This window comes from Panthera tigris, chromosome D3 (genome assembly GCF_018350195.1).
Source record: "Panthera tigris isolate Pti1 chromosome D3, P.tigris_Pti1_mat1.1, whole genome shotgun sequence".
Lineage (NCBI taxonomy): Eukaryota > Metazoa > Chordata > Mammalia > Carnivora > Felidae > Panthera > Panthera tigris.
This window is the reverse complement of record NC_056671.1, coordinates 66,085,736-66,229,914: the sequence shown is the minus strand read 5'-3', so window position 1 is coordinate 66,229,914 and position 144,179 is coordinate 66,085,736. Positions and strand designations below refer to the sequence as shown.

Genomic DNA, 144,179 nt, shown 5'->3' with positions numbered 1-144,179 from the left:
GGACCGCGGGCGCGCGGGTGGCGGGGGGAGGGAGGGGTGACGGCTGCGAGGCCGCGGGCGGCCAATCGCGGAGGCCCGCGGCCGGGCGCGGGGAGGGGTGGGGGGGAGGTCAGCCCCGCGGGGCGCGTGGAGCCTGGCGCGGGTCCCTGGCCGCCCGCAGGCCCGAGCGCGCGCGTGAAGCGCCCTGCACACAGACACGGGCGGCGTGCACACGGAACGTGCACACACCGAGGGGGACGTGCATCCAGACATGTGGAAGTGCGTTCGTGCGTGCGGAGAGAAAGGCACGAGCGCACCAAGTGCACACGACCCGGAGGTCCTTGCACACCGCGCACAGGTCACTCGGGGACGTGCGCATGGGGGCTGGCGCACGTGCAGAGCCTGACTGCGGGCACAAGTGAAGGTGGAAAGCGAGCAAGCAGCAGCACACAGGACCCAGGCACCGACACACAGACATGCACACACCGAAAGCCTTGTTAAGGCAGGACACGTGCCAAGAGCACATTCCCAAAGACACACAGAGGGGACACACAATGCAGACATGTACACTCCCAGGCTCCCTGCCCGTGGCAACGCTTTGTTGCTTTGGCAGAGCACAAAGCTCACAATAATTATTTGCTGAATTGAAATCCACTCATAACACTGAAGTATGTGCACGCCGAAAACCCAGAGCCACCTGGCCACCATTCACCCTGCTCTGACACAGGCACAAGCAGCCATGTGCACAGACACGCCCACTTCCTCAGCCGGCGGGGAGGGGGGAGGGGATGGCACACATGACATCGAGGCTAGGAGGCTCCTCAGATTTACACGTGGAGGCACAGCTGGGGTGTCACGTGTGGCCTGTGGCCGGCCTGCCAGGTACAAGCAAGACAGAAGTGAAGAGCCTTCACCCCACAGCCCTGATGTCAGGTGCACTGCTAAGACTGTCCATGCACGCTCAGCCCGCGGGCTGTGAAAGTTCCCCGCACAACCCTCAGACCAAGCTCTTAGCCCACACCAAGGCCAGAGTGTGCCCAGAGCCCATCCACAGGCACCAAGGTGGAAGACGTTTCCTACATTGGGACTTGTCTTCAAATCCCAATGGCTCCTTTATTTAACGAGTCTGGTAAAAAAAAAAAAAAAAAAAAAAAAAAAAAAAAAAAAAAAAAAAAAAATTTACATGGTAAAATCATAGTATACGGAGCTAAAAGTTATCTAATACAACCCAACCTTCCCCCATTTTAGAGACAACGCAAAAGATCATTCATTGAACACATGATAAGCTTGTGTCCGGGCATAGGGAGGCCATGCAGGATCCCTTGATATTCCAACCCTTGCGGGCAGAGGGGCCTCAGGCAAGTAAAGGCAGTCACCCAAAAGCCTGCTAGGGGCTGAGATGGAACTTAGCATAGGGTGCTGGGTAAGGGGACACCTAGGGGGCGCACCTAGCCCAGTGCGAGAAGCCGGGTGGGGGCAATTGGCTTGACTCCAGGAAAGTGACTTCTGAGACAAAGCATGAAGAGTGGCAGGGGTGAGGCGAGGCAAAGAAGGAGACAGTAAAGGGAAAACCATGGCCTGGCTTTGCCAAGACAACTACCATGTTCCCAGTGGCAGCAGTAGGGCGGGATCCCAGGACATACTGTTCTCTCCCTCCCAAGCACATATATCCCTCCGACTTCTTCCCCACCAAGCACCTGTGGCTGCCCCACAGGGGCGAACTGGGGAAGGACATCTCCCGCCAGGCCCAAGCCCCCCTCTGGAAGGTCATTTCAACAAGCTTCTGCCACCAGCTCTTTCCTGTTTTCATAATCTGTCAAATAAACACAATGCCACCACTAATAAAAATTCTTGAAAAAATGAGAAGACCTGGGACACCTGGGTGGCTCAGTTGGTTAAGCAACTGACTTTGGCTCAGGTCATGATCTCACCGTTGGTGGGTTCAAGCCCCGCGTCAGGCTCTGTGCTGACAGCTCAGAGCCTGGAGCCTGTTTGGGATTCTGTGTCTCCCTCACTCTCTGCCCCTCCCCACTCATGCTCTGTCTCTGTCTCTGTCTCTCTCAAAAATAAATAAAACATTTTTTAAAACATTTTTTTTTAAATGAGAAGACCTTAACAAACACTTAACTACTAGAATTTTTCTCCTGTTCCATTTCAGGCTTTGCCAATATGCATATAGACCAGATTTGTCATCATAATCTACATATTTTTTATTCTGTGTTTTAATCTTAACATTTTATCAGAGACATTTCCCCATCCTTCGACATAATTATCTTCATAATTTTCATTTTAAATGTTTTCATAGTATCCAACAAGTGAAGGTACTGTGAAATTACTCAATCATACTCTACTCTTGGGCATGTAATTCACTCCCACTTTTCCCTTATTGGAGATCACACGATAAACTTCATGCCTATAGCTTGTTGCTTTTGTTAAACTGTAAGCTTAGAGCAAACTTCTAGGGTTGGCATTTTTGAGTTGACAAATATGGAAAAACTTTATGGCTCTTGCCATACATGGCTTATGAAAAGATTAAACTCACAGTCAGTACTCCCAGCAGTATATAGCGTCCCAATTTCTCTGCAACCTTCCTTGCTTGAGTAGCTCTTCTTTTTTTTTTTTTTTAATCCTACTTTATACCAGAGCAGCTCACAAAGGCTGATGACTACCTAACCTGCCCTCGACAGCGGGGGGGGGTTGGGCTACAAACTCTGAAACCGGATTGCCTGGCTTCACATGCTGGCTCTTGGACAAGTTCCTTAACTTCTCTAGGCCTTGGTTTCAGTATCTGTAAAATGGGTGTGATTATAGTTCCTCATGGGGTTAATGTGAAGATCAAGAGACCTCTGCACTCGTGCAGTACATACAATGGTGGTGGCAATTCAGCTCTTCGTTCTTGCCCCTTTACTTCTCCGTCTCCCCTTGCCCACTACCCTTTGTCCTCCTGTCACTATTTATTTTTGCCTAAAGCATTTAGCGTAAATTATACTGTAACACGGAACATTCGTCAGACAAAAGCAAACATCCAGGAATAGACCAAGAATGATACCATGACATGGAATATCCATCAGACAAAGCGGAAATCATGAGTCCAATTACAAGCTGCACCCTTCTTACTCAAACATCAGAGAAACATGACAGACAGATGCCCACATTCACCAATATGCCCACATGCACACAGACGTGAGCCTCCTGCTAAGAAGGAAGTATTTCGCATTACGAGAAGGGGTTTCATTTTGAATGAAACCTTGGGTGTTTACCATTCCGCAGCCTCAGTGCAACCATCTGTCCAATGGGAATAATAATAACCCCTGTCAGACTACCTTAAAGGTTTACTGTGAGGATCAAATGAGCAGAGAGCCGTGGAGCCACGGCTAAATTCTAGAAGCATAGAACACGGAAAATTCTAGAAGCATAAAATAGTGGTATCTCCAAGAATGAAATTTGATTATTATTTTGCCCATCTCCTTGTCTCATGGATAAGGAAACTGAGGCTCAGAAATGGGGTTATGAACGAGGGCACCACCATTCCTGGATGAGTCAGAACGAGGATCCTTGTTTCCTGGCACATAGCCTAGTATTGCTGCCACTTCCCACTGGTTCTCCATCACACCAGGATGGCTGTCTTCCACTCTTCCTCGCATTAGTTAATGTCCACAGGATACAATAAAGCAGATTCCTGAGAAGAGGAATATTTGTGGAAACATTTCATTCATCGGGGTTTATCTTTATGTGTGCTTCCTGCCCCCTGCCAAGGTCAAAACCTAGAGCATGTTTGCAGGCTTAGCATGTAACATTCAGGAAGAAATACTTAAAAACTGAAAGGTGAAGAAATATTTTAAAAATGAAATCTATAATTCCTGATCCAAACTAGAGAAACATCACCCGATAAGGTAGAAATAGCACTGTCACCTTGAACCTTGGCTCATGCTTTGATTCCTCACTCTCTTTTGTCTCCACCGTGGCTACCTGCAGAAGGGGTTCTACAGAGCTTCTTGATTCTGGGGCCCAGACGCATCTGTTTTGAGAATTACTCCTTTGGAGCCCAACATTAGATCTGGGTTATGACCTCCACTGCCCTTTAGTCAACAAACGGAAACAAACCTAGCACATCAGCCACGTAGACATCCACAGCTTTCCAAAACAGACGACAGAATTCCTGTTCATCTCCAGGTTGGGTTGGCATCAGGTAGACACAGCTTTCAAAATCTGTGCGAAACAGCTGGACTTCAGTAGACGCCCCCTCCACGACTGGCGTCACAACAGCCTCTGTGCTGAACGTGGCGGGGTTCTAGATGCAGCCTGCCACAGGAAGAGGCACGGCCCGGGGCGCTGACGGTCACCGGGGAGTCAGGGCATAACCGCAAGAAAATAAAAAGGGATCCAAGAGAAGCTGCCCCAAACCAGGGATGATGGTGAGTCGGGCGGAAGTCAAGATGGGCTTGAGCACTCAAGAAGTCCTTCAGGACAGAGCAGGGTAGGAGAGGACCCTCAAGGGTGGGGTCATTTGCAACAAGCTAAGAAAAAGGAGGGAGGTAAAACATGAACCAAGGCCCAGAAGCAAACAGAGGAGAAGAGAGAGAAGGAGCTGGAGGGGTGGAAGAGAGAGAAGGAAGGGGAAAAAAGGGAGGAGGAGAGTGGAGAGAGGGAAGAAGAAGGGGGAGGAGAGAGAGGAGAAGGAAAGGCAGCAGCAGCAGCAGCTTGGGAAAAGTGAGGCTACAGGAGACAGCTCTGTGCTCTGCACTGACCTGGGACACGGGGTGGATGGAGCAGGCAGGAGGGGACTGCTGACCCATGTATGCCACGCACACGCACTGACCAGGGCTCCAGGTGCCAGGAGTTGGCCGAAATCCTCAAACAAAGATGGACCAAAAGGAAACAAAGAAGGACCCGGGGTCCATGATCCCGTCTCCATTGTAATAGGGAAATTATCTGAGCCCCTGCCTGTCCAGGCTGGCAGTGAGGTGGGGTCCTGTGGCTACATCCTGGGGAAAGGCATGGAAGCAGGAATTTTATGGGATGGCCTTCTTAGAAAATAGAGCTGTTTTGGAGGATGTCAGGAAATCGTTTAAAACAAACAAACAAACAAACAAACAACTGGTAAATAGAATCAAGCATGTATCCTGCCTTTCCTCTATGAACTCTATTTCAGGTTAATGAAATATTTGATGAGGGGAAGTTTCTCTTTATAGAAGTATTGGCTAATAAATGAAGAAGAAATGAGATGATGAGAATATCATTGTAATGAAATAATAGTTCTAGGCAATGGCCATTAATAGCTGTTAGTGTCTCCAAAAGAGAGACAGTGCGAGGTGACATGTGTCCTAATAGAACAGCCAGCCACCTCTGAAGTGGTCTTTCCAGAAAAATGGAACCTGAACCTAATGAAACTTCTTGATCTTAATTCCCAATTGATTGGAAGCACAGGAAATAGAAACATATTAAAAGATACCATGAGATACAACGAGCAGAGTCTAAATTGTGGAAATGCTACAGGACAAACCAGCCGTGTTTCTCACAAATGAATGGATTATAAGGGGGAGAAAAAGAGACAGAGGGGCAACCTATAGAGACAGAAGGGATATATCAATCAAATGCAACATTTAGACTTTTGTGAAACATGATTAGAACAAAAAAAATAATTGGGGAAATGCAGACAATGGATATTAAGATATTAATTTTTTCAGATGAGATCATGTTATTGTGGTTATGTTTACACAAAGTGTCCTTGTATTTCCAAATGCTTTGCAGATGATATTAACTGATGTCTGGGGGCTCAGTTGGTAGAACATGCCAGTCTTGATCTTGGGGTTATAAGTTTAAGCTCCACGTTGGGTGTAGAGATTACTTTTAATTAATTAATTTATTTATTTATTAATTTATTTATTTATGGAAGGAAAGAAGGAAGGAAGAAATAAAGAAAAGAAGGAAGGAAGGAAGGAAGGAAGGAAGGAAGGAATGGAGGAAGGAAGAAAGGTAGAGAGGAAGAAAGGAAGAGTGGAAGGTTCTTACCTCTTGGTGGGGGAGGAGTATAGGTGAAACCAGAATGGCACTGAGTTGATAATTTTTGAAACTGAATGATAGATATGTGGGGATTCATTCTATTATTCTCTCTACTTTTCTTTATGTGATGGTTAATTTTGTGTGTCAACCTGACTGATCTAAGGGATGCCCAGAGAGCTGGGGAGACATGATTTCTGGGTGTGCCTGTGAGGGTGACTCTGGAAGAGATAAGCATTTGAATTGGTGAACTGAGTAAAGGACTTTCTGTTACCAGTGTGGGTGGGCCTCACCCAAGGCACTGAGGGCCTCCATAGAACAAGAGGGTGGAGAAAGGGTGGGATTTGCTGTCTTTAACTGGAACGTCCAACTTCTCTTGCCCTCAGACATAAATGCTCCTCATTCCCGGGCCTTCAGACTTCCACTCGGACCTGTACCATTGGCTCCCCTGGTTGTCGGGCCTTGGGTTTGGACTGGAACTTTCACCACCGGATTTCCTTGCTCTGCAGCTTGCAGACAGCAGATCGTGGGACATCTCAGTCTCAATAACCATGGAAGCCAAACTCTTATAATAAATCTCCTTCTTTGTATCTATATATATCCTATTGGTTCCGTGTCTCTGGAGAACCCTGACTAATACGGTTTATATTTAAAATTTTTCAAAAGTAAAAATAAAAACTAAAACACACAGAAAATAGCCAGCACACATTCTCGTACTCTGCAAGCACCTGAAAAGATGTTTCCTCAGGTTGGGCAAGTTAGGAAACAGTGCCTGTTTCTCATATTGGTCACAGGCCTAGGCTGGGAGCTAAGGCTGATTGTTAGTTCCTGCTCACTGCCTTGGACTGTCCCTGCTCTGCTGTGTGACACGCTCAGCAAAGCGGACGGCTGGCTCACTGTTCAGTTCACCACGACGGCTTACCTGCTTCACAGCCTTCATATGAGAGAGAAATAAACTCCAATCTTATTTTCACCACTGTTTCTTTGGGTGTCTGTGTTCATATCCAAACCCAATCGCAACTGAAGGTAGAAGAGACTCATACTCTAAAAGACACACAGAAAATACTGCAGGGGTTCAGATACGGAAGAGCATATGTAGTCAGGTAGATCAGTTAGCAATTGCTGCAAAGATATTACATAATAAATAGCTGTAAAATCACAGTGACACACAACAATAAGCATTTATTCTCACAGATCTCAGGGCTGGCCAGCTCCAGCTCTGCCCTGAGGCATCTGGAGTGGCTTGGCTTCTCACAACCAGCTGTGGGTTGTGGGATGGTCCTGCTCCACCTGCCTCTCATCCTCCGTCAGCTAGCCCGGACATGTTCTTCTCTGGCAGGAGCCAGTGGAACCAGGCAAAGCCTCATAAGGAAGGCCAGTGGTGACTAAATTCAGAGCCCCAAAGAAGCCAAGGCAGATGGTGAATTAGGGAGACAGCCAGTGTTTTCATTTGATAGGAATAGAGTGTGTGTGTGTGTGTGTGTGTGTGTGTGCCTGGTGAAGAAAATAAGAATATATTTGGTAATCTATGGGCAACCCTGGAGGTTTCTGAGCAGAGGGGTGAACTGATCACGAAAAGAAATCTATTTATGCACAAAATGAATGGGGATGGGGGTAGGTTCTAGGGACCGGGAAATCATGGAGATAAAGGGGTGAGGTTGAAAGTCAGACGTAGGAACTGCCCATCAATCCTGAGCGCAGGAGTATAAAGGAAGAACAGAAGACACCCCTGACATTTTTAACCAGGGAAAGAATGTTTTATGAGCACTCCTCCCCTTATGAGGATGTAAGACTCCAACGGTGGTTCCCAAGTCCCATCGCTCCCAAATCCAAAGTGATTACATATACTTGTCTCTGAAAAGTTATGCTTTACTTTCATTCCCTTTGTAATTATCTGATTCTCTTACTATCTTTTCCACATTGTCTCTGATTTTATTCTTATTAGACATGAGGCAGTTTTTTACTTTCACAAATCAACTCAAATGTAAGGATCACCATAGAAAACATGCCTCAGATCGAGGAAGACTACAGGGGTGGGCAGAGTGCTGGCAGGCAGTCCCTGTTATACATTCCCCCCTTTTTCCTTGATGATATGTGTGACTTTTAATCAGACAGCTGGCCACCCAGAATAATGACTACGTTTCCCAGGTTCCTTTGCAGCCGGGTGTGACTGTGTAACTAAGTTCTGACTGCTGGGCTGAAAGCAGAAGTTCATGTATTCCTCCCAGAAAGTGTTCTTAAAGGCAAAAAGATGAGTCTTTCTTCTCCTCTTTATCAATTGTGCTAACTGGAAGATGGATGTAAGGGCTGGAGCTAGAGCAGCCGTCTAGGACCATAAAATGGAAAGTGAATCTCATGCAGCTGGTGGAGAAGCAAGTTTGAAAGAGTATGGACACTGGATGATTTCATAAAGCCAATCTGTAAGCCCCAGATGCCCTCTCGTGACTTCTTCCTTTTTTTTTTTTTTTTTTCTCTCTCCTAGGAATCCCTGACTTCTTTAAAATAGAAAAGAATTACATGTCTATTTCATTGAAGCCATTGTTACTTGGTAACCTTCTCTCACTGTCTCCCACTTGTAGGCAGGTGGAAAATCACCACAGGAACACTGACCCCTGTGTATGTGTCTGTGTGACTACTGGATAGAGGCGACATGCGAGGCTTTGTTCAAACTTATGGACACGTATAAGTTCTAAGTTCCTAAACAGAGGCACTACTTTCATGCACATCAAGAGGCAATGAGGAAGAGAAAAGCAGGGAGAATGTGGCCAAATGTAATCAGCAAATGTTAAGGGCCGCTGGAACAAATTGGGTGTGACAAGATGAATGGCTTAGCCTGTCTTGGCGGGCAATGGGGGCATTATGACTTTATCTTATTCCTTAGTTCCCTCATTCTTTTTTCTTGGTTGGTGGGGCTGAGTGAGGGGTGGAAATCCATGTTGGGGGCAGAAGGCAGTCCCTAGATCCACAATCCTTGGGGGCTGGTTCTCGTACCTCAGTGTGCAAAAGACTCTAATGGAGAACTTGCTTCAGAGGTCCCAGCCCCTGAGAGTCTGACCAGGAGGGCCCAGAGCAGGACCTGGGAGTCTGCATTTTAGTGAGCCCTGCCTCCTCCCTGGTAAATCTCATGCAGATGGTGAAGGGCTATCTGGAAGCAACCCAGCTGTGAGGTCTAGATTGTCAGCCCCAAGGACAGCTTCTGCTGTGTCTGCTTTGCACAGCACGTTGCGGCTCGGGTGGCTGTTCAATGCCTACCTATTGGCAATGGGGAGCCACAGTGCCGTCTCGAGCAAGAGAGTAACTTTAAAAACACTTCCACTTCTGGCCCTGCTGGTCTGGGCCTGCTGAGGGAGAACAAAACAATTTCTAATCCAACAGGAGCAGAGGATTTTCTTTTTTAAAAAAATCAGACTCTCAGGCCAACATTTGGATCCTCAACCCACTTTCTGACTGGGCGGCCAGTGTCTAACCGGCCCCCCGGCGAGCTCTGTGTTAGTATTGGGCGGTCCGTCCCTTTGGAGATGGGGCCTGGGAAGGTGCTGAGGGAAGAGACAGGGTGTGGAGATGAGACGGTTTGGGGCCCGAGGCCGTCCTCATGCCTTCCCCACGGTGCCCCTCACCCTTCCCTGAAGTGGGCATGGGGAGGAAACTGAGGCTCCGAGAAGTTAGGTCCCTTTGTCCAAGTCCAGGGCACCAAATTTACACTTGGGGTTGCCCCCTAGGCCTGGTCACTCCAACTACAGGACACTGCATGTTGCTGGCATGGGCATCCTGTCACTCTAGGTCCTAACGCCCAGAACCCAGGGTGGCGTTGGAGGCGTTGGCCTCACTTTACAGTGGAACTTGAGGGGCCTAGGCTTCTTGGCCCATCTCCTCCACATTTGTCCCCAAATCAGCCACAACACCGTCAAACACCACTACCCCTCACTCAGTGGCTTAAAAACGAGGCCTTAGGAAAAAGCAGTGAGTGCTCAAGTAAATTTATCCAAGTGCCCCTCTCTGACCTGTCGGCCCTTGACGCTGAATCTTCCCACAGCTCAGGAAGTACATGCTCAGCCCTTCTTAGTGTGTTCACCACATCTGCCAGACTGACCTGCAGAGGCTCTGTCTCTCTCTTTTCCCTCTCCTGGGTCTCCTGTCCCTGCTTCACTGGCTATGTGTGCCCCGGGTCATGCTCCAAAGATAGGAGTTTCAGGTTTGGGCCTGGCAGGGGGGTGGATTTGAGAGGCCTCCAGAGGCTGGTCCTCAAGACAGGGAGGGGCTTAGGGCAGAGGCCCAGCCTCTACCCCCTAAAGGGCCCAGAGGGAGGTAAGAAGAAGTCCGAGGCCATCTAGACCTGGGGATGTCCCCTGGAAGGCAGCTGGGGTCCAGGCTTGACACCCCACAATGCGTTCAGGTTACATCATTAGGGCTGAATTGATGTTGATGACAAATAATAACTGCTCCAAAGCAAAGCCAGATGGGGAGTGTTCAAATTGAATGAAGAAGGAAATGAGCTGCCATCCACAGGGAGAAGGGCTTCGTGGGGGGCCTTGGATCAGGGACTCTCAGACACGGAAGGGAAAGTTTACAAAATCCAGTCCATCCCCCAACTCAGGGAGGGAATTTTCGCTGTACCATCACCTGTGAGTGGTCACTCAGCAGGAATACTTCCCGCGACAAGGGGCTCCTTCCTCATGTGTCTGTCCTTCTGGGTCCCATCCACCCATCTGTATATCGAGCGGCTCACCTGGATGTTCTTCAGAGCCCCTGCCTGTGCTGACACTCCTCCCTGACCCTTGGACTCTTAAACCCTTTTGGGCTTCTGACTTGGCCTTACGTGAGGTTACAGTGGTAACGGCTGATGGGAGTCTGAAGCGTACAGCCAGGGGTCCGTGGCTCGTTCATCCTAGATGCTTCTATCCAAGGCTGAGAGAGTGAGTCCCAGGTCCCTGCACAGCCCAGGGGGTCGGGGGACCGTGAGACACCTGGAAACCCGCTGAGGTGAGAGTACAGGGCACCACAGCATTTCTCGGCCGACCAGGACGAGCCAGCCCAGGACATATGGGGCAGCAGAGGCGGGGGCTTTGCGGGTGTGACTGCTTAGACAGCAGAACGCTGGATGTTTGATTTTTATTTCAAGGCTTCTCACTCTGCCACATAACCCCTCTCCCTGTGATCTACTCCCTATACCAGCTAGTGCATCTTATAGCATTACCTGCCTGTCCCTGAAGCATTTGAATTTGCCATTCCTGGTTCACCCCTCTGCCAGGACGCCCTCCCAGATGAACACCTCTGACCCCTGCTCACCCTGGCCATGCCCTCTCCTCGGCCCCAGCACGGGCCTGAACCAGCCCTGCATTATTTTGCCTGTGTTCTCGGATCCCCTCATCTGCCCTGCTTCCTCCAGGCACCGACGATGTCTGAGTCATTTTTGTTTCTCCACGTTGCCTAATGGGAGGTGCAAACAGTCTCAACGTGGGCAAAATCTGAGCCTCACTTTTTGGTTTGGTTTTGTTTTATTATGGTAAAATACACGTAACATAAAATTCACCACTTTGACCGTTTTTAGTGTAAATTTATATCAAGTGCATTTGCATTAGCACTGAGTGCCTTCAGATATAATGCTGTACAATCATCACCACTATTTCCAGAACTTTTCCATCACCCCAAACAGAAACTCTGTACCCATTAAGCACCCCATTCTCCCTCCCCCTGGCCCCTGGGCGCCTCTAACCTGCTTTCTGTCTCTATGCATTTGCCTCTCCTAGATACCTCATATAAGTGGAATCATGCAACATTTGTCCTGTTGTGACTGGCTTATTTCACCATTGTCAAGGCTTCTCCGTGTCGTAGCCTGTGTCAGAACTTCATTCCTTTTTAGGGCGGACTATTTTCCCAGTGTATAGATAGACCATATTTTGTTTTTCCAGTCATCTGTGAATGGACTCTTGGGACGTTTCCACCTTTTGGCTATTGTGGCTATTGCTACGATGAATGCTGGTGTACCAGCATCTTCTGAGTCCCTGTTTTCAGTGCTTTGGGGTGTAAGCCTAGGAGTGGAATTGCTAGGTCATATGGTCATTCTACGCTTACCTTTGTGAGCTTTTTTCCTGAGCCTTGCTTTGAAATCCACACCACGCTGTTTTCCTGAGCCTTGCTTTGAAATCCACGAACTGTGCCCTCCACTGGGATGCTTCTGTCTCCAGCTCTCTGCCCATGTCCTAAACCAAGATCAACCGGGAGGCACCTGTGCATGACAAACGCAACCCTTGTCTCTTGGCCTCGGCCTCTCCCCATCTGTCTGCTGGCCCCTAGGCTATAAGTGCCCCGAGGGCAGGGGTAGGGTCTTTCCCTACTGTCACACCCGCCGGAAATCACGTGCTCTGGGCTCAGGGTGAGCCAGTCAAGACATGAACCCATGTTTGCTTGACTGACAGGGTGACCAGTTGTTCACCCACCACTGACCAGCCGTCTGTTGACTGACTGAACAACATAGCACTCTCCGTACTCTATCTGCCAAATTACAACCTTTTATTCTTGGCTGGAAAACAGACACTCATTTCCTGTCCCACCTATGAAGTGATTAAGTGTGGGCTCAGGGATCCGAAGCTGACTAGTTATGTTACCATGGACAAATTTTTGAAGCTCTCTGAGCCTCAGTTCCCTCATCCGTATAATGGGGGTACTACCACTACCTACCATGGGTGTCGGCACACAGATGAACATACAATGCTGCGCACAGGGTGGGCCACAGCAAAGCCCTGTACGTGCCCTGATATACACTGAGGCATCCTGTTTTTTCTTTCTGGCTGATGCTCCTACATAGTCCTGGTTGTGTTTTGGATTTCAAATCCAGTACCTAAATCAGGGCCTGGCACAGAGTAGGCACTCAATAAATATTGAATGAATAAATTGCTGGCTTACCTTTAACCCCAGTAAGTCATAGATTTTGTTACAGTGGAATGCTTGTGTCTTCCCCAAATTCTCACCTCCATGTGATGGTATTTAGGATGTGGAGTCTTCGGGAGGCAACTGGATGAGACGGGGTCATGAGGGTAGAGCCCCCGAATGGGACTAGTGCCCTTGGAAGAGTCATAGAAAGTTTGCTTCCCCTCTGCTCTCTGTCCTGGGAGGACATGGTGAGAATGTGGCATTCTGCAACCCGGAAGAAGGTCCCCACCAGAACTTGACCATGTCGGCACCCTGATCTCAGACTTCAGGCTCCAGGACTGAGAGAAATAAATTTCTGTTGTTCTTAAGCCACTCAGTCTGTGGTACTTTGTTATAGAAAAGTACTAAACTAAGACCACTTTTTTCCCAGGCACCAGAAGAATCTGAGACCAGAGATGGTCCGTGAGTGTTATTAGTCAGGCTGCTTTTAACTATAATGAAAAGAAAACCTTATTTACAGAAGCGTAAACCACAAGTTCATTTATTATTGACCTGGCAAGTCCTACAGTGGGAGTAAGTGTGCTTTCAGAATGGGTTCAGGGATGCCCAGGTGATTCAGTCGGTTGGGCGTCCGACTTCGGCTCAGGTCATGATCTCACGGTTTGTGAGTTTGAGCCCCGCGTCGGGCTCTGTGCTGACAGCTCAGAGCCTGGAGCCTGCTTCGGATTCTGTGTCTCCCCTTCTCTCTGCTCCTCCCCTGCTCATGCTCTCTCTTTCAATAATGAATAAATGTTTTTAAAAAATTAAAAAAAAAAAAAGAACGGGTTCAGAGGCTTAACAATGAAATCAAGTCCCCATTCTCTTTCTTTCTACCTTTTGACTCCACTAATCACAGCATATGGACTTTCATTTTCTGGTTTATTGCCTCATGGTCACAAGATGGCTGCCTAGCTCAGGCACCATGTCCTCACATGAGAGCATCCAAAACAGGAAGAAAAACAGGGCGAAAAAGTCTCCTCTCTCTTTTAGCAGAAAGAAACATCTTGGGGGTGCATGAGTAGCTCAGTTGGTTAAGCGTCAGACTATTGATTTCAGCTCCGGTCATGATCTCATGGTTCGTGGATTTGAGCCCTGCATCAGGTACTGACAGTGCAGAGCCTGCTTGGAATTCTCTCTCTTCCTCTCTCTCTTTCCCTCCCCTGCTCTCTCTCTCTCTCTCTCTCTCAAAAAATAAACTGAAAGAAAGAAAGAAAGAAAGAAAGAAAGAAAGAAAGAAAGAAAGAAAAAGGAAAGGAAGGAAAGAAGAAGGAAGGAAGGAAAATCTCTCCCAGAAGGTGCACCACACACTATATCACCCCCAGCCCAGGCGCACATCTCACTGGCCAGAACCAGATGGCACACTCATCCCTGAACCAGTCATGACACAGAGGAATAGGATAGCTATGACTGGCTTTGACCACTCCTCACTCATCCTGGGGTTGGCCTAACCCCGGTCGTACCAATCAAAATTCTTTTTTTTAAATTTTTTTTTCAACGTTTTTTATTTATTTTTGGGACAGAGAGAGACAGAGCATGAACGGGGGAGGGGCAGAGAGAGAGGGAGACACAGAAACAGAAACAGGCTCCAGGCTCCGAGTCATCAGCCCAGAGCCTGACGCGGGGCTCGAACTCACGGACCACGAGATCGTGACCTGGCTGAAGTCAGACGCTTAACCGACTGCGCCACCCGGGCGCCCCAATCAAAATTCTTTTAGGCAGGAGGAGGGGCCATGGCTGTTGGGTGAGCATCAGCAGTGCCCCACAATGACACTGTCCTTCCAGGAGAAACATGGGCTGCAGCTCCCCACCCAGAGGCAAGGGTTGCCAACACATGGGAGGACACATCATCACCAGGGAAGAGTTAGCCTGACAAAGAGTCAGCCCTGGTTCTGAAAAGAAGGGTCCTAGGCTCCCAAAATGATCAGGCTTCAGAAGGCAAGCATTTGAATGAAGCCCAGAAGGAAAAATGTCAGCATCTTTCCAGCGTGTGGTCCATCCTCCCTGCCATCCACAGCATCCGGCCACGTGGACACAAAGACAACTGTGCTGCCCACCCAGGCCGATGGGTTGGGTCATCCTTGGCCGTGCCTGGCTGGACTCCATCCCTTCTCAGCAAAGTAGTACCCACTAGCCCATGCCTCCCTCCCTCTGAGCTCTCTGTGAAGGGTCTGCAGGTGTGGGGGCTCTGAGAGACCAGAGAGGTTGGGGCTCTGGGGCTCTGTCCCACAGGCACCTGTCTCTGCCTCCTAGCTGCAGCAATTTGAGAAGCAGCTGGTGGGGGCCTGGCCGAACTGCCAGGAGGCAGAGAGATGAAGTCAGCAGGACAGAGCCTCTGCAAAGAATGGATAGACCGGTTATAGCATAGCGACAGAGCAGGTAAAATGGCAGATTGAACATGCACATCGAGGTTTGTTCCCTTCCAAAATTCACTAAAACTAGTAAAAAGATTTTATTAAAAACATAAACCTACAAGGACAGAAATGACAAGAGAGGAGAGTGCAGTGACAAGTCTGGAAGTGTTGGACGTGGACAAGTGGTAACTGGACATGACCAGGCACAAGGGAGTGAAATCCTAAACTAGTTGGTGGGGGGCGGGGGGCGGGGGCTCAGAATGGATCCAATTCCACCGCAGAGTTCTCAGTGCACTCAAGAGCTAACGCTGGGGTGCCCTTGGAACTAAGAGTAAGGGGGCTGGTAGAGATTGGGAGACCTGTGAAGAAGCGGGTCCCCCAGGCCCCCCCCCCAGCTCTGCAGTGCTGGGTACCTGCCTTCTCCCTCAGGGCAGGGGCTGGAGCTTTCTTCTCTGCAGAAGGTAAAGCAGAGAGTCTGCGGGCAGGGATTCATTCTCATCCCACCTGCCCTCGGGGTCTCCTTTCCAACCTAACCCCCTCAGGACCGGCACCAGTCTCGCTCCTGAGGCAGTAGATCAGAAGACAGCTCTCTGGGCATTTGACCATCCAAAAGGAAAGCCCTAAATGAAGACATTGACCCAGAGGTTTCCCATCAGAAGGTCCACCAAGATCACCCTACAGTGGGGACTCAGAGTCAAAGTGCCCCCAGTTTCCAATCAGCGTTTTGGTTCCTCCCCACTCACCACTATACTTAATTACAAGCAGACAACCAAAGGTTCCCAGACTGCCTAGAAAAACCTCTAATAAGGAATCCAGAGGCCAAATGACCTGAGGCAGCCGAAAAGAGAAAAAGAACGATTTTTAAAAGATCATTAATCTCCCCAGAGAAATAAGATGTTGCATCCCAAGAACAGAATGTTGGGGTTTTTTTAATGGCCATTTAGAGAACAACAACAACAAAATACTTCTTGGAAATCAAAAACTTGTGAACAGACATGGGAAACCCAATGGAAGCACCTGAATCTCCCATGAGTCCCCAGAAAGGCATGCTGGGTCGGGAATGCAGCTGGGATGTAGTGTAGGTCTGGTTCCAGGGGAGGGATCTCATCATCACTGGGAGTCTCCCTGCTACAGGCAACTGGAGGGAAGCAGCTTTGCCAAGGGAGTAGTAATAGGCTATTGGGCACCAGGCAGACTGGATTCAGTGTTCCCGAGGTTTGCAGCTGCTGGGGAACACCAGCTGCTTTACATCTGGTGACCTTGGAGTCTGTGGAGATTTATAGGTCTACCTCCAGACCCCTACTGCAGAAGTAGGGGAGAGAAAGCTATTGGTCCTAAAAGAAGCTAAGCTCCGGTGTAGCTCCTCCTACCCAGACCTTGGCTTAGGTCTAGGCACCCCAGAGTTAGGTTTCCAGGGTCTTCTTAATAGTTCTGCACCACAAAGACTGAATAGCCCACTGATCTTCCAGCATAGTGGCTAAAAACAATCCCAATTCCAATGCACATCACTGGGAATTTTCAGAACACTGAGGACAGGAGAAAATCTTGTCCACTTCCAGGGAGAAAATTATGGGTCACACAGGAGGGGGTCAGTGCTTCTAATGGATTTGAGCCTCTCAGCAGCCAGGCCATACTGGCAAAGAAGATAATGAAGCAAGACCCTCAGGTAGGAGAGGAGTATTTTTCAGCCATGCAAAGTCTCCAAAAACCACTAGTCCAAACCCCTTCTCAGGAAGCTACTAGAAGGTGTTCACCACTAAAACCAAAAAAGACAGATGCAGGAAACAAGAGATCCAACCAAAAGAAAAGTCAAAGGCATTTCCTGGAAAGCAACGGAGGGAGACACTGGAGGGCAGCCAGACCAGACTGGAGCAGTCATTATCATGCCCTCTCCTGCTATACACATCGTTCACCAGATAAGGTGCATTACCAGAGCAAGAGAGTGAAAACCAAGCAAGAGAAACCCATGAGATCCAGGCACACAGACCCCCAATTCCAGAGAGAGGCAAAGGGAATTTTAAGGATGAAAGCAAAAGAAAATCCCAAGACAACAACTGATGGGCAACCCTAGAGAAGAGCAAGTCCAAACTGAAGGAAAATGAAGGTCTCCAGGAAGGACAGCTCTGGAGAAAAAACTGAAAATGATAGATTACCTCCTATGATTGACCTAATGGATCAGTGTACTGTGTCTGATTTGTAAACACTGTACAAAGGCTCACGTGTATACACTACTGAAAGAAAGTTAAGCAAATCGAAACAACAAAGCAATTATTAACTTTGGGAAAAACAAAAACCAAAAAACCAGAAAGAAAACAATAGCACAAATTACAAAGCTCAGTTGTGAATAATTTTTACATAGGCGTGAGTGATACTGTAGACTCTGAATGTTGACCTAAGGAAAAATTGTAAATTAATCATATTGGAAGGATGGGGGAGGGGAGGAGAGAGGATATTAGTGTCAGAGCATTAAACCTCATCTATCATAATGAGCAATCAATCGATAATGCCTATAATTAAGTAATTGAAAGATAGCAGCATAGGCATATTCTTTAGACAGATAGAAATGGGTGAATTCCAGAAGAAATAGGTAACAGAGTTTGGTGGTTGCCTTTAAGGAAGAGAACAGGGAAAGTGGGGAAGGGTGGAACAGGGAACCACCACACTGTCATAAGCCTTTTTAGCGCTATTTGACTTTCCAAATGTGTGTATACATCATATTGGCTTTCCATATTAATTAAACAAGTAAAAGTACAGCAATATTAGAAGGCTCTGACTTGGAAATTGTTCCAATGTCTGATTTGTAAACACTGTACAAAGACTCACGCGTTTGCTCTTACTTAATAGCTTTGGGTCTGAGCTTCTTCCCAAGACGGTGAATATTTCCAAGATATACAATAAGCATTTGTGGAGTGAACAAATGCACCAGCAGATGAGCTAACAAGCCAGACAGCCACCAGAAGTAAAGCAGAACACACAAGAACTCATAAGATGCCGGTGTCGTGTGGATGGATGCCATCTGCGAGGGGCCATGGCAAAGATGACTGCACACAACCAGGCAGCCTCTGGGTGAGGGATCCCCATTCTCCACAGGAGGCCTGGTGGTCCCAATCCCAGACACACATGGGACAACTAACCCCACGGCCTGGGCGCCTGTGTCCACAGGAGCTTGGGCTTTGTTAGTAGGACTCCTTTGGTAGAAAGGAATCAAGACTCACCTAAACCACCTTCAGAAAGGAAGACATAATGGTCAGAAAAAGGGATGACTGAATTGGAACAGGACAGGGCAAACTGGGAAGGTCACCAGAGTCAGCCCTGGGGACCTGCTCCTCTCTGGTGCCACTCCTCCCTCCACGTTCTTCCCTCCCCATTTCTCTTGCTTCTCTGGGAAGCCGACACCATTGAATGTTCTGGCTAGGTTTGGGGGCATGTCCACCCTTGTGAACGCTCTTCCCCACTGCTGAGCCCAGAAACCTGACCTCTGCAGCGTCCTGGCAATAAAGCTCCAGGCAAGTGACCTAGACTCCATATTGAGGTCTCACCCACACCAGACTTGGACGAGACATGAGCACTGGAAGAAGAAAGTGCCACATGGCACAGGCATCTAGCTTCGGGACAGTGGCACCGTCTTCTCCTAGGCAGGGGCCATCCTTCTTGGGAGGTGAGCTTCAAGCCTGGTTCCCAGTTCTCCAGATGATTCTGTGTGGCTCTTGGCTTACATTCCCCCAGAGTAGACAATGGTTGAAATATTCAAGTGTAACTATTGGGGTTGAGGGCGGGGGGTGGGGGGAGTCCCAGGAAACACTGGTAGAAGAGAGGAAGAGAGGGAAGGAAGCTAACTCAGTATGTGTTACCGGGTGTGGTGGGCTATTTCGTGGGCCCCATTCCTCCCCTCCAGTATCCAGTACCCATGCTCCCTGGGAATGTGACTTTACCATGCTTCCCATTCAGGTGGGGAGTGTATTTCTGCACCCCGTGGATCTGCCCAGGCTTGGGCCTTGTTTGGCCCAAGAGAATAGAGATAGAAGTGGCATTGAGTGAGTTCTGGAGCCTAACAAAGCCCTGCAGCTTCTGCCTGTGTCCTTTCAGAACACTGCCCTGAGACCGCCTCACAAGGAAGCTGGTCTAGCCTGCTGGAGGATGAGGGGTCACTTGGAGGGAAACTGAGGCACACAGCCCACTGCCAGACATGTGAGAGAGGCTATCTTGGACTTTCTTTCCTGCTGAATGCAGCTGAACGAGATGACACCCGCATTAGAGTCGCCATCCAACCCACGTGAGAAACAATTCATCATTACTGTTTTACGTCACACAAGTTTTGGATGGTTTGCTCCACGGCAATAGATAACTGTTGTATCAAGCCAGTTGCCAGTCAGGGCACCTGGAGCTCAATCCTGCTGGGGAGCTCTGGGAGACAGTGGGGAACAGGCCTCAGAGTTAGTTCCGTTGAAGGAAGGGGGTGTTTTTTGACCTACACCCCATCTGTCATTGGTTCAGGCTGCTTCCAGGGACATGAACTGGCCAGCACTTCTGGTTTGCCTGGCACACAGGCCAGGCGTGCTCCCTGCGGTCAGAGATCTTGTACGGTGTCACAGTAAGTAGACTTGGCGTGTGGCAGTGAATGCAAGGGGGCCTGGGCAGGGCACTGGCAGGGCCTGCTATAGTGGGTATCCCAACGTGCTTTTCAGAAACTTCTTTTCTGATTTAATCAGCTAGAGCCAGTGTCTGATGTTGCATCCTGGAGCCCTCCTGACTGATGAATGTGCGTCTCCATTCCAGTCCTTCATGGCTACCAGCTGACCTCATCCCTCTCTAATTCATAGTCCAAATTCTGGAGGCAGCCAAGTGGATTGGCTCTGCGCACCTCCACGGCCCCTGATGGACAGAGTTCTTCCAGCCAGATGGTCACCAAGTGACCTGCACATGGGCCGCCTGCAGTCAGGGGCCCGCCTGGACCAGTCAGGGTTCAGTTACTTCCCTGAGCAGGGCCATTGAGTATGTGCAGGCACCATGACTGATCTGCTCCAACAAGGTGGGGACAGCCATTTGTGTCTGAATTCCTGCCCCTGCCCTATCTCACTGCAGGGACATGGCCCATTGTTCTGCAATTCAGAACTTCTGGGGCATGGAGCTCTCTGTCTACTGTGGGGGGAAAATTAAGGACTCCCTGGTGCCCAAAATACTTGCCACCCCCCACCCCGGCCCCTTGATGCCACTTAGAAGTAAGATGCACGTCTGCATTCCCAAATGGAACCTGAAATGCATTTTCTCACCATACCAAGACCGTCAAAGGTGACCGAGGGCAGTTAACGTTGTACTGTTAATGATAAACTTCAGGAACACTATGAGTTAAAGAGAAATTTGTGGACTGGAGTGAAAAACCAACCACCATTTATAACTTGGTTTCTATGGGAAAAATGCATTCTGAGTTTCCAAACAACTGGCTCACATGGAGATTTCTGGAACATAGCCTGGTCCCAACGTTGGGAACTGTAGGTGGCTTCTCAGTATTCTCCATTAACATGGTCACTGTGGGTAGTTTGTAGCGGGCTCTTGTGCCAGGCTCAGAGAGCCCGGAGGAAAGCCGTGGGATCCTCTGGACAACCTTGTGGAGTACCCAAACCTGTCCTTCTGAAGCTGGACAGGACCTCTGAGCTGACAGGGACAGCAGAGGGCATCTGATCCCACATGCTCCCCAGGGTCACATTCCTGACAGTCTCTGCTTATATGCTCACTGCTACACAGCGATCTTGTAGGGCCAACTGTCACTGGTCAACAGCTCTTTCTTCTATTGAGCTGAAATCTGCCCTCCCACCTCGATTCCACCACTGCAATTTCTGCTCAGCCTTCAAACCTTTCTCAGGTTTTAACGTCTCTGTGAAGCCTTCCCTAACCCTAATGTCATCCCTTCCCTAATGTCATCGTCCTGCACATTAGAGCACTACTAGCTGCGACAACGAACAAACCTGAAACACTGTGGAATATATCACCCCTTATCAAATAGTGAGTGTCTTAGCTCGGGCTGTTCTAACAAAATACCATAGACAAACACCTATTTCTCACAGTTCTGGGGCTACAAGGTCCTGCAATCTAGGTGCCGGCAGCTTCAGTGTCTGGTGAAGACCCGCTTTCCGGTTCCTGGATAGCCATCGTCCCGCTGTGTGCTCACATGGCAGAGAGAGATGGTCTCTCTCGGGTCTTTACTCGGAAGGCCACTAATCCCGTTCGTGAGAGCCCCACCCACCTTCGTGACCTACTTACCTCCCAAAGGACCCACCTCCAGCTACCATCACTTTGGAGATCAGGGCTTCAACATATGAATATAGGGGTGGGGGACACAAACATTCAGTTCACAGCAGTGGTGCTCCTGGCTGGCAAGCAGGCAGTATTTCCCATTTGGCGATTTAGGGTCCCGGGCTCCCGTCATCCTGCCAGCCTGCCGTCGGCAGGTAGGAAAGAGAGTGGTGAGAAGTCATACCTGCTTCTTAACAGCCGACACTTCTTGTCTTGGAATTGATCCATCACTTCGACTCAGTGCCTTTGGCAAGGATTAGGCACATGGCCCCACCCAGATGAAGACAGAGGAGAGGCCGAGAAATGTCATCCATAGTTGGACAGGCATTTGTAGTGACAGCTCTAGACAGAGGAAGCAGAAGCACAAAGATAGACATGGAGTTCAATCTCTCTCTCTCTCTCTCTCTCTCTCTCTCTCTCTCTCACACACACACACACACACACACACACACACTCCAAGCCTGTCCTCAGCTGGTACATGATTCCCAGCTAATCTGCATGTGTTAAGCAATACACTGAGCTCAGTCTTATTGAAGCAAAAGACAGGACCAATCCCCCTGCCCTAAACTCATCCATGTGTCCCCTGAGGTCACAGGACACCAAGGGGGTTAGAAGGCAATGCTCAGAGAAATCCTTCCTCCAGCTGGAGACATAATGGGAATGGAAGCCCGTCTGACTGGGGCTGGGCCTCCCTGCACATGTACTAACTCAAGAGAGGCTACAGTCCCCTGTGGGCAGATGCCTGAGGCCTAAGGCACTTTTCCGGGAAGATAGGCAACTGAAAGCAATCGCTCACATTTCTTGGGCACTTAGTACGTACCAGCATTGTTCTGAGAACTTGACACTGTAACTCAACTTTCTTTCATGCTGTTACTGAGTTCTATTATTATGCTGTATATTACAGACAGGCATGTTGAGGCACTGAGGCTGTCACTTACCCAAGGTCACAGAACTAGAATGTGGTGGAACTAAGCCACAGTCCCAAACTCTGGCTGCAGAGCCAGGTTCTAGGAACCACTGACCCTACTGCCCAGCTCCAACAGTGTAGGGGGCCCTGTCCCCCGCCCCCAGGGCTTTTGCACTTCTTTATAAAGCCAGCCCACCTCCCTTCTGTTAAGGGCAAGGTGGAGAGGGGAGGGAGCATGAAGACTCCAGGCTAGAGGCTAGGATGAGTTCCTCCTACGGTCCTCCCCACCCCCACCCCCTACCCCCTGGGTGGGTGGGGGGGGCAAGAGTCCCAGTCTGCCACCTGTCACCCCCAGCACCACAGAGCAGCTGCGCCCAGGAGGCGGGCTCCTCACCTCGCAGCTGGGAGGCTCCAGGGGAGGGGGGCGGCCAGGGAGGAGAGGCAGCCAGTACCCTTCGTGGACTTTTCTGCTGGGCTTGCAGCAAATCTGTTGCCCAAGCTCTTTACAGGGAGAAGTTCCCTTTCCCAGCCTGGGGCCCCTACCCTCCTTCCCGCTCCCCACCCCCACCCCCACCCCAGGATCCTCCTTCCCAGTCCTGCAGCAGCCCCAGGTGGCTGGGAGGCCAGGGCTGGGGTAAGAGACTGCAGAAGCCTAGTTCCCACCGTCCCAACGGTGGGAGGACGCCCAAGGAAGCCACCTCCCAGAGACAACTCCTCACACACGTGGTGAAAGCTGGGAACCCTTGCATTTCAGTCTCCTCTGTCAATAAGTGGAAAATAGCTTAGAGGGCGTATCCCCATTTGGAGTCTTAGTTTCCTCATCCATTAAATGGGTTTAGTACCCTCAGTCATTGACTTCCTGGGGCTTTGCAGGGTGTCAGAACCTTACTAAACCAGTGCCCCCATGGCAGGCACCCTTAAAATGGTTTGTTTCACTAGCAAAAAAAAAAAAAATTCCCATGGGTGATATTCTGCAGCCATGAAAATGAATGTCAAAGAAAAGATGCTTCATATCATATCTGTTGTGTCCATTTCCATCAGATAGGGGTCCCCAAATACGGAGCAACAAGAGGTGGAAGTTGGCAGCCTGGGGCGGGGTGTGTGGGGGTGGGTGGTGAAAGGATTCACCCAAGGCTGAACAAAGAAGATAGAAGTTTATTGAATACACCGCAAGAGGCAAAGGATCTGTCTGCCGGAGGCCCGGATGGGAGCTGTTATTAAAAGGGGAAGGTGAGGAGGTATGCGGACAATGGAATTTTCCCTTTTTTGGTAGTTGTGCCTGGTAGCAAGCAGCCCACTGGTCAGGTAGGGCCTATGGGTATTTTGAGGCGGGTGCCTGATGGACCCGTCTGGATTCAGCCAGGTGTTCGCTGTGGGCCCTTTTGCCTTGATGAAGTTTCCATTGCTCGAGCCTGTTGTCTAAAAGTGGCCTCTACAACATCTATACCTAAAAATAAGAAGCCACCATAATGCTAATAATGTGGAATAATTATGGGGAAGTTTTAATTTTGGGGTGTGTGTGTGTGTGCTTTCAGCTTTTTAAAACACACTTTCTATGAGTATTTGCTACCAGATCAAATTTTTTTTTCAGGTACCTAAAGCCCTAATTTTACTTGTTCATTCCCCTATCACTGAAGGCTCTTTCCAGCCCACATAATACAGTCAGTGAGAGACTTTTCATGCTAGAAGCATCTGGGGCAGTGATTTTTAACTCTTCGAAAGCCACACATCTCCTAGAGAGTCTGATGGAAGTTGTGGGCCAGTCTCAAACACGCACACACACACACACACACACACACACACACACATAGATACAACTCTTATGTGATCTGGCAGGATGTTCTTGGACTCCATGAAGTCTGTCCCTGAACTTCAGGTTAGAAGCTTCTGATTTGAGTAAATTCCCAGGCTTAAGGGGTCCCCGAGTAAATTCCCAGGCCGAGGGGTCCCCAGGCCAGGGGAGAGGCTTACTGAAGGTTACCATAGGCTAGTGGCACAGTCTGGGTTTTAAGGCCTCCCCAGTCTGGCTCCCGGCAGCCTTCCCAGCTATGGCTCCACTAGGCCCCCACACAGACAAACTGGCCTCCACTCATGCTTGGCCTTCTCCAGGCTCTCCTCCAGCCACCGCTCTCCAGCCCTCTGCTGAATGCCCAAGTCTTCTTCATCAGTTTGCAGATTGCCTGTAGCTGCGTGTAAATGACCCCCAGGTCCCCACAGGAAGAGTGGCTCAAACACCCTAGGGTATATTCTATCTGGGCAAAGTCTAAAGGTGAGCAATCCACGGCTGGTATGCTAACTCCATAGAGGCATCAGGTACACAGGCTCCTTCCACCTTTTTCGCTCTGCTCTGCCATCCTCAGAGTGCAGAGTCCACGCCCAAGGTTGCCCCATGGACCAAGACATATACCAGGAAGCAGAAGGAAGGAAGGTGGAAGGAGCAATAAAGGCACACCTCCCACAAGAGTCGTTTTCCTCTGAGGAGTCTTCTAGAAAGTCCTGCATACCACCTCTGCTGCATCTCACTGATAGGGGGAGGCTCCTTGGCCACATTCCACTGCAAAGGAGGCTGGGAAATGGAGTCTTTGCAACAAGGCCCTCTGCTCAGGGTTTGGTTACTAGGGAAGAAGGGTGGAGTGGATACTGGCCAGGCAAGCTTCAGCTTCTTCTGTGTCATGTCTACAGCCCACTGCCAACTGCCAGGGTCTCAGCTTCCTGTGCAACCTTCTGGTCTGTGTCTAAGCCTGTTAGTTTCCAAGTCCCATCTCCAGATATTATTTTTTTTTTAATTTTTTTTTAATGTTTATTTATTTTTGAGACAGAGAGAGACACAGCATGAGCAGGGAAGGGGCACAGAGAGAGGGAGACACAGAATGTAAAGCAGGCTCCAGGCTCTGAGCTGTCAGCACAGAGCCCGACGCGGGGCTCGAACTCACGAACTGTGAGATCGTGACCTGAGCGGAAGTCAGACGCTTAACCGACTGAGCCACCCAGGCGCCCCTCCAGATATTATTTAAATATGTCATTGCTATCAAATTTGGGGGGAGGGGGTTGATACATTATAAATATAACTTACTTTTGTAACAATGATACAATTCTTTTTTTTAACCAAAATCTATATTCCAGTTTGATCAGTTGGCTCGATAATATTCTTTACACCACTACAAAAAGCAAGCTTAAGAAGAGATCAAGACTTATTTCTGGTTCTTTTTCTCTGTAGATTGAAGGACAAACGACTGTGTTTAAAACATTACACAAATTAGGGGCGCCTGGGTGACTCGGTGGGTGAAGCGTCCAACTCTTTTTTTTTTTTTTTTTTTAATTTTTTTTTTAACGTTTTATTTTTGAGACAGAGAGAGACAGAGCATGAACGGGGGAGGGCAGAGAGAGAGGGAGACACAGAATCGGAAGCAGGCTCCAGGCTCTGAGCCATCAGCCCAGAGCCCGACGCGGGGCTCGAACTCATGGACCGCGAGATTGTGACCTGAGCTGAAGTCGGCCGCTTAACCGACTGAGCCACCCAGGCTCCCCTGAAGCGTCCAACTCTTGATTTCAACTGAGGTCATGATCTCACGGTTCGTGAGTTCAAGCCCTGCTTCAGCTCAGCATTGACAGGTGGCACCTGCTTGGGATTCTCTCTGTGTGTCTCTGCCACTCTCTCTCTCTCTCTCTCTCAAAATAAATAAATAGGGGTGCCTGGGTGGCTCAGTCAGTTGAGCATCCGACTTCAGCTCAGGTCATGATCTCACGGTTTGTGAGTTTGAGCCCCGCATCGGGCTCTGTGCTGACAGCTCAGAGCCTGGAGCCTGCTTCGGATTCTGTGTCTCCCTCTCTCTCTGTCCCTCCCCTCCTTATGCTCATGCTCTCTTTCTGTCTCTCAATACTAAATAAACTTAAAAAAAATTTTTTTTAATAAATAAATAAACTTAAAAAATATTACATGGATTCCTTGTTTTTTCTTTCAGTATGGCTATTTTGCTCCTATGAAGTATGGTTGAATTCATTTATTTCCATCTGAACACAACTTTAGGGGTCACTCCCATCCTTGCTGACCTAATATTCAGTTTTAAATATATAGTATATTGACATAATTCCAAAAGTCAAAACTACATAAAAATGTATGCTCAGAGAAGTGTTGCTCTCATAAACCTTCCCCAGCCTCCTTCCCCCTGAACCCCTCATGCATAACCAATTTCTTTAGTTTCCAGTCTAATCCCTTCTCCTATGCTTCTTTTGGAAATAAGCAGATATACATGTGTTTTCTTATTTTCTCTTCTTTCTCCTATAAAAGATAATATGTACAGTACATGTTCCTTTTTGCATTTTTTTGCAGTTTTCATTTAACAGCGTATCCTGAAAGTCACGTCGTATCATTTCAAAGAGATCGTCCTCACTGACTTCATAGATGCACAGTATTCCCCGGGGTGGGGATGTTCCCCAGTTTATTCAACCAGCCCCTTGTGCTGTGACACGTAGGCAATTTCCCATGTTTTGCAATCACAAGTTATGTTGCCACGAACCATGTGTGCTTACGTATTTCCACCCTGTTGAGCTATGTCTTCAGGGTAAGCCCCTGCAGCAGGTTACCAAGTCGAAGGGTAAATGTGTCCATTGCTTTGTTAGGTCTTGACGAGGTCTTCTCCAAGGATTGTGCCAGTTTGCACTCCCACCAGCAGTGTGCAAGATGGCCTATTTCTCCACAGCCATGCCAACAGAGAGGATTGCCAAGCAATTGAATTTTTGCCAGTCTGCTGAGTGAGAAATGGTATTTCAGGGTAGTTTTGTTTGTTTTTAAGTAGGCTCCACACCCAGCACGGAACCCAACTGTGGGGCTTGAACTCACAAGCCTGAGATCAAAACCTGAGCTGAGATCAAGAGTCAGACACTTAACTGACCGAGCCACCCAGGCGCCCCTAGCTGTAATTTTAGTTAGCATTTTTCTTAATATTTTGATATTTGAGGGCTATTTTATATTGTGTTTTACGTATGAATTTTCTGCTCATATCTTTTGTCCATTCTGTAAAGTTTTAAAGGTTTTTTTTCCTTCAATTTTTAAGTATTCTTTCTTAATAGTAGGGACATCTCATATTATTATTATCGGGTGACATCTACTTCCTCTGCGCGAGGCACCACGCTGGGGACTAGGGATCGTATACCTAGGGCAGTGATAGTTTAGAAAAAGAGAAGAATTCCACACGATGTCCTGAGAGTTGTAACAGAAACAAGAAAAAGATGGAAGGAACTTCGGTGCCTGATGGAATCTGGGAAGACTTCACAGAGAAGGTGACTTTTAGAAAGCTATCAAAACTATAAAAACATAGAAAGGCAAACAGATACAGGTGAGGAAAGGGTAGGGGAGAAGAGGGCATGGCCTGGACTCCAGGGCCCTTTCCAGCACCTTCTGACCCCTAGACTTGGAGGTGGAGCTCTGACCCCTCCACTCATCCCTCTTCCTGGACCATCCCAGGGTCCTTCCACGGAGTCATAGTTCTGCCTGGTCAAGCTCACCAGCTGTCATAGCTCCCCTTACTTGCCTTAGATGGTTAGACTAGTGGGGGGCAGTGGGTTCTGTTCTCTCTGTGGACTCAATGGCTCAGCTGTTTTAGGCACAAGTGGCCTTGTGGTCTTGTTTGTGGGCCTGAAAACGTGTGTGTGTGTGTGAGAGAGAGAGAGAGAAAGAGAGAGAGAAAGAATGCACAGTGCATGGGGCACATGCCCAGGAACACCCAGGAGAAATGCAATCCGTTACCGAGAGGAGAGGTCGTGTTTCCCGCATATGCCTACAACCTGTGGGTTTGGTTAAAATTAGCACTCGCTGTCCCTGTGCCACCTGAGACTGCCATCCTCAGCTATCTCCCCACCTGCCCAGCCAGGAAAGGGAGGGACAGAGCAATCAAAGACCTGGCCTCAGGGGCTCAGGGAGGCCTCCAGGCAGACATGGGGTGCGAACTAGACTGTGAAGTTGCGGGGGGCGGGGCGGGAATTCAAAGAAGGTGGAGGCCAGTGGGGAGTGTGAGCAACCCAAGGAGAAGACAAGGATCCCGCACCCAGTCCGGCTCACGCATCCTGGAGTGTCTGGAGCAGCCATGGAGATGTTAGTGAAGACAGACCCAACAGGGGTAAAGAGGCGTGTGTGTGCAAGCCTGGTAACACGGGGAGGGTTACCAGGGAAGGTGCTGTGATATAGAGAGGTTTGATCACAATAGAAATCCATGTCTCAGGTTTTGGGCCAAGGCACAATCCCAAGCCTGGTCGGGGGACAGCCCTCTTTCACGCAGAGGTTCAGGTACCCAGGCCCATTCCCTTCAGTGTTTCTGCCACCCCAGCCCTAAGGCAGTGTTGTCTGCAGCTGCCTGGTATAAGCAGACCTTGGAGGAGGCGTGCCCACTCCTCCAAAGCCCCAGCCAGCAGTGACACCTATCACCTCCCTTCATACCCTGGGAGGGGTGGCCACTTCTCCAGGTACTTGGGACCCTGAGCCCTTGTCCTTTAATAGGCCCTGCTGGAGTGAGAGACCCCAGGCCCCTCCCCAGCTGACCATGGCCTCTGCAAACCTGAGCCTGCTCTCCTGTGTCCCCGTCCTGGGATCTGCTGGCCTGGTTCTCCATGTTCTCTGGTGACCTAAACTGCAGCCTTGGGCTCTCTTTGCTGGATAAGTTTGGACCCCGACACCTCCTGTGCACACGTGTGCGTGCACACGCATACACACGGGCCGGCCTCGCCAGCTCAACAGGAAGCCCCAGCCTGCCCTCAACACTTGTCCCTAGAGGAGCCTCCAAAGGGGATCTGACACCCACAGAGCGTGAAGAATGATGCCCAGCTCCAGGTTCAGACTGAGCCCTTGGCCTCATACCCTTTCAAAGGTACTAAGAAAGGCTAATTAAGGGAGTGTGCCTGGGAAGATGGTCTCCATTGTCTCCTCGCAGATCAAGGGGTCCAAATCAGCCATCCTTGCTTCCAGAGTCCAGCCAGACCAGCCTCTGGCTTCTAGCACTCACCTCCTCCGGGGAGCCTCCTGGATTAACACTCTTACTACAACCTAACCATGCAAAGCCTCAGTGAAGGTTCATATATTTGACCACATTTGATCTGATCTGTGATCAGAGTCATTTAGGCTACGAGAACCCTCTCCCTCATTATAGTTCTCTGGAGCAGATGTACACAATTCTCCATTCTCGTTTCTTCTTTTTTCCACCTGGTTCAGGTTCCACTATTCTGTACCTGCACACGTTCAAAGTCTAAATCTCACTAGTAGGACTTGTAAATGGCACTGATACCTGTGGTCCCGACAGGCTCCTCGATGAACCATTCCCTCCATTTACCCAGAGAGATACTTCTTTTTCTGTTTTAAACTACATTTTAAAGACAACATTGTACCTGTCCTTTGTCCTTTGTTCTGCAAGCTTTAAAATGGCTTTTGGACAAAAGGGGGGAAAAGTACGTCCTTAAGAAATTATAAATCAATGCATTTCCCATTTTTGAAAATTGAACAGGCTTAATGTTTTTACATGGAAAAATATGCATATTAAGTAAATCCAAACTTTATTCCCAGAAAAAAACATTTAGAGGTGATTTGTAAAGTGTTCCTTCCCCCCTCTCCTTCCCTCTCTCCCTCCTTCTGCCTCCTTCCTTCCCTGCCTCCCTCTCCCTATCTCCCTTTTCTCCTTCCCTCTCCTTCCCTCCCCCTCCCTCCCTCTCTTCATCCTTCCCTTCCTCCCTTTCCTTCTATCTCCCTGCCTCCCTTCCTCCCCTCTCTGTTCTCCCATCTCCTGTGGGCCCCACTCCCTCATCTTTCTTCTTTTTTCCACCTGATTCAGGTGGAACCTGAAGGGCCCCTTCCTAACAGGTTTCGTAGTTTTGACACATGTACGTTCTTGTTTGGGCCACATGTAATTTTAATTAATGTAACTGGGTTGTGTTACGGATCTCATTCTGACTTCTTTTCTCTTGGCTCTGTTTTAAGCTCCTCCATTTGGTCATATGTACATCAAAACTGTTTCTTCTGACTGCTTGCAAGGAGCCATCAGACAGACCCGAGGGGAGAGCAAGAGAATACCGCAAGCAGGACTGTTTGGGTCCAATGGCTTAAATTACTGGAAGGGGCTCAGCCAGGGCCTTCAAACTTTGGATTTGTTTGATCTAATCTTGGGCAGGGCCATCTCCTTAGCGGCACTTACCAAATGGCTGCTGTGGTGGCCCTGTGTCCCATCCAATTAGGCTAGGATTAATTTCAGAGGTGCTGGCCTGTCGGGAGTGGGGGCAGCATGGGGGGACGCCTAGGGGGCATTCCACGGGAAGAGAGAGAGGGAGTGAGGGTAGGGACATCATCAGCTCCCTCATCAGCTCAGTGGGGCTCTGGGAGCTGCCTCAAAAGCACTCCCTGTCTATCCTGATCCCTGGGCTGGGGAGGCAGGAGAGCTGGGGTCAGACTTTCATCTTTGTTCCCATCCCCCCAGCTCCCAGGACCAGAGAACAGAAACTTCCAGAGAAGGAGCCCAGGGTTTGGCATAGACAGGCTGTGGCACTCAGCCCTTGCCCAAGCATCCTGGAGGGCCCCGCAGGCCAGAAGCCTGCCTGGTGGCATGGGCTTCGAGGAAGGCCCTTCCCCAGTCCCCACTGCCCATTTGCCAAGAGCCTAATAGGAGTTGGGGGACAGAGTACTGAGTTCTAGTGCTGACTCTGCCTTGACTGGCTTCAGGAGGAAAAGGCAGTAGACCAAGCCTCCAGCTGAGGAAGCCCTCCCTTGTTGAATGGCTGGGCTTCTTGAACAGGCTTCCCTGGCCCTGACGGCCACAGGGGTCCTTGAGGAGGAGGCGAAGACCTCAGCCTCTCTCCAGTCTGAGCCTGAGCACTTTGTAAGAACGTTTGAAGAAAGTCACTATAGGGCATTGCCCTGAAACGAAATGCGTTCGGTCCTCAAAACCTTCAAGAAGTGAGTTTACTAGTAGTGTGAGGGCCTGAGCACCCTGGGGATCGGGGTGGCCAGAGAGGAGAGAAGGGAGGCCAGGGAGCCCGCGGAGAATGGCCTCCTTCACAGCAGTGCTATCCCAGCCCCCAGCCCTTCCCCGTCCTTCGTCCTTCGCTAGTCCAGCTGCCCACCTGTTCCTGCTGAAAAAGCAAGCTGGTCTGCAGGCTCCCTCCTTCCCAGGACAACCCTCCCCCCAACCCCCCAGCTGCCTGAAGAAGGAGCTGGGAATGGGGGATACCAGAGACTATTTCCCCAAACCGGTCTCCCCAGCCCCAGACAAAAGAGGGTGGTCCGGGCTGCCGGGCTGCTGAGCCGAAAGGAGATAAAGGAGATACTGCTGGCCTGGGCTGGATTTCAGGATGAGTCCCTGGGGTTTGGCGGCTGGCCTCCAGCCTCCTCTGTGTGGAGGAGGGAAGGAAGCCTGTCACCAGCTCGGGCCTTGGATAAGGGAACACTGTCTACCTCTCCCTTCCCGCTTGGTTGATGTCAGTGTAGGAAGTAACCACGGTGGCTGACATTTCTGAGCTGTATGCGTCAATTCTGTGCAGGGGCATCACCCGCATGGTCACATCTCAGGTAAGGTACCCCAGTTATTTCCATATCACAGAGAAGCAGGCAGATTCCAGGGTCAAGCGACTTGTCAGGGTCAAAAGACTAGGGTGGGTCAGGGACTCAGCCCAGGAAGTCTGGCTCCGCGTTCCCCTAGGAGTAGATGGCTCTGTACAGCGGTGAGCAGACCTGGGCCTCCGTGGACTCCTGGTTACTCTCACGAGCCCCTCTGGCCTAGTTCCCACCCTGAAATTGGGTGGGTATCAGATTTGCCTGGAAGTTTCCCAAACGTGCCTGTCCTGTCTGTCCTCCAGCTGGTATCAGAATAGGCTGGGAGAGGTGCACAGAACATGACTGGGGAAAGAACTCCCCCAGCGATTCTGATGCCGCCCCTGCCAGCCCCCAGGCCTGCCTTCCAGGAGGAAGGAGGCCCCAGGAGAGGTAGCCAAGGTCCCATTTCATGTTCTGAGGCTGTTCCAACCCGGTCCCGCCCGTGGGTTGGACGCTCTGCCCATCTCCCAGCCTGGCGGATGGGTGCGGACATGACCACATAATCATAGTGTCAAACGTCCTCAAGAAGCGTGGGGGCAGCATGGAGAAAGGATTCGGACTGCAGAGACTTATCTTCTGGCTCCTCCATTGCCCAGCCCAGAGCCACCAGACCTCACCAAGCCTGCCCTAGAGGCTGTGGTTATGTCACCTATTTTCGTGTAAATTTCAACATTCCCATCATAAAAAGACTTTTTTTTTCCCCCTCACGGATTGCAGTAAGGATCAAATGTAATAACGGATGCTTTGCCTCTCTGCAGGCAGGAGGGATGATGGCAGGATTAACCAGCTCACCTCTAATACTCCTTGGAAGAAAGGCTGGTGGAAGGTCAGGGGACCAACCCTGACCGGGAGGAAAGACACAGAGGCCCAAAGAGAGTGAGCGAGTCATAGAGGCACAGGACAGGGACAGAGGGGCCTGAAGCTTATACTGCGTTTGGGGTGGGGGTGGGGGGGGCAGAAGCAGGGTGAGGTGGGCAGGGACTATGTAAGAAGAAGAATACAAGCAGAGGGGGGTATAGCTCAGGGGTAGAGCATTTGACTGAAGAAGAAGAATACAAAATGATAAACACAAAATTAGTCCAAATCTGAAAATCTATCTACAATGATACAAGAAAGCACAGCAAATTACAAATGTTAAAAAGCTAAGAAATACCAAAAATATCACAAAGTCCAGAAAAATAACATAACATCTTAATGAATGTGGAGCCCAACCCACCTTTACTATATTTTTCTTCTATATATTTTTTGGCTGCATACTCTTTGATTACCTCCACTTGGGACAGTTCTGTGATGTTCTTCCATAGAGAAAATGGAAGACTATTCTAGTATTTCCTCTAATATAGTTGATCCAAATTTGTTTCTCTATTATGGTTAGTTTAGAAAATGTTCCCGGTCATAAATTACTATTGCTATTGTCATGTAAATGTTTAGGATTGTTGGGAAATCCGGGAAAATTTCTATCAGTTTCTTTTTGTACGTGAGCTATGAAAATTCAAGGCATCACAAGTTTTCTTGTTCAAATCGGCGAGAAATGTAAACACAAAAATTCTAATAAATTCAGTTTCATGGGACTCCCACTTTAATACAAAAGTACAGTGTGTATTATGTTAAAAAAATTAGGGGTGCCTATGTGGCTCAGTTGGTTAAGCATCTGACTCTTTTTGGCTCAGGTCATGATGTCGTGGTTCATGAGATTCATGAGTCTCACATCAGTGAATTCAAGCTCTGCTTCAGGTGAGCTTGAGCCCTGCATCAGGTAAACCCTGTTCTTCTCTCTGTCTTTCTCTCTCCCCCTCTTTCTCTTTCCTTCCCTCTGCCCCTCTGGGATTCTCTCTCTTTCTCTGCCCTTTGCCCACTTGTGCCCTCTCTCTCTCTAAAAAGGGGGTTTTACAATGGGGTTCTGTAGTAGAGGAGATAGATCGAGCAGGATGAGGGTCAGTGAGCGGAAAATCATTCAGAGGAAACATCAAGGGTGAGAAGGGATTCTGGCTAAGCTGACCTCACAGGACTTGCTGAGGGCAGGCCAGGGTGATCACACATCACCTGGGTGCTAGCAGATGATGAGGGCGACCAGATCTGGAGGCTGGGGCATTCTGGCTCAATAGACTAAGCAGGATTCTTGGACCATGCAAAGAAAAACATAGAAGCTCAAAAGTCAGGGCCCCGTTGAGGCTGAGTAGAGTTCGAGCAAGGAGAGAACTTTTGTCAATTATAGGATTGCAATTCCATTTTGAATAGGAATTAATAAAACCAAAAAGTTTCTAATTTTATGTATTTGATGACCAGAAGAACCCATCGTTTCAAACCTTATTTCTCCTGAATTACCCACACGTGCATAGGCCAGCTTCAGAGGACAGGCTTACATTGCAATACCACCTCGGGTCCTGTACCCACGTGTCTTGATGCTCATAGCGAGCCATTTCTACAGGAACTAGAGTGTAAGTGGCTGCAAATCACATAAATAAATCCCACTTAATCCTAACTAAATGCACCTTCAACTCGACTTCCCCTTAGCTAGATCCCCAAATGCCCAGAGCCACTCCAACACCATCCATCATGAGAAGGAGTGACAGAGGGGGCTCAGAAAGGAAAGAGATAGTAGACTTAACTAATTGCATTGAAAATTATCTTACTTCTGCAAATTTTATAAAAACATATGGCCTTGTGCCTACATTGCTAGGGCCTCCCCCAGGGCTCCATAACTCTCAAATTCACATTGACGGCAAGAGGCCAAGGAGACTGGCCGTGGGATCTAGTGTCCCAACTCCAAATTCCCAGGAAGAACTCTGAGTGGTCCAGTTTGGTCACAATCCATCCCTGGACCAATCAACTCCAGCCTGATGGGCAGATATGTATGTCTTGTTGCAATTTAGATGGGGGTAGAGCAGTTCTGAGAGAAGGGCAAGACCGGTTCAGCACCAGCCCTACAGATTTGTACGGCTGCCCTGTAGGGATGGACAGAAGTAAATGCACTCATAAAGCAGGCTGAGAAGGACCTTGCCATTCCTGGACTGTACCTTGTACCTTAATATTTTTCCATATGCTAGGAATTCCTTCCACTCCATTCCCACCCGGACCATCCTAGAACTCAAATGCCATTTCCTCTTTAGTGGTGCCTTTGACTAATTAGCTTTTAATTATGCCTAAAGGTACTAATTATACCTTTATCTAGATTCACCTTATATTGGTCTCATATAAGCACTTTCACTGGTTACAGTTGTGTCTCTCTCCCCAGTCAGACTGTCACGCTGTGAATTCCTCTAGGATGAAAACTATGTCTCGGGGCACCCGAGTGGCTCACTTATAGTGCGGAGCCTGCTTGGGATTCTCTCTCTTCCTCTTTCTGCCCCTCCTGTGCTCTCGTGAGCTCTCTCTCTCTCAAAAGAAATAAATATACTTAAAAAAAAAAAACAACAACTATGTCTCATCTTGGCAGCTTCAGCTCAGAGCAGTAGGGCTGGCACATGGTCAACATTCAGGGTATACTTACTGCAATGAAGAGTTTGCAAAGTCAATAAATAAATAACTATCCATCGTCTGGGGTTCGATTCAAGCCCTCCTCCCACCATAGTAACATTCTCTCCCGTTAACTACCAAATGTCTGTTGAGTGCCTCCTGTGTTCTCTGTCCTGTTTAGGGTGCTGAAAAAGACCCATAGTGCAACTGTGGGTTGCAAAGACAATCTGGAAATACCACTGGAATTTCCATTCTCACCACTCCTATTTCTGAGACTCAGAGCCTCTCGCCTGGATGTGCTGGGACCCACTAACTGGCCATTTTACCTTCATCTTGTGGCATGTCCTGTACCCAGCTCCCCCAAAGACCCGCTTGCCTCAGGTACACAGCACAGTGTGCCATATGGCAAGAGCTTAAGAAATGTCACACAACTAAATGAATGAATGAATGAATGAGCGAGCAAATGAATGCCAATCCCTTGAGAATCCTGTGAGTCTCCCTGTTGTAACACTGATTCTGCAGGAATGCTGCATCTTTGATTACAGTATTGTGTCCTCTTGATCCCACAAATATGCTGTTATCTGTCAGATTATCAGTCCTGAGTTTGGGTCAGCAAATAAGGTCACTATCATTGCTATTGCAATGAGTAAACCAACCTAAACAGTTCCTCCTGATGTTCAATTCCTCCACAATGAACCCCACCCTACATAGCTGTCTAGACGATGCTCCAACCCCCCCCCCCACCCCCAACTCCCTGGTCTATTGTTTCAGTAAAAAAAAGTATCCTCACTTGTAAGACACATTTACTTTACTATGACATTAATTGGATTTTAAAATAAGTCAATTGTAGAAAACTTGGAAAAATCAAAAGAGCCTAAAAGATGAAAAGCATCTCCCACAGGAGCTTTAATATTTTCTTGCCATTACTTTTCAATGAATTTATGCTTAACTGTATACTTCTAACAAAATTGAGAGCACGCTGTTTTGCAACATGCTCGTTTCCCTTGGCAGTGACTGAATGCGCTTCTTTTTGCCTCCACGTCTGCACAGCCAGATACATGAATGTTTGAGTGGAAAGGAACCATAGCAGGGCAGGGGGCGTCTTCAGTCACATTCGGAGAGGAGAGGAAACAGGCTAAGAACCAGCTTGCCCTCCAACGCTCCAGGTGAATAGGAGCCCCTCCCCTCCAGGGCTGGGAGTCCGTCGGTGGGCGGAGCTACTTCCTTCTCGGGGAGCTAAGATCTACCCGCAGGGCCTCTGAGCGCTGGCTCTACTGCCTGAGCAACGTGGGCCAGCCTCCAGTCTTCCTGACAGCCTGTCCACCTGGCAAAGGCTGATACAGCACAAACCCTTTTCTAGGTGCGACAGTCCTGAACTGACCATCTTAAACATCACCCAAATTCCATTCTCATCCTTCTCCTTGCTCACGCTATTAAACTGTGCCATTCGGGGAGAAGTACAGGTGTCTGTTAGTTACTTCTTTATGGTCTTTTATGTTTTCCAAGCTTTCTACCATGAGTTTATTTTACTTCCATTGTAAGAAAAAAAAAATTTACTGTATGACTTCCCTGCTATCCTATAATGTTTTGCTCTTAATTTTTTTTAATGTTTATTCATTTTTGAGAGAGAGAGACAGAGAGTGAGCAGGGGAGGGGCAGAGAGAGAGGGAGACACAGAATCCGAAGCAGGCTCCAGGCCCTGAGCTGTCCACACAGAGCCTGATGGGGGCTCAAACCCACGAACCGCGAGATCATGACCTGAGCCCAGTCGGACGCTTTACCGACTGAGCTACTCGGGCGCCCCGATTATGTTTTGCTCTTAATTAGCTGAATCCTGAAGTGCCAACTATGTACTCTATCGGCCCATCCTCCCCACCATGTGTGCCTCTGACACTTCAGTGACTGGACGAGAGCCCTGGGGCCTGCCAGCCGGGCCAGCTCTCCAGGGTGATGTCCAGCCACTCATCCAGTTCTTGGGGGAAAATGTTCATATCGCTATAGACCTCACTAACCAGCCACCACCCTGCTCACATTCCTCTCTCATGTCCACATGGAAAGCATGGGAAACCTCATTCAGTGCCTTGCCAAGATATGCTGTGCTTTTCCTAACAGGCTGACAATAAATATGTTGAGTGAATGGAAAAAAAAAGAATCCTTTGGTAATTAAAGTCACTGAGAGTTTGGTTTGACGTAATTTAATGAATTAGTCCTGGAAAAGCATGGTTTTTCGTATAGTGCTCCCAACCCATCTGTTTAATAATTCTAGAATGCTGCTGAATGACATTAAACTTACATCCCAACAACCACGTTCCTTTCTTCTAGACAATCAGAACATTTTGCTCCCTCCCGCTGGTTAGTCCTTCCTCTCTCTTGGCTGACCCATCCTCCGAGTCCCATCTCAGGCCACTCGGGATCATTCAGTGGATTCACCTTTTCCTGAATTATAACCATTCACGACCAAGCAAAACAGCAGCAATAGTAACAGTTTGCACCTCTCAGAGCTTGCTCGGTGCCAGACACTTTGCTAAAGGACTCTACATACTGTATCACTTATATCACTTAATCACTGTATCATATATTTGAATCTATATAACTGAAGTGGTTTTTTTTAATTTTTTTTTAACGTTTATTTATTTTTGAGACGGAGAGAGACAGAGCATGAACGGGGGAGGGGCAGAGAGAGAGGGAGACACAGAATTTGAAACAGGCTCCAGGCTCTGAGCGGTCAGCATAGACCCCGACGCGGGGCTCGAACTCACAGACCGTGAGATCATGACCTGAGCCGAAGTCGGACGCTTAACTGACTGAGCCACCCAGGCGCCCCTGTAACTGAAGTTTTAATCACTTGAGTAACAGGTACTATTGTGACCCCACTTAGCAGATGAGGAAACTGAGATCTAGAGAGGTTCAGTTGCCTGCATTGCTCACTACCCTCAGCTGGTGAACAAACCTGGGGTTCGTCTGGGTCTGAGCTCTCAGTCCTTACGGCCCCACCCCCACCCCCAGGCATTAGCATCTGTGTGACACAATTCAGTCCTCCTATTGCTTCTGGGGCTTTCATCTTGATATTTCTGGTGCCTCTTGGGCAGCACCCCATGACCCCAGGCACACAGCCTCCTTAGAGGCTAAGTGGTCTTACCTGAGCTGCCCCTGGTCGTGCCCTTCACTCGGTGCTGGCCGCTCTTTCACCCTCACCACCAGGTGCTGGGAGAAGCCGCCTCAGCAGGCCTGGGCAAGGGTGCAGAGAGGGCCCCACTGTCACCACCCCTCACTGCAGGATGAAGGAGGGACCCCATCACAGAAAGGAGAGGGATGCACCTAACCCCCTTGAGACCCCAGGGAGGTCGACACTGTGAGAAGTTTCTGCCCTCTGTTCTCGCCCACTGAACCCCCTCAGGGGCCAAGGCCCCAGCTGACAATTCTGATCGTCTAATTCTCAGATTGAATTCAGTGTTTCCCTCCCAACCCAATGAGGGAGGCTTACCCCCCATATCTTCTCGGCCAAACACTGGGCCAGGCATCCTGGGAGGGGCGGAGGCATGGAGACCCTCTTCAGCCTCCTTGGGAGCTCGTATTTCAGCTGCTACAATACGGCTCAGCACTGATGATAGAGTGAGAAAACCGCCGTCCTTCCCAGGACAGTAGCTGTGGTCAGGACGCTTCAAGCAGGCGAGGCTTGGAGTGTGTGTGTGTGTGTGTGTGGAGAAGGGGGTGGATGGAAGGCAGAATTCTGAGAGATGGGAGAAAGGCGGAGGCGTGGACAAGGCCTAGAGGTGGGAACACGCGTGACACATTTGAGTGCAAGGAGTGCGCCTCCCTGGATGGGCCTTCAAGGCCCTCAACCAAGCAATGGCTCCAAAATGCAAACCGCTCAGCTATTCCCAGGAAGAGTGCGCTTGTGGGGAAGGGGGCGGTGGGAAGAGGAGCAGGGAAAGGCCCCCCTCAGGACCCCTCACCCACCAGGTCTACAGAATGACAAGAAAACCTGGGGCTGGATGGAGCTGAGTGTGAAGAGGGGGGCGCCCCAACTCAGCACACAGACCACCCACTTTGGCCCAGAATGGGACACGTCCTCACCTCCAGGTCCGTTTCACCATCTCAGGAGCCCCCCTATTGCCCCTCTCTGCCAGGCAGGCCACCATCACTCTGACCTGCCTCAGGGCGACGCGCCCCCTCCCTGCCCACACTCCTCTAGCCATGCTGTTCTCTAGTACATTCCCCACACACATCTCCACATGGCTCCCCAGAGCCTTCAGACCCAGAGTGTGGAGGTAAAGCCCCCGTGGCTTTGTCCCCCCCAACTCTCTAGTGTCCTCTCCTGAGATACTCTGGCTCGTGTCTGGGCCTCTAGCTCAACTTATAATTATAGCCCCATCCCAACAGTAATAAGGAACATTTCTTGTGTTTGTTTTTTTATAAGGAACATTTCTTCACTTGATCTTAGCCAAAAGGCCAAGAAGTGATCGGAACATTTCTTATATGTGTGCTTAATCCTCACAAAACCCCACGTGGATAAGGTACAGCGAGGTTAAAGGACTTGTCTGCAGCCCCACCAGAGAGTCTGGGTGCAGCATGATTCACACCCAGATGGCCTGCGTCCAGAGCCCAGCTTCTACAGCACTAGATTAAAGTCCTTTAGAACCTTCTGTGGGCACCAGCAACCCCCTCACCCTCCACATTCCCCTCTAACCCACGTTGGCTCACAGCCCCCATTGCATTTAAGGTTTCTGCCTCTCTGACACCACCTCTAGGAAGTTTTCTCAGATGCCCCCTCCTCCACCCTCCACCCAGGTGTGGGTTGGGGCAGTGGTTCCCCTACTTTGCTGCACCCTGGAATCATCTGGGAATCTTTTTAAAAACTTGTGATGCCTGGCTCCCACTCCCAGCCATTGTGGTGACACTGGTAGTGGATGTCCCCAGACAACCTCAAGTGCAGCAGTCTGGTAGCTGCTGGCAGTCATTCTCAAACTGGGTGTGCACCAGCATCACTGGGAGGGCTTATTAAAACAGATAGCCAGGGGATCCAGTGGGGTGGGGAGTACCTGGGTGGCTCAGCTGGTTAAGCGTCCAACTTCGGCTCAGGTCACGATCTCACGGTTCGTGGGTTCAAGCCCCTCATCAGGCTCTGTGCTAGGAGCCTGGAGCCCGCTTCGGGTTCTGTGTCTCCCCCCCCTTTCTTCCCCTCCCCCGCTCACGTTCTGTCTCTCAAAAATGAATGAACATTTAAAAAATTGTTTTTAATTAAAAAAAATAGCCGGGCCCACCTTCAGTTTCTGATTTTATACACCTGGGCTAAGGCCCAAGACTTTGCATTTCTTTGTTTGTTTATTTTTAAGAGAGATACAGCACAAGTGGGGGTGGGGGCAGAGGATCCAAGTGGGCTTTGCACCGTGGGGCTTGAACTAGAACGCTGTGAGATCATGACCTGAGGCGAAGTCAGACGTTCAACCAACTGAGCCACCCGGGTGCCCTGGGGACTTTGCGTTTCTAACAAGTTTCCAGAAGTTTCCAGGTTCTGTTGCTGCTGAAGCTGCCGCCGCCGGTCTGGGGACCATAATTGGAGGGCTGCTGAGCTAAGGAGTCCTCTGGGTACCCATGTGCTCCCAGAGGGCACGGCACTAATCACCACCTACGCCCTTGTCACATCTGTTGTAACCGGCTGTGTGTTTCTCAACCACCTCTGCCAGGCCCGGAGCCTTCTGCTCAGTTATCTTCAGTAACCCGTGTCAACACATGTTGGGTGAGTGAATCCACCAGACGCTAAAAACATCCTTGTTTCCGCATGGATAAGGAGCTGTGATTATAACAGGAGCTGTCCTTTACTGAGCACCGAGGGGTGGAGTATGTGGTCCTGGCCACAGATGGAAAGGGCAGAGCTGGGATTCCACGCGGCAGCCTGGCTCCCAAACCCACACCTTTAACCACTGTACTGAGAGATCCTATCCTAGGGGTCCCCAAATCTCCCCCATCCCATCCCCACTCCCCAGGCTTAGCCTCCCCGTGGGTCTCAGAGTACAGATCTCCATCTATTGGTGGGTGTGAGCAGCATTTTTAAAATGACCAAATCTCCAGCAGAACTGAACAAACTAGAAATAGATCAGAATGCACCCGTGTAGGAAGGGGAAGTATTGCTTAGCAAATTATACATGTGTGCAACCCTATACTGATGTAAAAACGCATGGCCAACGTGGGTCACGGTCAAGAGTCTGCCAAACCCTAGAAATCTCCAGGCAGCAGCCAGCCCTTCACCACCAAGTGGGAGACGGAGAAGAGCTAGGCTGCCCCCTGCTGGGAGCTTCCAAAATTGCACCAGGAGCCCTAAAATCGGCCCTTTGATGAGAGAGGGTCTGGCCCTGATTGGTGTGTGGGTTGCGGGGAGGCAGCAGCAATTTCCTCATGACAGATAAAAATACAGAAAAGTTTGTTAATGAAATATGAATTCATTTTAACTTCCAAAATAAATACAGACCGCATGGTGAGGGACGGTACGGGCTGCAGACTGACCGACCAGCACCGAAGGAACTATGGAGGGCCACCAAACGTTTCACTGATTCTGAGCACCCAGACAAGAATCAAGACTCACATCTTTTTCTTGTTGCAGAAGTGGAGGGAATGTGGCATCCAGAACAGTAGCTACTCTGAGGCACGTATTCACAGATCCTCTTTCATTAAATCTTTTGCTCCCTCATTCTCCTTGAGAACATGGAGGCCGAAGATCACAAGGTTGACAAGCAGAGGAACAAGTCCCAGTCGCTGGGCCTTCTGACCTCTCAGCTGGCCCTCAGGAGACAAAATGAGGAGGGGGTGGGTTGGGACATTGTCCCAGTTGGGCCTTCTATACACCTCTAGCTTAACTCTGCCTTTTCACTCCTCCCCACACTCTCCCTGGAGGAGCTGATACCTTGCAAGGTGAGTCTATGACCTCAGAGAGGGGGGCCTTCTGGTTTCTAGTGAGTAGCTGCACCGGGTTTGTGCGCCCAAACCCTAGCTGCCGAATCTGTAGTCTTATGGGAAAAGCACATTTTCACGCAGTTCAACCAGAACCACCTTCTGTTAGAGGATGAATCTAACAGAAAGCCTTCTTGTCTGCGGTACACCATGACGGTCTGGGTCAGGGGCGGGGAGCTTGGGAGGGCTGAGTAAACAGGGGGAGAAGGATGCGGGGATGCGGACGATTTGCAGGGAACACATGAGGGGCAGGGAAGGGAAGAGGAAGAGGGCTCACAACATGGCTCGAGGGTGGGCACTGCATGACCCCAGGCCCGGCCACAAGCCAAACGTTTGGCGTGAGGTGGTTCCGCAGAACTGAGAGAAGGGCTTCATGTCCAAGTTTGAAGCCGTGGCAGAGAGAGCCCATACAGACACAGAAACCAGGAGGCAGAGGTGACCCCAACGCTTAAATGCCCCAAGTCCACAAACCTCTCGGGAGAGAACTCTGGATCTCTGCAGGCATTCTGCAGAGGAGTGGCCGCCAGTATCTCAGGGGAGACCTGAGTGTCCACAATAGCCTCAGGAACACACCAGGCAATAAAAAGGACAGACTTCCCAAGGAGACTCTTTCGGGAGAGCAGAGCGATACCAGTCGCAATACGATCAACAACCATACATAATCTATCATCAGGGAGTCCTTAAAAAGGTTCCCACCCTGCACCTCTCCCCTCACACCCTGCAGACAGCTTTTCCTAGACTTTGGAAGAACCAAAAGGCCCGGGGTTAACCCCTGGACAGTCTACACTCTCTCCCCCACAGCTGCCTGTGTAACTGTTCCCATGCCCTCCTGCGTCCAGCTTCAGAGGAAGGTTTTCCTTACCTGACCCGAGTTAGTGTCCTGTGTTCTGGGGTTTGGCAGCACGGATGTCCAGGGGCTCTACCATCAGTCGCCCCCGTCCCTGTGTCCCCATGGTTCCTGATCATCAAATACAGATGACATTTGTCTTTCCAGGATCTTTTCAAACTCTTCCTCCACTCTACTGCTCCTTCCAGCCAGTCTCAGCAGCCCTTCCTTTCGTTCACCTCCGAGCTCCTGAGGAAGGTCTGTCCTTGTCCTCACTGCCTTTCCCTCATGCCTTCCTCCACACCAACAGACTTGTGCACCTCAGCTGAGGAAACTGCCTGGACGAAGGTCCTATCTACACTAGATAGACAATTATTGGTCCCTCCCTCCCCTGACCGCCTACAGCATTGGCCGGCTGGCCCTTCTAGCCCCCGGGCAACTCTGGCTGTCACCACTCCCTCCCAGTTTTCTTCCTGCTGCTTCGGCTGCCCCTTTGCAATCTCCTTAGAACACTATTGACAACTGGGGCTGGGTCATTCTTTGTTATGAGGACTTGACTTGTACATTGTTGGATGTTTAGCAGCATCCCTGACCTCTACTCACTAAATGCCTGGAGCAGCATCTGACTTCTCTCTACCCTTCCCCACCCATCATTGTGACAACCAAAACGTCCTCGGGCTTTGTCAAATGGCCTCTATGGGCAAAATGGCCCCTGGCTGAAAACCACTGCCTTAAAAGGGTGCTTCTCTTCCACTGGTCACTTTAAACCTGGGTTTTCTATATAAATCTACATCTCCAATAGTCATGTGGTCACTGCCTGGAAACAAAATGTCTCTTAAGCCTGTTAAGTGCAGAGTGAACTCTGGACTCTCTTCTGGTCTTAGTTTGGATTCTCCCAGAAGCAGAGCCTGAGACAAGGACTCAGGTGCAGGTGGTTTAACTGGGAGGTGGTCTCAGGAAATAGGAATGAGGAACGGAGGACTGTGAGAGAGCAAAGGAGGAAAATCAATATGAGGTCCAACATCAAAGTCACTGCTGTGAGCAGTGGGGGCTCCCTTACACTGGGAATCTCCTGAGAGGCACAGGGAATGCCTCCCAGAATTGTCCAACCAAAAGATGTAAGGCTGGGCATTTATCCCTCGGGTAGGGCACGTGCGGTGGGGGCATCTATCCAGTGGCTCCCCATCCTTCATTGTTGAGGATTGTCCCAGGGCCATTAAACTCCCCTAACTTTGGGCTGCATTTGAGCCATGCAAGCCAAACAGACCCCTGTGGCTTTGAAGAAGGCCCTAGAAAAGACATCAGGATGATGCACTCCCTGTGCTGCAATTGGGGGTGCCGTCAAAATGAGTCAAAGCTCACAAAGAACATCTCCCATGGCTGCAGCTGAAATCAGAGGGTGACAAGGAGGATGCGACGCAGGGCACCCAAATAGTCTACCCTGGTCTGCCCCTTGCACCTCTCCAACCCACTTCTGCCCCACAGTAAGTCCATTCTGTCACACAGTCTTCAAGGTAGTGGCCAGCCATGAGCTAGTGAAAGGACACAGGACAGAGGGATGAGCCACCACCCTTCACCGGGACAGCAAGTCGAGGCTGAAATTACTGCTCGTTACCTTCCTTCTCCACCACCTATTCTAGATTTTCTTGCCAGCTAGTCTAGGTTGTGTGCCTGATGGGTTGAGTCAGGCCCACATCCGAGGGCTCTGGGCCCTCAGTTGACTTGGCCTTGTCAGGCGACGGTTGCTGCAAGGGCCCATTTTCTGACATTGCCAGGCTTGAGTTCCAGACCTCCTCTCACCTGATGCGAGGGGAGCACTGAGAGTGGTGGTCAGAGGGACTGAGCCCACACCCCCCCTTGATTCCTGTGTATTCCAGCAACTGGGGACACAGCACCACAGGTCAGCTACATTCCGGTGACCGCGCCCAGCCTGGGCATCATCCTCGAGCTGGGGCCTTAGCTGAGCTTTTGCAAAGCAAGCCATCATTCTATGAAGCCGGATGCTTCCCGCGATTTGGTACATGCCAGACCAGTGGGTCCCATCATCACGCACCCAATGTTGCAGCACTTCCTTTGCCGTAAAACGGGCCTCTTGATCTGAGGTGATGTTACGAGGCAGCCCACGTAAATACATCAGGCACTCTGTAAACCCTCAGATTAACACTAGATTAGGGAAAAAGCCCCAGAGGGAGGATTCGCTCCTCCTTCCAGCGTGGGGGGGCCCGATGTAATCAACTTCTGGCCAGCAGCTGGCTGGTCAAGGGCTCAGGGCCTGTATCAGTCAGCAGTGGCAGTGGCCAGACCGTCCTGAGAGGGAGCTCGCACTGGTGGGCCCCTGCTTAGCCTCCATCCGTCACCACGGCTACCCTGCGCAGGCGCTCACCATGCAAGCCCCGGGATGGCTGAGGACGAGGCTGACCTCCACAGGGCATCATGCTGTCCACCTGGTTGTCGAGTGCATCCTCTGTGGTGGGTGCTGACAAGCATGAGCGTGAACATAAAAGACCCACACACTTTGCGTCCACTCCCATAAAACAATCCGCACGCCCCTAGCTCAGGCCTCCCTTGTCTCCCTTCTTCTTAGCATTTTCTTTTCAGGCACCTGACCAACCAAATCCCTGGCCGGTGCACAAGATACATATTCTTTTTAAAAAAAAAAAATTTTTTTTAACGTTTATTTATTTTTGAGAGAGAGAGAGACAGAGCATGAACAGGGGAGGGGCAGAGAGAGAGGGAGACACAGAATCTGAAACAGGCTCCAGGCTCTGAGCTGTCAGCACAAAGCCCGACGTGGGGCTCGAACTCACGGACCGTGAGATCATGACCTGAGCCGAAGTCGGACGCTTAACCGACCAAGCCACCCAGGCGCCCCTCAAGATACATATTCTTATAAAATACACACACTTCCACTGAACCATGTTGACTTACAGGTGTAGCACCTGAAGTTCTGCTCATGGGGAGGGACTAACCACTAGGCACTGTCTTTCAGGGCTACCTCACCTGGGGCTTTAGTGACACCAGCAGTCCGGCTACTTCCTCCCTTGGCTGATCACAAGAAAATGCTTGGCGAGAACTGAGGGAGAGTCATCGACGCAACAGCGGGGGTGCCTTGGAGGTCTGGGGAAGAGGCACGTGCGTGAGTCTATTTGCGCAGCTTGCTTGTGCCCCCGGGCCCTGCTAACGCCCGATCCTAGATGTTGCCACTTCCCATCTTAGAGCCGACTGCTACGGGGCCTGCCTGGATTTGTGACACGAACAGTACAAAACCCAGCTCACGATGAGAAGTTCTGAGGTCTTGGCCAAATGATGTCCCGTGGTCAGGACCCAAGAGCATTCTGGAAGCTGCTTTTCAAATGGGGACTAGAAAGCATAGTCCTGTTCCCAAACCCACAGGGTCCCCTACTGGGGCTTGCCAGACTCCATGCTGCATCCTTACCCACCATGAGTATCTCTAGCACCACTGCACTTGCTGGCCACGTGGTCCACGCAGAGTCGAATCATTCAGTGGACGGACTGGAGCAGTTATTTCCCAATATGCTAGGTATTGTGTCCCAAAGCCAAAGAGGTCCATCAAGTGCTATGTCTCCTTCCTAACGGCAGAGAGTACAAAGGGCAGTAACGTGTCCTCATTTTAGAGGAGTGACACGGTACGCCCCAAAGCCTCTGCTACATTCTCCAAACTTGACCCCTTTTCTGCATTTCCCACTCAGTGTACAATAACCTGAGTCCCTCTCTTCCTTTCTTCCTCACTCACGTGCTCTGCACCCTTTAACCCTCTGTTGCCAAGTCCTAAAGAATCAACCGCTTACATTTATTTCTTTGTTCAGATCTCGCTTCCCCTGCTCTCCTTCCCACCAACTTGATGCAGCCTTCTTCATTTACCTGTTCAACTCCCACAGGAGCTTCCTAATTGAACTCCCCATTTCCGATCTCAATTCTCTTCTACCTCATTCACCCATTTTACCGCAAGGGAGAGCTGCTCTCACTCTGCCCCTCCACACAATACCTTAGTGCTCCCATCATTTCAGACATCCATCTTTATCGCACTGATGCCTTCAAGTGCGGGCTTGTTGAGGGTAACGTGCATGTTCTACTGGTCGAGACCAATACCCAGAAGTGTCTGTGGGATGTTAGTGAGGTGTTCAAGGCTGTTCGCCGCAAGGCCACGGACCTCTGGCTTACTCCCCAGCACTCACCCCATTTCTCCCAACCAGCAGCTCATTATTAAACCACACTTGCTCTTTCTCCCTTTCACGCCTCACCTGAGCTTTGTGCCTGGGACAACACCCACCACAGCCTCCACTCTACTTCCTCTGACCCCACAGTCCCTACCCGTCCTGTGAACTTAGCTCAGCTGTCACCTACAGGAGCTCTTCCCTTACTTGTTCATTCCACCCCAACACTGGCCTAGGGAGCATTCCTTCTGTTCCCACTGCACAGAGCTCTGTCTTAGCACTTGTCAGACTTCGTGACAATGATTTGTTACACCACAGCAAGTTACTTCAGAATGAGGACTGGCCTCCAGTCACCTTCATGTCTCTGGGGACTGGCGCAGTGCTTAGCATAGAGCAAGTATGTACTTAGTGTTTGCTGAACCAGGGAAATTTGCATGGTACGGGGATAGCAAACTGGCAGCCTACAGGCTAAATCACACCTGCAGACAAGTTCTCTTTGGCCCACACACTTCCTGGCTGAGTGAGGTCAATTAGGATTGATCCAGGTTACGGGGCTGATGACATGGAATTGGCCTCTACTCCCTTTGGCTGACCATCTGGCCAACCAGACATGTATGCAGGAAATACACCAGACCAAGAATGCAAACGACCACAGTCCCCTAGGGTGCAGTGTCCCTTACAGCTTGAAAAGTCTCTGCAGCCTGTACAGAATGAGGATCAGAGCACCTGACTTACCCTGACTCACTGCTTTTTATCCCAGGCCAAAAGGACGGGAGGGGGAGGCAGGAAGAGTGGGAAGGGTGGGTGTGGGACAGACCCACCATACTTTTATTTCTTCCTGTACCAACACATCTACTCAGGTTGTCTATTCACCAGGTCTGACCATGGCCACTCAAGAACATACACAATTCAGAAATGTCACATTTACATTTTAAAAACCCAGATTCCCTTTTTCTCTTGAAAAAAATCCATAGATCCGGCAACATCAAGCCTGCACTCTCATGACGAGAGATGTGGCTTTCCCCTAAAAGCACAGGCTCCTTGCTCTCGGCCACAGGTCCCACTTGTCTGGCCCAATGCACCGCTTCCATTACCAGCCCTGCTTTGTCGCCATTCTGGAGTGCTTCTGAAGTGCTCTGAATCATCCCATACTGTTATCTTATTTGATTGCTGCCCCTCCCTGCCCCATGGTGTGCACACAAGTCCCCTCCTTTCACGGATGCAGAGGTTGGGATCCAGGGACGTGGCTGATGTTGGCAGGTCACACAGCTCTTTAGCAATGAAGGCGGGACTCAAAGCCAGATCTTGGGACTTTATTTTTTCACCGCCCCACGCCAGTTACCACACGCTGGAACTGTTGCTATAGTACTTCACTTGTTTCAAGAATATGCTGAAGATTTAGCCTTGCTGCTATGAAAATGTTAGTGGCCAACAGGCTTGCTTTATTTGATCTACACACTTCCTGGCTGAGTTAGCCAAACAGCTGGGGCAGTGCTGACAAGATGGCGGGCCCGGCTTGGCCTTCATTCACTTACTCCTCATGACAAGCCCCTACAACAGGTACTATTGTCCCCATTTTATGGGTGGCACCGAGAGGTCGAGTGAATGCAAGACTGATATTCTGATGATACTCTGGTTTGGTTCTATCCATTGTTTAAATGCCATACTTCAATTATATTTGGCCGACTGCCCCTGCCCTGAGCCACCTGAGTGCCTCCCCCACTGCCCTGGCCACTTTGTGGGGATCTGCAGATTAGCAATGATCCCACATGTGGCACAGCAGTCAGTGGCCATCGTACTTCCAGAACTGACAGGCTGGTGCCTAGGCCAAAAGGATTCGGACTACTTCGTGACAGTGGGTTCACGTTTAGTGTCACAAACTAATGTGCTCTGCCAAGAGCCCAAAGAGCCCATTGGTAGAATTTAGCCATCCACTATGGGGTGCGGAAGACTACTAAAGGGATGAAAGAGGACAGGTACTACCCAGCACAGCCTAAAAGCCAAGGTCCCAACACATGTTCTGCCTCAACGCCTCTAGGGAACACCAGACTCTCAGCCGAACAGTCACAGAGACTTGGAGCAGGTCACAACCAGGAGGGGTGGGGGCTGCTGCAGCAGGATCTCTGGGGGCAGGGACATGTTATGGGCAGTTGAGAAACTGCCCCTACCCCCACCGCCGGCCCTGCGGCTCACTGCCCAAAGGACACAGCTGCGGCCACTCGGGCAGAGTATCGGCTGTCAGAAAGGGTGTCTTAAGGTGGCCGTCAATTTTATGGTCCACACAGGCTACCGTCCTGACCTTGCCCCAGGAGCAAGCACTTCATTTCAGTGGGGGAACAACTGGTTTCTTTCACGATAACCTTCACCCCCTGGTGGCAGATTTGACCTACACAGAAATCTCACCAATTCCCAACTCTCTCCAGAGGGCAGGTCTCTCTTCCTAAAGTTGTTCTCAGGGACAGGAAAGTCTGCACTCAGTGAGAAAGCTGGGCATGCTTGCCTTTGATTCCTGTCACGTTGGTCTCCTAAGTCCCAGTTTCCTAACTGGGTTGCAACTTACCTAAATTTGCCCATTCTGGATATTTCCTGTAAATTAAAGAATATGTGAGCTTTTGTAACTGGCTTTTGTAACTTCTTTCATTTGACAGGTCTTCAAGGTTCATCCACATAGGACATTGCATCAGTGCTTCATTCCTATTTATGGCTGAATAATACTCAACTGTACAGCGAGATGACACTTTGCTTATCCATTCATCTGCTGGTGGCCATTTGGATTGTTGCCCTTTCGGCTACTATGAACAATGGTGCTGTTAATACTTGGGTACCAGTTTTCGTGTGGTCCTAGGTGTTCATTTCTTTCAGGTGTATACTTAGCATAGGAGTGGCTGAGTCATGTGACAACTTTTAACAGTCAACACATTTTCCAAAGTGGATGCACCACTTTACATTCCTACCAGCAATGTAGGAGAGTTCTTTCTGATTTCTCTGCATCCTCACCATGTTATTATTATTTTTTTAATGTTTATTTTGGGAGGGGGGGGGAGGGCAGAGAGAGAATACCAAGTAGGCTCTGTGCTGCCAGCATGAAGCCCGACACAGGGCTTGATCTCCTGAACTGTGAAATCATGACCTGAGCCAAAGCCAGATGCTCAACCAAGCCATCCAGATGTCCCTCTCACTGTGGTTTTGAGGTGCATTTCCCTGATGATTAATGATATTTAACATGTTTTCATGTGTTAATGAACAAACTATATGTCTCTCTTAGAGACATATCTATTCAGATCCTTTGTCCATTTATTAATTTGTTTCTCTTTATATTATTGACTTGTAAGAGCTCTTTATTTATTCTAGATACAAGTCCCTTACCAGATAAAGGTTTGCAAATATTTTCTCCCATTCTGTGAATTGTTGTTTTGCTTTCTTGATGGTGTCCTTTGAAGCATAAAATTTACCAGTTTTACTTTTTGTTGTTGCTTGTGCTTTTGGTGACATATACAAAAAGTGTTGAGAGGAAAAAAAAAAAGTGTTGAGGACATCTAAAAGGAATTCAGCTTCAGATCTTACCCATGCCCACTAGTATCATCTGGGAAGTCATAAAAAGCTTTTGTTCTTTCTACTTGAGACAAAGAAAATTTAATTTTATTATGAAATATTTAAGATATACATAAAAGTGTAAAGAACATATACCTGTGTCCCCCCCTTACCCAACTTAAGAAATTTTGCCCATAAAGTTGAAGTCCCTGTGTCCCCTCCTTCCCTTCCGGCAGTAACCATTACTCTGAATTTGGTATTTATTATTCTCATGAATTTCTTTATACTCTCACTGCACGTGTATGTACCTTTTACCAAAATATGGTATTTTTTAAGCTTCATATAAGCAGCATCATGTAACACATATTCTGAAATTTGCTTTTTCTCCACTCCACACTGATTTAACTATGTTGATAAAACTGCTACATGAATAGAGATCTAGTTCATTAATTTCCACAGTGGCTAAACATTGTATAAATACACTGTTTGTCCATCCCATAGATGAACATCCATGTTGAAATAGCCAAAAACTGGGAAAAACGACACTAAACATTTTTGAACACATGAAATAGCTTCTCTAGAACCATGGCTTTCCTTATCTTTTTGACTGCAACCCACAGTAAAAGAAATACATCTTATATCTTGACCCTATGCAGACATATACTTGTGTGTAGGTGTGATCAGCATGTAACAAAAGCTTCATATAACAATACTATCTGTTAACTGCTGTGTTGTTATATTCCCTTAAATAAACAAAAGATGGCTTACAGACACTAAATTGATTTCATGACTTCCCTGTATAGGTTTTCAACATGGTTTAAAACCTGTTCAAGAGAATCAGCCCAAGGAGTGAATTTTGTGGGTCCTGACATGTCTTAGCTCAGGATGCTATAGCAAAATACTATAGAGTGGGTGGCTTAAATAACAAACATTTTTTCTCACAGTTCTGGAGGCTGGACATCCAAGACCAGGGTACTAAACATGGTCAGATTCAGCTAAGAGCCTTCTTCCTGCATACAGACAACTAGCTGCCTTCTTACTGTGTCCTCTAGCATGCAAAGCTCAGGTCTCCTGTCTTCTTATAAGAGCACTAATCCTATCATGGGCACTTCCCTGTTATCTAAACTTAATTACTGCCCAAGGGCTCCACCTCCAAACATCAGACTGGGGAGCAGGGTTTCAACATATGAATTGGGGGGTAGGGGGAACACAAACATTCAGTCCATACATGAGGTATACACATATTCAGCTTTACTAGACAACTCCACTGTTTTCCAAAGTAGCCATAGCAAATTATGCTTGCGCAAAAAGACAGGTTGTCACTGTTCTGCCTCCTGGATTTAAATGTACTCCTGATTTGCCTACATGAAATAGCATCTTGTAAAGTTTGTGTTTCCATAATTAGTGGTGCGCCCAAGCATCTTTCCTGTTTACTGGCCATCTGTATTTTCCTGTTCCACCAACTATGAGACAGGGAATCTATCCATGGAAAGAGAATCAATCAAACATTACCTTCTCAGGAAAACTTCCAATTCTTCTCAGGCCAGAGCAAAGTAGAATCAACAGCAAAAAGAATAAAGGAAAACTAGGTGGAGAAAAGACGTTTTGTTTTTCTTAGAGCTAAAAGCCCTAATTTGGCCCACAGGAAAAATCTGCTCTTGCAAAAAGTCTAGCCATGCAAACCTGGGTAAGTTGTTATTCTTCTGTTCTCGGTCTTCCAATCTGCAAAATTAGGATAACAATCTGTACCACTTCTTACTCCCATGTGGAAATTCTGAACTAAACATTCTTTTAAAACTTTGAAAATTAAGAGTTTGTAGACAGTCAAGGTTCTATGGTGTTAGCCAGTGCCTTCCAAAAGCCTCGGGAAGATGATGGAACCATAGTCCTTCAAACAGCTTCCTAGAATGAGCTGCTGCCCTGAATTCTTGCATGAGAAGCCCAACAGCTCCGCAGAACATCAAATTATTACCTAAAATAATACAGTCCTACCTTTCAGTCTCAGAAAAGAGATCTAAAAAATTCTTCATTTTATAGGTCCGGAAATTAACTCCTCTTGGTCAGATGGCCTTTCTGGAGTCTCCTAGTCTCTGGTTCAGGCTTTTCATACACTAGCCACCACACCCTCTGGTCGAATGGCCCTTGTGCTGCAGATGCCAAGATCCATCCTACCGTCGGACTTGCCTGCTTGCGTCAGACTCCATCACAGGAGTGAGGGTTCAACAGTGAACAATACTCCACACCTTCCTGCTCTCAGGAGGGAGCCATCATGGAAAGGAAACAGAAATCTCAGGTGTCAATTATCAAAAGCACAAAAGAAAAAGCTGGTTATCATATAGCTTCTTTCACCAAAGAATAAGAAGCTGGACCGATACAATTTACAAGCAAGGGGCCATGATCTATGAGATCACATGGATTGTTGCTGCCATATCCCCCTTCTGAGGTTTGACTCCATGGCCGGCACTCGTTCTGACCCTTCACTCACCCACCCCACACCAAATGGGATCTCAAGGCTAGGCGGAAACGAAGAAACAGTGAATGCTCTTCACAACAGCAGTGCTGAACTGAACAGCAAATGGGTGCTCTTTCCGCATCACTATAATGCGTACAATCATCACTTGCATCTTTGTCTGAGCTCACTGTTCCTTCCAGTATTTTCGATTGCCGCCTTCTGCTCCAAGTGGATTCTCCCAGCCAAAGCTCCACGGTAGCCCAGGAACTTCTCAGATTCTGTGACTCGGTGCTCTCAAACATGGAGTCAAGGAAGTAAAGAAAATCATACCTACCAATGACCCAGGAAGATCGCTCCTTCATAGATCAGTAATATAGTTAAGACAAGTCCTAGAAGAAATTCACTTTACTTTGGCTACAAAATTGGAGCTGAAGAGAGATATGCATATATTTGGTCAAAGACTTATCTAGAATTTTTCTCCAGAGTGAAGTTATAAATAGCTGCCATCTACCATGAAAAACATACCAATAAGGCAAGGCAAGGCAAGGCCAAAAGCTAGCCAAGAACAAAAGGAGGAAGGCAGAATGAGAGTAAGTACTTAGCCACAAATTATTTTACCTACTCGTTCTACAAATGCAGCATCGAAGGGCAAAAAGGTTAAAAGCAAGGGCCTAGATAAACAATTTTCTTCTAGAGTCCAAGAAAAGAAGAGTTTCTCACAGGCACTACTACATCTAAGTCTCAGATACAAGGTAGTACAACAGAACCATTCCAAAAACCTGAAAACATTTCCCCAACTGTTCACAGTGTATTTTCTAATTGTTACCAGGCCCCTTTCCAGTGCAAGTAGAACTAAAAAAATTCTTGAGGAACAATAAGAGATCGAGAAGTGGTATTTTAGGAAATATAGGCCTCATTCTCCCCACCTCCCCATTCCCCTTTACATGAAGATAAGTTACAAAAGTCATGAGATGCTAATATGGAAGTTCCTCTCATTTGTAGAACCAAATAATAAAACCAGAAAGTAGAATCAAATTAAAAGAAAAGTTCTTTAGGCTGTTTTTGAAACACCATACATTTGATTCAATGTTTGACCACGTGCAAAGTACATACAGTCACGGCGCCCTGTCCTGGTGCACTGGTCTCTGAGAAGTTAACTGTCAGCTGACCTTCAGTTCCCAGGAGCAAAGGTGCCTAGCACTAGGAGGCTTTCTGCTCTCTTTAGAATCCCACTGGTCCTAGCTGGGAAGGGACGCAGGGGCTACAGGACAGCCAGAGCAAAGCTACTTTTATCAAGACCTAACACCAACGGTCACTTGCAAGATATTTTGGGAGTCGGGCACAGCTACTGCTGGGAAAAAGTTGGCACATCGATAAGATCTGTTAACAAAATATAATCCGCTTTCACATCCAAAAGCTAACTTAGGAGCTGCTCCAGGCACCATCTAATTAACTGAAGCAGATAGAAAAAAAATCCTCAGAAATTATGATTGTTTAAATACACTCTATTTTATTTTGTCTTAAAATAGTTTAACCTTTATGCTACAGACTTATTTCAAAAAACAGAAAATCTTATCTTGCACCAAAAAATATATATATAACACTCTGTTTTATTATTATTTTTTCTCCAAAGACCATTAAATACTAAATGGAAACAAAAACTAAATAATGAATGTAAAGAAGAACCAAATTTTGTTTTAAAAACTAGAGTTGCACATTTTAAAACATTAATTCTAAGCAATGATTTGTCGTCACTGCATCAAGTCCACACTCACACTCCAGCAACAGCAGATCTGTTAACCACCAAGTGCATTGGTTCCTAGCCATACAATGGCTAACATTTCATTTTCATGGTAAGAGGAGCAAAAGGCTTCATATGACCTTTGTACTCTTTAAAAAACAAAACAAAACAAAACAACAACAAAAATATTTCCTAGTTATCCAGTGATTTCTCTTTTAAGATCACTACCCTTTAAAATTTGTTAAAAGAATAAGAAGTATGTAGTGTTTTAAATAAAATGAAAAATACAACAGCAATGGACTAAAATACGTGATTATTTTAAACAAACAGTGCACAATCTGAGGAAGTTTGGTTAGGGCGCAATCATTTTTATATATACATGGAAGTCACATCATACACATACTGGAAAACAGAGATTAGGGGGCTCGTTGCATTTTAAAAAAAAGTTCAAACTAAAAGACAACATTGTGTCCCCAGCTCTTTCAAAAACTTTGTGACACAGTATAAAAAGCAGGCAACAAATTCATTTTGAAGTTACCTATGGTGGTGCTATTCTGCTAAAAGGAACAGTGAACAATGGACTAAGTTAGAAAATCAGATGGTTCATATTCACAACTGATGATAATAAAAGCAGAATTTATGCAATGCTCAACTGTAATAAATCCTGGAGTCCACTCAGTCTGGCCCCTTCCATCAGAATGGAAAGACAACTACTGGTGAGTAGATGTATACGCTCTAGGGCAGCCAGGATGACCTGAGAGCTAGTTACTGCTCTGTGGTTTCACACTGGAGGGGAGGGGAGGGAGGAGCTTAACTAAATTGGTGCCACAATCCAACCCGTGACCCAAGTGCACCACTTGAGCAGAGACACTACTTTGAATAATGTTCTGTGGAGCATAAAGAAGTACTGATGCTACCAAATGCCAACACTTTAGTTAAAAAACAATTCCTTTAAAAGAAATTTCAAATGTCATTGGACTTGTTTCCCACAGAATTCTATCAGTAAAACACCTTGCCAGAAGCCACATCCTCACTCTTCTGGATCTGGCAATGAAAGAAGAGCTCAAACAGTCTCTCTACAGTTAGTAGGTGGAAAAATCCCAACCCTGTAGGGGGAAAAAAGCTGAGTGTTTCTACCATCCCTCCCTCTCCCCTTTTTGCATGTTAACTTCTAAATCGCTGTTCTGGCAACCAGTCGGGTAGTCAGGATGCTGAAACAGGGGCAGGTGTGGGAAAAGTGCAACCTGGTGTAAAAACACAAGGCCACAGCGCCCTGCTCCCAATCCACTGTGCATATAGCACACCAGAAGAATTCTCTTTAGAAGATGACTATTGGGGGCTAAAGGAAGTGTGTCATGGGAAATCACCTGCTGTGTGGAATCAAACAAAACACACTATGAACGTAAGAATAGGTAATGCGAAAACATTCTTTAAAATGGGGCTCTGCCCTGATACTGGGGAAAAAATAAGCTGCAAAAACTTCAAGTCATATAATCCACTCTATTCTTGTCCCAATGATTTTCCTGGAAAACACAGACCAGAAATTGTACATTTCTGCTTTGTCTAGCATTTTAATTCAAGTCAAAAACAATGTGTAACAGTAAAATTCAATAAATTAATCCTAAAGTAAAATGTGAAGGTCCAAGGATACACCAGTAGTGAATCTGCAGAAGGTCCTATTTAGCTCTGGCCTCTGGATCTTTGGTTTTTGTCTAGAACTGTGGCCATGTGAGAGATCTGATATATGAGGTGCTAAAACTTGAGGTTCATGATCTTTTAAAAGCCTGATTAAAACTAGATTGGCAGAAAAATATTAGTTGATGAAGAACAGAGGCCAGATCAAATGAGATGCTACGAGAGAAGACCAAAGAACACATGCTCATACCCATTCCCATGGAAGAGGTATATGGAATAACTAAAGCAGCAGGAAGAAGGGTAAAGGGATAAATGAGTCTTTATAGAAAAACTGGAGAAAAGGCCAGGCAGGTGGAGCCAGGCAGACTCTGACGCATGCACACGCAAGGGTGTCCCATTTGTCTCGGTGGCCACACCACACCTACCCTGCACAGTCCCATGTGCAGAACAGGCGCTTGGTACATTTAGTATGTCCACTAAATGACAACTGAAAATGGTACTTCTCGTGCTCTTAAGATAAGGAAGAGCCACCAAGGCATTTGAGGAGGGAGGCAAGGGCTACAGCAATGTTATATGGTAAATATGGAAACAACAACAACAAAAAGCAAACAAAAACCATGGAAAAACAAAAAGATGAGGTCTTCTAAGCCAATAGTACTTCACTCCTCCCCGTGCACAGTACATAGTGTTCTAACTAGGTATTGCTTGTAAAAGAATTCACTAGTAACTACAACATGTTATAGGAAAAAAGGTAGTAACTAATGCCACAAAACTCCAACACTGGCATTTCCTGAATTCCCTGAAGCTCCTAACCACCCTTTGCTTATTTAGATACTGTAAAACCTACAGTGTCATTTATGTGCTTTGCATCTGGTTTCTTATGGTTCATTTTGATTTTTCCACTTTTAGATGGTAGAGGAGAAAAATACCCAAATATAGCATCAGGTCTATTTATACAGCTCAAGCGTTACTTAAAACAGTTGTTGTACATCCTTTACAGAGAGACCAGCTATGAAAGAAGGCACTGCCTTCTCAGACTTGTAAGTGCCCACAGTCTTAGAGACGAAGACAACTTTTCATATTCTACTGAAGTAATAGGTTTCTGTGTTCTCCTGTTATGTAAACAAACCAGGAAAAAAAAGCTGAGGGACAAAGATTTTCTTACTGATCTCTCAATGCTCTCCTTACATGCCCAGAAAACCTCATGGGTATCTAACTGAAATGCCTCTGCCCCAAAAGGAGACATTTTCCAAAAAATTATGAATTATTGCAACAAGGAGACCAACTAAGTCACCTTAGCAGTATTTATAAACACAAAGGGGCATATCAATTATTTGTGCTGTGGGAAATCAGCCAGGAGCAAAGTCAGGAAAGAAGGCAGAAGACTCAAGCTAAAAGAAAAGTAATACTTCTGTCTTCTATTTTTAAGGACAGGTTTTCAAATGCACATGCCCTACTAGGTGCCAATAAGGACCTGACTAAATGTGTGCAAATGCCCTAAGGTAGGAGTGCCAATGGGTGGGCTGACAGTGGTCAAGGCTAGATATTAATTTTATTACACAGAAAAATAAATACAAGATTCAAAAACTGAAATCCATTTCACCTGGTAGTTAAAATATTATTCTAAAAGGAAGGCAGAGTTTCCTAAGATTGAAAGTCACCAAGTAAAATGAAGTTGTCTAAGTTGTCTAATAAAATTCATCATTCTCCTATTCCTACTGAGGGAAAGAAGAAATTCTTTTCTCTGTGCTAAGTTATTTTCCTAAGTGACTTCTTTTAATTAAAAAAAAAAAAAAAAAAAGGAAGTGGGGGCAATTTTCCATGAGTTTGGATTATACAAATGCCACAAACAGCTTCTGAGGCTGAAGCTATGACAATGAACTTCCATGTCACAAAGAGGAGGAGGAAAAGGAAGGGAACAGTGCAGAGGAGACACAGTGACATTGTATTACAGTAGGTATTTACGTCTGCTATCCTCATCCAAGGTAAGATCAACAACTTCCGCAGGTGAAGCCCAAGTCTGCTGGGGAGTCACAGCAGTCCATGACTGTGTTTGCCGGGTGCTGACATACTGCGTGCCCGAGCCATGCTTCCACGAAGAAACACTCTGAATCACACCTCCTCGAGGATGAACACACCTGCAATTGAGATGAAGAATAAAAGTATAAGTACGGTTAATCCCACTGTAGGAAAAATATAAGGCAATATGGCTTCACTAGCACGGAATGATACCTTCACAAAGATAAGCCTATATGAGTCTGTGAAATGTGAGTCTGTGAAACTTCCAACCAATATCCTTCCCTTTTTCCTCCCTATTTGTCTCCCTCCTTGCCTTTTGTCAAGTTTAGTCTAAAAGTGTCAGAAACTCCTGAGTTATGTCTAGATCTGTTACTGACAATGCATAGGTAACATGATGTTTCTCTGAACACATTTAAACCTCTGGGGTCTTCAGGACAGGGCAGAATACGAATCCAGAGCAAAACTGGGATACCCAAACAATCTTAATCTAACCAAACGACATGGTAAGAAATGTAAGTACAAGCTGTTTTAAAATAAGTCCTATGCCATACTGGGAAGAATACCTTCAAAGACAGTATTAGTAATACTCTTTTACAGACTGGATTTCTAGAAGTCTGTAAGTACTAGGTCATGCATAAAGGATCAATTTTCCTTATCCTGAAGGTCACAACAGAACACTTGGCTCATTCATCTGAAGTGCTTACGTGCTTTAGTTCAGTGAAAGTACCAAGGTTGAAGTACTCAGTTAAGGTTCTTTAAAAGTGCTTTATCAAAGGGACAGAACTGCCTTGGTGATAAATCTCACCAAAAGCTCACTGGAAGAAAAAGGTTTCGAAACACTGACATAATGAATTCCACATTCCAGTCAAATGATAAAACTGAGCCTCCAGGATGAATCACTGAGTAACTGGATTCAGATGAGAGGAAGGCAGGCACTCAAGCTATCGTTGCTACTTTTGTTCTCACATCCATCACATCCCTATGTAATATATGTAAGAAGTGACAGTTGGCAGGATTCTAGTCACATTAACTACTATAGTGGATCTTGAAAAGCTGTTTAACAACCTGTGTACAATAAGCGATGCTGGGTCACTTGAGAATTCCAGCTTTGATACACTGCTACCTGCACTGCCAGGTTCAAAAGAACATTAGGGTAACAATGGACAAATTTTAGCTGCAGAACTGCCCAAGGACCCCTAAGCTCCTGGAAAGAGGTCCTGTTCTTACAAAGGTAGCTTGAAAACTACTCCCTTACCGAGTGAGGTGCCGAAACACAGATCCCTCAGGGCCAGAGCAGAGCAGGGGGCAGAAGGTAGATTTGTTACCATACCAGAGGCCCATCATCTGTTGAGAATGGGTTAAGTAGCTACTAGCCCAGAGGCTACTATGTTTTCAAAGATTAGCCAGTGAAAAGCATTAAAATAGGAGACATAAAGTCCAAAGGCTAATCCAGATCTGTCCAACGCATTAAGTACACTCAGATGGAAGTGATCGTGTAATCACGGAAGAATGTCAGCCAAAGGAGTCCATTCAATGTTTACAGAAACAGTTTTGATGACTGATGGCACTAGAATACTGTTTCTTAAGCAGTCTCACCTCATTGGACAATCCCAACAGACCTATGAGGTAGATGTGGAAGTTATTATCCATACTCAATCGAAAGCAAAACGGAGGGTTAAAGCGGTTACATGATTTGCCCAGGGTCATACTGCATGACAGTGGTGGGCCAAGGAGCTTCAAGCCAGGTCTGATGTGGAGTCCAATGCTTTTCACAACATCACGCTGTCACTTCACAAATGTGTATGTTAAGTTAGGTAAGGCAAAACACAGTGAGAGTCAGCAGAGTGCAAAGACAGGCCCAGATTAATGACTTAAAAATATAAAGTTCTTCAATAATTCAAAAGCTCATCTGTACAAGTACTAATTAAAGTAATCGTAGCTAGAAATTTAGTAGAATTCAGAGAATGAATGACTACAGAGAGAATCGATGTCATCTTTGGCAGAATTCCTAGAAATACTTCTGAAATAAAAGAGGTATTTAGTCCCAACTGTTACTCTATACTGCTCCCTAAGTAATCATACAAGGGATTGACTTTAAAAGGGATCTGAGCCAATCTGCTCATTTTACAGAAGAGAAAACCAAGGCCAAAAGGCAACTGTCCAGGGTCTGAAGCAAGGTAAGCACAGAACCCAAACAAAACGAGGTCTCCGGCAGGGAGTTTATTTTCCACTAAGTAACTATGCCTTCCTCAGACTACAGCTGAAGTACTGTACTGTGTCTGGTTGTAAGGAGCACTGCTTAGCCCCTGGGAGTCATTACAGCAAAGCAGATTCTAGAAGGTACTGATACTATACAAGAGTGAGAGGTGTAGAGCCACTATTTACTACTGAGGAATGATGGATAGAGGGAGAATAAGGAGATGAGGCACTTCAACTATCTAAATTAGATCACTTCTGTAGTTATATTACAAATGATTCCAGTTACTGGAAACTAACTTGGACTACTTTAAGCAAAAAACAGAATTTGTTGGAAAGACACTTGAGGACCTCAAAGAACCTAAGGATGATGGGATAACTAGGCCTCATTCACTGGACTCAAGCCCCAACCTCTCAGTCTGTTTCTCTTATTTCAAAATTTTAGATTCTCTGGAGAATGTGATGATTCCATCTTTAGTCAAAAGTTCTCCTGGCTCCTATTTAACTGTAACTAGAAGGTCAATTCCCAAAGAAGGGAGAATCGCCATGGAAGAAGGTGGCTACTCCATCTTGTACAGAGATCTCAAGAGCAGACTAACAACCATCAATCAGTTTACAGAGGGAAGCTTTAGGTGATCATGACTATACAACAATTATAACTACTATCAAATGGAATCAACTTCTTTTTACGCTCTCAAGCAAGTGCTGGGACATCTATCAGGAATACGAAAGAGTATTCTAATACTTCTAAGGTTATCATTGAGTTTAAAATTTTTAAGAATACAGGCAAAACTCTCCTTTTAGAAGTCACGGGGTGCAGTGGTGGGAAGGCTCTGACAAGAAGATGGTGCAAGAGGGACTTCTGTTTTTTGTTTTTGTTGTGTTGTGTTGTTTTGAGAGAGAGCAAGCAAGCCAGACAGCAAGCACAAGTGGGGGAGTGGGGTAGGAGGGGCAGAGAGAGAGAGAGAGACAGATGATCCCAAGCAGGCTCTGCCCTGTGAGCACAGAGCCTCATGTGGGACTTGAACTCACAAACCATGAGATCATGACCTGAGCAGAAATCAAGAGTTAGTTGCTTAACTGACTGAAACACCTACATACCCCGAGACTTCCGTTTCTTGATCAGAGTGCTAGTTACCGGAGTATGGGCAGTTTGTAAAAACTAAAGCGTACATTTATGACTTTTCTAAGTGTGTTAAAGTCAATAAAACACTCAAAAAATTTTTTATGATTTAATGACCTCAATCATCTTAAATAAAATGGTAGCTAAGAGATGGATGAGGCCAGAACAAGGCTTTTAACACATTCCCTTTTTAAATACACAGCAAAAGGACTCATGCTGGTAAACAAAGAGTGCTGGAGAAACATTTCAACTATTTTATAAGACGGTGTACATTACAGATCAACTTATACCAGATAGGGAAAGGTTTCAGGAGGAAAAGGGACCAGAACAATTGTTATAAGCCCTACAGAGATGCCCTATAAAAACAGAAGTGAGAGACTCAAAATTTTGTTAAGTCTATGCACATAAACTATACAGTTTCAGGTATTAACACATACCCTTTCCCTGTATGATGAAAGACACGGAGGGGGAACATACTCAGCTGTTTTTAAGTTTGTTTGTTTATTTTGAGAGACAGTGAGCGAATAAGCGGGAGAGGGGCAGAGAGAAGGGGAGGGAAAGAGAAACCCAAGCAAGATCCATGCTATCAGTGCAGAGCCCAATGCAGAGCTCAACCCCATGAACTGTGAGATCATGACCCAGGCAGAAATAAAAAGTTGAATGCTTAACCTACTGAGCCACCCAGGAGTCCCATACTCAGCTGTTTTTTTAATTCATCCAAACTAATTCTAGTGTAGATACAGGCTTTGTTTTCACAAAGCATTTAATCTGCATATGATTGACAATAGGTACAAAACATAATCTAGAGTCATATTTTGAGTCCTATATTCAAGAAAATGCTTAGGACTCACTTCCCCCCAAAAAACCTACTTTATAAACAGTAAGTTTTGATAGAATAATTTCCTGCTCTTCATATACTGAAACCAATAAAGGAGAGACTTCACAGTGGAAAATAAAAAACAGAGAAAGAGGGCAGGCTCTCATGGTCAGCTTTAATACAGTTCATTTACTATCCTAAGAAAACAACATTAAATATTAATCATTTTTGCTCTCATTTACAGAGCCTGAACGTGACCTCTTAGATAACATTCCTACTTATTTTTCCTAGCTAAAGATGAAGTGAATCTTCGTGGCTTCAGAGAAATGCCTGTCTGCCTCCCCTGCTTTTTTAGGGTTAATGTTTACAATTAGTTCTAGGAAGCAATCGTCTTAAATGCAAAATGCTTCTAGCATCAACTCTTCTGTTGTGGGATGAACCAACATTAAGACAAATGAACACAGGACCAAAGACTACAGTGAGTGAGGTTAGGATCTGATTATTCCCAAAAGCCTCAGAGGACAGGTATCAAAGAAACTGTTCTAACAGTTCCGTAACAGAAAGATCTGTGCTATATCCATTTATCTTCCTAGGGCAATTACCAATGAAGCTGGCAGAAGAAAAGGAAAAAGGAAAAAGAAAAGTATCGGCATGAGGGCCATAAATTAAAAGTTCTGGCAAAATTAAGTGGGCACAGAGGAGCTAGAGGTGCTGGAAAGGTCTCTATCTCATTGGCAAAGAACATCTTGTGAAACTGGACTGTCCAAAAATTAACTCCTAGAAATGATAACATTTAGGTAACACAGAGAGTTAATTACAACAATACAAGGCAGCCATAAAAGATGCATTCAAACCATTAGTTCAGAAGGCATGCTTTCTAGTCTATGATTAGAAGAAACACAGAAGCTAAAGGAACATATCAAATCTAAATTAAAAGAGCAGGTAAAGATATTAACATGCAAGAAAAGAAAAACTTAAAAAAAAAGACACACTGTAACTAAAATTACTGAGTGCAATGTCAAACAAAATTCTTCCAATAAGGAAAAACGGCAATGCAATGCAAATCAGAGCATTCCCAAAGAGAAAAGCTCAAGAACCAATTCTGAGTTTTTAAAAACTCTCAGCCCACAACAAGGTAGAATATCAAAAAGAAAAAATAAGAACAGGACAACTAAATCCAAACAAAACATCTATGCATGCAAATCAAATTAGAACAAAAAGATGTGGATCAAAACCTAAAACCTTTTTCCAAGCGATAACCCTGCCAGAAGCCCATCAATACTTCATAACTGCAACCCTAGACCTGTAAAAGAAATAAATTCCAGATGAGATACAGGCAGCCAAAAGAGTAACTCTGAAGCAACCAACAAGAAAACTTCTCCCCCCACCTGCTCCTCAGCTTTTAATCTCAATTATTTGAAAGATTATCATGCTTCCTCTAAAGAAAGTGCTAGAAAATGTTCAGAAAGACACAAAAGAGCCAGTAAGACTCTATTCAGTCCTCGACCCAAAGACCAAAATAAAAGACCCTCTCAGAATGACACAAGCGTCAGCCCAAAGTACTCTAACGAAACTTCTCAACGCCAACATTCTATTGTATGGGCAGCATTAACCACCACTGAGATTTCATAATACATTTGTCACCTCTAAGACCGTATTTCCACAGGATTCAAACCAAAGTATCAGAATACATCTTTATGCTTCAGAGCCTGTAAGGAAAAAGTCCTTGAAAGTAATGTTATGTACTGTATGTTATTTAAAATGTAGTCAGCCACTTGACTTAGTTCAAGAGTGGAACAAACATATCTATAGAGTAAAATGACAATCTGGATAAAAGACCTAATAAGTATGGAGAAGGGTGTACTAGACAAAGTGTGCGTGTGTGTGTGTGTGTGTGTGTGTGTGTGTGTGTGTGTGTGTTGGGAGTGGGTAGGAACTTAAAATTTAAATTTCTGAGTTTTAAGAGAAATATAATGATAATTTTAACTCCGGATACCAAAAATATTGGTAGAAAAAAAGAAGCTAAGGAGTTCATGATGGAAGAAAAGTTGAACAAAGAAGCCAAGAAGAAGGGTGGCTCACTCTGTAACATTTGTAGGCACAAGTAAACAGTAAAGAAGCGAGACTTGATATAAGTTAATACAGAACTGAACCAAGTAACATGTTTCGAGAGAGAAAGAGATTAAGTAATAAGCAACACAGGTTATTACCTACTCTTTGCTACTTCAGTAGGAACACATGACTAACAGTGAATTAAAATTTGAAATGTAACTCAAGACAAAATTGGTGAATGGAGAATGTGCAAACTGAAGATAATTTACCTGTATCAATCTGTTAATAGGCAAGGTAAGGTTTACAGTAGGGAATAAAAGGATACTCATGTCTTCTTTATTGCAAGGAACAATGGTGAAATAAATAATGGCAAACACATGCTAAAGTAAAGGAAAAAAACCAGAAGGTCTATAGTCTTTCATCTAAAGAGGTTAAGTCAACATGAAGGGAACAGATTAAAAAAAAGAGAGAACAGGAAAAAGTATTTGATTAAGGCAGGAAAAAAAAAAAAAAAGAAAAAAAGAATGAGATTAAGGAAAGACAGAAGAACGAAAATTCTTTCCCACCAGAAAAGGGGAAATAATCATTAAACACAGGAAAGAAAAAAGGAAGCACCTATGCAGGAATACTTCTGGCATAAACACAGGACAGAAGATGGAAGTGGTTAGGTCTGATAAAGTGAACTGGCCGCTTTTGGGGAGAAGACATGTTAAACTATGACATAATTTTACAACCTTAAAGTCCCAACAGGTATGACCTGAAAAATGCTCTCAGAAAGTAGAATCAGTTCTAAGACAAAGGTACCTTCGATTTATACGCATGTGTATTTTGCCTGCGCTCTCTCCTCCTAAGTTCACTTTTTATATAAACAACAGAAGAAATGCTGGTGAATGTTTTCCTTTCTAACCAAAGAGTAAAATCAGATCTAAGAGCCAGGTAATGTAGATATTGTGTAGATATATGTATCTACTTGGGGAAATCAGGAAAAAAATCACAATTTAACTCTTGCAGCATAGAAGAAAAGTTGTTTGCTATATAGAACACAGATTTTCTGGAGTCTAAATTTTTGTTTTCTATATAAGTGTGTGTGTGTGTGTGTGTGTGTGTGTGTGTGTGTGTGTTAAATGTTCCTCAGGAATACCTCTGAGAGGACTATAACCAATTCTTAGGAACACTATCTAAAGCAAGAATCAGCAAATGTTTTTCTACATAGGGCTAGACAGTTAATTACCTTAGGCTTTGAGGGCTATCGGGTGTCTGTTGAAACTTCTTCTCAACTCTGCCACTGGAATGCAACAGCAGCCACAAACAATACGTAAATGAACAAGCATGGCTCCATCCCAATAAAATTTTATTTATGGATAAATATACTGTATTTACGTGAATTTCGTAAAACTTTCACAAGTCATAAAACATCATTCTTCTTTTGATCCCATCCCCCCTCAACCATTTCACAATGTAAACTAGGGGCGCCTGGGTGGCTCAGTGGGTTAAGCATCTGACTCCAGCTCAGGTCATGATCTTGCAGTCTGGGAGTTCGAGCCATGTGTCCAGCTCTGTGCTGACAGCTCAGAGCCTGGAGCCTGCTTCGGATTCTGTCTCCCCCTCTCTCTGCCCCTCCCCTGCTCACACTCTGTCTCTCTCTCAAAATATTAAATACTAAAAAAAAAAAAAAAATTTTTTTTTAATTAAAAAGTAAACTAGTCTTAGCACAAGGTCCATATAAAAACAGGCAGCAGACCAGTGGGCTATAGTTTGCTCACCCCTATCTTTAAGAATGACAAACTTCAAAAGTTATTTTCATAACTCTAGACAAATTTGATGTCTTGTGGCTTTTAATCCTAAAAATAGGACTGCCGGAGTCACATGAACATCACTAGAAATATACTATGTTAGGAATAGACCAAAGTAACTCGCAGGTTTTAATGAACGACAAGAAGAGGTGCTTTAGGAAACAAGCATACAGGTATGATGTCAGATGTATATTTCCCAATTGTTTGCTCCCAACACATTTCAAGATAAAGTGAAAGGCAAGAAAATATGAATGACAGGGGGGAAAGGTAGGATGACACTTATGCCATAAGAGAAAAATCCGTCAAGGTATCTAGACATTTGCTAAAAATATGAGGAAAACATCAGTTCTATTTCACATGCATATATGGTTGAGATGTTCTTGATAGAAGATGCAACACATTCTCAAGCTCATTATCATGTCTAATCAAAAAGCATTTTCTAAGCCACAGGAAGCTACGAGATAGCTCCCACCATTCATGCCAGCCATGCCATGAGGACTACCACTTTCTTCTCACTTTATGGTTAAAATCAAATTCACATTTAAAATATCAGAATGCTCCACTAAATGTCCTACCTTGCATGTTCCTGAACTCCCACAATCTCCACTTCACTATCTGAAGAGGCAATATTAATTTCTTCATTGAGTGGTACATTGCCAGCCGATGTCTTGTCACTTGCTAGGAATCCTGGATCCAAATGACCTGAGAGAGAAGGGGGGTAAAATAAGCACTACAGTCTGACTTCTTACAAGCAGCATGAAACACTCATTGACAGATTTCCCATCCAGGTTAATCACAGAAACAGAATTGCCATATGAGAGCTTGGCAGAGTGAAACTGTCAAGTCTCTCATTCATTCTCTATTCATTAGGAGGAAAAAAAACTAAGTACTTTAGTAAATAGATATATATAAATTATGATAATACTCTATTATATTTTATTCCATAATGCTTTTTGGATTCAACTCTAGTCTCCTTTTAAATGACCTGTATAACAGGTTTGTCACCACCTAGAGGGCAATAAGGTTCTCTACTGCTTACCGGTAAATTTTATTATTTATTTATTTACTTACTTATTTACTTATTTATTTATTTATTTATTTGTTTTTAAGTAGGCTCCACAACCATTGTGGGGCTTGAACTCATGATCCTGATATGAGGAATCACAACTCTTCTGACTGAGCCAGCCAGGCGGCACCACCACCACCACCACCACCACCACCACCACCACCACCACCACCACCCCCCACCCCGGGTAAATTTTAACAGAACAAAATTCTAAAGCAGAAAAGCTCAAAGGCATAAATAGAATAAATAACAGAGGTACTCATTAATATCATATTTACACTGGAATGCTTTATGAAAGTTTTAACAAACTTCTTTTAAACAACTTTAACAGTTTTTCTCAAAAGGAATGTAGAATTGACAAAATCTGACCCAAAACCATGTCTAAAAGAAAAGGCTAGAGGCAGATCACAATTTTTGTTCTGAGCAACTAAAACATAACCTGTACGTTGCTGACAGCTCTTATTAGAAAGAAACCGCATATTCTGAAAAAGCACGACAATTTGTGGCAGTGGGACATATAAGAACTTTTCCACAAGGGGCTTCACAAAGCATCTATTACACGGTAGAATATAACATTCTCCCAACTCACAGAAAACATGAGCTTCACAGAACTCTCTCTCAACAAAGGCTAAGAGCATAACATCAAAGTACACAGGCATATAAACAATTCTAACAAAAGTTAAAATAGTTCAGCCTATGTATCCAGCTCTTAAATGTTCTGACCTTTATGAAATAGAATATCTAGGAGTCAACATGAAATAAACCAAGTTGCAACAGGCACAAATTTTCAATTACTCTTTAAAGGGTATTTTTATTTAAATGTATTATCATCTGATACAATACTGTTCCTCCATATTTAAAAAAAAATCCTTGGTGACACCTCATATAAACGAAGCACGTATCAGTAAGATTTTACACACACAACTCTCCCTTCTCCCTCCATCACCTTCACATCATTCATACCAATGTTTCAAGGTCACTGAGAAACCTTGTACTTCCATACTCCTGCGAACTTTTAGTATAACCCTCTTGGAAAATGATACACAGTCACAAAGCAAAAGTCTTACAATTTCTATACCCTCTGACCTTATAATCCCATCTCTGAGAATTTAATTTAGTCCAAGGGAAAAAAACTTTAAATAAGCAAAATGTTATGAGGTCCAAAGATAGTGACTACAGTCTATGTAGAAACTTGGGGAAACATATGCATAACACAGAAAGTGTCACGTACAACACTTTAAAAATATTTTGGTGCTGGGTAAAAGTTGTAAAAAGCAATCAAGCTTGACTTGGACTGTGGGTCTTTTTTACAATTCTTTAATATTACTTTTACTTTTTTCTTCAATTGAACACGACGCAGATGAGAAAAAAGACTAAAAAGCTTAAAATGGCTTCCAGATACAACAGGTAATTGAGATTATATTACAGTTTGCAAGGGCTTGTTAAACTTTCTGTATTAACGAATAGCCTAAATAGATTCTACACACTGGCAGTGGGTAAATATCTTTGAACGTCACAAGCAAACGAAAGGTGGCATTCACCAGATAAAGCCCAGTTTTGTTAAATCTGGGTTGGTTGCTTAAATGAAGTATGGTTAAATCTTGATTTGGTAAACTCAGATTCTTGCTCTGATGCCAATACCTTGTTTGTGGCCAAGTCTTTTGTCTAATTTCTAGTTCAATGTTGAAGTTAGAACTATCATCATATACACTATTCCTACTACACTTCTAGGAAAGAATACAAATTGATAGTCTCTTTTTTCAAACCTTCAACTTGTCCATATTCAATCTTTTCAGCAGCCTTGCTTTGTGCAACTATAACAATTTGCTTCTTCTATTTGTTCCTACAATAAATACGTGTTTATGACATGCTATGCACTAGGTGCTACGAATACTATAGAGATCAAAGACAGGAGGTGCAGTGCCTATGCTCAACTCAACGAGCTCACGATATACTTGGGGATTAGAAAAAGCAGTACATTATACTATGGCTTGAAAATTGCTGGGGGGTCTGGGGGGATCAGTTGGTTCAATGTCCAACTCTTGATTTCAGCTCAGGTCATGATCCCAGGGTCGTGGGATTGAACCCCGCTTTAGGCTCTGCACCGAGCATGGAGCCTGAGATTCTCTCCCTCTGCAGCTCGTTCTCTCTCTCTCTCTCTCTCAAAGTAAAAGGGGATGGCTCAGTCTGTTAAGTGTCCATCTCTTGATTTTGGCTCAGGTCATAATCTCACAGTTTGTGAGTTTGCACCCCGCATCGGGCTCCATGCTGATAGTGCACAGCCTGCTTAGGATTCTCTCTATCCCTCTCTCTCTGCCTCTCCCCTGCTCACTTTCACTCTCAAAATAAATAAACTTTTTTAAAAAGTTTAAAAAATAAAAAGAAAAAAAAAGAAAATTGCTCAGTCAGAGAGCAATTTAAAGATATGGAAAAGGGAGGGAGTACCTGCGTGGCTCAGTCAATTAAGGGTCTGACTCTTGATTTCAGCTCAGGTCATGATCTCATGGTTCATGGGTTTGAGTCCAGCATCAGGCTCTGCACTAACAGTGTGAAGCCTTCTTGGGATTCTCTTTCCCCCTCTCTCTGCCCTGCCCCCACTCACCATCCCTCCCTCTCTCAAAATAAACAAACATTTTCAATGCTTTTTTTTTTTTTAAGTTTATTTATTTTTGACACAGAGAGAGACAGAGCATGAACGGGGGAGGAGCAGAGAGAGAGAGGGAGACACAGAATCCGAAACAGGCTCCAGGCTCTGAGCTGTCAGCACAGAGCCCGACGCGGGGCTCGAACCCACAGACCGTGAGATTGTGACCTGAGCCGAAGTCGGACACTTAACCGACTGAACCACCCAGGCGCCCCTAAACAAACATTTTCAAAAAAATAAAAAAGACATAGAAAAGGGAAATTTCCCAGACTTAAGAATAATCAAAGACACAGAGCTCTCAGGAAACAGTAGGCACAGATGAGAGGAAGTAGCAATACGGAACACTGTGTTGCCCTTTAGGGTATAAAAGTTCAGTGATTTGTGGGGTAATATAGTAAAAGCAGTAATGGGAAACAAGGCTGGCAAAGTCAACAGAGTTCAGATCATAGTAAGAAGTCTGGAACTTGACCTTGAGAAGTAGGAAACCACTGAAGAATTTAAGCACTGACATGATCTGATTTTCCATTTTTAAAAACTGCTTTTTGGCGTGTAGAAATGGAACTAATATCAAAGCAGGGAATATTAGAGGCAAGAAAAACAGTTAGACTGCTATCCTGGATGAGAAAGGACTATGGCTGAACTAGAAAAAAAACAAAATGGGGAACAGTCTGTGTGCGTGTATACACAGTTAGTAATGGTGGGCAATTCGAAGTAAAAAATGATGGCTAGGTTTCTGATTTAGGTAACCAGATAGAGTAACAGTGCCCTTTGGTGCACCAATGAACAGCTGAGGATGGTTGCTTAGGACGTGATAAGGACATGCTTCTGAGATGTCCACAGGGCAGCTGGAGGCACTGTTCTAAAAACTCATGTCAGAGGTCGAGGGAGAAATAAAGAGTCCTCAGCAACAGCTGGGAAGGTAAAAGTTAACAAGAGGAACGAAGAGGGCCTAGAACAGAATGCTGACGAACACCAATAATTAAGGGTGGGCGCATGAAGGGGAGCTCACCAGGTTAAGTGAGAGGTAGTAAGAAAACCTTAAGATGTGAAGCCAGGACACCATGGAATGATCATTTCTAGGAAGAAGTGCTTATCAATGCCCAACAGAGAGGTTCAGTGAGAAGAGGGACTAAGTAGAGTCCACTAGAATCAGTAGTGAGATGACTACACATATACCTTGGTAAGAAGAGCCTCAGGAGCGATAGGTATAAAGCCAATGTGGCAAGGCGAGCTGAATGATAATGGAAAGTCAGGAAGAGCAGACACATTTAAATAGTTATGCTATGAAAGAAAAGGCAACAGGATAGTACTGAGAAAGAAAAAAAATGCGTTTGAGGGAGGGGAATGCATGTGTATGAATAATCTTAAAAGATGGGAGAGACCTGGCCAAATTTGGGGGGGGAAAGGCAGAGAACAAACAGATGTGATGGCAGAAGGCTGAGGCAATCTGCATCTGTGAAGAATGCGGGAAGGCCATGTGCAGAGCACAGGTATGGGTAGGGTAGCAGGGTGGGGGTTCAGAAAAGTGAAGGAACACTATGAAGAAAGAACACCGCCTAAGGAAAGACAGGATCTGCTGGGCAGCACTGAGAGCAGGCTGCAGATTAGGAAGTTAAACTCAACCCTCAGCTCTGCAGCTATGTGATTTTCTCCCAGCTACATTAAGCAGCGTGACACAGGCTCCAAGTGTGCGTACAGGGATCTGACTTTGCCAGCTGGGTACACCAGGAAAGCTGGGGAGCTGGCGAAGGAGAGCTGAGCTTAAACATGCTAGAGTGGGTAAAAAGCGAAGCCAGCAGGGGGCTGGCAAAGGACCGGGTGGCAGGTCAGTGAGGCAGAAGAGCAGTGCAAAGGAAGTAACAGCATGACAGGGCAGTAGAGGCCCCCATGGAAAAGGAGAAAGCAAGAGCAAGAATAGGAGGAAAACCAGTGGTTAGGGGAAGTAAACACCGTAATTCAACCCTCTTGGCTACCCACAAACACAAGCCTCTGGGACCCATCCATTGCTCTCCAGTCTGGTCCTCTACTCGGCTGCTACTCTCCCTTGCTCCATCCAGCCACCCACTACTTACCTTCCTACAACCTTTCCACTGCCCTCTGGAATGTCAGCTCCATGGAAAACTGCACTGAGCTTTTCCTTTCACCTCCCCTGTGGAAACTGAACTCCTGGAAATGCCACCTAGCCTGACTGCTGCTAGGTAGCTGCTCCTACACCTGACTTTCAGGACTAGAATCACTGACAAATCCTGTTGTCCATCCTCATGTACCAACACCAGCAGCCCCTATCTCCCAGGGCACTTCCCTTGACTGCCAAATACCAACTCCAGGACGGTTTCACTCATCCATGAAACATTACTGGCACCTCACTTAGTCTCCATTTTATGTCCCGCTATCATGATTCCTTATTCTTATATGAGTGCTCATTATTTATGTGGACAACCACCCCAAAATTCTCCATGCCTACTCTCTAAGCAGCTGAGCCCCAAGAGGCACTTAAAACTCCCTGCAGTAGGGGCACCTGGGTGGCTCAGTTGGATAAGCGTCCAATTTCGGCTCAGGCCATGATCTTGCAGTTTGTGGGTTTGAGCCCTGCATGAGGCTCTGTGCTGACAGCTCAGAGCCTGGATCCTGCTTGGGATTCTGCATCTCTCTCTCTCTCTCTCTCTCTCTCTGCCCCTCTCCCGCTTGTACTCTGTCTCTCTCTCTCAAAAATAAACAAACTTTAAAAAAAAAACACAAAACAAACCTCTCTGTGGTAGACTCACAGCAAAGGGCTCAGCCCTTACCATCCCCAAAATAAACAAGATAACTGAATTAAACCAAACTAAAAAAGCAGGTTGTGGGAGTCATGGTTTCTATAACTATAGTTATTACTATAATTGTAACTAAAATATAGTTATATTTGATTACCCAAATCTTTTCAACAGTAATTAAGAAAACACGACAAGAATACGACAGAGTTAGTTCTTAGTGCCTCTATGCCCAGTTCTATCTCCATAGTTCTTTTTTAATTTTTTTTTAATCTGAGGGTAGCCCGCAATTCTAATTCATGATTCCAACTTGTGAAATGTTCTGCCCCAGTCATCAATATTTCTAAATAACCGGTCTTCACTGATTAGGCCCCTCATTATTATAACCATATCACCTACAGAACCTCATTTCAGATCTAGAAATATCATCACTCTTTTTTAAAGAAAGGGGAAGAAATGAAAATTACTATGTTACTTTTGCTCACAATTTTATTACAATATCTTAAGAAAAACAAGGTAACTATCACCAATATTTAAGATTCTTCTAACTTTATTCATTCATTATGGATCTAGAAACTAGTAATTTACATACTGACTTCACATTAGAGCAATTCAAAATTTGGGCCATAAAAATTGTAATCCAACCTTGCTGGTATTTACAGAACTTGTGTGATGTTCTAAAATTGATCACTTAAAATCAGGTTCTCTGATAACCAGTATCTTTACTGCTTAGTCTAAAAATCGGTATCAAATAGGAGCTCCTGGGTGGCTCAGTTGATTAAGCGTCCGGCTTCGGCTCAGGTCAGGATCTCGCGGTTTGTGAGTTCGAGCCCCGCATCAGGCTCTGTGCTGACTGCTCAGAGCCTGAAGCCTGCTTCAGATTCTGTGTCTCCCCTTCTCTCTGCCCCTTTCCTGCTCATCCTCTGTCTCCGTTTTTCAATAATAACCAAAAAAAAATATTTTTTTTAAATCAGTATCAAATAAAATAAGTAAGGGATATGGAGGAAAGTGATAGGGACTAAATACAAATTTCTTGGTGAATATTAACTCTAGACTAATGGTGTGAGAGTTGTGTCACATTTCCTGTCAGAGTCATTAGATAAAATGTGCCATTCAGATAACAAGTCAGCTGAGACCCCACCAAGTCTATGGGATGCCACGCTCTACAAGAGACACCAAGGCTTTCTCCAACGGCCAGGAATACATCCCCTCTTCTATCTATTTCAGACCCAGGACTATTAGTCCTTTTCTCTCAGCATAACACTCTTCAGAATGCCATACATTCCTCTGGGAGCTCCTGTGCAGGGCTTAGTTCTCTGGCCCCTGGGCCATCCTCCACTGTCATCCCTCCAACTCATGACCTCATAGGAATCCAATGACAGAGCAATGGCCAAAGCATACACAAAAGTGAGTCTCAAAGATGCTATGGAGTTCTCAAACTGTCAATGGCAATTAATCTTTCCTGTTTCAGGATAAGAATAAGCCCTGTAGAGAAAGTGTAAATACCACAATTACCATATATTAAACTGAAAATAAATCACAGGACTTATATTTTATTGGGGCAGGAGGCCCTCTCTATGCAGCTCTTTGCCTGTGTGGCTCTTTGGAAAGATAACCTCATGTACTCTATAAGAAAATTCTAAATTTTTGTCCTCCCACTACAGACCTTTTCAACACACAAGTCAGAAAGAAACAGCATAAAAAAGTAACTAAATCATCATGGCAAACATTTTTTTTCTTTTTGTCTTCAAAGAAATAATGTAGCTACTTTTTTCTTAAGGACAAATCATTTTACTTTTTATTTTTATTTTTTAGAGAAAGTGTGCACACATAAGTGGGGAGGATGAGGGAGAAGGGAGGAGAAGGGAGGAGAAGGGAGGAGAAGGGAGGAGAAGGGAGGAGAAGGGAGGAGAAGGGAGGAGAAGGGAGGAGAAGGGAGGAGAAGGGAGGAGAAGGGAGGAGAAGGGAGGAGAAGGGAGGAGAAGGGAGGAGAAGGGAGGAGAAGGGAGGAGAAGGGAGGAGAAGGGAGGAGAAGGGAGGAGAAGGGAGGAGAAGGGAGGAGAAGGGAGGAGAAGGGAGGAGAAGGGAGGAGAAGGGAGGAGAAGGGAGGAGAAGGGAGGAGAAGGGAGGAGAAGGGAGGAGAAGGGAGGAGAAGGGAGGAGAAGGGAGGAGAAGGGAGAAGGGGGGAGAAGGGGGGAGAAAGAGGGAGTGGGGAGGAGAAGGGAGGAGAAGGGAGAAGGGGGGAGAAAGAGGGAGAGGGGAGGAGAGGGGAGGAGAGGGGAGGAGAAGGGAGGAGAAGGGAGGAGAAGGGAGGAGAAGGGAGGAGAAGGGAGGAGAAGGGAGGAGAAGGGAGGAGAGAGAAGGGAGGAGAGAGAAGGGAGGAGAGAGAAGGGAGGAGAGAGAAGGGAGGAGAGAGAAGGGAGAAGGGAGAAGAGAGAAGGGAGAAGAGAGAAGGGAGAAGAGAGAAGAGAGAAGAGAGAAGAGAGAAGAGAGAAGGGAGAAGAGAGAAGAGAGAAGGGAGAAGAGAGAAGAGAGAAGGGAGAAGGGAGAAGGGAGAAGAGAGAAGGGAGAAGGGAGAAGGGAGAAGGGAGAAGGGAGAAGGGAGAAGAGAGAAGGGAGAAGAGAGAAGGGAGAAGAGAGAAGGGAGAAGAGAGAAGGGAGAAGGGAGAAGGGAGAAGAGAGAAGGGAGAAGAGAGAAGGGAGAAGAGAGAAGGGAGAAGAGAGAAGGGAGAAGGGAGAAGGGAGAAGGGAGAAGAGAGAAGGGAGAAGAGAGAAGGGAGAAGAGAGAAGGGAGAAGAGAGAAGGGAGAAGAGAGAAGGGAGAAGAGAGAAGGGAGAAGAGAGAAGGGAGAAGGGAGAAGAGAGAAGGGAGAAGGGAGAAGGGAGAAGCGGGGAGAAGGGAGAGGGAATATCTTAAGCAGGCTCCACACTCAGCTCGGAGCCTGATCCCATGACCGTGGGATCATGACCTGAGCCAAAATCAAGATTCAGACTCTCAACCAACTGAGCCACCGAGGCACCCCAATGTAGTTATTTTTTAAATCACAAATCTACTGAGGAAGAACTAGTCCTGAGCTGATTTGCAGCACATTAAAGGAAATTATTACATACCGGATGACAACAGCCTATTAAGTATAAAAAAGGTTAATATCTCAAGTCACTATTCACTTAGTTTTAAACCAAGTAGTAAATTATTACCTTGTATTTAGTTTTTTCAGTAAGAATGTTTTAAAAAAACTTTAAAAAGTAGGGGAAGAAGGGGGCCTGGGTGGCTCAGTCGGTTGAGCATCTGATTCTTGACTTTGGCTCGGGTTGTGATCCCAAGGTTGTGGGATCAAGCCCCACGTGAGGTGCTTGAGCGTGGAGCCTGCTTAGGATTCTCTCTCTCCCTCCTTCTGTCCCTCCCCCCACTCATGTACCCTCACTTTCTCTCTAAAATAATAAAATGAAAAAAAAATTTTTTTAAAGTTGGGGACGAGGGGGTCAGAAATCTAAAATCATATATAGTCCATACAAAACAGGTAAAAATAAGTGGAACCTGAACAAATTTATCTCCTTCACAAGACTGCTACATTGACTTTAAAGTGCTAATAAGAGAAACATGGCCAATCTAGCCTAAATATAAAAAGCCCTACACTAAGAACAGGAAACAAGATTTGTTTCTCTGCACTACAACTAGTGTTATGGACAAATCAAGATTATCATCTGTATTTCAGGGATGGGAACATGTTCAACAACCTACCTTCTTGACAAGAAGGCCGATGGGAAAAAAACTATCATTTCTGTATTAGTTTTAATTTCCTTGGGGGCCGGGGGAACACTCTAATTCAGTTTATCACAATTACAAGCTTTCTACACCAAGAGTACTTCAGACTTCTGCTGGTCTTAGCTTCATCTGCATTTACGTTCACAGTGAGCTATTACTAGCAATACATAAAAATTAAGCCATTTTCAGATCTACTGATAGTTTCCTAAATATGTCCAATGCAAGAGTTACCTGGGGGTGATTACTAAAAACAGGTTTTTCAGACCCCATACCAGATCTACTTACAGAATCTTCAGGGAGAAATCTAGGATTCTGAATTTTTATCAGCACCCTGGGTAATTTTGACACCCAGGTCAAGTATCGGACGTTCCTGTAGCCAGAGCAACTCATTCCAGGGGAGGACAGTAAATTAGAAATTCACAGATTAGGTCCATTAGTCACCTGCTTCCTTACTCAGCCTACTTCAGCATGAATATGTTAGCATAATGCCCGCTAGCATTCCTGAAGGCCTGTGTGCTATATTCTGTACTAAGTACAAACAATAATCTTTCGGGGTGTATACTAGTTTTATTCCAGTTCCACAGACAGGGAAACAACTGTCATTTATCGGAGTTCACACAGTATGTGAGTGGCTGCTGCTTCAAAACAAGATGCTTGTTGGCAGCAAGCTGCCACCTACAACACTATGCGATTCCAGCACCAACCAAGAGAAAAGTAAACACATGGCAAGAGTTGAAAGTTGAGATCTTCTGTTGACCAGTGGCTTTCTTAATTTCAATTCTTTTTCTTGGTTAAAACTAAAACTAAAGAGTAAAAACTCTTTTGCATACTGGAGCATCACATAATTGCTTAAGGATCCTAAACAGAGTGGGGCTCCGGACATCATCTGAGATGCTGCTACAGATTAACCCCTGAATAGTCAGTTCAGTGACTGGGTTTTTATTTTGTTGGGAGGGACAGTAGGATAACTCAGATTAACCATCAGAACATTTATCTTAAACTAAAACCACAAGAATGACATCTCATTGATGCTAACAGTTCAAATCTCAAAACTATAAAATTGGCAAACAAGCATAAATTCTGTTAACACTTTGTTGTGGCACTGTAAGTATATTCAAAATCTGCAAGATGGGTTCCCATTATGACAATTGTATCAAGACTAGAGAATATTAGACGTTTTCTTTATTACTCACATACTTGCATTGTCAGATTTAGAAAAAAGGACTTTCATGAGCCAATAAATGGCTTCATAAGAAAATGTCATCGGGATCTGTTGAACAGTGATGACCATGTCTTATGATATACAAAAATCTACACACAATTTATGGCCCAATACATACATATGTTCTCTATATATTATATCCTAGAGAAATTAATCACACACATGTATCAAGAGACATACAAGAAATGTTAATGGTAGCATCATTAGGAACAGCACTCTAAATGTCCAAAAAGAGAATGGGTAAGTCAACTGTGATATATTCATACAGTGAATACTAAATAGTAAAAAATGAACGAACTAAAGCCATACTTATCAACAAGAATAAAACTTAAAATGTTGAAAAAAGTTACAAATGATTACCTTTTATGTAACACCAATTAATATTAAAACATGCTTGGTTACAGATATGCAACAAATGCAGTAAAAATATAAATACATACACAGGAATACCAATATCAAATACCAAATTCAAGACAGCTTTGGAGTGGAGAGGGAAAAGGAAGGGGAACAGAGTTGAAGCCATGGGTGTTTCCCCCTCACATATTTTTGTCACATTTCATTTCTTAAGAATGGTGGTAAATACCTGAGTGATATACTCTTAAAATTTTGTATAACTGAGGGGTACCTGGGTGGCTCAGTTAGTTAAGAGGTTAAGTGGTTAAGCTTAAGCGTCCAACTCTTGATTTCGGCGCAGGTCATGATCTCACGGTTTGTGAGTTCAACCCCCATACTGGGCTCCATGCTGACAGTGCTCACACACACACACACACACACACACTCTCTCTCTCTCTGCCTCTCCCCTGCTCACACACTCAGGCTCGCTCGCTCTCTCTCTCTCTCTCTCTCTCTCTCTCAAAATAAACTTAAAAAACATTTTTTTGTGTTACTGAAATTCAAAAACACAACCAAAAATAGAATTAAGTACACAAAGACTAGTGATGTTTTAAACAGCCAAGCTAACAATTACTTGAATCTTAAAATGTGATGCTATCCCCAATGCTGGTAACTTTAAGAATACTTTAAGACCCCACAACCTGCATTATTAGGTTGAAATATCTGAAACTGCTGGGTTTGTTATAGGTCAAAAAGTCAAATATTAACAATTCCATGTGGTTTAAACGAATATTAAAACTCTCTCTATAAAAAACAAAAGTTAGGGCGCCTGGGTAGCTCAGTCGGTTAAGCGTCCGACTTCAGCTCAGGTCACGATCTCACGGTACTTGAGTTCGAGCCCCACGTCGGGCTCTGGGCTGATGGCTCAGAGCCTGGAGCCTGCTTCCGATTCTGTGTCTCCCTCTCTCTCTGCCCCTCCCCCGTTCATGCTCTGTCTCTCTCGGTCTCAAAAATAAATAAACGTTAAAAAAAAAAAAATTTTTTTTAAAAAGTTAAATTTTGATGTGTTCTCCAAGAATTTACTACACAGTGGTCTACATTTTAATGGAAAGACTAAGAAACAAGGAAATAAAACTGAAATAGAATGGACCATTTGTCAATGGATAAAATATGAAGATAAATTTCCCAGTATACAGAACAAATATATAACTTAGAAACACATATTGCACAAAATGTGGTCAACCTACTGTCCTTTGATATAAAATATTACTGCTTAATTTTTAAAAGTACTTACACATAATAAATCCTTAAAAGATCCTTGTTGAGCAAAGCAAGTCTTTATACATATAAAAATTGAAGTCCAGAGGAGAAATACCTTGTCCAAGGTCAAGGTCAAATAGTTAGCAGTCTAAACCTATTTAAAACTAAATCTAGGTCCTGCTCCAAAATTAGTCACGATAAATTAATCAGAAGTTCAACCAGAGATTTTTATTTTGTTCCAATCAAAGATTATGAAAGGAAGAATTAAGGACAAATGATCTGTGGAGTTCTGTCTTCTTTTTTATTTCTTAACAATTTCAGTATAACAAGTTCTAAGCCCATTATTATTTTTGCAAAATTCATTTGCCATAAACATATTTTAGGTAGTGATTTACAGGATTAGCTCATAAAAGCCAAGGCTATTTATAATTTAACTATAAAACTATATTCCTTCTGTAGCACTAAAGAAAATACACACTACAAAAGTAGTCTCTCCATCCCCTCACCCTCTTTTCTCAAACTTAAGAACTAGTGCTTTAAGAAAAAGGTTTAAATGAGAAAGAATGCTGAAAAAGTACTGAGGAACACACTGCAGGACAGTTGGAGTTGGAGGGAAGATTTTTAAAAGTAATGCAATGGTTTTTTTTAGTGAATAAATATCACTCTTGAGAATTATTATAGAGCCCAGATAAATTATGCAAGACAGGGATAGAGATTTTCCTGAGATACGAGAAGCAGAAACTGAAAGAAAAGGGTTGGAAAAGACAAACATGAGAACTACTGGAGAGGAATGGACAGGGACACCGGCACCCCTAGAAGCAGAAGAAACAGTGCAGCCCTTCTTAGGAACAGCCCCAGGGGGCAGGTGTAATCAGCTCCCCCCCCCCATACTGCAAGGTTGCTATACAGATTAAGTGAGGGAAACCCCTGGAGAAGGGGAGGGTGGGAGAGTATTAAGGTCATATGAGTAGTTTTTAATGTATGTTAAGCATTTTTAACCCAAGAAATAGGTATACTGAAATCTACCTGTGCCTACAATTAATTCTCATTTTTGCTTCCTTCATATTAGGAAAGATGAATGACAGACACGCTACCCACATCTCCTCTTCAGTTGTAAAGGGCACCCTGGATAGTCAACAATCATCGAAAGCCAGATGTGTCTAGTTGGCCTGCTCTCCTCGGCAAGGTCCACTACAAGGAAAACAGCTGCCAGGACACATGCACGTACACCGTTAGAGAAGGGGGAGGGGAGGGAGACCAACCTGCCTCCGCATTCAGCTCCTCTAGAAGCCCGCTGGTCCTCCAGGTAGCTCCTGTGTCCTGGCCTCCTACAGAATTACTGTGCTCTTGAACTACCGCAGCCGCCAATAAATTGTCCACATTTACCACTTCTGGGTCAGAGCTGGTGTCAGACATATCATAATGAGCTACAACTGGAGGTCCATCTAGGGAGGAAAGAAAATGTATACTTGTATCTAACTTGTGGGGTGAAAAATACTTCTGCAACTAAGAGCCCTCTAAATGCCAGTTGCCTTTATCTTATTACTCTACCTGGTCAGAAAAGCTGCACTTTATACATCTAATATTTTGTACATGATGTGAAAGTGGAAAAGATAACCCAAGCTTATAAGATGAGGGACACATTTGAAAAGGAGAAAAGGAGTGTTATTATGAAGAACAGAAGACAAGACTGTACTGAACAAAGTTACACTGAATTCTCGTCACATTCCTATAGAGCAAAAGACTATGAAAAAGGAGAAGACTCCACAGAGAAAATAAAACTGATTTTTTAAGGAAAAAAACTGATGCAAACTATTAAAAGTCAATTTATAGTTTTTCAGAGAATGAATCTAGTTCTTTCTCTTAGTAGCTAATACTTAAAAAGTCACTGTTAGATTCAAAGAAGAAAGTCAAATACATATTTTTCTATTCTAAAGAAATAAGGTTAACATTAGGAGCTCTACTTGACTATATCCAATAAAGCCCTTTAAAAATACCAGGGATCAGGGCACCTGGGTGGCTTGGTCGGTTAAGCACCCGACTCTTGGTTTCGACTCAGGTCATAATCTCACGGTTCATGGGATCTCATGGGATCAAGCCCCACATCGGGCTCCACGCTGAGCAGGAGTCTGCTTGGGATTCTCTCGCCCTCTCTCTCTGCCCCTCTCCCACTTGTGCTCGCTCTCTCTCTCTCTCTCAAAATAAACTTTAAAAAATAAAAATATCAGGGGTGTTATGCATTTCATAACAAAAAGACAATACTCTTTTCTACAAAAAGAAACACTTTCTCTACAAAAAGAAAACTTTTTCTACAAAAAGACAATACTCACAAAATCCACCTTCAGGATTTTGCTTGGGATGTCTTGTTAGGAATATCTAAATTTTCTTTTCCCTGAGAAAGACAACCAGCTCACATTCCAAGGCAACGATACGCAACCTTATGGGTTATTTTAGAGGAAGATATTAAAGTTCTGACTGGAAAAAAAAAAAAAAAAAAAAAAAAGATCCCTTCTACCTCCAAATCACCCTAACTAGCCGAAAAAGGCAGCTGATTTCCAAAGAAATTAAACCGCAGTGATTCATGCTAAAATAACTCAATAATCATGCTTGTAGAATAGATACATGCTTTAAATGCTAATGCTACCCTTTTCTCATAGCAAAAAACAAAAATAGAGTTTTCATTCAATTATGAAATACATCCCTTACTACCATCTTCATTTTAGAATAAAGCAGAAATAAAGGAATGCAGTTTCTCCCCCCAACAGCTATTTATAAAGTGCAGGCAAATTATTTATTTCCATAAAGATTTTTTAATATCAAGACTGTTTTACATTCAACACACCTATTTTATGAAACTCTGGACTATGAAGGAATACATATGCCAATGACTCATTAAAATAGAACACAATGAAAGATTAGTTTTAATACAAGCATCCATTGTGTGAATTGTGACTGAACAAAACATGAAACACATCTGGGATATTTATCCCTTAAAGCAAAGGTCCCAAACCAAAAGTTTATGTAGCAACATTTTTAAAATAAAAATGACCAAATAAAAGCAAACGAGTTGTTAAGTGCCACTGTATAAGAACAGACATGTCACAATATGAAATTCTGACGATCATTACAATTTCAGTTGACTACTTAAAGATAATTTTCAATTCCCCCAAAAGGGTAAATCAAGTTCAGAAAATTCGATAGTGTAGCCTCAGTATCAGTTGGTAATAGATTTTAGCTCAAATAGCAAAAAATTAGTTCATGTTTGACGTTTTTCTTTTCTAAAAAAGAAAAGAAAGCTCTATTATTTATGGAGTTCTCGTCAGAGTTCAAAATGATTATTATGGAATCAAGATACTGTGTGATGTCCAAATACTTGGGTGCAGAAGATATGAGGGTCAAGTACAATATTGACTATTTGACCAAATGTTCTATTTAAAAGGGCTTTAGTTAAGTGTTGTTTTGCAAAAAATTAAAGATTTATTTTAAAATTTACACCACTAGTACCATTCACCACCTCTTGCTCTCACATCCCTCCCCCCTACAACCACCAAATTGAGGCATCAGGTCAACAGTCAAGTCAAAATTGTACCACTCCTACATGTAGAATCATGCAAAGAGTAGAGTTGTATATGTACATGCAGAGTTAACATCACCTACCCATGGAAATAACTTGTCTGAAAGTCTTCATCAGTAGGAAATACAAGCATAAACTTGTTATCTGGCTTCATTCTTGTATCTTCCATATTTCCAAACAGCACACCTTATAGCTTAGCTTAAATTTAGTATTCATCATAAACAAAGACAGTGATATTTTCATATTTTAATTATACTTAAAAGTTAAATTATTATCAGTGTCATTTCTCATTTCCAGTCTATCCAAAACAATGACAAGTCAATACTATACAAACTTTAATAAAGGAATGGATGCCTTTCCATCTTTCTTCCAACTTGAAACCAAAATTAAGGATCTTATGTTCCAAGGTCATGTTACACTTATCATTAGCAAACCAGGATGAAATAAAGTAGGTTTAAAGCACTCAGCATTAGGGTTTGAACTTTAAACCACTAAGTAAATACGAGCTACCTGATGGTGATAATTTGTGATATTCTTTTAAAAGTGATTCTTGCTGCACAGCAGAAGTAAGACACAGGTAAGATCCTGTAGTAATTGTATCTGTCTTTTAAAAGAAAGAAAGGAAAAAAAAGCTACGGAGGAGGAGCTGGGAAAATTCAGCACATTAATAAGAGAAGCAGCAACTATTCTTCCAATTTGACTCTAACAATTCATTACAGGATGGAATAAACATGGAGATACTGTCCTCTCTCCCACTTGATTTTTCTCTATACTGTGAGAACAAATGCACTGCTACTAAGATTACTTTGGCTTTCAAAAGCATCAAAATAGTCACTTCAAGTAAAGTTACACATGGAAACATTTCCAATTTAAAAATTAATCATTAATGTAAGCACATTCCATGTTACATTTAAGGATTAGCCAAACTACACATTCTCCCATCTGCTAAACTTGATGTCTGTCACAATCTTAAAACATAAATTTATAATAATGACTTCCTAGTTTTTCTACAATCCTTAATAGCATATCTCTATAAAGGTAAATGTTAACACAATTAGTTAATAACTAACTGGCCTGTGGTTAATCAAAGTGCTGTCTCTCCTCCTGATTGCAAGATTTTGAAAATTTTGCTGCTCATTACAATTACAAGGCAAAAAATTAAAAGTCAAGCAATCCACTGACTTAACATCGATTCATCCATTTTATGCTAGAAATAGGTTTGTACCCTCTCAATTACATCCTAGCCTACACACAGGTTCTAACTTTTCAAATAATAAAATACAGATGTATCTGTGTCATCACACATTTCTGACATAGTGAAGTTTACTCTTTTATGGTTAGCCTTCTCTACTACTGTCATCAAGTGTTTAATTTTATGAATTAGTTTTCTTTCAGCCTATTATTTTCTTCTTTAAAAAATGTTCTTTAAATCTCACTGAGAGAATGTGAAACAAAACAAAAAAGCAAAACAAAACCAACATCCTTTACTGCATTTATCCCTGACAAACCCCTTTTAGAATTTCACTACCAAAAGCACAAAATTTTTAAAAATGATGTAAGGTAATACATAATTTACCACTCTTGTTTTACAGATGAGAGATCTGAGTCCTAATTAGGTGGAACCAGAAATGAATTACATGACAGTTGTGCAGTGTTGAGAGAACTGGAAATATACAAGACGGAACAGCATAGGAAGTACGTACAGATTTTTGGCAGCCAACATACAGGTTGAAGTCCTGCCTACTACTACTTAGCTCTAGGACTCATTTCTTCACAGAGTTATGGCAAGAGTTAAAGATGACATACCAGCAGAATACTGGACCACTGCCCCATCTTTCCACTATAATTAGCACCTGCCCTATTTTATTTGTTTGCTTATCTTTTTACATGTAAATTCTACTCTACAGGGCCTGCATGCAAGAAGCTTTGAGAAAAGGGGCACCTGGGTGGCTTAGTCAGTCATGTGTCTGAATCTTGATTTTAGCTCCGGTCATGATCTCATGGTTCATGAGATCGAGCCCCACGCTGGGCTCTGTGCTGACAGGGCGAAGCCTGCTTGGGATTCTCTCTCTCTCTGCCCCTCCTCCTTCTTTCTATCAAAATAAACAAACTTTATTTAAAAAAAAAAAAAAAAGCAGGAGCAGCTATGAGAAAACATCCCTGACTGGGTTGGTGCCTCACACTGGTCATAGATTAACCCCACTTATTAAGCAAATGCTTTCCTGGGATTACTGAGATCTTCACAAATGGGCTTTTGTATGTTTCTTTTTGTTTGAAGTGTAATGTCAGCTTGGGTGTGTTCATATAAAAGTGTTTTATACCCAGAGATCATTTTTGGATTATTTCATATTTTGCACCATCCTAGCCTACAGAGCCTCCCACTAACACAAGTGTCAGTCTCCCAGTATGAGGTCTAATTAGATCTGAGAGATGGGAATTCCTCTAGTATCTCAGACACCCTAGAAGCGCACTCCTCCTTCTCTCTCTCTATTGGTTAAGTCTTGGGCCCAAGGAAAGGTGGGGCAATGGCCCAAGACACACTTTGCCCCTTCAACTCCCATTTCTATAACTATAGTAATATACAACAAAGCTCAGAGAAAATTCCTTCTGTCCTCCCCAGTATAGCCAATCTCCTGAAACCCCTCACTAGGAGAGAAAAAAATCTATCTTGTTACTGCGAAATGATCCCATATAAGCTCTACTGCCACAGTCATTAAAGGGCCTATGCCCAGGGCCATTATCTATCTACAACATCATGAGAAAGGTGGAAATCACACTTGGCCTCAATCCAGATAGTCAGATTCAAAAAAGCTACACCTGAAAGAAGCATTCTTGGGAATTACCTAGCCAAGGGGTCTAAGAAGGGAGAGTATATGTGGCAGTGGGCAAGTGAGAGAATGCAGTGTGGGGGGAATAAGGAATTGAGAGGAAGGACAAACCTGAAGAGCTGCAGGAGGAAATTTGCATTTTGGCAGAACCTACTCAAGAAAAAAGGCGTTTTCATTCCATACCAAAATACTTACCAAGGTGAAAATCTGTATTTGCAAATATAAGAGAAAAAATACTTGAGAATACTTATGCTGTATTTTTATTACTATCAAAAATATATATGCACACATAGAACAATGTGAAAAAATAAAAAGCAGTCATTTTCAAAGCAGCTGTTGAAAAAGACAAATAATTACATCTACCAGAAAAAAACAAAAAGCTACACAGAAAAGCGCCATCTCTAAAAAAAACAGCTTTAAATACCAAAATCTGTGTGTGTCTATTTTCTCCAGAATAATATCAAATGCTATTTCAGTAAAAAGAAAAATGTCTGAGAAAACAGAGCTCAATGGAAATTAAATGCAATATACAATGAAATTTTATGTTTAGGCATTAAGTCATTTTTACTTTTTTAATTAAATTTTTACTGATTTGTTTTTTAAGTAATCTCTACACCCAATGTGGGGCTTGAACTCAATATCAAGAGTCGCATGCTCCACTGAGTGAGCCAGCCAGCCAGGCACCTGGCATTATGTCATTTCCAAAATAAAACTGTTTTTGTACTTTTTTCATTCTACTCATCTCAATTATTAAAATTTTAGACATTATAAAGTTTGCAAGGTGGGAATAAAGTTTTAAGGACTACATCTGTCCTTATATCATACTAGTAAATGACAGGTCATTTTGTTCACCCAGGAAAGTTACCTATGATACTGATTAAGAGTTAATTTTTGAGAGGATCAAAGATGAAGTAAAAGCAAATATTCAAGATTATCAGAGTAGTTAGAAAGTTGATCTCAAGAAAGAAAATTTCATTTTAACATTTCACCACTAACTACAAAGTTGGGAAAATTGGGAGGTTATTCATAAGATAACTTGGGTCACGTATCTGGATATTCAACAAAGCCTAAAAGTTCGGAAAACAGGGCACCTGAAGAGGTCACCATCTTTCAATTTATCTTCCTATTTCAGAAACAAACTCATGACCTACTGCTTTGAGGATTCAGAGAACAAAACTGAAATATCTGTACCATGTACACAAAGAACACAAAAATTAGATATGATTTTAGCCACATCTCCATCTCTATGATCCCTGTTAAAGATATCTCCATTCCAGCTTTCTGATTATTCCCTGAAGTAGTCTAAACTCTATTTTCCAAATATTCCTCAATTTTTAATAGGATAACTCAGTAGAACATGTAAAGAAAAAGAATCTCAACCTTTTATGTTAACACTGGTATTATTACCTTTTTCAATATAGCAATTACAAAAAAACCTGAAAATCATCTCAAAAACATCATGTAAAATCTATTAATTATTCTGACCACAAACTAATATTGCATAATGGAAAAGCAGGTTTCTTGACTCCCAAACACCTAATGTGAATTAACTGGTAGACAATCACTAATATAACAACCAATGCTATCCTCAATACAGTAACAAGAAACACTTCTTTTTTGAAACTTTTATTTATCTAGATTAATTGTTACACTTCAAATGCAGTTAGGTAAAATATATAAAGAAAGTGCAATAAAATAAAAATCAGTTATTTAATAACATTCTTTCCAAATCTCAAAGTTGTAAGAGTTTATTACCAAAGAATACACTTCCTCATAGATTATTACTCCTTCATTTTTTAGGATGTCTTCTATTTTATGCTGTAGTAAATTTAATGTAAGATCTACTCAATGCCAGTAATAATAGTTTGTTTTCAATCCCCACCAACCTTCCTAAAATTCAGAGAAATTAAAAACAGAAATAAAAAAAAAAAAAGAAAAGTGTAGAAACTCCGAAGTTATTCACGTTGTGTACAATCCATGTATCATACAACTGTTCTGGACAAATTAAAAAAACAAATTTCTTATCTGTACACTGATTAAGGACATAGATGTCATTTATGGAGAGGATTTTGAGAAGAATTTTTCTTCAAGAACAATTTTTACTGAACAATTTTCATAGTAAAAAAATTTTAAGTTTAATAAATTTGCTCAAATTGTTTTGATGCTGTATTTTCTAACATGTGGCATTCCACAAAATCTCTTTCACTGTACTCTCACTGTATCATTTAAATAATTCAAACTGGAGAGAGGGAAATAAATATAAGCTAAACAAAATGTAACAGGTACAATTACTTTAAAAGGTCACCTTCTACGAGACAGCTTGCCAATAATCTGTTATTCTAAACAAATGATGACAGGAAGAAGCCTGTTCACCATCTTACCTACAACTTTCATGTAGCTATATCATTAGGCAAATTCAGCTATATATTAAAAATGAAAATTATCAGTGATATCAATTTGGGTGCTTTATTTGCTCAACAAAAGGATTCGCTACAGCATTTCTTCCATTAACAAGCAGATTTAATCGTTTAAAATTATTTCATTTCTAATATTCTGACTTGCACACAAATTTTAAGTAATAAATCTTATGTAAATTGAGATATACCTAGACTCAGAGACCTGGGTCTCTGCTGTTAAATCTACATAACACTGTAGAATGACAAAAGCAATGAAGCAAAATTATTCTTTTACTCAGTCTGCTAGTGAAATAAACAAGAGGTCAAAAACCTTTACATGACAAAAACAAAATCCATAAAGTAACTTTTTTCTCCAATTTTATCACCCCAACTAGGTTTATATGTGGGCAACTCTTACATACATGAATGGATATTATATTAATAAAAATCCCTGTAGACTATTCCATTGTTATCTGTCTCCAACAACTTGTCAAATGTAACAATAAAAAAAACACAAAAATTAGTTATTTCAGAAGTGGGCATATGTGCACACGTGCAGACACACACACACAGACCAGACCCCTTGAGATAAGGCTCAATCCTCTGACTTGGTAACAAGAAAAAAGGTTTTTTTCTCTTGGAGCCCCAAAATGATAGAATCCTTTATTCTAAGTTAAAAAAAAAAAACAAAAAAAAAAAACACTTTATACAAGATATTAAATCTTAAGATTTTCATTGTGTTGTGTTCTAAATTGAAATTTTATTTGGGCTTTTATTACACTCATTTTTAATGATGCGCACAAAATATGCATCAATACAAGTAAGACAGTTATCATCTAACAAATGGCTCAAATAACCAGATCGTTCTAATCTGGTTAAATACTCTTAAAATTATTAAAAATCTAATATCCTAAACACTGAGTTAGTACAAACCAGGCAGAAAGTAGTCTGTAGACAGATTATCAGAAAACACATTTATCTTTAATGAGGGGATAATGCCCCCTTTTAAATATCATCACCTAATTTCATGTGTACATATTAGAGAAATGGGATTTTATTCTTAAATAAAAAGTATTTCAACGACATCTAGATTAATGTTTTAGGTTGAAAGAAGTTTCTTCCAGCATTAGCCCTTTATATACTACAAAGAGGTCCAAACAGGATACATTCCTTAACCTTCTTAAAATTCTAGGAAAATTAAAGGAATTCAAAAGAAACAAATTAGGGAAGACCACTAGGCACTTCTCAAACAATACATACACGTACATAAAAATGCCACCACATAATCCATAAGTGATTCCCACTTCTTCGTTTTAGTACTTAAACGTACAACAGTCTCCCTTTAACCACGGTTTCACTGCCATGATTTCAGTTACCATCAGTCAACAATGGTCCGGAAACAGATGATCTTCCTCCTGACAAACGGTCAGAAGGTCAAAAGTAGCCTAACACTACATCACAGTGCCTGTATCATTCACCTCACTACTTCTCCTCACATACGCATTTTATCACCTCACATCATCACAAAAAGGGTAAGTGCAGTACAATATTTTGAGACCGCATTCGCATAATTTTTATTACGATATATTGTTATAATTGTTGTATTTTATTATTGTTGCTCATCTCTTACTGTGCCTAATTTATAGATTAAACCTTATCATACATATGTTTGTATACGAAAAAACAAACTATTTTATAGGGTTCGGTACTATCTGTGGTTTCACGCATCCACTGGGGTCTTGAAACATAACCCCCACAGATGAGGGGGTATAATCTTAGGGATACAGGCTTTGCCTCACTGAAGGAGAATTCAATAATCCAAAACAGCAGTTATGTTTTAAAAGTTCAATACTGGATATTTCTGTAAATATATATAATACAGAAACAACATTTTTTGAAAGAGGAATTTTTAAATTGTGCAATCTGGACAAGGTGTCACCATTTAATGCACAACTCATAAAAACTTACTGTTTTTCAAAATAATATTTCCTATAACAGCTCACATTTTAATTTTCAAGGCACTGTGAGAAACTAAAAATCAGGATAAAATTTGTAGGTATGTTTCTGCTTCAAAATTATTAAGGTTAAGCACTCCAAACCACAAAATTTCAGATTTTACTTTAGAATAAGTTTTAATATTTGAAACATATTCTACGAATTAAATCAATACATCCTGGTTTCCTTTTTCTACCAAAACCTCTTTCCACTTCTTTACCCAAAATTATGTAGAAAGGTGTCCCAAATTATTAATGTTTAACACCTTCTCAAATATCCTAAATATCATTCTTACCTAGAATATCAATATTATAACCTATGTTTGAGGAGCGCCTGGGTGGATCAGTTGGTTAAGTGTCTGACTCGAGTTCGGCTCAGGTCATGATCTTGCGGTTCCTGGGTTTGAGCCCTGTGTCAGCGTGTGGAGCCTGCTTGGGATTCTCTGTCTCCTTCCTCTCTCTGGCCCTCCTCCCACACAAAATAAACAAATAAAACCTATGTTTGATAGTTCTAGTCCGCTAAAACTTTTTCATTTTTCTCTTAAAGGCAAAAAGTATATCTATAGACTTTTTGCTCAATTATCTAATAACAAAAACTAGAATATATTCGGTCAATACTAGGAATAATTTGTGTTCTTAAAAGATGAATTATTTTCTATTTTAAAAATAAAAAGCATCAGTACATCCTTAATATATCAAATATTAAATCATGAAGCAAAAAAGAAACCTGCTAAGTACTTGAAACAGTTTATACATGCATCAAAAAGTAGTCATGTTAACATGCTGAAATTAACTTTTTAAATTTATTTTTTTAAGTAGGTTCCATGCCCAATGGGGGGTTTGAACTCATAGCTCTGAGATCAAGAGTCACGTGCTCTACCAACTGAGCCAGCCAGGCACCCCTATATTGACATTTTTTATGCCTAAAACTCCATGTCTAGTAAAATCAGTGATCTCAGGAAGAAACTGAAGACAGAACTTCCCTGAAAATATCTCAAATTCAAATAATTACCGCAGATTAGTTAAAATCTAGTCAGTCATCCCAAAACAATGTTCTTCCTGTTGATATAAAACTTAATCTAAAGATAATACTAGCTGAAGTAATTTACAAATGTTGTATTATCATTTCAGAGAAAAATACATCAGTTATAATTAACTCCTATCATAGTTTATGTTGAAAAATCATACTAATGTTATGTAAGAGCTTAGCTGATGTTAAGAAATTTATTGCAAGTTGCACTGGTGTTTCCAAACTTACTCCTATTTGTCAAATATCAAGTTCAGGAAATCTGACCATCATTACACAATTAAGAGACTTCTAGTCTTTTTCATTAATTCCTATATACATTCTTCAAAGAAACCTGAGAACATTAACACGCCTCCCGCAAAGTTAACTCCCAATTCTTACCCATCAGGTTCTAAAACGAAAAAACCAAATCACACAGTTTATTTTTCAATTCAAAACTAGAAAAGGAAAAAAAAGTTGGCTCGGTCTATTACAGTTAATTTAAAAATTACAAATATTTGGATAAAGAACTAAATAGAAAATATACTAATAATTTTCTAAGTTACTGATAAATTCTTAAAATACTGACCATTTTCTGAGTAAAGTTCCTGATAAATTATTAAAATAAAGGTCTTCATTGTTATATAAACCACCTATCCTTCCTCTTACAAAACAGAATTAGTTTTTCCAACGTTGCAACTTCATTAAGTATTAAAATAATTAATCTGTTTCATATTGAGAAGTTATGAAATTATAAATTTGAAGGGAAAAACCAATAAATTTTTATTGTAAGCAAATCCAGCAGAAAGCAAAATTTGAAACAAAAACAGTATTAGCAAAGTTACATATTCCTACTAAAAAATTTCACCCTAATTTAGTGGCTTCTCACCAACCCAGAAAACATAAAATACCAGTATTTCCCAATCTCAGGCCACACATAAAAACAGCTATCATACTGCAAGACTTTCAATCCTGTGATATTTTCTCCCCTTTGACATACTCTGTGGGCCCTTTAACATGCCAAAGGGCCATTTATTTTCAGTCTGGGGATTAAAAACAAAATTAAATTGGTAGTACATTAGCTAATACAGTTAGTCACCAGTAACTTAAAAACCCATTTAATACATACGCTTAACAGAGTGACCATTTCATCTATTTCCTCTAGAGGTACTCTTTACATCAAGGTACCAGACAATTTCACTGAATGATGTCTGTCAGGTTTACTGCCTCAGGCAGTGAGCTTTAAGTTAATGCTCAAGATAAAAATTCATCTATGTAGCAATGAAAAGTCCTCATGCAAGCAATCAAACTCTGTTCTTATCTGCTTTCTCTACAATATCTTGCATAGTAGGTACAGAGTATATATATCCTCAAAAATTAATTCATTCTTCCTACATACAAATGTTACTGAAAGTTGTAATTCATTAAAGACTAGCAACAAATGCATTCATTAAATGACATACGGAAGAATGACATAAAAATGTTCATGCAGTGCATTCATCATTTATGATCTTCAGAGTGGGATTAATTACATGATTCCCTCCTTTGGAATCAGAAGAGAGTCAATGTTTGGGGAGAATAAATGTTAAGAGATTCTCAAAGAATTCACTACTTACCTATCTGGATTCACTAACATTCCCTATCTTATATCTTATTTATGTTTTTGGCATGAAAAAAGCATAAAGATGAGGATCACTCCTATTATCGTATAAATGTGGTTCTATGTTCCAACCATATGTAATGAAACACAAGCTAAAATTATCCAACTCTGCTGTTTTGAATATCTATTTTTTTTAAAAGGAACTGTTTACTATTGTACTTTTTAAAACACCATCAAAAGAAACTTACAATAGCCAAAAGCATATTCCTTCTTACACAATCCAAAAAGCAGATAGTTAACACAATTGATTTCTGTGATAGATTCAAAGCTTGTTCTGTAATATTCCCATTTTTGGTCAAGTTAACTGGAAAATGTTATGTCTTTGGGAATTCTACTGTACTGTCAGCATTTCAACAAGTTGCACAAGAACCAAAGGGCTGCTGTGATAGTTCTTGGAAATCAGGCATCTGCATGCCCCAGACTGGGTGAGAAGGGTAATTCTTTGGATGACTAGTTGCATTTTAAGTTCCCTGGGTTCGACAGCTGCTTGTTCTCTTCACCAGTGTCAAGGTGAGTTAGCTCTTCCATCCACACGCAAAATTTCTCCTCTGTCTGCCTCTGCATCTTGGAAAAACAGCCCATGGTCTCTTCTAGGACGCTGCCTATGCAATTCCTATCATACACAGCATCCCTGTCAAATAATCCTGGAATTTCCCTGGGCGCTCCTTCAGTTCCCCCATTATGACTGAAGTCAGCTTTAAAGACATTGAGGCCATTTGATAAAACATCATTAATTCAGAAAATGTATTTTTATTAAGACAAGCTTATTCAGGAAAATGACTTGAGCATTACTAAGAAGAGCCATAAAAGCACTGATAAGCAGCACTTAAGTTAACTAAAGTAATTCTGAGAAAAATTAAGTAACACTACCATTTTTCACAGCTTCAATATTATTTGCCCAGTAAAACTTGTATTCTGTTACTATACAACTAATCATTAATCTGTAACAGTGGTTTTCAACCTTTGCTGCACATAAAAACCTGTAGTGGTTTAACAAATACCAAAACCTAGGGCTCCCAGGCATTGAAGGTTTGTTTTATTTTGTTTTAAGCTCTCCATGTGATTTTATTGTGTACAACCTCAGTTGAGAACCACTGTATCCTTGAGTATTTGCACGGTCTAGACTTCAAAATTCTGAAAGCTATTTTCACAGCTGACCCCTAATAAATCAGTATACAATTAATTCTCAACTGACTGATTCTTATCAAATGTTCCTACATGATGTTAAAAAATATTCCTTATAGAAAACCATGCAAAGGATATACACAATCCATGTATATACCTCTGGGTCAGCTTTGTTACAAACCCTGGTCTATGCAAGGTGCTAAATTTATGCCTTTAAAAAACAAAACAACAACAAAAAAAAGGTTCTGTGTTTAAGTTTAGGATATGCTACAAATCATATCCTCCCCCTCTTAAAAACACATTAATGTCTCTGAGTTGTACTGCAGTAAAGAAACCTGTTTCCACATGGTCCAGCACTTTTCCAAATGTGTGAAGAGTCTACAGCTATTAATATCCAGTAAGAAGTCATTTCATGGTATTCCAGTTTAGGATATGCAGTTTTACATAGTTTTATCCTTGAACTAAGTAAGGTTATCTTTGGTCTGGACTGGATCCCATAGAATTTGGGTTCCCAATAAAACTAATTATGCTGATGGGGCGCCCGGGTGGCTCAGTTGGTCGGGCATCTGACTTCGGCTCAGGTCATGATCTCACAGTCCATGAGTTCCAGCCCCACGTCAAGTTCTGTGCTGACAGCTCAGAGCCTGAAGCCTGCTTCGGATTCTGTGTGTGTCTCTCTCTCTCCCCTTCCCCCCTCACACTCTGTCTCTGAAAAATGAATAAACCTTAAAAAAAAAAAATTAAAACTAATTATGCTGAACTCTTCATTTCTTTAGGGAGCTACTAAAAATGTTACCTCTTCAAAAAATAAGTAAATAAAAAATAAAAATGTTACCTCTTCAGACCACTCGTGACTACTGTACTATCTAAAATAGCTTTTTGACCCCATTCCTAGTCAATCTTTAACTCTTATATCCTGCTTTATTATTTGTAGTGTATATTCTGACAGCATATGATGAATTCACTTATTATCTGTCTGCTCAAAAAAGATGAAGTTTCATGAGAGCAGAGACTTTTCATTCACTACTGCACTCACATGCTGCAAAGCAGGTGCTCATATATTTGCTGAATAAATGAATGATGGAATCAATCAACCTTGGCCTTATACCATCTACTTATAGCAAGAAGTCTTACAAAGAACAGCCCTATGAAATGCTCTATAGTATTTACTCCAGGGTGTTTCTGAAAATATGGTTCACTTTATGTCATAGTGGCTTTTTATGAAGATGCAAAAGAAAAATTTCCCAGGTCTCAGTATCAAGAATAGCAGTGTTTCTCCTAGAAAATGAGAACTATTTAATCAGCTTTGCCACCTCTTCACAATGCCTAAAAGGCTATGGGAAAATTTCTGGCCCATACTTAGCAAATAAAAACCTCATGTAGTTTATTATTCTCTAAGTTCATATTATTCCTTTTCCCCTGACTACTCCATCCCTTGTCCTCACGTTTTAAAAAAATCTTGTTTACACAAAAACATCCTCAAGAGGAACATACCTTTCCCCAAAATTTGTATTTGGCTTATGGAAACACTAAATGGAATTTATTTAATTTTTTTTTAAACGTTTATTTTTGAGACAGAGAGAGACAGAGCATGAACAGGGGAGGGGCAGAGAGAGAGGGAGACACAGAATCTGAAACAGGCTCCAGGCTCTGAGCGGTCAGCACAGAGCCCGACGCAGGGCTCGAACTCACAGACCGTGAGATCATGACCTGAGCCGAAGTCAGACGCTTAACTGACCAAGCCACCCAGGTGCCCCTAACTGGAATTTAAAGAATATGAAACTTTCTTTAAGCAGTTTATCCATTATAAATGCTGGGGGAGTTTAAATATATAGGACAGGAAATTAAGATGGCTACTTGGATCTGTTTCAGATTCTGGCACTTAGTTTTCAACAAACACTGAAAAATGGGTATTTAAAAGCTAAATTCAGAACATGGTGTAAGATTGCTTATGCTAGGGACAGTGACATAAGTTGTGGCCTTGTAGAGATGACTATCAGCAATAAACACTGGTAAATAAGACATTTTAAAGTCTTAAAATCAAGGACCAATTAATTATACATTTGTCAAGACCCACAGAATGTACAACACCAAGAGTGAACCCTGATGTAACTATGGACTCTAAGTGATAATGATGTCAATGTAGGTTCATCACTACCTCTGGCAGGGGATGCTGAAAAGGAGGAGTCTGTACGTATGTGGGGGCAGGGAATATAGGGTAAATCTCTGTACCTTCTTAGTTTTACTGTCAACCTAAAACTGCTCTAAAAAATAAAGTCTATTTAAAAAAAAACAGGGACCATATTATAACTTTAAACACACGTATGTCCTTTTATTAATACTAAGATATATCCTATTTTGAGAAAAAGACTTACTGAAAGCAAAGCTTATGCTTTTGCATATACAAAGTTAATATAGGCACTCAACTTTAAGGAGTTAGGAAAAGCAGGTGGAAAATAATACCTTAGTGCTTTAACATGAGATTACCAAAGGATACCCACCAGTAAGACTTCAAAGCTGCCAAATTTAAGATCACATTATCCAAACACTGTACCGAGAAACAATGCATGCTTTTAAAACAATCACTTAAATGGAATAAAAGAAAAAAGTGCTTATACTTGTTAAATTAATACAGAACTGTGCTATAGATTTTATAACTAATAGGATTTTTAAAAACTAGAGTCCACTGTTCAGAACTTGATACCCATTAACAATAACGCAACTCAATTGAGACAGATAACCAGTTTCACAATGACTTTTAACTATGTAGGAGACTTAACATCACCACTTAACTGAGTAGCTCTCAGCCCTGGCTGTTCACTGTAATCATCTAGGGAGCTTTAAAAATGCAAGATCTCAGGGCACCTGGGTGGCTCAGTCGGTTGAGCATCCAACTCTTGATTTCAGCTCAGGTCAGGATCCCAGGATTGTGGGATCGACCCCCATGTCGGGCTCCATTCTGAGCATGGAGCCTGCTTAGGAGTCTTTTTCTCTCTCTCCCTCTGCCCCTCTCCCCAGTGCTTGCTCGCTCGTGTGCTCAAATTTAAAAAAAAAAAAAAAAAAAAAAATGCAGGGCACCTGAGTGGTTCAGTCAGTTAAGTGTCTGACTTTGGCTCAGGGCATGATCTCAGGGTTCATGAGTTCAAGCCCTGCATCAGGCTCTGTGCTGACAGCTCGGAGCCTGGAACCTGCTTTAGATTCTGTGTCTCCCTCGCTCATGTGCTCTCTCTCTCTCTCTCTCTCAAAAGAAAATAAACATTAAAAAAAAATTTTTTTTAATGTGCTATCACATATATACATAAAATCCAAAATAACCAAACTCATGAAGTAGATTGTGGCTGAATAGGGAGATGGGTGAAGGTGATCAAAGGGTATAAACTTCCAATTAGAAGATGAATAAATTCTGAGGATGTAAAGTACAGCATGGTGACCACAGTTAACAATGCTGTATTGTATATTTGAAAGTTGCTAAGACAGCAGATCTTAAAAGTTCTCAACATACATATTATAACTACGTGAAATAACAGAAGTGTTAACTAAGCTTACTGTACTAATTATTTTGCAATTTATACATACACCAAAGCATCACATTCTACATCTTAAACTTACATGATGTTGTATGTCAACTGTATCTCAAAAAAGCTGGGAAAAAATGCTGATGCCTTGGGTAAGACCCAGAGATTCTGATTTAATTGGTCTGGAGTGGGGCCTGGGCATCATTAGTTTTAAATGCTCCCAAGTGAGTCTAACATATTGTTAGGTTGAAAACTGCATGGATTTTACCTGCACTGATTGCATTTACTAAGCTGAAAATAGGCAGTTTTCACCTGATTGCTACATCTCGGTATTTTGTTATCAGTGTATTTACTGAGTGTCCAAAATAGCTACCAAAATACAGTAAGATTACAAGAGGCTTAAAATGGGAAAGTGGGGCTTTTACCCACTTAATATGCAATCTAGGAAAAAGGTTATGGGACTGCTTATGTGGGTTTGGGGTCATCTCCGTGAATTCCCAATGCTTAAATCAATATAAACAATTTTCCAAGTAATTCAATCCCCAATAGGCTAAGAACCCTCACAAATCAACAAGAAAAACAAATGTGGCAGGAGGAAAAGGTGCAAAGAACATGAACAGAACGTCTGCTGAAATAACAAATGACCAAACAGAATTTTTCAGCCTCACTAGTGATCAAAGAAATGCAAATTAACACTAAGATACAATTCTTCCATCAAATCAGCAATATATTCAACAGAAAGAATATAATGCAACGAATACACAAACTCCTGAACGCAATAAACAATATATTTTAAAAAGCAGTTTGGCAATTATGTGTCAAGAGCCTTTAAGTATTCATACCCTTCCCTAATAGCAAAATAAAAACAGCCCAAAGGACCAATACTGGGGAATTTATTTTATGGTTAGCTAAATAATTCAAAATCCATACATTGTAGGGAGAATATTATATTTTGTTAAAAAGTTCAAAACCCAACTTTAAGAGAGAAAGGAAGATGGACATATACATATTGTGATAGTTTTGTTACATATTATGGGAAGGCAACATACTCAAATGTTAACAAAAGTAGAATTGTGACTTTAATCTTCTACTTCACATTTTTTCTATTTTCAAAATTTTCTACAAGGCATTTACTACTTAAAAAAAAAAATTCTTTTTCATTTCCAAGCATGAGTTAATTGATCAAGCCTAAGTCTAAGTCTTTACCTCAGAAAAACTGTGAGCTAAGATGATAGTGTATCATGATGCATTTCAGTGCATAAATGTGTATGGTGAGTAAGGGGTACTGAGATCCTGGCTTCACTGGGGCTGAGCCTGGCCACATGGACTGAGAATTCAGGTGATCTTAGCCAGTTGTCCTCAACAGCCCTCCTCCTCCCCCGACATTCTCCAAAATAGATCAATTAGATTTTCTAAATGCAAACCTGCCAAGACAACTGACCCTTACCTACGAAGGCAGATACTATTTTGGTACCTCAGTCTGAAAAGGCATTTATATGGTAGACTATTAAACCACACAAAAGCAGATCATTATAGCCAAGACAAGATGAAGCCACCCTGAGGTTTAGTCTATGCTAAATATTTATCAAAAATAAGTTACTAGAAAAACTTTTCCTTGCTGTCCACGTACACTGATGGACACAAGTTAGTCTGTTCAGAGAACTAATTTCTTGAACTTAATGAAGTCTGATGTCCATTATTCATATTCACTAAAATCAAAATTCCCTGCAAGAGCATACTTTACAGAACTAGTCTCAACTTAGAGTGATTTTACAGAGAAGTGACATTCTGTCCCATCCCCTTCCCCCATCACCAGAAGAAATAATGCTCTCACCATAAAACTGCAAAGAGTGATCAAGAGTACAAAAAGGTCATCTATAAAGATAAATGAGACATTTGATTAAAAGCCTCAAATACTCAAGGCTACCATGAAGCATTTTCACATTCATATTCACTACAAATACTCTATTTTTGCTCATCTCTAAGTTCCTCACATGCAAGAACTGCCCGAATTATCTTGATATGGTATCTACAAACAGATTCTTAAAACAGCAATATGGGGGCGCCTGGGTGGCTCAGTCGGTTAAGCGTCCGACTTCGGCTTAGGTCATGATCTTGCGGTCCGTGAGTTCAAGCCCCGCGTCGGGCTCTGTGCTGACTGCTCAGAGCCTGGAGCCTGTTTCAGATTCTGTGTCTCCCTCTCTCTCTGACCCTCCCCCGTTCATGCTCTGTCTCAAAAATAAATAAATGTTAAAAAAAAAAAAATTAAAAAAAAAAAAGAAAAAAAAACAGCAATATGTTCTCAAAGACTTCAAGGAGAGAATGACTTAGTGTGGATGCTACGCTGCCTGTCAGTTAACTAAAAACCAAAAATCCTCATAAACCTCTGTTTCCAAATATCAAACTCAATTACTAAGCATGATCAGACACTGTACAAGTCTGCATCGTTATCTTCACTCTTTAAAAGAAAATGCATTAATTGTAAATTATTTGGCATAAGAGAACATTTAGCATAATTCCTTCAATATTTATGCTGCTAACAAAGCTTATAAATGAAGCATTTTCTGAATTACTAAATCAGTTGTGCCTTGATGAAAAAGTATAACAAGAATCTCAGTTTCTACTTTTCCTCCGGATTTTCATTCTGTGTAAACAGCTTATTCAAATTTCAAAATCTAAGAGATTCCATCAGGTACATCCAGTTTAAGTTCACCTGAATGTCCATGTTGCTGCCCTCAAGTCAGTTCATAATTTATTCTATCTTTATAATTTATATAACTCTTCAACAACTGCCCTAGCTATAAGGTTGAGTATATCCCCTTCCTGAAGTCATAATGTGACTCAGGAAATTGAGGGGTACATTATTATTACATTACAAATGCACACTGTCACAATTTTTTAGGGGTAGCAATATAGACAGTTGAAATGAACTTCCTAATATTTAAACTTAGGCTGTTCCCTCTTTTGCGCTTTGCATACCCACGTATATGAACAGTACCTCCTGAAACATGTGGTGTGCAGTGTAGGCAGTCATATACAGTGGCCCAGCACCTTACCTACCATTTGATTCTCCGGGATTACCTTAGAAAATTCCACAAACTTTCAAAAGCCACAAACTTACTAAGTGGTGTAAGCAAAAGAAATTAAATCATAGATTCAGATAATTTACTTTGGTGTTTTGGTTTGCATACACTTCAGAATAGACAAGAAACAGACTGGTGTTTTAAAGTTTTACACACTGGTGAAAGTAGTCAATTACCAAGGAAGTTTGGATAATATACACAAAGCATACCTAATCTACATAAGCCAAACAGGGGGAGTGCCCATAAAGACATTTCTCATTCCACTTCCATAACTGGATCTATTGTCAAAGAGAATTCTGTTCACCTGCCTTCTTTTCTCTTTCCATAAGGAGGTAAAATATTGGTGTGGTACCTAAAACTCTGTTCGGTGAGTGAAATTAAGCACTGTATTGAAGATTCATTATGATCTTAATTAATAGATTAGAACACAGGACATGAGAATGCAGGAATAAACAATTTTACAGGTGTTAATCAAGCTTTCTTAAACACATTATTAAATGTAAAACTGAAATATACCTAGAACCTGCTGGAGAACCACCCCAAAATCTGCTCTCTCATGCTTTCAACTGATGAACTTCAATTAAATCCCCTCCCCAGCAATTTTAACACAGAGAACTACCAAAGGAATTCAACAGATATTAAAACAGTAAGCATTTCTAATTGTTAAAAACTCATATTTAATGTACTATAAGGATGAGACTTTTATTATGAGATGAACACCTATAAAATCATTGTTACTGAGTTTATAGAAGTTTGGTTGGCTATAGGTTTAATTAACCAATATGATTTTTCTTGAAATATTCTTTGTATTATCAGCAATATGCTGTCTTCATGTGTAGAAACAAACATTCCAGAAAACTAGGAGGAAAAAACAATCACCCATAAAATTTTAAAAACCAAAACCTCCCCCTCTTTAATGTAGCAATAAACAATGCTGTCATTATCTATTAAATGCCATGTAGTTTATAAAATGTTCCTAATCATGAGTCTCTTCAATAATGAGAATTCGCCAATTAAGAACCGCTCAGACTTCGTCTTTCTTCCACCTTGAACTCTCAAGACTGCCTTTGTAGTACACAGTACCAAATATGGTAATATGGAGAAAGCAGGTATGTCAAACATGTAATAAATTACAGACGCTTACACCAATAAGAGCTAGAATAAACAGATTTCTGACAAACTTCTTAAAGCTTGGGGGATAAAGGGGGGAATTCTGCAAAAAGCATTCTTTTCAATGCAAGTGACAACTTAGAATAGAAAAATGTGCCACAAGGATAACTATCTTATCATGCGCTGAACTGGAGGGAAACGCCTAAAACTACGGTTTTTGGAGGAACAGTTATTAGAAAACTTTAACGGAAGATAGAACGTGTTATTTCAGACACCATAAGCTCGAGTACAGTGGCTATATAATAAAGCAAGGTGCCTATTCCTGAGGAGGATTTACTTAGTAATAATGCTGATCAGTGAGTATTAAATCTAAGCAGTGCTAAAAAGGCAATGATGGGAGTTCAGGTAATGGGTTACAGAGAAAGGAAATTCCATTACTTAAAAATAATCTTGTCCCTATTATTAACCATTCAAATATTTTTTTTTGCTGATGTGCAAAAGTGCACTGGAAACCTCAGAACAGGTTTTTAAACTGGCCATGTCTTGTTAATACACTGCAGTCTTCAAATTTACACAGAGCTGCAGGTCTCCTGGATTTTTTCAAGTGTCACTCATCTAACTCGGCCTGACAGCTTAGAAATGCCATCGGTTGCTCTACAGTCAGTTTAAAAAACATCCTCTACCTGGTATCTCTGCAGTGATTGTCTTGCTGCTCCCTGAAACCTCTTCATCATCATCTGATGAGCTCGTGCTTGAGTCACAAGTCAGGTCACTATCACTGGTACTACTGTCCTGCAATAGGTTATATTTCTTCCGCGCAGCAGCCTCCCTTTTCTGTCTCAGTAGCCTGATTCTCTCCTTGTGCTTTTGGCTCCGATGACCTTTAACCTTGGGGACTCGGCCATTCTGTTTATCACTGGATTGCCGGTTTTTCTTGGCAGCCATAGTAGATGTTTCACTTTCAGATCGGGACCGCCGAGATTTGCGCCCAACAGTGGCACCAGACACTCCAGAAGGGTCTCCTTCCACTGCTGTTTCTGCCTGGGAGGGCTCATTCTCTTCTGCAGAAGACAAGGTATCTGAATCAGCCAGGTGACCACTAGAGGAAGGGGAAAGCATGCAGTGATTAGAGGAGTCACTCTCATAAACTCGGCCAGTTGTTGGCTTGTCACTCTCTGTGGATGCTAACTGAGACTCAGAAGAGTCCCTTCTCAGTTCCATCAACAAGCAGGGCATTGAAGAAAGAACTGCAGAATCCACTACCCCATCTTTCTGAACTTGAGATTCCAGTTCTACAGATCCATCTTCCTCCTTAGCTGTCTCTTGTTCAGATGGTTTCGGTGGGACTTCAGACTCAATGAGTTCTTCGACTTTTCCCACTGCCTCCTCCATCTTCATTTCAGACTTTCAAGTTCAATCATGGAGCAGAGTCTAGGAAACTAGGTCAAAGATGCAACAGGAAAGCAACCTGTACAAAAACACACAAAATCAATAAACAGAAATAGTAGATTATTTAATGAACACAACATGCCTTTCTAAATGGGTAGCAAAAATTACCATCACACAGGCCTTTAAAATATATGTTTATCTGCCTGGTTAAGTCAAATTCAAAGGACTTATTAGTATCACCAAAACACTAGCATACACAATTACTAATAATGGCACAATATTAATCCTTAATTACTGAACTTGCAAGCCCAGCACAAGCATCCAAAGATTTTCAACTTTAAAACCTTATTTAAAATGGTCCAAAAAGAGAGCCTCAAAACTCTGATAGTTAAATATGTACATTCTGACTTTAACATAAAGGAAAAAGAATGCTTCAAAAAAAAATCTGGGAACGAGATTTTTCAAAAGTCTCAGAAACAAGTTAACTATACTCAATAATTTTATACTCAAATCCTCAAAGAGAAGAAGCTACAGTGGAGTAACATCAAATGTACACTTATGTTTAAAATTTTTTTTTTAACATTTATTTATTTTTGAAAGAGACAGAGCATGAGTTGGCGGGGGGGGGGGGGGGGGGTGGCGTGCAAAGAGAGAGAAGGAGACACAGAATCTGAAGCAGGCTCCAGGCTCTGAGCAAGCTGTCAGCACAGAGCCTGATGCGGGGCTCGAACTCACAAATCATGAGATCATGACCTGAGCCAAAGTTGGATGCTCAACCGACTGAACCACCCAGGGGCCCCCAAATGTACACTTGTGTTTAAAAAAACCTTCAACCACATGCATTTGGCAAATGAGCACCCAAAGTAACTCTGCACCAAACCTATTTGCTATTCCTCTCAGGAAGAGTTGCTCTACAGGGGTATTAAGATGCCAGGCCTGGAATGCCTGGGTGGCTAAGTTAGCTAAGTGTCCAACTCTTGATTTCAGCTCAGGTCGTGATCTCACGGTTTGTGGAATCGAGCCCTGTGTCATGCTCCATACTGGAAGTGTGATTCTCTCTCCTTTGCATTCTCTCTCTCTCTGCCCCTCTCCCTGGATTGCACTGTCTCTCTCTCTCTCAAAATAAATAAATAAACTTAAAAAAAAAAAATGCCAGGCCTGATGATACTGTTTCCTCATGGTCCTTCCTGTTCCCACATGCCTCTCATCAGGCTGAATGTGAGCCTAGTGTTTCAACATGCTTTATTTCATAAACAATAGCCACTAAATACAGATCAACTACTTTGTGAACCTAGTACACTCTAGTCTATGAATGACTTAAGGGGTTGAAGAGAAAACACCCTACATACATTTTCCACCTTTATATACTAACTTTAGAACCTAACATCCTTCCCCCATTGAATGTGCTACAACTCCACTTACTCATGGAGACACAGGACATAATCTTTAACCGCAAGATTTGTGACCTATACAGTCTTCATTAACTGGTGGTTTGGTTTTAAAAGGATGATGCTAAGAATGTACAAGGCAAGTAAATACCTCACTCTGTACATGTGATGTTATAGAAAGCAGTTACCATGATGTCCCACTGGTAACAGACAGACACAAATACTAAGCTACATGTACTCATCAGGAGCTGTAAGACAGCTCTGCTGCTTCACTCCATCAAGTTACTTGACAGTTCAACATATGGTAGACAGCAACTAGAAGATACTTGGAAAATCCTTTTTTTAATCTAACATGCCAAGGCTGCTTTTTCCCTTACCATAAACATGAATAATCTGTATTACTATCTTTTGTTTTTCATGGCCTTGTTCTCAGCCGCTGATAAAACAGACATTCTGATGAAGATTCCTCAACATATTCATGAAAACCAGAACATTCACGGCCACTGGAAACATTAATTTAAAACAATCTCATATGCAGCCTATTTCATAAGCATATTTGCATCATTACTAACTTTTTGAGTTAAATAAAAATGTAAGCATAAATGTTATTCCTGACACCATTCCAAAAGGAATGCAACACCTCTGAAAGCCAACAGAGGGAGTAAAAGTTAAACCAGAAAACTGCCAGTGTCATAACTAAAGCACGCTGGCAATATAACAGGAAATAAAATATTCATACATATGAAATACCCCATATATGAGGAATAAACCAAGAGTTTTCTAGCGAAATAAAAACGAGAGTTGATTCTTCTGCATAGAATGAAGTTAATATTTCTGGAATAAAAAATTTTCTTATAGCTGAAATATTTGAGAAATATACTCAAGTGAAATTAATGTCAGCCATAAAGCACAAGAATCAAAAGTCTCAAATTAATTTTTGAAAGCAGAAGGTACTGGAGCTTTTAAAGTATATAACATCAGGTTGAAAAGTAAATATGGGGGCGCCTAGGTGGCTTGGTCGGTTGAGTGTCCGACTTCAGCTCGGGTCATGATTTCGCTGTCTGTGAGTTCGAGCCCCGCATCGGGCTCTGTGCTGTCAGCTTGGAGCCTGCAGCCTGCTTCGGATTCTGTCTCCTTCTCTCTCTGCCCCTCCCCAACTTGTGCTCTGTCTCTCTCTGTCTCTCAAAAATACATGTAAAAAAAATTTTTTTTAAATTAAATACGTTAACATGACCATAAAAATCTGGTTTCTTCAGTAGTGTGGGTAAGACAAATAAATCTAAACTGCTTTTCTTTGTAGGAAAACATAACATTATCAGTATTTTCAATATGACAAATCAATCAAATGATTATCTTTCATTTCAAGATCCTTATATCTAAGAGTTAGTTGAAATTTACAATACACCAGTCAGAATAGCTAAAAATTAACAACTCAGGCAACAACAGACGTTGGCGAGGATGCAGAAAAAGAGGATCTCTTTTGCACTGTGGTGGGAATGCAACTGGTGCAGCCACTCTGGAAAACAGTATGGAGGTTCCTCAAAAAGTTAAAAATAGAACTACCTACAACCCAGCAACTGCACTACTATGTATATATCCAAGGGATACAGGTGTGCTGTTTCGAAGGGTCACATGCACCCCAATGTTTATAGCAGGCTATTGACAATAGCCAAAGTATGGAAAGAGCCCAAATGTCCATATGTATGTGTGTGTTTATACACACACACAATGCACACACACAATGGAGTATTACACAGCAATCAAAAAGAATGAAATCTTGCCATTTGCAACGTGGATGGAACTAAAGAGCATTACGCTAAATGAAACAAGTCAGAGAAATGTATGATTTCCCTCATATGTGGAATTTAAGATACAAAACAGATGAACATAAGGGAAGGGAAGCAAAAATAATATAAAAACAGGGAGGGGGACAAAACAAGAGACTCTTAAATACAGAAAATAAACTGGGGGTTGTGGGAGGGGGGAGAGGCTAAATGAGTAAGGGGCATTAAGGAAGACACTGTTTTGGGATGAGCACTGGGTGTTATACATAGGGGATGAATAACTGGAATCTACTCCTGAAAATATTATTGCACTATATGCTAACTAACTTGAAAGAAAGAAAGAAAGAAAGAAAGAAAGAAAGAAAGAAAGAAAGAAAGAAAGGCAGGCTTTTACTGCCTAAAAAAGCAATTTTAATCACAAACACTAGCATCATTAATAGGATACCAGTTAGCTCACAGTGGTATGTCCATACGATGTGGCCATGAAGGATGAAAAGGTTCTTTAATACACTAATATAAGCAATTTTCTTTTTTAAAAAAATTTTTTTTAACGTTTATTTATTTTTGGGACAGAGAGAGACAGAGCATGAACGGGGGAGGGGCAGAGAGTGAGGGAGACACAGAATCGGAAGCAGGCTCCAGGCTCTGAGCCATCAGCCCAGAGCCTGACGCGGGGCTCGAACTCACGGACCGCGAGATCGTGACCTGAGCCGAAGTCGGACGCTTAACCGACTGAGCCACCCAGGCGCCCCAGCAATTTTCAATACATAATGTTAAATGAACAAAAAAGGTACATTATACCATTTGTGTAAACAAAGAACAAAATTATATTTATATGTGAGTTTGTCTGTAAATGTACAGAATCTCTGGGAGGATACTTAAGAAAATGGTAACACCAGCTACTCTGGCAAGGAAAGAAAGCAAATGAGGGGAACAGGAGTCAAAAGACCTTTCTACTGCACGAAGTCTTTACCTCTTGAATTTACTATCATGTACAAGTTATTATCTATTCAAAAATCCACTCTAACATAAAAGTCTACTGAAGAGTCTTCTGAAGAAAAGGGGACTTGTGCCTTTTCTGCTCATGACACCAACTACTTAACTGTTCGGGTCAAATTTAGTCCGTGAAGTGTAATAGTTGCCCCCTGCAGTGGAATTTTGTTATAATTCATAAAACACAAGGAAAAAAGTCACAGAAAGTGAAAACAGAAGTTCTGACAAAACTCCCTGCATTAGAATAAAAATGAAGTACCCTAAACACAGGGGGAAAAGATGTCATATGTATAGAAAATAATAATCTTCCCAAAGAACCAGAGTATTTACTGCATGTTGTTTTTGGTCAGGGAAAATACATGTATTTTCCTGACAGAGGTAATCAAAAGTAGCTGGCAGCAGAAATGATAAAACTATCAAATGATAGCTGCATCTTATAAATGGGATAAAAGGCTCTCAACCACCTGATTTAACATTCAGTGAATTTACAATGATGTATTAAATAAACAACAGAGAGCATTTGTTTAGTTATTTTTATTTATTTTCCACCATGCTGTTCTAATCTCCACTCTAAAGGTGGTCCCCTTCTACCTGGATATTACAGTTAATCCCCCCTCGTCTCCCTAGAGCCCTTGTTGATTATTCTTCAGCATTCATTAACCTCTCACACTCAAATGGATTATCCAACCATCCATCCACTCATTCATTTGAAAAAATCTTCCTCCTACTTAACCTCCTCAATCTCACATCTCCTCCTCCAATTACCATTCTCTTCTTTTACGGCCAACCTCATTAAAAGAGTTGTCTAAATTCCCTCCAATTTCTTTACTTCTCATACTCCTCCAACCCAATCCCATCTGACACCTGCTTTTATCACACCTGAAGAACAGTTCTTATTAAGGTCATTAATGATCCCCATAACTTTAAATCCAACAAACATAGTTTGGCCCTCATCTTACTTAATATCTAAGCAGCATTCTATATCCACTCCCTCTCCCCCTTAAACTAATGTTTTTCTGTAGCTTCCAGGCTTCCTTCTTCTGATTGCTCCTTCTCAGCCTACTTTATAGACTTAACTTCCTCTACCAAACCTCAGGCATTAGTCCAAGGGTAGATCCTTTTCACACCCATCAAAGTTATCTTTTCTACCAATCTTTCCAATACCATCCCTATACTAGTAATTCTGTCTCTCCATCTCAGCTCTTTTCCAAGCTCTATACCAGTCTACACAAATAGCCACCTGACATCTGCATTTAGATTTCATAAAGGCCAAGCTACAATCTCTTCATGCCCAAAACCAAATTACCCATCTCTGAACTACCCCCTCTCTGCTTCTTCTCTAGCTTTCCCTTGTTCAGTAAAAACAGCATCACTGCTTACTTCAGTTGCTCGTATCAAAAACCTGAGGGTTATCCTTGACAATGCCTTCTCCTTTACTTATTGCATCCCATCATTCACTAATTCCCATCGGTCCTACCTCCTTATGTTTCCAGCCTACTATTTTCTATCTCCACTGTCAATCACTCTAAACACAACCTCCATTATTTATTTTTCAATGGAACCACTGACAATCATCTCCTCTTTCCATATTCAGTCTTGCTCCTGGACCACCAACCTGAGCTCCATACAGCAGGCAGAACAATATTTTTGCAAGGCAAATATGACATGTTTATATGAGAAATTTTTCTTTTTTAGATTCCACATAAAGTATTTTTTTTAATGTCTTACAAGGTTGGAATGGGGCGACGAACAAGAGGAGAGTATCAAGGCAACCTGAGTTTTATGGGAGTTTCTCTCTCCCCTTTATAAAGGATTATATGCAATTATTTTAAAAACCTGGGTTCTGGACAATCAAAATGCAGCATGTATTAGTCCTGCGTTCATTAAGAAACTAAGATGACAAAAGAGGAGGACAGGAAAGAGAGTTAAACCATGGAAAGGAAGCAATATACTGCCCCTCTAAGACAGAGAAGAGGAAAGTATTAAGAAAAAGGAGTGGAAATAACAAAGTATAAGGCTAAATGAGGCTACTGTGAACACCTGGAGGAGCTTCTTTCATACTAGACCTCATTCTTGGTCAGCAAAACTTAATACAAGGTGAAATGAGCAGGTTTTGAAATTTGTGAAAATGGAAAAGGGTTCAAACTTTTGCTACAGAAAATCTGAGGAGAATAAAAATGCTAAGCACAGTAATTTACACAGTGTCAAAAAGAATAATTCGCAATACTACTTACTCAATTCCCACACTATGTAGGGACCGCTAACACAAACTTAAGGGATGGGGGTAGGAGGGCAGTGTGTGATTGCTCTTCCCTGCTCAAAAACTCTGCCCACCATCTCCAATTTCATCTTGGGTCACTCACACCCTAGCTCCCTCTAGCTACAAAGAATGTTACACGAACATTTTGGGGGGTTTTTTTCCTCTTTTCTTTTCTTTTCTTTTTTCAGATCTCTGGCCTTTTACTTATTTTGTGCCAGCCCTCTTGCTGGCTACTCTTCACATATATCAGAGTACGTATCACTTCCTTGGGGTTGCCTTTGGTACGTATTAATAGGATCCCTGTTATATACAGATCATACGCCTATTTTCTTTCATAGTATTTTGCATAATTGTCGTTAATTTTATTTAATGCCCATCTACCATATAAAGGGACTTATATAAATTTAAAGAAATAAAAAATTATATAAATGAAAAATTACATAACCCTCAGCTGACTTATCTCTATGATTAATACGTAAAATAGACCTTAAGGCAAAAATTATTGTCAAGACAAAAGGTGTCATTCTAATTTTCATAGCCCAGTGATAAACAGAATGGGAATCTGTGGAAGTTCCTTCTGACCACAAATTTTTCAAGGCAGTAGAAACCAAGATCATTGTTAAAAGGGAAGACCAATGAGGTGGTGTTGAGGTTGATCATAGGACCAGGTGTGAAAAAGTAGTGAGGAAGTGAAGACACTAGGGAAATACAGTGTAGGATTTCCAGGCAATAACAAGGGCCCACTTTAAGGGCTGGAGTATGAATTTCAAGTGAGACTGGTACATGTGGTTATGTTTTTCTCCTCTGAAGTTCAGCTACGTAAGTCCAAGCACAGAAGAGGAAGAAATTTACCCAGAATTCTAGTTTCACCAAGCAAGCAGAACAGTACAAGAAAGAAACAAGAGTGCATGCAAGGAAATGATTGTAATTATCACATCCAGAAGGTACAGGGCAGTGAAAATGTCCAATGGAATGGACATCCCAGTGGAGTTAAGGATGGAAGGGTTACATTTATTGGTAACTGCCAAGATCTAAAATAGTGCTATACTAAAAACGTTCTTCAAGGACTATCTTATAGAAATTAAGAGTAATTGACTAGAAACTTTGAGCCATTTGATACTGTCATGACAACCAAACAGCATTTCAATTTCCTAGTAGTTAGCTGACCGTATTTTACAAAACAAAAATCTACCAATTTGGATTGGAAATAAAAATACACTGGTCCAGGGGTGTCTGGGTGGCTCAGTCAATTAAGCATGTGACTCTTGATTGTGACTCAGGTCATGATCTCACAGTTTCAAGAGTTTGGGGCCCCGTGTGGGACTCTGCACTGACCACGTAGAGCTTGCTTGGGATTCTCCCCCTCTCTCTGCCCCTCCTCTGCATCCTCTCTCTCTCTCTCAAAATAAATAAATCAACTTAAAAAAAAAAAATACAATGGTCCTTCGCAACAGATAGTTTGAGAAACACTGGTTAAAGTATGACTGTGGAAATAAGTGGCTAAGGTAGAGAACAAAATCATTACAGGTGAGTTCACAGAACTGAGTGGGCAGTGTCAGAAGGATCATCTGTGTATACTGAAATCACCAAGAATTAACAGTAATAATGGACAAAATGACACTAAGCAAGGAACAAAAATCATCACAGCATAACGGGTCAGTGGTCAAAAGATGACAGCAATTATCTGAAAAGTGGCAATGAGGAACAAGGAAATCCAAGGCAGAGGATAAGGACTGCAGGAGGAAAAAAGCACAGCCACTCCCTTGCAAGGTAAAGCAGTGCCCTCAGTGGAAAGCCATGTTGCTATTAGTGCAAGAAGGTAAAGGGGAAGTTCAGAGAGGAAGTTAAGAATATTGGTGATTGTGCTGATGATGAACTAAAGTAGAACTGAGCTGGAGAAGGAGGGGAAGGAAAAGAACAGGGACTGCGTGGTGCTTTCTGAAGATTAGACTGCAGGAAATAAGGGGTGACTTAGGAGTTTGGAGCTTCCTGTGGTAACATTCGTGAAACAAAAACCTATGTCAAGTACGTACTCAGATGTTTTCTTTTTCATTCTATACATTGAAAAAATTTAGTGTTGGTCATGACTCAGTCAACTGATTTCACAACCCAGTAGGTGGTGACCTAAAACTTGAAAAACATTGTCTAGAGAAACACATGGGTCACAGCAGCTCTGTTTCTGAGATAGACAAAACAAAAACAAAACATCTACTAACAAACAGTGGAATGGAAAAATAAATTGTGGTACATTCTACATTGTGGTACAATAAAGGAGCATATAGCAGTGGAAACAAAAGACAACTACATCAACATGGATAAAACAATAAAAACGATGGTAAGCAAAAAAAAAAAAAAAGCTAACTGCAAAAAAAACCTGTGTCATTCAATGTATACAAAGTCCAAACTAAGACAAAATAAAACTACTTTAAAAAGCAAAGGAATGGTTACCAAAATGTCAGGATAGTGGTTACTATTAGGATAGTTCTTCAGGAACTGAAGAAGAGGGGACAGATTATGAGTATGCAGGGTTTCGTAAGTATTGGTAGGGCAGGACTTCTGGCTACGAGCAAGGGATGGGGTCAGCAAAACTCCCCAAAATGTAATTATAAGGCATGACAAAATTAATCAAAACCACCATTACAGAGCTCTAGGAATATGTCAAAAGTATACACAAAACATACTGATGTTTAAAAACCTGCAGGATTTTTATTAAGAATAGTGGGGGTCTGTGGTGTTCCTTGCCTGGGGCTGCTCCCATTCCTCCCCCAAATCCATGGAGCTCAATAGGTTCAGCCTAACTCCATGCAGCAGGCCAAGAGGATGTGAGGGTCAGCTTTTGCACTTACAAAGAGGCCTCACTCAATCTGGAAAGGCTGGCCACACCTACGTCCCAAGGGCATTATAGGGGCAAGTGACAATTTCAGCAAGCAAGCAGGGAGGCCAAGGGTTCCACTAGCCTGAGGATGTGATCATGAATGGGTCAAGCATATTCTTGGCTGAGGCTGCAGGATTATGCAGAGAAAATGCCAAACAGCCCAAGAGAGTTTAAAAAAAAAAAAAAGAAAGAAAAGAAAAAGCCAGCAGACTTGAAAACGGCCTGAACTTTAAAATGCTCTCATCCATCCATGTACAGATCCATCAATACAGAACAAGAATCCTTATTGGTGGGAGGTATTTGAGCAAAATTTCTGTACAAGTACTGGCTGATTAGTAAACCGTGTTGGAAAGGACAAGAGCAACCATTAGCCAGGTTTAAAATTTAAAATAGGAAAAACAAAAAATAAAAAACTGAGCAGAGACATAAGCAACAACACACTGCAGGAGAGACAGATTTCAGATTTACCCATTACCTAAACAAAAAAAGAGCAACACGTTCAAAGGGAAAAATAGTACGAATCCAAATATATTTGGATATATTTGCAATATATTATCTAAAATGTCCAGTTTTCAAGAAAAAACTAAGAGACCTTTAAAAAATAGGAAATGTGACTCATACACAGAAGATAAAAGCAGTCACTAGAAAAACAAGTGTCCTCAGATGGGCTTCACAAAGATTTCAAAAGAACTATTTTAAATATGTTCAAAGTACTAAAGAAAGATACGATTTAAAAATTAAAGTATAGCAACAATGAATGAACAAGTAGATAATCTCAATAAGGAAACAAATTATCAAGAGAACCAAATGGACATTCTCCACTTAAGAAATATAAAAATTGATGGGGCACCTGGGTGGCTCAGTCGGTTGAGCGTCTGACTGCAGCTCAGGTCATGATCTTGCAGTTCATTGAGCTCAACCCCACATCGGGCTCTGTGCTGTCAGCTCAGAGCCTGGAGCCTGTTTCAGATTCTGTGTCTCCCTCTCTCTCTGCCCCTCCCCTGCTTGCGCTCTGTCTCTCAAAAATAAATAAAAACTTCAAAAAGGAAAAAAAGAAATATAAAAATTGAAAAGAAATTTCACTACTAGGGCTCAACGACATGTTCAAGATGACAGAATAGAGAAACCAGTGAACAAAATAAGAGAAACTGTGCAATCGGAAGAATAGAAAGAAAAAGAATGAAGAAAAATGAACAGGGCCTCTGAAACACAAGGGACAATGTCAAGAGTATCAACATGTGTGGGGTACCTGGGTGGCTCAGCAGTTAAGCTTCCAAATCTTGGTTTCAGCTCAGGTCATGATCTCACAGTTTGTGGGTCTGAACCCTACATCAGGCTATGCTCTGACATTGCAGATGGAGCCTGCTTGGAATTATTCTCTCTCCTTCTCTCTCTGCCCCTCTCTCCCTCTCTCAAAATAAATAAACTTTTAAAAAAAGAAGAAGAAGAAAAAGAAAAAGAAACACTAGAGGCCAGAAAGTAGAATGACATTCAAAGTGCTGAGGGGAGGGACCACCTGGGAGGGAGGCTCAGTAGGGCTGAGTGTCCTTTCAGTTTGGCTCAGGTCCTGATCCTGGGGTTGTGGGACTAAGCCCCGTGTTGGGCTCCATGCTGATGTGGAGTCTGCTTGTCTCTCCCTCTGTGCCTCCCACTCCCTACTGCTGGAGCTCTCTCTCTAAAAGAAAAACACAAACAAAAAAGAGAAAAAGAGCGAGAGGGAGAGCGAGAGGGAGAGCGAGAGGGAGGGGGGGGGGAGAGAGAGAGAGAGAGAGAGAGGGAGGGAGGGAGAGGGAGAGGGAGAGATAGAAAGGAACAGAGAACAAAGTGCTGAGGAGAAAAACTAAGAATGCTATAACCAACAAAAATATTCTTTCAAAATGAAGACAAAAAGGGGCACCTGGTTAGGCAGTCTGTATAGAGCATGTGACTTTTTATCTTGGGGTCTTAAGTCTGAGCTCCACGTTGGGTGGAGAGACTACTTTAAAAACAAAAGAATTTTTTCAGGGGTGCCTGGGTGGCTCAGTCAGTTGAGCGTCCAACTTCGGCTCAGGTCATGATCTCATGGTTCGTGAGTTCAAGCCCCGCATCGGGTTCTGTGCTGACAGCTCGGAGTCTGGACCCTGCTTCGGAGTCTGTGTCTCCCTCTCTATCTGCCCCTCCCCCACTTACATTCTCTTTCTCTCTCTTTCTCTCTCAAAAATAAACATTAAAAAGATTTTTTTAAAAAAAGAAAAACAAAAGAATTTTTAAAAATGGGGTGCCTGGCTGGCTCAGTTGGAAGAGTATGTGACTCCTGATGTCAGGGTCATAGGTTCAAGTCCCACATTGAATGTAGAGATTACTAAAAAAATAAATAAAATGAAGGGAAGAAAAAAAACAGGCACCTGGGTGGCAGAGTCAGTTAAGAGTCGGGCTTTGCCTCAGGTCATGCTCTTGTAGTTCATGGGTTTGAGCCCTGCATCAGGCTCTCTGTCAACACAGAGCCCACTTCAAATCCTCTTTCTCTCTCAAAAATAAACATTTAAAAAAATAAAAATAAAAGATGAAAGAAAGAAAGAAAGAAAGAAAGAAAGAAAGAAAGAAAGAAAGAAAGAAAGAGAGGGAGGGAGGGAGGGAGGGAGGAGAAAATTCCCAGATAAACAGACTAAGAAATTTCATTAGTAGCAGACCTGCTTTACAAGAAATAATAAAGGAAATTCTTTAGGCTAAAAGAAAAGAATTTGTGACTCAAATCCACAAAATGAAATGCAGACAACAAAAAATGCTAAATATGTATGTTAGCATAAAAGACGCTATAAATGATTCTTATTTCTTCTCTTAAAAAATAAAAGACTACACAGAGCAGTAATTATAACACTGTATTGCAAGGTTTACAATACACACAGCTGTTATAATATACAAAAGTAATACTATAAAAAGGAAGGAGGAGATGGAGCTCTTCCTTACTGGTGCAATGTTTCTATATTTTATTGAAATTAAATAAACACTAATTTGAAGACAACTGTGACAAATGAAGATACAGATGTAATCTCCATAGCAACCACTAAAATGAATAATACACACACACATACATATCTCCCAAGACAGTAAAGAAGGTACACAGTAACAACAATAAGACATTAGAAAATAAAATGGCAGGGGCACCTGGGTAGCTCAGTTGGTTAAGTATCCGACTCTTGGTTTCAGCTCAGGTCATGATCTCACAGTTCATGAGTTCAAGACCCTCGTTGGGCTCTGTGCTGACAGCTCAGAGCCTACAGCCTGGAGCCTGCTTCGGATTCTGTGTCTCCCTCACTCCCTCTCTGCCTTCCCCACTCGCACTCAGTCTCTCTCTCTCAAAAATAAACAAACATTAACATTTTTTTAAATATTTAAAAAAATAAAACAGCAAATGTAAATCCAACTAAATTAAAAATTACATTAAATGTAAATGGCCTAAATGCTCCAATCAAAAGGCAGAGATTGTCAGAATAAATAAAAAAGACCCAATTGTATACAGTCTAAGAAACATACCTTAGATTCAAAGATAAAACAGGTTGAGGGAAAATAATGGAAAATGATATAGTATGCAGAGACCAACAACAGGAGAGCTAATGTTTATATAAACATGAGATAAAAATAGACTAAGACAAGAAATGTTACTAGAGACAAAGAGGGACATTCATAATGATACAAAAGCTAATGTATCAGGAAAATATAAAAATCAAAATACTAACAAAATGGAAAGGAGAGAATTCAACACCAAAAGCTGCAGATTTCCAGTCCTCATCAGATAAAACTAGACAGAAAGTCAGCAAAAATTTAGAAGACTTGAACATTATCAACCAGTTCAACCCACGGGACAATATGGAACACTCCACTCCTTGGATAGTTATTGGCATTTGGAACTAGGTACAGGGTAACCCCAAACTAAGATATGGACTACTGGAAAGTAAAAAGAGAAACAACCAACTTTAATTTGAACTAGATTAATGCTTAGGAATATAGGTCTCAAAGGAAAAAATAAAGAGATACAAATTTGGACATTATCCATATAAGAAGAGGTGGTAGATGAATACAGATGAATGGTAGATGAATCAAATTAGAAAAAGCATAAAATAGAGGAGAGACTCTAAACAGACTTTTTTAAAAATGTAAATCTGTTGCTTTAGCATATAAACTGATAGGTAACAAATCATACTTGGACCAAAAAAAGATATAAAAGCATCAATAAAACACACACATATAAGAAAGTCTTCCTTCTCACAATACATTTTTAGATGTTTAAGAACTTCCTGTGAACTTAGAACTGTGAGAATAGACAATGATTAACGGGGTCTTATCTAAGACCAACCACTATAGGAAACCCTCCTGAGAGTTTTGACATAGCAGAGTATACAAAATCATTAAACACTCAACATAGGAAAGGTCTGCCTTTTACACTGCTCGATTTTACTCCTTTTGGGCTACAATCACTAACCATCCTTTAACACCATTATAAAGACATAAAACGAATGAATGAATAAACTAAAACAGTATTGTTGTTCCTAATGTGACAAATGCAAACTGAAGTCATCTGCTGTTAGAAGTTTACTGTTGCTACAGGCACTTTTCCGTTGAAACCACAAGTTGACACAATCACAGCCCATTATGTGAAACTGCTTCTAGGCAAGATTTTCTCTACAGTCAAGGTAAAATGGGGCATTCTAATTGCTAGCATTCCTACATATCACCACCTTAGACCTGTAAGAAAAATAAGCAGCTAATGCCTCAAACATGATATATACCGATTAACCCATTAATTTACACTGCTTCCCCACACGTACAATCCATATTATTAGATAATTCTTGAATTCCAACATTGCTCTTATATAAAACAATACTCTGCAGTAAATACGGCTACTTAGACACAAAAGCAACTTTAAAGATGGTCAACATTTTAATGACAAAATAACAATGCTCCTGATCACTAGAGTACAAGATATAATATTTCCTGTGGTCACAAAAAGTTAAAAAAAAAAAAAAATTCCTTACAGGCACCTGGGTGGCTCAGTTGGTTGAGTGTCCGACTTCTGATATCATGATCGCACAGTTCAAAAGTTCGAGCCCCGCATCGGGCTCTGTGCTGACAGCTCAGAGCCTGGAGCCTGCTTCGGATTCTGTGCCTCTCTCTTTCTGCCCCTCCCCCGCTTGAGCTCTCTCTCTCTCAAAATAAATATTTTTTTAAAAAAATTTTTAAATCCTTACAAGTGATCCTATTTCCTTGCAATAATGTGGAACTGTTCCAAACAGGACGCCTTCTACTGTTCTAATCTAGCATCAAATACCAAGTAATAGGGCTTACACCAACCACCCTTGGGAGAACACTATGTTTCAAATAGAATTCATGACCTAATTTTTTCCCAAGATTTAGTCTACTTCGGTCCATCATTTTGTTTAAAATTGATACTAAAAAAGTTCTCTCTGTATCTGTGACCATAAACCATTCAACATAAAAACAATCTATAAGTGGGGCGCCTGGGTGGCGCAGTCGGTTAAGCGTCCGACTTCAGCCAGGTCACGATCTCGCGGTCCGTGAGTTCGAGCCCCGCGTCAGGCTCTGGGCTGATGGCTCGGAGCCTGGAGCCTGTTTCCGATTCTGTGTCTCCCTCTCTCTCTGCCCCTCCCCCGTTCATGCTCGGTCTCTCTCTGTCCCCCCAAAAAAAAAAAAAAAAAAAAAAAAAAAAAACGTTGAAAAAAAAAAAGAAAAAAAAAAAAAAAAAAAAACAATCTATAAGAAACCCCAAAACCTTTCATATAAGTCTACTCTTATTTTCAATATTTAAATTCTTTACCTACTTCCTTCCTCACAAAATATCTATACCCACAAAATGTCAAAGCTACTAAGTATTAAGACCACTAAAACACAAATTTGGGTTCCAAGTTTTCTGCTCTTTAATCAAAACAGTCAGACCCTCTCCTCTAAGTTTTTTTTTTTTTCTTTTTTAATAAATATTGAAAATAGGGGCACATGGGTGGCTTAGTCAGTTAAGCATCTGACTTTGGCTTAGATGATGATCGTGCAGTTTGAGAGTCTGAGACCTACACAGGGCTCTCGGCTGTCAGCATAGAACTCATTTCAGATCCTCTTTCCCCCTCTCCCTATGTTCCCTCTCCTACTTGCAGTCTCCCTCAAAAAAAAAATATTTTTTTTTGAAAATTTTACCAAAGAAGTGTACACATTGTTAAGTATACAACTTGATGATTTTTACAAAATAAACATATCCATATAATGACCACATAGATAACAGAACACTCCCCAAATCCCAAAAGCCTCCTCCATGCCCTAATCATTACCTGCCCCTCCCCCAAAAGTAACCATCTTTTGGACCTTTATCACCACAGATCAAAGTTGTCTATTCTTAACTTTTAAGACGATATAAAGAAATAGGGGAATAGTCTGTATCCATAGTTTGGAAGACTCATTATTGTTGAGATGTCAATTTTTCCCAATCTGATCCAGATTTGATATATTCCCAATCAAAACCCCAAGCTATTTTGTAGATATAGACATACAGATTCCAAAGTTTATGTGGAAAAGCAAAAGACCCAGAATAGTCAACACAGCACAGAAGGTTGAAGGACTGACATTACTCAGTTTCAAGACTCACTATAAAAGCTACGGTAATCAAGACAATGTCGTACGAGCCAAAAGGCAGACACACAGATAAATGGAACAGAATATAGAGAGCCCAGAACACATTTAACTAACCACTGATGAAAGAGCAATAAAAGCATTTCAATGGATAAATAATTCCATTGAACAAATGGTACTGGAACAACTGGACATTCACATGAAAAAAAAAAAATCACCTAGGGGGTGGCGGTGGAATAAAAAAAAAAAAAAAATCACCTAGACACAGACCTTACACATTTCACAAAACTTAACTCAAAATGGATGAGAGACATAAATGTAAAATGCAAAACTATAAAAATTCTAGTGGAAAACAGGAGAATATTTAAGTGAACTTAGGTTTGGCAATGAATTTTCATTTCTTTTAATGTTATTTTTTGAGAGAAAGACAGGGAGAGTGTGAATCCCAAGCAAGCTCTGCCCTATCAGCACAGAGCCCCCTATGCAGGGCTCAATCTTACCAACTGTGATATCATGACCCACCAAAATCAAGAGTCGCTTAACCGACTGAGCCACCTAAGTGCCCCTGGCAATAAAGTTTTTAAATTTTTTTTTAATGCTTTATTTTTGTTTTTGAGAGAGAGAAAGAGCGCGAGCAAGGGAGAGGCAGAGAGAGGGAGATACAGATTCCAAAGCAGGCTCCAGGCTCTGAGCTGTCAGCACAGAGCCCGACACAGGGCTCGAACCCGTGAACCACCAGATCATAACCGGAGCCAAAGTCAGACACTCAACCAACTGAGCCACCCAGGCGCCCCTTGGCAATGAATTTTTAAATGTAATGCCCAAAGCACAACCCATGAAAGAAAAAATAGACTATTAAAATTAAAAATTTCTGCTCTGCAAAGACACTGTGAAGGGAACGAAATGTTTGAAAAGTATGTCCACGTCTCACTTTAAAAGAAACAAAAACAGGGGCGCCTGGGTGGCTCAGTCGGTTGAGCGTCCGACTTCGGCTCAGGTCATGATCTCATGGTCCGTGAGTTCCAGCCCCGCATCGGGCTCTGTGCTGATGGCTCGGAGCCTGGAGCCTGTTTCAGATTCTGTGTCTCCCTCTCTCTCTGACCCTCCCCTGTTCATGCTCTGTCTCTCTCTGTCTCAAAAATAAATAAACGTTAAAAAAAAAAAAAAAAAGAAACAAAAACAAAGGCACACATCTTTCTTGCTCTTTCACCTCAACTACCAAACTTTAGGATCCAACAGCATCTCTAATTCCTTTTTTTCCCAGTGTTTATTCATTTTTGAAAGAGAGAGAAAGAGCACGTGCACATGTGCGATTGGGAGAGAGGCAGGGGGGACAGAGGATCCAAAGTGAGCTCTACACGGATAGCAGAAACAGAAGAGAGCCCAATGTAGGGCTCGAACTCACAAACCATGAAATCATGACCCGAGCAGAAGTCAGGTGCTTAACTGACTGAGCCACTCAGTGCCTCAGCATCTCTAACTCCTTATCTTTCGCTGCTTAACCCAATGCAATCTAATCTCTGTTTCCATTATTCTACCTAAAGTTTGCTAAGACTACCTTTATTTCATACTATTAAATCCAAAAGACATGTTTAGTCTTCATTCCTTACCTCTGAGCAGTATCTGATGCTGTTAACCATATTTCCTCCTTCTTGAAAATCCCTTTCCACAGACTTCTATACCATCACACTATTCTGGTTTTTCCTCCTTCCTCTCCAATTCAACCAACTTATATCTCCTTTGTTGACTCATTCTCATCTCTCTAAATGTAGTTATTTTTTTAAGAACTGTTTTCCCATTTAATCTGCCATGTTTCATCCCAGTGAAGTCTCAGCTCACATAAGATCATTTAAGTACCAATTCATTAGGAATGGTTAAGACCATTGAGAGAAACCAGGATACATACAACCAAATATTCCATCATCTGTCAACTGGCTTGGTAAGGACTACTTCCAATGTGAGGTGCCAGAATGATGTTCTTCAACTTCAACAAAGAATTATCTTTGACAGGGGCTCTGGGCGCATCATGTCCAAAGTAGCCACTTTAATAACCTACGGGAAGAGTTTCCACCAGGTCATCTTGACTGAATAATTGACATATTCCAGTTTAAAGGATATGAATCAACAACCAAATGAAGAGGCACATGGGGAAAGTATATGGAGCTTCCATGCTCTCTCCAGGCACACCACTCTCCCCAATCTCCTACTGTTCACCAACCTGGAACTCCAAATTTAGTTCTTCATGGCCCAGAGTTGGGCCCTCTTTTCTCTTGTTGTAATTCAAGGTGGTATGATCAACACCCTTAGCTCCCAAATTCACAACTTTAGACCAAAGGGCTCTTCCAAAGATCTCCAAAAACCCGGTGATCAATCGCCTCCTTGACATTCTAGTTAAATTATCTTAAAGATACTGCAAATTTCATGTTTAAAAAGAAACAAAAACAAAAACCCAAACCTGCCTTTCCTCTAGCAAGCACTTAATGTGTAATTAATTCTGTATTGTTATCAAATCCAAAAGGGATACCCCCAAATTCCATTTTAACACCACATCCTATCAATTTGGCCACCCAAATATCCCAAATATCCTTCAGGCATTTTCATTTCCCTACTGCCTGGACTACTATAATAATCATAGTGGTCTCCTCATACCCACTCTTGATTGCTACAAATGCAGCCAGAATTATTTTGTTTAAAAACTAAAATCTGATCTTGTTATATGTCTCTTCAAACTCTTCAAAATATTAAAACCATTTTTAAAAGAAAAACTAGGGCAGAGGGTATTTAATTCAACTAATATGTATCAAATACCTATTATGTCAAGCAACTAGGTCTGGGCTTACAAAAATGAATAAATCACAGTACTCACACTGAGATATAATCAGAAACAAATCTGTGGCTTGAAAACCTACTATTTAAGTGTTTCAGAGCAGTTAAAGACAGTAAGCAGCTCACACAAATGAACTGGATGAATGTAACAAGTAGTGCAAAATTAAGGAAGTGCTACAGGAGAGGTATAAACAACTCCAGACATTCACCAGATCAGAACCAGGAAAACTATCTATGAAGAAGATAATAAAATATGGGTTTGGAAAGGTAAGAATGATTTTAATAAATAAAAGCAAGGATAAAATGGGCTACCACAGAATCTTAAAACTGTATACCAAGAGAGACATGAGAAAAAACATTAAAAGCAAGAAAGGTCAGAGGCACTGGACTCAAAACCCAAGATGGGATTTCAAAGTTTCATTTGAGATAACTTAAAATTGATTAGATTAATATGAAGAGGTCTATGTTAGCAAAGACAATAATCCTGCATAAATAAAACTGCTGTCAGTCACTTTTCATCAATGTTACTCTCAGCATTCATACAATATGGTAGTAACACTAATTCAATACAGTGGTAGCCATAAGATAGGGTGATCCACACCTTTCCAACAAGAGAACAAAAGTTCCTAAGAACATCATTCCTGATGCAAGAAAAGAAAGTTAATTTGAAGCACCATGTATCCACTGACAAATTATTGATGTTCTCTAAGCCACAATTTCCTTGTTTCTAAAACTTCAGTCCTTGGCAGGACAAAATGAGTAACACATGCAAAGCACCTAGTACACAACTTCAAAGTCAAATTTCAAGAAACAGTATTTTTTTAAACCTTTCTATTCTCTCTTCTTCCTCTTCACTTCAAGTTCCTCACAGAACGAACATTGTAACATGTCTACAATGTTATCTGAATCCATTCATGTATTAGGCACATATTTATTGAGTACCTGTGCCAGGCACTGGGAAATATGCAGTACTTCCCTGACAGTAAAGTCTAAGAAAGAGACAAATGAATAATCACACAACTGAATAATCACACAAACATGAAATTTACTACTGTGGTAAGTATGTCAGAGAGAAGATATATTGGCACCATAAAAAGAGAAAAAGAAAGAGGAATGTAACATAGCCAAAAGTAAATAGGAACCCACTATTACAAAGAGAGGAAGGAGACATAGATTTAAGTTGATTTGTACACTCTGGCTGCATCGTGGAGACAGGATGGAAAAGGAGACAAGTAAATGTCAGTAGAACAATTCAAAGGCAAGGTAAAAAAAAATTACAGTAGCTCTGGACTAATGGTTCTGGCAACATGTGGATGTGGATGGATGTGAGATCATGGAGCAAACATGCGGAGTGAGAAAGGCACGTGTCAAGGGCAAGTCTTCGGTTTCTGGATTCTGCAACTAGACTGACAGTAGAACCAATCACTAAGAGAACATGAAAGGACCTGTGTAGTGAATGGAAGAGAAAAGGACATCAAGAGTTTGGTTTTAGGTTTACGGATTCTAAAGTGCCTTTGAGACATCCAAAGAAATGTTGGAGAAGCACTAGATATTTCATATTGAGGTCTAAGCTCAGCAGAGGTTGGGGAGGGATTTTCCTGCCAAGAATATTAAAGTAATCTTGGCACTCCTAAGACCAAATAAAACAATGAACTGGAAAAAATCTCATCTTTGACAATCGGCTACGATTTTCTCTATTTTTCTCTGTGCACCTCTCACTGTATGTGTAAGTAATGACATGAAGAAGAAAGGCAGCAGGGCGCCTGGGTGGCTCAGCTGGTTGGGCATCTGACTCTTGATTTTGGCTCATGTCATGATTCTAGGGTCGTGGGATTAAGCCTCACTTTGGGCTCTGCACGGAACATGGAGCCTGCTTGAGATTCTCTCTGCCCCTCTCCACAATTCATGCTTGCTCTTTCTTAAAATAAAAAAGAGAGAAAGAAAAGAAAAAAGAGAAAAGAAAAGAAAAGAAAAGAAAAGAAAAGAAAAGAAAAGAAAAGAAAAAGAAATGCAGCAAAGTAGAGAAGAAAAAAATAATTTAGGTAGGAGTCAGGAACTTGGGTTCTAATCTTCATTCTGCCACTAACTGTATAACCTAGGATGAGTCTCAACCTTTGTTCTTCAGTTCCTAATCTGTAAAAGTTAAAAAGGAGTAGGAAGTAGAAATACACATTCTGAAGGTTAAAAGAAACACGTGCATATATGAAACAACATAATGCTTTAAAAAGTCTAAAGCATAGGGGCACCTGGGTGGCTCGGTTGCGTGTCTGACTTCGGCTCAGGTCATGATCTCACGGTTCATGAGTTTGAGCCCTGTGTCAGGCTCTGGGCTAACAGCTCAGAGCCTGGAGCCTGCTTCAGAGTCTGTGTCTCCCTCTCTCTCTGCCCCACCCCTGCTCACACTCTGTCTTTCTCGCTCTCAAAAATAAATAAACATTAAAAAGTCTAAAGCATAGACTGCCCAAGCACACTACTTAGACACTTCTCAATACATAGCATTTATGTAGGAAAGAGGAGTAGTTTTAGTAGTATTTTAGTGCTAATCTTACATTTTTGTAAAAATAACTGCAAATTATCCAGCCTTTGGATGACTGCATGGAACTGTTTGATGCCCAAGGATACACTACATCTGTTCATATGTATAAAAACAGTAACACTATTAAAGTCAAGCACTCTTTAATCTCCAGAAAACTGCTAAGCATTTAAATGCATTAACCCACCCCCAACAACCCCATAAGGTAAATACTATTATTCTATTTTACAGATAGAAGCAAAGTTAAGGAATTTGCACAAACTCACAAAGTTAATACTGGAGTCAGGATTTTCTCAGAAGCAACTCCAGAGTCCAAGTTCTTTATCAGTCATCATCACTCCACAGTACATCCCGCCTAGCACTGTATCTTAAAACAACGAGCCACTCAATAAATATTTGCTATTGACAACCCTCAATCCATCACTCTTAATTTATCATAAACAATTAGGTGATAGTTTTGCTAAACCATAAAGCGTAAGGGCTTTGAAGTCAGAGAAACAAATAGAGATTACACAGAGGAGTTAATACAGAGAATCTGTAGATTCTGAACCACTTAGATACAATATTTAACTGGTGCTCCCTCCCCCGAAAAATGTTAGGATTAAGTAAAAGGAGAGCAAAGTGCCATGCAAAACCCAGAAGACTTACAGTAATATGACCTTTGTTTTTATCTGAAGCCTATGTGACTTTGGACAAGTCATGTAACCTCACTAAGCACATTTTCCAGCTACAAAATGATACTACAGTTAAGTACTAAACTAAGAATGTTATTTTGAGTATTAATTTCACTTACAATTTACTGATTGTAAACCAGTCAATGCTAGATTAACAATGGAGAAACATTTAATTTGCATTTTACTGTTTTTAAAATAGAACTATTCTTATCTTAGCCTAGGAGAAAAATTTCCTCTAACACTTGCCATCTTTTGAAAAGCTAATAATAAAACCCTTACAGGGGGAAACCACCTGGGCGGGGGGGGATAAATATTTGCTATAGATGACAGTAATAAAGTCAAGAAAAAGAATGCTTTCAATATTGTGTTTTCAGTCAAAAATGCTACAGGCTAGCTGCAAAAATTGGAAACGACCAAGACATCCTTCAGCAGGTGACCAAGTAAACTATGGTACATCCCAACAATGGAATATTATTCGGTACTAAAAAGAAATGGGCTATTAAGCCACGAAAAGACCTGAAGAAAACTTAAATGTATGTGACTAAGTAAAAGAAGCCAATCTGAAAAGGCTATATACTCTATAATTCAAACTATATGGCATTCTAGAAAAGGCAAAACTATACAGAGAGTAAAAAGATCAGTGGTTGCCAGAGGCTCAGAGGAAGGAAAGATGAACAAGTGGACCACAGAGGATGTTTAGGGCAGTGAAAACTACTCTGTGTGATACTACAATGGTGGATACACATTATGTGTCCAAAACCAGAAATTATACAACACCAAGAGTTAGCTCTAATGTTAACTATGGACTCTGGGTGATGATGTGTCAATGGAGGTCCCTCAGTTGTTAGAAATGTACCACCCTGATTAAGGATATTGATAATGGGGCAGACCAAGCATGTGTGGGACCAAGGGGTACGTGGAAAACTCTCTGTACTTTCCATTCAATTTTGCTGTGAACCTTAAACTACTTAAAAAAAAAAAAAAAGTCTATTAAAATAAATTGCCCAAAAAAAAAAAAAAAAAAAAAAATTCATGGTTGCCAAAGAGGAATGGAGAAGGGGAAGGAATAGTAAGTGAAGCAAAGGAAATCTTTAGGGCGGTGAAACTATTCTGCTGGATACCACAATGACCAACAGGCATTAGGCATCTGTCAAAATCCACAGAACTGTTATTCTGTGTTATGGTATCTGTTTTTCAACACAAAAAGTGGGGCCTAACTAATGTAAACATGGACTTTAGTAATGTATCAATATTAGCTCATCAATTGTAACAAGTGTACCAAACTAATGCAAGATGTTATTCAAAGGGAAACTGAAGAGGGGGTATGCAGGAATTCTGCACTTTCTGCTCAATTTTTTAGCAAATCTAAAACTACTCTGAAATATAAATTCTATTAATTTTTTCTAAATGCTGAGGAAACTGTTAGCTTGGAGCTGTTGGAAAACCAATTTTGCCCTCATAAAAGAAAAGTCTGGCTAAAAATGAAGCCCACGAAGAAAAGCAGTAGAAAGCCAGTATACGAAGAGAAAAATAGTGCCCAGATGATACCAAATGAGTTTTTAGCCCCAAACAGGCTAGAGGCCAGTTGTGCCTTGGATTTATCAAAGTTAAATGAACCTATCAGATCTCATTTTTGCTTTCTAAAAATGCATGTGGTGCTACAGTACACATATGGTACAGTCATCTGCGTAAACATTATTGCAGGAGCTAGGGGTCACTGTATACAGAAAACAGATCTACTTGCAGACTTCATTGAAAAGTCAACACGAGAGCAATCTGCATTACCCTGCATTACCCTGGCCCTTGTATCTTGGCATCCTAGTGCCTCCAAGCACTGCTACTAGTGACTATAGTCAATTTCAGACACAGCATAAAATTCGACCATGTAATTAGCCAAGACCTCAATGTTTCAAAAAGGCTCAAGGAACATTTTAAAAAATAATACGTAGGCAATTTCAACCGAAAAACCTACTAAAAGAGTGCTTCAGTCACTATTACTTTTAAAAAAGAAACTGATGAGGAATGCCTGAAGTGGCTCAGTCAGTTAAGCCTCCCAAGTCTTCATTTAGGCTCAGGTCATGATCTCACAGTTTGTGGGATCAAGCCCCGCACTGGGCTCTGTGCTGACAGCTCAGAGCCTGCTTGGGATTCTCCCTTTCCCTCTCTCCCTGCCCCTCTCCCATTGGTACACTTGCATGCTCTCTCTCTCTCAAAATAAACTTAAAAAAGAAAAGAAGAAGAAACTGATCAATGTTTTATTGCTTATTTGTAGACCCTTTATAAAGCTGTAATTTAAAAAGATACAAAGAATGAGTGGTCTGCCCACACTGACAACTTCCTAAACAATTCCATTTAGGTTTCCAGAACATTTTAATTATTTTTATTAATTATTGCTCATAGTTAACCTGAAATGTATAATCCTCATTTCTAAGAAAAGAATATGTAGGTCAATGGCCAAGATATATTTAGATAGAATCAGATAGATATATTTAGTAGAACAGTTTCTGAATTTCCAACCTGCTTCTTAACCTAAGACTAGACTGTGCTACCCAAGTAGCCTCCTTCAACCAAAATGAAAGTTCTCAACATCTGGATCTTTACAAAAGATAATTTAGGTTATATTTTTTTTTTTAATTTTTTTTTCAACGTTTTTTATTTATTTTTGGGACAGAGAGAGACAGAGCATGAACGGGGAGGGGCAGAGAGAGAGGGAGACACAGAATCGGAAACAGGCTCCAGGCTCCGAGCCATCAGCCCAGAGCCTGACGCGGGGCTCAAACTCACGGACCGCGAGATCATGACCTGGCTGAAGTCGGATGCTTAACCGACTGCGCCACCCAGGTGCCCCATAGGTTATATATTTTAAAAATAAGGCTTTCATACAGGCTCCTCAAAATAAGTTTTCCTAATGTATTTGAGGTTTAATATTTAAAATTTGGGGTTTCCCCACAAATATACAAGAATATATCTCCTGAGTGAATAAAGGTATATCTACATTGTACACTGAAGAAGGTAAACAAGACTGCTCCTTGCTTAGACTTGCAGTTTCTTTTACATACATTTCCTTACAATTAAAATAAAATTTTTTAGGCCTACGAGGCATGTACTGCTTTAGTCTCACTTCAGCATCATTTTGTTTCATTAGGATCCAGATTTTTCAACATGTAAATAAGATCTTTTCTGACTCAAGGGGTTCTGCATTTGCTGTTCCCACTACCAGGAAAGCACGTTCCTTCACTCTTAGGAAGGCAGGATAGCTACTGTATTTCAGATCTCAATTCAAACTCACCTAAAAAAAGGCCTTCCATAAATATACTAAACACCTCTCACCCATACCCCATTATTCTCCATTTTTTAAAAGGGATCTAAAGTTACCTTGCTCATTTGTGTATTTATAGTTTATTTTCTGTTTCATAGAATACAAGAGGTCACAAGACTTGTCTCACCGTAGCATCTAGAAAAACACCCAACAAAGCAGACATTTAATATCTGTTGAACAACATATACTTCTATTCAGTATTTATTAAGTAAAAGATATTTTGCTAGGGCCTGTAGATATAATGTTTAAAAAACAAGTTTCATTAAAATAAAATCTTGAGGACATTTTGCTTTTTCAAAAACTGGCCATTTTAAAATCCTTTATTTTTAATAATTTCCCAACCACTTAAAAATTTTAAGGACAGAGGCACCTGGGTGGCTCAGTTACTTAAATGTCTGACTCTTGATTTCAGCTCAGAGTCAAGCTGGGTTCTGCACTGACAAAGCAGAGCCTGCTTGGGATTCTGTCTCCCTCTCTGCTCTCCCACCCCCTGCTCACACGCACTCTCTCAAAAATAAACATTTAAAGGGGCGCCTGGGTGGCGCAGTCGGTTAAGCGTCCGACTTCAGCCAGGTCACGATCTCGCGGTCCGTGAGTTCGACCCCCGCGTCAGACTCTGGGCTGATGGCTCGGAGCCTGGAGCCTGTTTCCGATTCTGTGTCTCCCTCTCTCTCTGCCCCTTCCCCGTTCATGCTCTGTCTCTCTCTGTCCCAAAAATAAATTTAAAAAAAACGTTGAAAATAAATAAATAAATAAACATTTAAAAATAAATAAATAGGGGGCGCCTGGGTGGCCCAGTCGATTAAGCGTCTTGACTTCAGCTCAGGGCATGAACTCGCGGTTGGTGAGTTGGAGCCCCGCATCAGGCTCTGTGCTGAGAGCTCGGAGCCTGGAGCCTGCTTTGGATTCTATGTCTCCCTCTCTCTCTGCCCCTCCCCTGCTCGTGCTCTGTCTCTGTCTCTCAAAAATAAATAAATGTTAAAAAAAATTTTTTTACATAAATAAATACAGGCGCCTGGGTAGCTCAGTCGGTTAAGCCGCTCACTTCAGCTCAGGTCACAATCTCCAGCCCCTGTCGGGCTCAGTGCTGACAACTCGGGCCTGGAACCTGCTTCAGATTCTGTGTCTCCCTCTCTCTCTGCCCCTCCCCAACAAGTGCTCTGTCTCTTTGTCTCTCTCTCAAAAATAAACATTTAAAAAAATGTTTTCAATAAATGAATGAATAAATAAATATTTTAAAGACAAACTCTGCTACAAGTGTAGTTGCCCTTTAGCACTGGCTTTATCTACAAATGCATCATAGCTTAGCACATGCCTTTCAGATATGCGTAATAATGATACAAGACTTAAGAAACTAATTATTTTTTCAAAATTGCGGCCACAGGAAAAGCAAATGGCATGACATTTTTTCCTTCCTTATATCTATGGCTCAACTAATACAAACTATCAATGTTTAAATAAATACTAAGCCACTTCATAATTTGGTTTTGCCACAATTATACAAGAATATATCTTTTGTGGGCACCCAGCTGGCTCAGTCAGAAGAGCATGTGACTCTTAATCTTAGGGTCATGGGTTCAAGCCCCACTTTGGATGTAGAGATTGCTAGATACATATACATGTATATGTATGTCTATGGGGTGCATGGGTGGCTCAGTCAGCTAAGCGTCCAGCTCTTGGTTTCAGCTCAGATCATGATCTCATAGTTCGTGGGTTTGAGCCCCACATCCAGCTGGGTGCTGGCAGTCGCAGAGCCTGATTGGGATTCTCTGTCTCCCTCTCTCTCTGTCCCTTCCCTGATGGCTCTCTCGCTCTCAAAATAAATAAATAAACATTTTTTAAAGTAAGTAAATTTTAACCAAAAAAAATCTTATTTCATGTAAATCAAAGTATATCTACCTTTTACATTTAAGAAGTAAACAAGGCTACTCCTTTGATAACTTTCCCTAAAAACAAATATCCATTGTTTTTACTTTGTAGAAACCCCCAAACCACCATTTCTTTAGTATATTTATATTTGAAAAAAAAAATAGATATACTTTTCTATACCACACTTACTTAAAATTATGCTCACGGCATACCAATTAACCAATAAAAGTAAAAACTATGACATATTAATAGGGAAGGAGTTTATTAAGCAAGGGAATTGCAGTCTAAATAGCTTCACAGCAGGGGCACCTGGATGGCTCAGTCGGTGAAGCATGCAACTCTTGGATCTCAGGGCTGTGAGTTTGAGCCCCATGTTGGGTGTAGAGATTACTTAAAAAGAATAAAATCTTTAAATTTTTTTAATGTTTATTTATTTTGACACAGAGAGAGAGAGAGACAGACAGAGCATGAGAGGGGGAGGGGCAGAGAGAGAGGGAGACACGGAATCCGAAGCAGGCTCCAGGCTCTGAGCTGTCACGCAGAGTCCAACACGGGGCTCAAACTCACAGACTGCGAGATCATGACCTGAGCCGAAGTCGGATGCTCAACCAACTGAGCCACCCAGGCGCCACAAGAATAAAATCTTTAAAAAATAAATAAATAGTCTCACAGCAGTCTAAACAAATATTTTAAAGTTATTTTTTTAATAGGCTTGCCTTCAAAATTCAAAAATTGTGGGGTTTCTTTACAGTTTAAATATTCAACTGTGTTTATCACTGAAACTATGATTCAAAAATGATGCACTCTTCTAGCACTGAAAATCAAAGCAACTAGACTACTTCTACACTGTTGTAAAAATACTTCTTATGTTAATGGAACTTAAAAAAAAATCATGAGACTCCCACCAACAATGAGAGAAGTTTCTGCCTCCAAGACAGTTATGATATAAAATAGATTACAGTTTGTATCTACTGCTCTTTTTTTAAATAAGAATAGCCTTCCTAATAATTGAGACCAAAGTTAAAAAAAAAAAAAAAAATCCATGACAATCAGTTGTGAGTCTTTAAAACCATTTTCTAAGCTCTTTGTCAAACTCTGACTACCCTGCACCTAAAAACTTTAAAAAAAACAAAAAAACAGAGCCCAAGTTAAGGTGTTTTGAAGTTTTGCTTTTTTTTTTAATTAAAAAAAATTTTTTTAATGTTGGTTCCTTTTTGAGAGAGAGAGAGAGAGCATGAGCGGGATAGGAGCAGAGAGAGAGGGAGACACAGAATCTGAATGAAACAGGCTCCAGGCTCTGAGCTGTGAGTACAGAGCCCAACATGGGGCTCAAACCCATCCAAGATCATGACTTAAGCCACAGTCAGACGCTTAACCAATTGAGCCACCCAGGTACCCCTTTAATTTTTTTCTTCTAACGTCTGTTTGTTTTTGAGAGACAGAGAGAGACAGAGCCTGAGTGGGTAAAGGACAGAGAGAGAGGGAGATACAGCATCTGAATGAAGCAGGCTCCAGGCTCTGAGCTGACAGCACAGAGCCCAACGCGGGGCTCAGAACTTGTGAACTGTGAGATCACGACCCGAGCCAAAGTGGAACACCTAACCAACTGAGCCACCCAGGCGCCCTAATACATAATATTTAATAAATATTTGTTAAATTGATGAACTGAAGAATCATTTTAAAAAATCACCATGACTAATAATGAAACACCTTAACAGTACTATCAACTTGGATATAAAAATAAATCAAAAAGAAGCCCCCTCTTCCTAGATGTTCAGTTCTAGGAAGAGATTCCATTATGTCCCTAATGGTGGTGTTGCCAAATCCTTTGAAGTAGAAAAATTAACCTTGTTTCTAATTTTTATATATAAACAATAACTTACTTTAATGACAATAGTACCCTTATCTTAAGTAAGCACTAATATCTCAAAACAAATATTGCTTTTCAAAGGTTTCTTTTGATTATTTGTTGCATTTGGGATTAGTTTTCCACTGAGAAGTTGTAGCATGGATAAAATGGACAATGCAGTAACCAAAGATCAGGATTGAAATAAAAACTCCTACAAAACTATAATATAGTTGAAATAGCCCTCTTCTCCACAGCAATCCATCCCTTCCCTTAGCTCTCAAATGGAAGAGGTCGAAGAGGCTATAAACAAGGTACAGTATAAAAGGCTAGAACCGGGAATGATGAAGGGCATTCAGAGTGAGGAGTTATGAGTAATTAAGTAATGGAATTCAGCAGTGATTATCAAGAGCTGCTAATACCACAGAGAACCAAACATTAAGTGCCTCCTAATGCAAGTACTCAACATCACCTATAAAATATTTTCCCCCCTCAAAGAAAAAGGAGAGACTATACATTATAGAAACTGAATCTGATCAAGCCTCTAAACCTAAAGCCAAATAACAAGAAACCAAAGGGACAGAGGAACACGTTTAATACCACCATTGGAATATAACTGGCAAATTCAAACTGGGAAAATTTTCTTCAACAAATAATTTGCCAGGGGAAAAAAACAAAGTGGGGGACCTTTAAATTACAAAACATTACAGACCTTATTTGACTCAATCTGAGTTAAGTATAAAAATACATTTATGAGACAACAGAGCAATCTGAATACTAAATATTATATGATAGTAAAGAATTATTGCTAATTATTCTCAGTGTGGGAATAGTTGTTTGGCTTTTTCCTTAAGAGTGAAGTTGATGGGGCACCTGGGTGGCTCAGTCGGTTGAGCGGCCGACTTCGGCTCAGGTCATCATCTCGCGGTCCGTGAGTTCGACACACTGTCAGCTGTGCTGACAGCTCAGAGCCTGGAGCCTGGTTCAGATTCTGTGTCTCCCTCTCTCTGACCCTCCCCCGTTCATGCTCTGTCTCTGTCTCAAAAATAGATAAACGTTAAAAAAAAATTTTTTTTTTAATAAAATAAAAAAAAAAGTGAAGTTGACTAAGAAACTGCAGTGCTAAAAGATTGGAGTACTGAAAAGGAATGTTAAAAATGAATGCGGTTGAATGGATTTGGCCTATCCAAACTGAAATATAAATTGAGAGATTGCAACCACGGGAAGAGAGCAACTTTGCTTGCTTGCCAGCCAACCTTTTCTCCACTGATATAAGCTCTATAAATAGGCCAAGAGTGATAATGGCTGCTCAAATCACTTCATGTTACAGATACTACCACTACTGACATGCATCTGGCCCAGCCCCAGGCTGTGAATAAACCAGCATCGAGAGCCAAGGAAGTTACCAAATGCAGAGAAGGCACCATGGCTAATGAGAGACCCTCTACTCAAAAGCAACATTGGTGTAAATTAAGGATAAAGAACAGGTTCTAGATTTTCTCCAAGATTTCTGCTCTGGCTATTTCTATCTCCCTCAGAATACAGAACACATAAAGATGGGTCACCACATGGTGGGATCTGAGGTCCCCAAGATAAATGATACCAAAAACTTACCAGAGCAAATCATTTAGGGGGCTGCAATGGAGTAAAATAATAGGAAACCCTTGATGATAAAGTGTTGATGTAAGAATAAACTATGCTTCTATGTTAGATTAAAACGAAGGCAGCCAGGGGTGCTGGAGTGGCTCAGTTGGTTAAGCATCTGACTCTTGGTCTTGGCTTGGGTCATGATCTCACGGTGGTGGGTTTGAGCCAGCGCCCCCCCACCCCCCACGGGGTCCAGCTCTGCCCTGACAGTACAGAGTCTGCTTGGGATTCTGTCTCCCTCTCTCTCTGCCTCTCTCTCCCCTACTTGCTCTCTATCTCTCTCTCAAAGATAAATAAAAATAAACTTAAAAAAAATTTTTTTAAACTAAGGCAGACAGGATACTGCTTAAAATCTTAACCACATGAGGTTTTTGTTCTTAACACAGAAAGGAAAACAGTTCTGTTTTCCCAGAGTTTTAGTCCACACCCAACTTCCCTATCCCCAACAATACCTTTCTCTAATTATAAGGCATCTAGCAAAATGCTGACTCAGAACATCATAAAAGTTATTTTTTTTTAACCAGACAATTCAATAAAAAATAACTTCTAAACACGTTGGTCCATATCTTGTTTCCCTAATGTTTGCCATGCTAATGAAAACTTAAATTTTTTAATTTTTTTTTTAGCTTATTTATTTTGAGAGAGAGAGAGGGTACAGGCAGGGAAGGGCCAGAGAGAGAGGGAGAGAGAGAGAATCCCAAGCAGGCTCTGCACTGACAGCGCAGAGCCCGATGTGGGGCTCAAACTCAGGAACCATGACATGGTGACCTGAGCCAAAACCAAGTGTCAGATGCTTAACCGACTGAGCCCCCAGGTGCCCCGAAAACTTAATATTCTAAATTACTCAAGCACAACCCTAATTTATCCACATTCTTGGATATGACTGCTATAAGTTTCAACAGATTTAATTTTGGTAATCTTTGAACAAATGACCAGAACTTACTAATACTTGGACTTGAAATCCAGGCAGAGGAAAAAGTATTTTGTAAACGAACTGGCAGTACAAAAAAGAACACTCAAGTCCGCATTTTCTTTTACACTTAGAGACCCATTTAAGAAAAATGTCATTTAAAAACAAAAACAAAAGAGGGGCACCTAGGTGGCTCAGGGGGTTGACCATCAGACTCTTGGTTTTGGCTCAGGTCATGATCTCATAGTTTGAATTGGAGCCCCGCATCGGGCTCCACGCTGGCAGTGCAGAGCCTGCTTGGGATTTACTCTACTCCCTCTGCCCCTTCTCCACCTGTGTACACACTCTCTCTCAGACAAATAAACTTTAAAAAATAAATCAGTGAAACAAATTGATTTTATAAAGGAAAAGACTAATTCCACACTATAATTATTTTGTTTTACAGTACCGTTTTCTCCTATAGCCCATTATTCTTCACATTAAAAAAAAATTTTTTTTAATGTTTGTTTCTTTTTAAGAGAAAGAGAGACAACACAAGCAGGGGACAGACAGAGAGAGAGGGAAACACAGAATCTGAAGCAGGCTCCAGGCTCTGAGCTGTCAGCACAGAGCCCAACACAGGGCTTGAACCATGAGATCATGACCTGAGCCAAAGTAGGACGCTCAGCCGACTGAGCCACCCAGGCGTCCCAAAACTTTACTTTTTTAAAATGTTTTTATTCAATTTTTGACAGAGAAAAAAGTGGATGAGAGGCAAAGAGAGAGGGAGACAGAGGATCCAAAGCGGGCTCTGTGCTGACAGCAGAGAGCCTAATGCAGATCCCACGAACCTCAAAATCGTGACCTGAGCCGAAGTCAGATGTTTAACCGACTGAGCCACCAGGCACCCAACTTTTCTTCACATTTTAGAGCAGGAAAGAAACTCAGAAGTCATCTGGTTCACTAGATTTGAGTACCTTAGGCAGAAATGGTTTCTTTCATCTTTCCACCCATTCCCACCTGTCACCTACTCAGTAAATGGGATTTTAATTTAATCAGGTATAAACAACCCACATACACATACACGTAAGTCAATTCTGTGGTTGGTTTCTACTTTTTTTTTTTTAATTTTTTTTTTTTTAACGTTTATTTATTTTTGAGACAGAGAGAGACAGAGCATGAATGGGGGAGGGTCAGGTCAGAGAGAGAGGGAGACACAGAATCCGAAACAGGCTCCAGGCTCTGAGGGGTCAGCACAGAGCCCGACGCGGGGCTCGAACCCACGGACCGCGAGATCATGACCTGAGCTGAAGTCAGACGCTCAACCGACTGAGCCACCCAGGCACCCCGGTTTCTACTTTTAATTAATCTTCAGTTAACTAGAAAATACTCATCTAGGTAGTTTTTAAATTGAATAAATTCAAACTAGTAAGTTAGGGTTTATACCATGTATCTTTTTGCTATTAAATTACAAAGGCTGAAATCCTTGTTTTGAATAGGGACATGAAAGAGAACAGAATCAAAACTGACAATGAGCGCCATAAAGCCACAAAACCTAAAAAAGACACTCATCAAATGTGAGTCACGTTGGTTATTTTATGGTATTTTTAAACCACGTCTACTATTATCATCTGCTAACATTATGAAAAATATGTATAATATATATAACACACATTTCCTCCCTTAGTTCAGAAATATAGAAGGAATATGAAATACTTCTTAGTTTCACCCTGCTCCTTCCTTTTACCACAAGGACCTGTAGGCTGAGTGTGAAAACTGACTGAACATCAATCCCACTTGTGCTGAGAAGCTGCCCACACAGAAGCAGAAAACTGTTTATTTCCCCTAAGTTCAATCATGAGCCCTGAAAGAGTAAGGAATATAGGTACAATTAAAGATAAATGCTAAAAGATTTAGAAAAGTTTCAAAACAACAGTCAAATTTAAATTTAAGACTAGAATTTAAAAACTAAAGAAAAATAACTATCAAATTACTTCAGTCTGACAAATAACAATCAACCCAAAATAAAGAAAACCAGCAACATTTCTACTCATTGAACGTAAGGATGAAGAAAATCTTTTAAAAGGAATGCCTATTGCATCCTTCATATTCCACCTGAACCTTTTTTCCCTAAAAGAAGAAAATAATTTATTAGCAGACTAAGGTACCTTCACAACCTAACCCTCTGTAAACTGAAGGCACTGGTCACACTTAACCAGTCAAGATTATTGATACTCATGACTTTTGCATAGGCTGTTACCTAGCCTAGAATGCCCACCTGGAAACCCATCCCAACTCCGGTTTAAACAAATTTTTTTAATGTTTGTTTTATTTTTGAGGGGCAGTGGGGGTGGGGGGGAGAAGGGAGGAAGAGAAGGGGGGGAGGGGGGAAAGGGGTAGAGAGAAGACAGAAACACAGAATCCAAAGCAGGCTCCAGACTCAGTTGTCAGCACAGAGCCTGACGCACGGCTCAAACCCATGAGTTGTGAGATCATGACCTGAGCCAAAGTCAGACCTACTGAGCCACCCAGGTGCCCCACAAATGCCGGTTTAAATGGTTAAGTTCCTTTAGCATCAGGACCTGTTCAATCCTATTCACCAAGCATAGCTCTAGCAACTAGAGCACTACTGGCACAAAGTAATCAATAAATAAGTGTCCTGTTTGTCCTGTTTTCTCAATAGCTCTTCCCCCTTTCTACAGTCAGCTTTTTACTCATTTATTACTGTCTATTTCATTTTTACTACAGCTATCCAAGAAAATTTATTTGACCCCAGATTCTTTCTTAAAATAATACAGAATACCAAAATCAGTAGGGTTCAAAAGAAAACAAATTAATGGCACGTTTTTAGGAACGCCTGGTTGATTCAATCACTACAGCATATGACTCCTGATCTTGGGGTTATGAGTTCAAGCCCCACATTTGGTGCAGAGTTTACTTAAAAAAAAAAAAAAAAAAAAAAAAAAAGAAAAAGTAAAAATTTAAAAAGTAGCATTTTTAAAAATATTTATTTATTTTTGAGAGAAAAACAGACACAGAGCACACAAGCGGAGGAAGGGCAGAAAGAGAGGGCAAGACAAAGAACCTGAAGCAGGCTCCAGGCGGTCAGCACAAAAACTTATGTGAAGACAAACCCACGAGCCGTGAGATCATACTCTTACCAAAGTCGGATGATCAACTGACTGAGCCACCCAGGCACCCCAAAAGTAGCCTATTTTACAGGTTCTCTCAAGTACTGTCAATTATAAGCATGTAAACATGAACACACATGTGTTTTCACATCCCTAGTTACATGCAGGAAAATCAGAAAGGTCTAAGATGGTTTGTCAAAATTACAAACGTAGGGTTTGGGTGTCTAGTACATACCAGTTCCAAACTTTAAAAAGAAACAAAACAAAACAAAAAACATTCTAATTGCCCATACATCAAATTTATTCATGCACATGTCAGAACAAAACTGTAAAACTGAATATCCCAGCAAAACAATTCTTTGAATGAGTTTACAAGTTACATAAAAGTTACCAGTCATATAGTAAGGAGCCTTAAAGTACCAATGTCACTATCAAATAAAATCTTTGAAGAACATACAGTGAACACTCAGTTCCAACAGAATCTAAAGCTGAATTTATCCTTAATATACAGATCTGGGATTAATCATGAAAAGTATAAAACAAAGAGCCTTATGGCACTCATTCATAAATGCATTTAAGAGTAATATACACTAAATTAGTGAGGAATTTAACAACTACACTGTGAATGTAATATGAAGCTAGCAATGGGGAAAGTTTCCAGCTCCAAAATCCAAGCCACTCATTTTCCACAAAAAAATGTCAGAAAAAATTGTTTCATTAAGAAACCATTTAGCTGATGCTTCAGGTATAATTACCTTGCAGCTTCTCTCTGCTTTTCATGTTGTCTACACCTGTATTGAAGTTTACATCTACATGTTAACATTATGAAAAAATATATGGCTTGAAGTTTCAAAAGTATGGGGCGCCTGGGTGGCTCAGCCAGTTGAGCATCCGACTTCGACTCAGGTCATGATCTCACCGCTCATGAGTTCCAGCCCTGCATTGGCTCTGTGCTAACAGCTGAGAGCCTGGAGCCTGCTTCAGATTCTGTCTGTCTGTCTCTCTCTCTCTCTCTCTCTCTCTCTGTCCCTTCCCTGCTCATACTGTCTCTGTCTCTCTCTCAAAAATAAACATTAAAAAAAAAAAAAAGTACAGTCATACTGAAAAGCATTCTCATTTAAAAATGGCTAAAGGGGTGCCTGGGTGGCTCAGCTGGTTAAGCATTCGACTTCGGCTCAGGTCATGATCTAACAATTCACAAGTTTGAGCCCAGCATTAGGCTCTGTGCTGACAGCTCAGAGCCTGGAGCTTGCTTCAGATTCTGTGTCTCCCTCTCTCTCTGCCCCTTCCCCCCACTTGTGCTCTTGCGCATGCTCTGTCTCTGTCTCCCAAAAATAAATAAAAACATTTTAAAAATTTACCAAAAAATGGCTAAAAATATTATTTCTCAATGGAACTGCATGAAATTTCATTGAGATCCTTTTCAAAGTAGCATAGGTCACTGCAGTAAATTCCATTTTAGTTTCCTGAACTAACTTCTATTAAAAATTTAACTCAGTTTTATATTTACTAAGCACCTACTGTGCATAAAGCACTAAATGAGGCATCATATTTGCCAGATTAGACAACTAAAATATTACACTTCGTAGTAATTAGACAACCAAAATATCACACTTCCTACAAACAAACGGTTAGCGTTATGACTCCTCGGGACATCAGGTAATAACTATCAATTGTAGGCCTCTAAAAATGCTTGTTAAACCAAAAGGCAATGCTCTTGCTGGAGGAATCCAGATTGCCTAGATCAGCAAAACTACATTAGAAAGTGAATAGCCTCCATCCTTAAAATATCCCTGGAGAAGAAAGGGAGTGATTCAAACTGTTAGCATGTGCTCAACTACACTACACAATAACAGGCTAGGCAAAACTGCCAGATGTATTTGTAATTAAGAGGTCCAACCTTGACAAAGCATCACCAGTGGGATTTTCATCCTACTGGCTGGAAGGATTCAGAAAGCAAAAGCTCAGTCAAGAAGTGAAAAGCACATCTAAGCATAAACTGCTCAGGCGGTTCAAGCTAGAAGAACAAGTACCCACAGACGTTCATTCCTTCAACCTGAGAGACTCTATTCTAACACAGCAGAGAGGACGATTTAAATGGGAAAATAAGGAGCACCTGCGTGGCTCAGTCCCTTAAGCGTGGGCTCTTGATTTTCGCTCAGGTCATGATCTCAAGCCCTCCATGGGGCTCTGCGCTGACAGCGGGAAGCCTACTTGGGATCCTGTCTCCCCTTCTCTCTCTCTCAGAATAAGTAAAATAAAATTAAAGGAAAGTAAATTAGTGAGAGAATGCATAACCTGCTGTTCTCGTGGGGGCTGCTGCCCCAACAATAAACTGAGGTCGGTGCTATAAGAAATTAATTACAAAGTAGGAAGCGCTACTGCGGAGAAGTGAAAATTCCTTGGGAAGAGCCAGAGAAGACAATGATCTTTGATTTGGGATCCGTCAGTTTAACATTTGCGCCGATTTTCCAAAGAAAGTTGACAAACTCTCCACCAGACGTCAATTCTGGAGGCTGACACATCCCTCCATCGACTGGAGGCGTCTGCCGACCCAAGGTAGTGGAAGCGCCGAGAGGCAGGCGGCGCCAGCCAAAGGAAGCTTTTTCTCCCTCTCCTAGGCCGCGGCAGCCGCGGCGCTGGGGCGGCTGCCTGGGCTCCCGGGAGCAGGGGCAGGTGTCGGCGCCAGATCCCCGGTCGCGGAGCTGGCAGAGTTGGCAGAGCTGCCGCCGCCGCTTCCCCGGCGGGCCGGGACGCAGGAAAGTTGCGTGAAGACAACTCCAGGCCGAAAAGCGGCTCCCCCGCGCAGCCCGCGGGCTGCGGCATCTCCAGCCTCCTCTCAGGCCCCGGGGACAGGGACCCGCGGCCCGCGGCACAGGAGAGGGAGCTCCGCCCGCCAGCTGGGCGAAGCCGGGAGGACCCGAGGGTCACTGCCGGGCGGGCGGGCGAACAAGGCGTCGGGCGACTCCGCTCCTTTCGAGAGCCCCCACCCGGGCCGCGCCTCCCGCCAAGTCCGGGCGCGAACACTAGGCGCCCGCCGGCCGGGCCCGTCACGACCCCGGCGCCCGGGCGCCGCAGATCCCACACCCGCGGCCCGAACCCCTCCGACTCAACCCGACCCCTCCCCGGGATGCAGCCCGGTCCCACCGCTCGACCCGCAGCCGGGCCGCGGCCCTGCGCACCTTCCCGCCTCACCTGCGCTCCGCGGCAGCTCTGCACCTCCTCGCCCGCTCCGCGCGCCCCGTCGGGGCACGCACCGACCCCCCGGCCGGGACTCCCCCGGCCGCGGTGACTCGGGACGCGACGGCCACCGCCGCCTTCTCCTCCTCAGCACAAGCCCCGGCGGCGAGCAGAGGGTCGCAGTCAAAGCCCCGCCGGGGCTAAGGCGAATCTCGCCACCTCCACAGCCTCCACCACCAAGTCCCTTCACTCGTCCGCGCCGCCCGGAGAAAATGTCACCAGAGGCCGTTCCGCTCGGCGCCTCACTTCCGCCCGGAACCACAGAGGCCGCGCCGGTCGGCTAGAGCGGCCGCTGCGGCGGCGGCCTCCAGGGACTGGCTCGGGAAGCCGAGGGAAAGCCAGACAGCGCCATCTAGCGGACAGAAAGACGCAATCCTCCAGCTGCAGAGCGCCCAGCGTGCGGAAACCAGCTTCCCGGGCTCCTTTCCCGCGCTCCATCCATCTGATGAGGCAGCTCCCTTCCGGAAATGTCCTTCCCAGAGGGTCGGAAATCAGCCAATGCAAGACAAGGATAATGCCCTAAAAGAAGGACAGTGCTCCCTTTTCAGTGCACTTCTCACTATTCACCCCTTCTGAAGCCTTCCCTCAGGGAGCTCCTAGTGTCTGAATCCTTGAGTGACTCTTCACCGCTCCTTTCGTGGCAGCAAAGTTCCCTGGCCCCCACAAACTGATTTTCTCTAAGTTGGCTACAGCAGCTTGAGAATCAAGGGGGGTGGGGAGGGGGGACGGGGAACAGGAATGAAAAGGAAAGCCGGTAAGAGCAAATAAAAAGGGCCAGCCTGTTGTCTGAGCCTGGACTCCCTTGCGTGCTTTTGGCTTCTGTAATCTTGCTTGCCTCTTCCCTCCTTGCCTGCTCCAGCCAGCAACCAGGAACCAGAAGCTTGACTGTACTAGTCCTGCCCAACCCAGAAGCACACATGTATAAAGGATCAATAAAACCCAAGCTGGGTGCTCAGCCTTTGGAGGTGATTCTGCTGGGCCAGCACTGGTGCAAAATAAAGTCTTTTCTGATTTCTCGAGTGCATGTCGCTTGTCTCTTCCTGAACGCCTAGTATTTCCTGTAACATTTTCTCCCCACTTTTTTGCAGATGGTGACAGCTTGGCTGGTGAAAATTCGGCTGTGCTCTTCTCTTGCAGTAGCATCAACATCCCATTGGAGTTTTCTGGTCAGGAACCCTACAGGCCTGGCATATAGACCGCCACCTGCTGGTGAAACCGGATCAGCCAGGGAGACCCTGCTCTCCCCTATGGGCTGCAGACACCCCAAATTCCACCTCTTCAGAGTCACTGCTCTCATTTGCACTTCAGCGTGGGAGGGGTGATGCATCTGTGCATTCTATGAGTTTTTGAGACATTTTCTTGACGTCTGTGATTGAAAGAAATGTGCTATACGTGGAACCTGGAGGAAAGGTGAAGTGGGTGCTGGCTACCTGGCTGGTATAGGGCTTAGAAGGAGAGAGAAGAGGTACTGAGAACAAACTTTATAACTCAAGATCTAGCAAAGGACCGGCACTCCCAAAGGCAGGGTTCTGAAAAATGAATAAGTAAGAGCTTAAGGAGAACATGTAAAAGGTCTTTACTTTTTCAGGAACCAAGCTGGAAGCTGGGGTGACCACTACCCAAGAGGAGATTATGAAAATCACAGCACTAGCCCCACGTTCCCCTTAACATCAGTGTCCCCATCAGATCAGGTGCTTCAGCTGCCCCAGTTCACTCATGTATGTTGACTGCGCACAAGCATGAGAATTTTCCATCCATGGCTAAACTAATAAATTGATAATCATTTTATATTAATAGCTAACTTTTTTTTAATACCCACTATGTGCCAGGCACTGTACTGTGCAGTGTGTGTGTGTGTGTGTGTGCACGCGCCGTGAGTTTAAATGGATTCAGTCATTTAATCCTCACAACAACCCTATGAGTTTGGTACTACTACCAACCCCAGGTGACAAAAAGGGAAAGTGAGGCACAGAACGGCAAGGTCACACATCAGTACTGGACTCCAACACAAATAATCCAAGTCCAGAGCTTGCTTTCTCAACCACTACCACCAGCTACCTCTTTGAGACTGAGAACATACTGTGTGCCAGATACACATCTTGTCTATGTATGATATTTCACTTATTCATGCATTCGTTTATTCATTGATTTCCCTGCTACCTTAGTCCCCAAAGAACTTGAGAAGTTGGGGGTAGTGATAAGAGCCCAAGCTCTTTCAGAAGAAGAGGAGAAAATTTAATTACCAAGATCACAGCTGTCAGTCTTGAAGTGAAAGTGTAAATGTGGACTAATACTGTCTAGTTTTTCTTTGACGATCTTTTTTTTTTTTAATGTTTATTAATTTATTTTGAGAAATGGGGAAGGGGCATAGAGGGAGAGAGAAAGAATCCCAAGCAGGCTCCATGTTGTCAGCACAGAGCTGACAATCCCATAAACTGTGAGATCATGACCTGAACTGGAAAATCAAGAGTCAGAGGCTTAACTGACTGAGCTACCCAGGCAGCACCATGGTTTTTCTTTGACATTCTTATCAGCGCTGTAGATACTGAATTGTCTCCCAGAATCTCATGTGCATGCCATGCTCAGCTCTGCAAGCTCCTGAAATCCCATCTCCATAAAACCAGTCCAGTCCAGCCACCATCCATATCACTAGCAACTCTCTCCATCCCATTGTCTCTACAGAAATTTGTCAAGAAACCTCTGTTCACAGACCCTGTCCTACAAACACGTCCATCCCTTAGCCTACCTGCAATGTTATTACTGAATCATAGCAATGGTTCTCTCAACTTCTGTCGTAAGCCTTGGA

At 42.7% G+C, this 144,179-nt stretch overlaps 1 protein-coding gene and 1 long non-coding RNA gene across 6 annotated transcripts; both read right to left on the bottom strand.

Annotated features, from left to right (window-relative positions):
• Positions 1-2,028: 2,028 nt before the first annotated feature.
• On the bottom strand, positions 2,029-45,880 carry LOC122232458. The gene is made up of 8 exons (XR_006209800.1): positions 43,269-45,880; positions 42,042-42,238; positions 21,715-21,872; positions 12,052-12,205; positions 6,902-7,023; positions 4,728-4,964; positions 4,084-4,188; positions 2,029-3,658 (listed from the first exon to the last, which is right to left on the bottom strand). It is a non-coding gene; the product is annotated as an uncharacterized LOC122232458 (long non-coding RNA).
• Positions 45,881-56,304: 10,424 nt separating this feature from the next.
• CD3H18orf25 (chromosome D3 C18orf25 homolog) lies at positions 56,305-141,601 on the bottom strand. 5 transcript variants are annotated; one of them, XM_042963064.1, is made up of 6 exons: positions 141,329-141,601; positions 102,781-103,565; positions 81,069-81,251; positions 67,342-67,468; positions 66,205-66,258; positions 56,305-58,904 (listed from the first exon to the last, which is right to left on the bottom strand). In XM_042963064.1, exons 2-6 carry the CDS (start codon positions 103,493-103,495, stop codon positions 58,715-58,717), a joined length of 1,269 nt encoding a protein of 422 aa, XP_042818998.1. In that variant the 5' UTR covers positions 103,496-103,565; positions 141,329-141,601; the 3' UTR covers positions 56,305-58,714. The 5 variants fall into 5 exon arrangements, with proteins under 5 accessions (XP_042818998.1, XP_042818999.1, XP_042819003.1 ...); XM_042963066.1 differs by lacking the exon at positions 56,305-58,904 and adding an exon at positions 62,770-64,224; XM_042963065.1 differs by lacking the exon at positions 66,205-66,258.
• Between the last annotated feature and the right edge of the window lie 2,578 nt (positions 141,602-144,179).

Coding starts and splice junctions, on each gene's coding strand:
- CD3H18orf25 (XM_042963064.1), bottom strand. CDS start 103,495: ATGAAGATGGAGGAGGCAGTGGGAAAAGTCGAAGAACTCATTGAGTCT. Junction 81,252..102,780: donor AATCACTGCAGAGATACCAG/GTAGAGGATGTT, acceptor TTTCCTCCCTAG/ATGGACCTCCAGTTGTAGCT. Junction 67,469..81,068: donor GGAGCTGAATGCGGAGGCAG/GTTGGTCTCCCT, acceptor CTTCTCTCTCAG/GTCATTTGGATCCAGGATTC.